The sequence below is a fragment of the Carassius gibelio genome, chromosome B9 (genome assembly GCF_023724105.1).
Source record: "Carassius gibelio isolate Cgi1373 ecotype wild population from Czech Republic chromosome B9, carGib1.2-hapl.c, whole genome shotgun sequence".
Classification (NCBI taxonomy): domain Eukaryota; kingdom Metazoa; phylum Chordata; class Actinopteri; order Cypriniformes; family Cyprinidae; genus Carassius; species Carassius gibelio.
This window is the reverse complement of record NC_068404.1, coordinates 27573291-27717469: the sequence shown is the minus strand read 5'-3', so window position 1 is coordinate 27717469 and position 144179 is coordinate 27573291. Positions and strand designations below refer to the sequence as shown.

The following is a 144179-nucleotide window of genomic DNA, read 5'->3' as shown; positions in this document are numbered from 1 at the left end:
CTTATTATTTCTCTTTTACTATAGCGATTTATTTTTTAGATACATGATCTGAGTCTTTCATAGAGTTGTAGAGTTAATAGAGTTATTAGAGAAATAGTTATTTTTTTACATTCTTTGATCGAAGTTTTCAGATCGGCACTTCGTAGCCTGTTCGCGACTCGGTTGATTCAGATCGGCACTTCGGAGCCTGTTCGCGACTCGGTTGATTCAGATCGGCACTTCGGAGTTTGTTCGCGACTCCGTTGATTCAGATCGGCACTTCGGACCCTGTTCGCGACTCGGTTGATTCAGATCGGCACTTCGGAGCCTGTTCGCGACTCGGTTGATTCAGATCGGCACTTCGGAGCCTGTTCGCGACTCGGTTGATTCAGATCGGCACTTCGGAGCTTGTTCGCAACTCGGTTGATTCAGATCGGCACTTCGGAGCCTGTTCGCGACTCGGTTGATTCAGATCGGCACTTCGAAGCATGTCTGAGATTTTTTAAATTTTAAATGTGTTGCTATTTAGGGTTTATTTTTCACCAGTGACAATCAAATTTTTATTAACGAGTATTAATTTTATATTTAAGTGCCTCTTCCTTAAAAAAAAATAATTTTGACTCTTTAAACATCCATAGGAAAAACAGTAAACGCAAAACTGATATGCATTCCTTTTATTTATATATTTGTTTGTACAGTTAGTCAAAAGTCATTGCCTAAATGCATCAAATATATATATATATATATATATATATATATATATATATATATATATATATATATATATATATATATATATATATATTATAAATCAATATTTAAATAAGACACATTCAAAACACCTGTAGAGTATTGCGATGTACAAACCATACAGTGCAAACTATAAAAACTTGTCAGTCAAAGTGAAACACTGGGATAAAAAGTGAAAGTGTTACGTGCAAATGTTTGCAGATTTATTAACAATTTTGAATATGTCCGAAAACTAAAAACAAAACAAAATTCCACCTCTGCTTCTGGCTGTCTTCAATTTGATTGTTATGCAGCAAAACGCCACATATATAAATAAATTGTAAATACTAAATTAAAGACACACATAGCAGAACAATAAAGTTTACTCTATTCTTCCTCCAGTTCAACAGCCACTTACTTTCATTTCAGGAGAAACTGGGGAATTCAAGTGCTGTAGGCTACGCTAAATCCGACTGACAGGACTCTGAACTGCAGTTCTCATCTCGTTATAGATCAAGATAATTTATAAAGGTTTTTAAACGAATAATCGGTATATCAGATAGTTGACATGGTAAACAAGTTTGTTTAATAAAAAATGAAAAAAATAAAATAAAACGAATACCGATACATCTGTTAGTGGCTGCTGTGTGTCAAGCGAAAATCATAAAAAAAAAAAACGCGACAATGATGACGCGTCGCCATGGAAACAAGGGGTGAGTTAAATTTGTATTAATATTTCTAATTTAGGCGTGAAAAGGGTTGATTTAAAAATATATATATTTTCAAAGTAAACAACAATAGCCCAAGTTTAGTAAACATTTTTTGAGACTATGAAAATAATTCTGCATCTATTTTTAGGTGTGCAAGCTGCCACTTTGGGTGGCACAGGCACACCGTGGCACACCTTTGGTTATGCCACTGCTCCCTATAATATATCACGTGCTCCGACACGCAGAAGCTGTGTCTGATTCATCATGAATGAACTGAGTCTTTTCAAAATAAACTTTAATCGGATCGCAAATCGCACCAAACGATTCGTTTACGAATTAGAATGATCCGATTGCAGCTGCTCTGGAGTCGACCACTCACTGATTGAAATGAACCGTTTAGTGCGAGTCTCCAGAAGTAAGAACCGGCAGATCTTGTGAGCGCGCGTGCGTCTGGTGTTGCTAAAACTCAGTTATTAATGTAGAAATTTAGGATTAATTATTGTAACTGAAAATCATATTTAGGTCAAAATTGTCAGTTGTTTGGGAACTAAATCCGCTATTAAGAGTGATCTGTTTAAGCCCACTGAAATGCTCCAGTGCAAACGATGCAGACACATCAATCAGCGTCTCTGTGTTTTAGGTTAAAAAATAAAATAAAATAACCTTAAACTAACACAGATTAAATAAAATAACTCATGTAGTCCAAATTCCCCGCTGCCGTAATATTAACAGTTTTATTAAAATGCCATGACGTCTGTTTTTAAATTGTTTATCAACAGTAACGTTATATTGTTTGGATTAACTAGTCGAGTAACATTAGACAACCATGAATTTTTATTCATAACCGTACTGAAAATAAGTAAATATCGTAGCTGATGCTAAATGTCTAGCTAACAAGCTTGCTGGTGTTAACTTGGGGTAATTTTTATAAATAATGTCCAAATATTTTTATTCAACCACCTATATATATATATATATATATATATATATATATATATATATATATATATATATATATATATATATATATATATATATACATCTGGGGAGAAAGGAAAGGATGTGATGTTCAGAACAGGCCTTATTATCATGTCATATATATAACGGTGATGTTCTGTAAAACCACAAACTTTAAAATACTTTTTTCTTACTGGTGAAAATCAGATGGTCATCTCTGTTTTCTCTCAGGTACATCACAGTGTAAGCTTCACAGTGAACATTACTCTCGTCAACGTAGTCCATATCAACAAGAAAAATATATCTTGACTCCATATAGTGGTTATTTTGGAAAAAATACCAGGTATTTTGAGCAGTAGGATTATTTAAAAAAAAAGTGCTAACACAAAATTAAATTATAAAATTGCAAACATCTATCTTTCAGTACTTTTTTACTTAAGTACATAAAAAATTGAGTACTTTTGTACTTTCACTTGAGTAAAATTGAAAAAGGAGTACTTTTACTTTTACTGGAGTAATATTTTATTATACGTATCTGTACTTTTACTCAAGTTTATTTATTTAATTTTAACTTTTTATTCATCAAAGAATCCTGAAAAAAGTATCACAGGTTCCAAAATAGTATTTAGCAGCAAAACTGTTGATAATTCTAATAATAAAAATTAAATTAAATTATACATCGAAGAATCTTGAAAAAAGTATCGAAGATTTCAAAATAATATTTGATAGCACAACTATTAATAGTTCTAATAATAAATCATCATATTTTCATGATTTCTAAAGATCATGTGACACTGAAGACTGGATGAATGATGCTGAAAATACAGCTGCACATCACAGAAATAGATTATATTTTAAAGGATATTAATATAGAAAACATTATTTTATATATTTTATTTTGATAATTTAGAATTATTACTGAAATACAACCTTTTTTTGTTCAAACAGTTCATTGAACAATAATAAATGAAGTACCTGAATCTGACATTGAAGTAAATGTATAATAATTAGCAAAGATGATTAATTTAGCGCTGTAAACGCGCGTGTGAGGGGCGGAGACGCGCCGCGGAGCGTCAGACGCGAGTGAGGACCAAACACAGCAGAACGGTAGGAAACTTCACTCCTCTTATTATTTCTCTTTTACTATAGCGATTTATTTTTTAGATACATGATCTGAGTCTTTCATAGAGTTGTAGAGTTAATAGAGTTATTAGAGAAATAGTTATTTTTTTACATTCTTTGATCGAAGTTTTCAGATCGGCACTTCGGAGCCTGTTCGCGACTCGGTTGATTCAGATCGGCACTTCGGAGCCTGTTCGCGACTCGGTTGATTCAGATCGGCACTTCGGAGCTTGTTCGCGACGCCGTTGATTCAGATCGGCACTTCGGACCCTGTTCGCGACTCGGTTGATTCAGATCGGCACTTCGGAGCCTGTTCGCGACTCGGTTGATTCAGATCGGCACTTCGGACCCTGTTCGCGACTCGGTTGATTCAGATCGGCACTTCGGAGCCTGTTCGCGACTCGGTTGATTCAGATCGGCACTTCGGAGCTTGTTCGCCACTCGGTTGATTCAGATCGGCACTTCGGAGCCTGTTAGCGACTCGGTTGATTCAGATCGGCACTTCGAAGCATGTCTGAGATTTTTTAAATTTTAAATGTGTTGCTATTTAGGGTTTATTTTTCACCAGTGACAATCAAATTTTTATTAACGAGTATTAATTTTATATTTAAGTGCCTCTTCCTTAAAAAAAATAATTTTGACTCTTTAAACATCCATAGGAAAAACAGTAAACGCAAAACTGATATGCATTCCTTTTATTTATATATTTGTTTGTACAGTTAGTCAAAAGTCATTGCCTAAATGCATCAAATATATATATATATTATAAATCAATATTTAAATAAGACACATTCAAAACACCTGTAGAGTATTGCGATGTACAAACCATACAGTGCAAACTATAAAAACTTGTCAGTCAAAGTGAAACACTGGGATAAAAAGTGAAAGTGTTACGTGCAAATGTTTGCAGATTTATTAACAATTTTGAATATGTCCGAAAACTAAAAACAAAACAAAATTCCACCTCTGCTTCTGGCTGTCTTCAATTTGATTGTTATGCAGCAAAACGCCACATATATAAATAAATTGTAAATACTAAATTAAAGACACACATAGCAGAACAATCAGGGTATCTTCCGTCCATTCCAAATCCGTTTTAAATTAAAAAACAGAAAACTAAAGACTCAAGAGGATTCAAATGAGAGAACATGAATTAAATAACGAGAAATGGAAAAATGGCTCGTTTATTCGTTATTCCATCTAGGTTAACAAACGGATAATGAGTTTTTTACTTGATTTCTCATTTTGTTGTTTGGGGTTTAAAAAATGGTTTATGGTTTCAATATTTCATTCGCACTTGTGGGCGGAGCTAAAACGCTCCTTTCATCTGATTGGTCGGATCGCTCCGCCTTCAACTCGGTCTCCTCGGTCTTTCAGAATAAGAGTCTTACAAGAGCAATGTCTGAAACCAGATGTAGACACATAATTAGCGTTGTTTGACTTGCAAGTCACCCCTTTAAATTATTTCTAGGTTGCAGTATTGTATGAATATTGTCCCACTGTAAATACAGTGCAAATAGTTCTGTCACCTGGGATAAAAGTGAAGTTGAAATAAAAATCAATAATAGACTGAACATTTCCATGATAATATGTCTGTAACATTTACCACTCTCATCTTTTAAGTCTAATGGCACAAGGTAGGTGTGTGTGTGACATTAATAATTAATTGTGGAAATTAATATAGTTAAATTTATTTTTGTTTTATTACAGACAAAATTGAATGATGTTTCTCTTTTAGTCTTCTTTGTTGGCCTTGAGAAAGCCGACATATATTTGAACATTATTATCATTTATTATGAGAGTAATTGACAACGACTTAAATTTTATTGTTTCACCAAATTCCGCTCAGATCTTCAGACTCGTTTGACTCGTTGCTGTAACTGGTCAGACTTTTTCCTTCTCAAAAAATCCTAGTGACTTTCATTATCTGAGCGATAAAGGTCTTACACTTAAGGTCCACTAGAGGGGGAGACAGGATTTCTGTTTATGTAAGTTTAAATGACAGATAAATACATTAATTTCACATGTACTACCATGAATATGCCATATCTGTGTAACACAGGTTCTTCAATGATAGATGGGGTGGTAGGGGGGTATACCTTAGCTCAATGATAGCTGTATAATATAAAACAACATTAACTACTGCAGCTGGTACCAAATAAAAATGATTAAGTTTTGGAAAAACTGCAAGTCAAATGTACTTGCACAAATGACTTGCTGTTACATAATACCCCATATGCGTTGTTGGGGACGTTTTCGTCCACTAGGGGGTAAAGTTGAATCTTATTTTGGCCACAACTTTCTCTGTGTTGCAGCTAATGGAATGATTGGTGACAAATCTTATTTTGACACTTATTTTGGGAAAATGCTTGAAATTTTTCAAAAACTCAACAGTATACTGTGGGTAAATTCACTACCCTTTTGTTATGTTCGGGATGAAAACACCCACTAAATTAAAATGCTGTAAAAATGTCTCAGATAATGTTTTTTTTTTTTTTGCATAAATCTATTAATCACCCTCAGTCCTAATCAAACTACCAAATGTTTAAAAAAAAAAATCCAAGATTTTAACTCTTTAATTACCAAGTTCATAAATTATGTCACTGATTTGGGAAGAAAAAACACACACAAAATGACATATTTTCAATATAAAAAGTAATTGTGGACTGGATATTTTTTTTTACATTTTATGACAGTCTTGGGCATGTCAAAGATTAGTAACTGTAGATTAGCTTTGATGTATTGTTAGTCTTGTGCAGCATTAGATTTTAATTTTTTTCTCCCTCATTTATTGTTGGTGGCTGTTTTTGTCCCATTGACTTCCATTATAACGACATTTTTTGATTGCAAAGCCATGACACCATATAATCATGCATTCTTGATTGTTGGTGGTTTTCCCTGTTGGGAAGAGGTAACATTTGTTATTTTTACAGTTGATCACTAGGTGGGACCATTAACCCTTTAGGCCTGTGCAAAAAAAGGCTTAGTTTCTGGCCTGTATATAGAGTTATATAGAGTTTAACAGCAAATTATAGTGTGTGTGTGTGTGTGTGTGTGTTTGTGTGTGTGTGTTTGAGAGAGAGAGAAAGAGAGTGTGGGAGAGACCTTTGTTTACTTACCTTGATGTATCTGAAAAAATCCAAATATGCACCTCATGCTCTCAGAACTACATGGACTAAACAATAAAAAAAAAGAAGTGTGTTTATGCACCTGCTGACTTTTGATGGTGAAAAGAACGGAGGGCCTATGTGTGAAATACTTGTCTTTTCTTGATGGTGAAGCCAGTTTAAAATCTTTAAATCTTATAAAAAAAACTACTTTGAACATAATTGATTATGGACCAAAATGCAATACCAACTTCAAATAAGCAGCAACTCGCTGGAGGGGTCAAGCTGCATAATCATTTCTAAAACTCTGGTTCAAGTCAAGCCCTTTCTCGTATTGCTTGCTGCTCTTCTCACCATCAAATGACCAGAAGGATGGCATGCAAGTGTTTAAATCCATGTACTGTTTTTGTTTAGTCTATACTTATCACCACCATTAAAAGGCAGCAGGTGCATAAATACACTTTTGTTTACTCCATGTAGTTCTGAGAGCTGAGGTGTACATTTAGATTTTCTCAAATACATCAAGGTAAGTGCGCAAAAGTCTCTCTCTCTCTCTCTCTCTCTCTCTCTCTCTCTCTCTCCTACACACATACACACAATATAATTTGCTGTTATACTCCACATAACTCTATATACAAGTCAGAAACTAAGCTTTTTTTTGCACAGGCCTATCTAAAGGGTTGATGGTCCCACCTAGTGATCAACTGTAAAAAATAACAAATTTTACCTCTTCCCAACAGGGAAAACCACAAACAATCAAGAATGCATGATTATGTTTCATGGCTTTGCAATCAAAAATTTAATTATAATGGAAGTCAGTGAAAAAAAAACATCCACCAACAATAAATTAGGGGAAAATTTTTTTATCTAATGCTAATAGCAGTTTAATTGAGTGAATGTTTTCATCCCGAACATAACAAAAGGTTAGTGAATTTGAACAATGCACAAGGGATACATAATAATTTTTATTTGGCACCAGCCGCAATTAATGTTGACAGCTAGCAGGAGTGTGGTGGGGTGCGAGGTCTGTTTTGACCAATGGATGGAGACCTCAAGGCAGTGGCCTTAATGCTTATCTGAAGATTTGTCTTTATAGATTACAGTTTACATTGTACTTACTGAAGTACACCTCTGCATGCAGACACCCAACTGTACAAATTCATTTATAGATTTAAAACCCAGTCCTGAACCGGGAGAACCATGTTCTGCAGAGTTCAGTTCCAACACACTTGCTTGGACATTGCTACTGATCCTGAAGACCTTGCTTAGCTTAGGTGTGTTTATTTGGGGTAGCTAAACTTTGCAGGACACTGGCCATCCAAGAGGAGGACTGAGCGTCCTGACATTAGCACTTTACATTCAGTGCATGTGATTTATCAACACTGAGTACATCTTAAAATGTACAGCTCATGAAAAATAAAAGTTCTAGATGGACAAACATTAAATGCATAAACCAGTGTGAATAAAAAATATATTAAAATACATTTGGAGGTAGGTTGAAAAAGCCAGAATGGGAAGTTTTAAAGTACAGCTTGAAGTGTGAATTTATTCTTATACACAGATATGGCATATTCATGGTAGTACACATGAAATTAATGTATTTATTTGCCATTTTACGTAAATTGAAATCCTGTCTCCCCCTCTAGTGGACATTAAGTGTAAGACCTTCATTGCTCAGATTATGAAAGTCACTAGGATTTTTTGAGAAGGAAATTTGGTGAAACATTAAAATTTTAGTTGTTGTCAATTACTCTCATAATAAATGATAATAATGTTCAAATATATGTTGGGTTTCTCAAGGCCAACAAAGAAGACTAAAAGAAAAACCATTCAATTTAGTATGTAATAAAACGAATATTACTAATTTATTTCATAAATTTAACTATAGTAATTTTCCCAATTAATTATTAATGTCACACACACCTACCTTTGACTTAAAAGATGAGAGTGGTAAATGTTACAGACATATTATCATGGAACTGTTCAGTCTATTATTGATTTTTATTTCCTCTTCCCTTTTATCCAAGGAGACAAAACTATTTGCACTGTATTTACAGTGGGACAATATTCATACAATACTATAACCTAGAAATAATTTAAAGGCGTGACTTGCAAGTCACAGCAGCACGAATTATGTGCGCAGCAACATCTGACTCAAATATTATGTTAATTAACAGTGAGCGGTGGTTTCAGACACTACTCATATAAGACTCTTATTCTGAAAAAATGTAAGCTCGAGTTGAAGGCGGAGCGATCCGACCAATCAGATGAAAGGAGCGTTTCAGCTCCGCCCACAGGTGCGAATGAAATATTGAAGCCATAAGCCGTTTTTTAAACCCAAAACGACAAAATGAGAAATCAAGTCAAAAACTCATTTTCCATTTGTTAACCTAGATGGAATAACGAATAAACGAGCCATTTTCCCATTTCTCGTTATTGAATTCATGTTCTCTCACTTGAATCCTCTTGAGTTTTTCGTTTTCTGTTTTTTAATTTGAAACGGATTTGAAATGGACGGAAGATACCCTGATTCAAAATAGTATTTAGCAGCAAAACTGTTGATAATTCTAATAATAAAAATTAAATTAAATTATACATCGAAGAATCTTGAAAAAAGTATCGAAGATTTCAAAATAATATTTGATAGCACAACTATTAATAGTTCTAATAATAAATCATCATATTTTCATGATTTCTAAAGATCATGTGACACTGAAGACTGGATGAATGATGCTGAAAATACAGCTGCACATCACAGAAATAGATTATATTTTAAAGGATATTAATATAGAAAACATTATTTTATATATTTTATTTTGATAATTTAGAATTATTACTGAAATACAACCTTTTTTTGTTCAAACAGTTCATTGAACAATAATAAATGAAGTACCTGAATCTGACATTGAAGTAAATGTATAATAATTAGCAAAGATGATTAATTTAGCGCTGTAAACGCGCGTGTGAGGGGCGGAGACGCGCCGCGGAGCGTCAGACGCGAGTGAGGACCAAACACAGCAGAATGGTAGGAAACTTCACTCCTCTTATTATTTCTCTTTTACTATAGCGATTTATGTTTTAGATACATGATCTGAGTCTTTCATAGAGTTGTAGAGTTAATAGAGTTATTAGAGAAATAGTTATTTTTTTACATTCTTTGATCGAAGTTTTCAGATCGGCACTTCGGAGCCTGTTCGCGACTCGGTTGATTCAGATCGGCACTTCGGAGCCTGTTCGCGACTCGGTTGATTCAGATCGGCACTTCGGAGCTTGTTCGCGACGCCGTTGATTCAGATCGGCACTTCGGACCCTGTTCGCGACTCGGTTGATTCAGATCGGCACTTCGGAGCCTGTTCGCGACTCGGTTGATTCAGATCGGCACTTCGGACCCTGTTCGCGACTCGGTTGATTCAGATCGGCACTTCGGAGCCTGTTCGCGACTCGGTTGATTCAGATCGGCACTTCGGAGCTTGTTCGCCACTCGGTTGATTCAGATCGGCACTTCGGAGCCTGTTCGCGACTCGGTTGATTCAGATCGGCACTTCGAAGCATGTCTGAGATTTTTTAAATTTTAAATGTGTTGCTATTTAGGGTTTATTTTTCACCAGTGACAATCAAATTTTTATTAACGAGTATTAATTTTATATTTAAGTGCCTCTTCCTTAAAAAAAAAATAATTTTGACTCTTTAAACATCCATAGGAAAAACAGTAAACGCAAAACTGATATGCATTCCTTTTATTTATATATTTGTTTGTACAGTTAGTCAAAAGTCATTGCCTAAATGTATCAAATATATATATATATATATATATATATATATATATATATATATATATATATATATATATATATATATATATTTATTATAAATCAATATTTAAATAAGACACATTCAAAACACCTGTAGAGTATTGCGGTGTACAAACCATACAGTGCAAACTATAAAAACTTGTCAGTCAAAGTGAAACACTGGGATAAAAAGTGAAAGTGTTACGTGCAAATGTTTGCAGATTTATTAACAATTTTGAATATGTCCGAAAACTAAAAACAAAACAAAATTCCACCTCTGCTTCTGGCTGTCTTCAATTTGATTGTTATGCAGCAAAACGCCACATATATAAATAAATTGTAAATACTAAATTAAAGACACACATAGCAGAACAATAAAGTTTACTCTATTCTTCCTCCAGTTCAACAGCCACTTACTTTCATTTCAGGAGAAACTGGGGAATTCAAGTGCTGTAGGCTACGCTAAATCCGACTGACAGGACTCTGAACTGCAGTTCTCATCTCGTTATAGATCAAAATAATTTATAAAGGTTTTTAAACGAATAATCGGTATATCAGATAGTTGACATGGTAAACAAGTTTGTTTAATAAAAAATGAAAAAAATAAAATAAAACGAATACCGATACATCTGTTAGTGGCTGCTGTGTGTCAAGCGACAATCATAAAAAAAAAACGCGACAATGATGACGCGTCGCCATGGAAACAAGGGGTGAGTTAAATTTGTATTAATATTTGTAATTTAGGCGTGAAAAGGGTTGATTTAAAAATATATATATTTTCAAAGTAAACAACAATAGCCCAAGTTTAGTAAACATTTTTTGAGACTATGAAAATAATTCTGCATCTATTTTTAGGTGTGCAAGCTGCCACTTTGGGTGGCACAGGCACACCGTGGCACACCTTTGGTTATGCCACTGCTCCCTATAATATATCACGTGCTCCGACACGCAGAAGCTGTGTCTGATTCATCATGAATGAACTGAGTCTTTTCAAAATAAACTTTAATCGGATCGCAAATCGCACCAAACGATTCGTTTACGAATTAGAATGATCCGATTGCAGCTGTTCTGGAGTCGACCACTCACTGATTGAAATGAACCGTTTAGTGCGAGTCTCCAGAAGTAAGAACCGGCAGATCTTGTGAGCGCGCGTGCGTCTGGTGTTGCTAAAACTCAGTTATTAATGTCGAAATTTAGGATTAATTATTGTAACTGAAAATCATATTTAGGTCAAAATTGTCAGTTGTTTGGGAACTAAATCCGCTATTAAGAGTGATCTGTTTAAGCCCACTGAAATGCTCCAGTGCAAACGATGCAGACACATCAATCAGCGTCTCTGTGTTTTAGGTTAAAAAATAAAATAAAATAACCTTAAACTAACACAGATTAAATAAAATAACTCATGTAGTCCAAATTCCCCGCTGCCGTAATATTAACAGTTTTATTAAAATGCCATGACGTCTGTTTTTAAATTGTTTATCAACAGTAACGTTATATTGTTTGGATTAACTAGTCGAGTAACATCAGACAGACATGAATTTTTATTCATAACCGTACTGAAAATAAGTAAATATCGTAGCTGATGCTAAATGTCTAGCTAACAAGCTTGCTGGTGTTAACTTGGGGTAATTTTTATAAATAATGTCCAAATATTTTTATTCAACCACCTATATATATATATATATATATATATATATATATATATATATATATATATATATATATATATATAGATACATCTGGGGAGAAAGGAAAGGATGTGATGTTCAGAACAGGCCTTATTATCATGTCATATATATAACGGTGATGTTCTGTAAAACCACAAACTTTAAAATACTTTTTTCTTACTGGTGAAAATCAGATGGTCATCTCTGTTTTCTCTCAGGTACATCACAGTGTAAGCTTCACAGTGAACATTACTCTCGTCAACGTAGTCCATATCAACAAGAAAAATATATCTTGACTCCATATAGTGGTTATTTTGGAAAAAATACCAGGTATTTTGAGCAGTAGGATTATTTAAAAAAAAAGTGCTAACACAAAATTAAATTATAAAATTGCAAACATCTATCTTTCAGTACTTTTTTACTTAAGTACATAAAAAATTGAGTACTTTTGTACTTTCACTTGAGTAAAATTGAAAAAGGAGTACTTTTACTTTTACTGGAGTAATATTTTATTATACGTATCTGTACTTTTACTCAAGTTTATTTATTTAATTTTAACTTTTTATTCATCAAAGAATCCTGAAAAAAGTATCACAGGTTCCAAAATAGTATTTAGCAGCAAAACTGTTGATAATTCTAATAATAAAAATTAAATTAAATTATACATCGAAGAATCTTGAAAAAAGTATCGAAGATTTCAAAATAATATTTGATAGCACAACTATTAATAGTTCTAATAATAAATCATCATATTTTCATGATTTCTAAAGATCATGTGACACTGAAGACTGGATGAATGATGCTGAAAATACAGCTGCACATCACAGAAATAGATTATATTTTAAAGGATATTAATATAGAAAACATTATTTTATATATTTTATTTTGATAATTTAGAATTATTACTGAAATACAACCTTTTTTTGTTCAAACAGTTCGTTGAACAATAATAAATGAAGTACCTGAATCTGACATTGAAGTAAATGTATAATAATTAGCAAAGATGATTAATTTAGCGCTGTAAACGCGCGTGTGAGGGGCGGAGACGCGCCGCGGAGCGTCAGACGTGAGTGAGGACCAAACACAGCAGAACGGTAGGAAACTTCACTCCTCTTATTATTTCTCTTTTACTATAGCGATTTATTTTTTAGATACATGATCTGAGTCTTTCATAGAGTTGTAGAGTTAATAGAGTTATTAGAGAAATAGTTATTTTTTTACATTCTTTGATCGAAGTTTTCAGATCGGCACTTCGGAGCCTGTTCGCGACTCGGTTGATTCAGATCGGCACTTCGGAGCCTGTTCGCGACTCGGTTGATTCAGATCGGCACTTCGGAGCTTGTTCGCGACGCCGTTGATTCAGATCGGCACTTCGGACCCTGTTCGCGACTCGGTTGATTCAGATCGGCACTTCGGAGCCTGTTCGCGACTCGGTTGATTCAGATCGGCACTTCGGAGTTTGTTCGCGACTCGGTTGATTCAGATCGGCACTTCGGAGCCTGTTCGCGACTCGGTTGATTCAGATCGGCACTTCGGACCCTGTTCGCGACTCGGTTGATTCAGATCGGCACTTCGGAGCCTGTTCGCGACTCGGTTGATTCAGATCGGCACTTCGAAGCATGTCTGAGATTTTTTAAATTTTAAATGTGTTGCTATTTAGGGTTTATTTTTCACCAGTGACAATCAAATTTTTATTAACGAGTATTAATTTTATATTTAAGTGCCTCTTCCTTAAAAAAAAATAATTTTGACTCTTTAAACATCCATAGGAAAAACAGTAAATGCAAAACTGATATGCATTCCTTTTATTTATATATTTGTTTGTACAGTTAGTCAAAAGTCATTGCCTAAATGTATCAAATATATATATATATATATATATATATATATATATATATATATATATATATATATATATATATATATATATATATATATATTTATTATAAATCAATATTTAAATAAGACACATTCAAAACACCTGTAGAGTATTGCGGTGTACAAACCATACAGTGCAAACTATAAAAACTTGTCAGTCAAAGTGAAACACTGGGATAAAAAGTGAAAGTGTTACGTGCAAATGTTTGCAGATTTATTAACAATTTTGAATATGTCCGAAAACTAAAAACAAAACAAAATTCCACCTCTGCTTCTGGCTGTCTTCAATTTGATTGTTATGCAGCAAAACGCCACATATATAAATAAATTGTAAATACTAAATTAAAGACACACATAGCAGAACAATAAAGTTTACTCTATTCTTCCTCCAGTTCAACAGCCACTTACTTTCATTTCAGGAGAAACTGGGGAATTCAAGTGCTGTAGGCTACGCTAAATCCGACTGACAGGACTCTGAACTGCAGTTCTCATCTCGTTATAGATCAAAATAATTTATAAAGGTTTTTAAACGAATAATCGGTATATCAGATAGTTGACATGGTAAACAAGTTTGTTTAATAAAAAATGAAAAAAATAAAATAAAACGAATACCGATACATCTGTTAGTGGCTGCTGTGTGTCAAGCGACAATCATAAAAAAAAAAACGCGACAATGATGACGCGTCGCCATGGAAACAAGGGGTGAGTTAAATTTGTATTAATATTTGTAATTTAGGCGTGAAAAGGGTTGATTTAAAAATATATATATTTTCAAAGTAAACAACAATAGCCCAAGTTCAGTAAACATTTTTTGAGACTATGAAAATAATTCTGCATCTATTTTTAGGTGTGCAAGCTGCCACTTTGGGTGGCACAGGCACACCGTGGCACACCTTTGGTTATGCCACTGCTCCCTATAATATATCACGTGCTCCGACACGCAGAAGCTGTGTCTGATTCATCATGAATGAACTGAGTCTTTTCAAAATAAACTTTAATCGGATCGCAAATCGCACCAAACGATTCGTTTACGAATTAGAATGATCCGATTGCAGCTGTTCTGGAGTCGACCACTCACTGATTGAAATGAACCGTTTAGTGCGAGTCTCCAGAAGTAAGAACCGGCAGATCTTGTGAGCGCGCGTGCGTCTGGTGTTGCTAAAACTCAGTTATTAATGTCGAAATTTAGGATTAATTATTGTAACTGAAAATCATATTTAGGTCAAAATTGTCAGTTGTTTGGGAACTAAATCCGCTATTAAGAGTGATCTGTTTAAGCCCACTGAAATGCTCCAGTGCAAACGATGCAGACACATCAATCAGCGTCTCTGTGTTTTAGGTTAAAAAATAAAATAAAATAACCTTAAACTAACACAGATTAAATAAAATAACTCATGAAGTCCAAATTCCCCGCTGCCGTAATATTAACAGTTTTATTAAAATGCCATGACGTCTGTTTTTAAATTGTTTATCAACAGTAACGTTATATTGTTTGGATTAACTAGTCGAGTAACATTAGACAACCATGAATTTTTATTCATAACCGTACTGAAAATAAGTAAATATCGTAGCTGATGCTAAATGTCTAGCTAACAAGCTTGCTGGTGTTAACTTGGGGTAATTTTTATAAATAATGTCCAAATATTTTTATTCAACCACCTATATATATATATATATATATATATATATATATATATATATATATATATATATATATATATATATATATATATAGATACATCTGGGGAGAAAGGAAAGGATGTGATGTTCAGAACAGGCCTTATTATCATGTCATATATATAACGGTGATGTTCTGTAAAACCACAAACTTTAAAATACTTTTTTCTTACTGGTGAAAATCAGATGGTCATCTCTGTTTTCTCTCAGGTACATCACAGTGTAAGCTTCATAGTGAACATTACTCTCGTCAACGTAGTCCATATCAACAAGAAAAATATATCTTGACTCCATATAGTGGTTATTTTGGAAAAAATACCAGGTATTTTGAGCAGTAGGATTATTTAAAAAAAAAGTGCTAACACAAAATTAAATTATAAAATTGCAAACATCTATCTTTCAGTACTTTTTTACTTAAGTACATAAAAAATTGAGTACTTTTGTACTTTCACTTGAGTAAAATTGAAAAAGGAGTACTTTTACTTTTACTGGAGTAATATTTTATTATACGTATCTGTACTTTTACTCAAGTTTATTTATTTAATTTTAACTTTTTATTCATCAAAGAATCCTGAAAAAAGTATCACAGGTTCCAAAATAGTATTTAGCAGCAAAACTGTTGATAATTCTAATAATAAAAATTAAATTAAATTATACATCGAAGAATCTTGAAAAAAGTATCGCAGATTTCAAAATAATATTTGATAGCACAACTATTAATAGTTCTAATAATAAATCATCATATTTTCATGATTTCTAAAGATCATGTGACACTGAAGACTGGAGGAATGATGCTGAAAATACAGCTGCACATCACAGAAATAGATTATATTTAAAGTATATTAATATAGAAAACATTATTTTATATATTTTATTTTGATAATTTAGAATTATTACTGAAATACAACCTTTTTTTGTTCAAACAGTTCATTGAACAATAATAAATGAAGTACCTGAATCTGACATTGAAGTAAATGTATAATAATTAGCAAAGATGATTAATTTAGCGCTGTAAACGCGCGTGTGAGGGGCGGAGACGCGCCGCGGAGCGTCAGACGCGAGTGAGGACCAAACACAGCAGAACGGTAGGAAACTTCACTCCTCTTATTATTTCTCTTTTACTATAGCGATTTATTTTTTAGATACATGATCTGAGTCTTTCATAGAGTTGTAGAGTTAATAGAGTTATTAGAGAAATAGTTATTTTTTTACATTCTTTGATCGAAGTTTTCAGATCGGCACTTCGGAGCCTGTTCGCGACTCGGTTGATTCAGATCGGCACTTCGGAGCCTGTTCGCGACTCGGTTGATTCAGATCGGCACTTCGGAACTTGTTCGCGACTCGGTTGATTCAGATCGGCACTTCGGAGCCTGTTCGCGACTCGGTTGATTCAGATCGGCACTTAGAAGCTTGTCTGAGATTTTTTAAATTTTAAATGTGTTGCTATTTAGGGTTTATTTTTCACCAGTGACAATCAAATTTGTATTAATGAGTATTAATTTTATATTTAAGTGCCTCTTCCTTAAAAAAAAATATTTTGACTCTTTAAACATCCATAGGAAAAACAGTAAACGCAAAACTGATATGCATTCTTTTTATTTATATATTTGTTTGTACAGTTAGTCAAAAGTCATTGCCTAAATGTATCAAATATATATATATATATATATATATATATATATATATATATATTATAAATCAATATTTAAATAAGACACATTCAAAACACCTGTAGAGTATTGCGGTGTACAAACCATACAGTGCAAACTATAAAAACTTGTCAGTCAAAGAGAAGCACTGGGATAAAAAGTGAAAGTGTTACGTGCAAATGTTTGCAGATTTATTAACAATTTTGAATATGTCCGAAAACTAAAAACAAAACAAAATTCCACCTCTGCTTCTGGCTGTCTTCAATTTGATTGTTATGCAGCAAAACGCCACATATATAAATAAATTGTAAATACTAAATTAAAGACACACATAGCAGAACAATAAAGTTTACTCTATTCTTCGTCCAGTTCAACAGCCACTTACTTTCATTTCAGGAGAAACTTGGGAATTCAAGTGCTGTAGGCTACGCTAAATCCGACTGACAGGACTCTGAACTGCAGTTCTCATCTCGTTATAGATCAAGATAATTTATAAAGGTTTTTAAACGAATAATCGGAATATCAGATAGTTGACATGGTAAACAAGTTTGTTTAATAAAAAAATGAAAAAAATAAAATAAAACGAATACCGATACATCTGTTAGTGGCTGCTGTGTGTCAAGGGACAATCATAAAAAAAAAAAAAAAAACGCGACAATGATGACGCGTCGCCATGGAAACAAGGGGTCAGTTAAATTTGTATTAATATTTGTAATTTAGGCGTGAAAAGGGTTGATTTAAAAATATATATATTTTCAAAGTAAACAACAATAGCCCAAGTTTAGTAAACATTTTTTGAGACTATGAAAAATAATTCTGCATCTATTTTTAGGTGTGCCAGCTGCCACTTTGGGTGGCACAGGCACACCATGGCACACCTTTGGTTATGCCACTGCTCCCTATAATATATCACGTGCTCCGACACGCAGAAGCTGTGTCTGATTCATCATGAACGAACTGAGTCTTTTCAAAATAAACTTTAATCGGATCGCGAATCGCACCAAACGATTCGTTTACGAATTAGAATGATCCGATTGCAGCTGTTCTGGAGTCGACCACTCACTGATTCAAATGAACCGTTTAGTGCGAGTCTCCAGAAGTAAGAACCGGCAGATCTTGTGAGCGCGCGTGCGTCTGGTGTTGCTAAAACTCAGTTATTAATGTCGAAATTTAGGATTAATTATTGTAACTGAAAATCATATTTAGGTCAAAATTGTCAGTTGTTTGGGAACTAAATCCGCTATTAAGAGTGATCTGTTTAAGCCCACTGAAATGCTCCAGTGCAAACGATGCAGACACATCAATCAGCGTCTCTGTGTTTTAGGTTAAAAAATAAAATAAAATAACCTTAAACTAACACAGATTAAATAAAATAACTCATGAAGTCCAAATTCCCCGCTGCCGTAATATTAACAGTTTTATTAAAATGCCATGACGTCTGTTTTTAAATTGTTTATCAACAGTAACGTTATATTGTTTGGATTAACTAGTCGAGTAACATTAGACAACCATGAATTTTTATTCATAACCGTACTGAAAATAAGTAAATATCGTAGCTGATGCTAAATGTCTAGCTAACAAGCTTGCTGGTGTTAACTTGGGGTAATTTTTATAAATAATGTCCAAATATTTTTATTCAACCACCTATATATATATATATATATATATATATATATATATATATATATATATATATATATATATATATAGATACATCTGGGGAGAAAGGAAAGGATGTGATGTTCAGAACAGGCCTTATTATCATGTCATATATATAACGGTGATGTTCTGTAAGACCACAAACTTTAAAATACTTTTTTCTTACTGGTGAAAATCAGATGGTCATCTCTGTTTTCTCTCAGGTACATCACAGTGTAAGCTTCACAGTGAACATTACTCTCGTCAACGTAGTCCATATCAACAAGAAAAATATATCTTGACTCCATATAGTGGTTATTTTGGAAAAAATACCAGGTATTTTGAGCAGTAGGATTATTTAAAAAAAAAGTGCTAACACAAAATTAAATTATAAAATTGCAAACATCTATCTTTCAGTACTTTTTTACTTAAGTACATAAAAAATTGAGTACTTTTGTACTTTCACTTGAGTAAAATTGAAAAAGGAGTACTTTTACTTTTACTGGAGTAATATTTTATTATACGTATCTGTACTTTTACTCAAGTTTATTTATTTAATTTTAACTTTTTATTCATCAAAGAATCCTGAAAAAAGTATCACAGGTTCCAAAATAGTATTTAGCAGCAAAACTGTTGATAATTCTAATAATAAAAATTAAATTAAATTATACATCGAAGAATCTTGAAAAAAGTATCGCAGATTTCAAAATAATATTTGATAGCACAACTATTAATAGTTCTAATAATAAATCATCATATTTTCATGATTTCTAAAGATCATGTGACACTGAAGACTGGAGGAATGATGCTGAAAATACAGCTGCACATCACAGAAATAGATTATATTTAAAGTATATTAATATAGAAAACATTATTTTATATATTTTATTTTGATAATTTAGAATTATTACTGAAATACAACCTTTTTTTGTTCAAACAGTTCATTGAACAATAATAAATGAAGTACCTGAATCTGACATTGAAGTAAATGTATAATAATTAGCAAAGATGATTAATTTAGCGCTGTAAACGCGCGTGTGAGGGGCGGAGACGCGCTGCGGAGCGTCAGACGCGAGTGAGGACCAAACACAGCAGAACGGTAGGAAACTTCACTCCTCTTATTATTTCTCTTTTACTATAGCGATTTATTTTTTAGATACATGATCTGAGTCTTTCATAGAGTTGTAGAGTTAATAGAGTTATTAGAGAAATAGTTATTTTTTTACATTCTTTGATCGAAGTTTTCAGATCGGCACTTCGGAGCCTGTTCGCGACTCGGTTGATTCAGATCGGCACTTCGGAGCCTGTTCGCGACTCGGTTGATTCAGATCGGCACTTCGGAGTTTGTTCGCGACTCCGTTGATTCAGATCGGCACTTCGGACCCTGTTCGCGACTCGGTTGATTCAGATCGGCACTTCGGAGCCTGTTCGCAACTCGGTTGATTCAGATCGGCACTTCGGAGCCTGTTCGCGACTCGGTTGATTCAGATCGGCACTTCGAAGCATGTCTGAGATTTTTTAAATTTTAAATGTGTTGCTATTTAGGGTTTATTTTTCACCAGTGACAATCAAATTTTTATTAACGAGTATTAATTTTATATTTAAGTGCCTCTTCCTTAAAAAAAAATAATTTTGACTCTTTAAACATCCATAGGAAAAACAGTAAACGCAAAACTGATATGCATTCCTTTTATTTATATATTTGTTTGTACAGTTAGTCAAAAGTCATTGCCTAAATGCATTGAATATATATATATATATATTATAAATCAATATTTAAATAAGACACATTCAAAACACCTGTAGAGTATTGCGATGTACAAACCATACAGTGCAAACTATAAAAACTTGTCAGTCAAAGTGAAACACTGGGATAAAAAGTGAAAGTGTTACGTGCAAATGTTTGCAGATTTATTAACAATTTTGAATATGTCCGAAAACTAAAAACAAAACAAAATTCCACCTCTGCTTCTGGCTGTCTTCAATTTGATTGTTATGCAGCAAAACGCCACATATATAAATAAATTGTAAATACTAAATTAAAGACACACATAGCAGAACAATAAAGTTTACTCTATTCTTCCTCCAGTTCAACAGCCACTTACTTTCATTTCAGGAGAAACTGGGGAATTCAAGTGCTGTAGGCTACGCTAAATCCGACTGACAGGACTCTGAACTGCAGTTCTCATCTCGTTATAGATCAAGATAATTTATAAAGGTTTTTAAACGAATAATCGGTATATCAGATAGTTGACATGGTAAACAAGTTTGTTTAATAAAAAATGAAAAAAAATAAAATAAAACGAATACCGATACATCCGTTAGTGGCTGCTGTGTGTCAAGCGACAATCATAAAAAAAAAACGCGACAATGATGACGCGTCGCCATGGAAACAAGTGGTGAGTTAAATTTGTATTAATATTTGTAATTTAGGCGTGAAAAGGGTTGATTTAAAAATATATATATTTTCAAAGTAAAGAACAATAGCCCAAGGTTAGTAAACATTTTTTGAGACTATGAAAATAATTCTGCATCTATTTTTAGGTGTGCAAGCTGCCACTTTGGGTGGCACAGGCACACCGTGGCACACCTTTGGTTATGCCACTGCTCCCTATAATATATCACGTGCTCCGACACGCAGAAGCTGTGTCTGATTCATCATGAATGAACTGAGTCTTTTCAAAATAAACTTTAATCGGATCGCAAATCGCACCAAACGATTCGTTTACGAATTAGAATGATCCGATTGCAGCTGTTCTGGAGTCGACCACTCACTGATTGAAATGAACCGTTTAGTGCGAGTCTCCAGAAGTAAGAACCGGCAGATCTTGTGAGCGCGCGTGCGTCTGGTGTTGCTAAAACTCAGTTATTAATGTCGAAATTTAGGATTAATTATTGTAACTGAAAATCATATTTAGGTCAAAATTGTCAGTTGTTTGGGAACTAAATCCGCTATTAAGAGTGATCTGTTTAAGCCCACTGAAATGCTCCAGTGCAAACGATGCAGACACATCAATCAGCGTCTCTGTGTTTTAGGTTAAAAAATAAAATAAAATAACCTTAAACTAACACAGATTAAATAAAATAACTCATGTAGTCCAAATTCCCCGCTGCCGTAATATTAACAGTTTTATTAAAATGCCATGACGTCTGTTTTTAAATTGTTTATCAACAGTAACGTTATATTGTTTGGATTAACTAGTCGAGTAACATTAGACAAGCATGAATTTTTATTCATAACCGTACTGAAAATAAGTAAATATCGTAGCTGATGCTAAATGTCTAGCTAACAAGCTTGCTGGTGTTAACTTGGGGTAATTTTTATAAATAATGTCCAAATATTTTTATTCAACCACCTATATATATATATATATATATATATATATATATATATATATATATATATATATATAGATACATCTGGGGAGAAAGGAAAGGATGTGATGTTCAGAACAGGCCTTATTATCATGTCATATATATATAACGGTGATGTTCTGTAAAACCACAAACTTTAAAATACTTTTTTCTTACTGGTGAAAATCAGATGGTCATCTCTGTTTTCTCTCAGGTACATCAGAGTGTAAGCTTCACAGTGAACATTACTCTCGTCAACGTAGTCCATATCAACAAGAAAAATATATCTTGACTCCATATAGTGGTTATTTTGGAAAAAATCCCAGGTATTTTGAGCAGTAGGATTATAAAAAAAAAAGTGCTAATACAAAATTAAATTATAAAATTGCAAACATCTATCTTTCAGTACTTTTTTACTTAAGTACATAAATAATTGAGTACTTTTGTACTTTCACTTGAGTAAAATTGAAAAAGGAGTACTTTTACTTTTACTGGAGTAATATTTTATTATACGTATCTGTACTTTTACTCAAGTTTATATATTTAATTTTAACTTTTTATTCATCAAAGAATCCTGAAAAAAGTATCACAGGTTCCAAAATAGTATTTAGCAGCAAAACTGTTGATAATTCTAATAATAAAAATTAAATTAAATTATACATCGAAGAATCTTGAAAAAAGTATCGCAGATTTCAAAATAATATTTGATAGCACAACTATTAATAGTTCTAATAATAAATCATCATATTTTCATGATTTCTAAAGATCATGTGACACTGAAGACTGGAGGAATGATGCTGAAAATACAGCTGCACATCACAGAAATAGATTATATTTTAAAGGATATTAATATAGAAAACATTATTTTATATATTTTATTTTGATAATTTAGAATTATTACTGAAATACAACCTTTTTTTGTTCAAACAGTTCATTGAACAATAATAAATGAAGTACCTGAATCTGACATTGAAGTAAATGTATAATAATTAGCAAAGATGATTAATTTAGCGCTGTAAACGAGCGTGTGAGGGGCGGAGACGCGCCGCGGAGCGTCAGACGCGAGTGAGGACCAAACACAGCAGAACGGTAGGAAACTTCACTCCTCTTATTATTTCTCTTTTACTATAGCGATTTATTTTTTAGATACATGATCTGAGTCTTTCATAGAGTTGTAGAGTTAATAGAGTTATTAGAGAAATAGTTATTTTTTTACATTCTTTGATCGAAGTTTTCAGATCGGCACTTCGTAGCCTGTTCGCGACTCGGTTGATTCAGATCGGCACTTCGGAGCCTGTTCGCGACTCGGTTGATTCAGATCGGCACTTCGGAGTTTGTTCGCGACTCCGTTGATTCAGATCGGCACTTCGGACCCTGTTCGCGACTCGGTTGATTCAGATCGGCACTTCGGAGCCTGTTCGCGACTCGGTTGATTCAGATCGGCACTTCGGAGCCTATTCGCGACTCGGTTGATTCAGATCGGCACTTCGGAGCTTGTTCGCAACTCGGTTGATTCAGATCGGCACTTCGGAGCCTGTTCGCGACTCGGTTGATTCAGATCGGCACTTCGAAGCATGTCTGAGATTTTTTAAATTTTAAATGTGTTGCTATTTAGGGTTTATTTTTCACCAGTGACAATCAAATTTTTATTAACGAGTATTAATTTTATATTTAAGTGCCTCTTCCTTAAAAAAAAATAATTTTGACTCTTTAAACATCCATAGGAAAAACAGTAAACGCAAAACTGATATGCATTCCTTTTATTTATATATTTGTTTGTACAGTTAGTCAAAAGTCATTGCCTAAATGCATCAAATATATATATATATTATAAATCAATATTTAAATAAGACACATTCAAAACACCTGTAGAGTATTGCGATGTACAAACCATACAGTGCAAACTATAAAAACTTGTCAGTCAAAGTGAAACACTGGGATAAAAAGTGAAAGTGTTACGTGCAAATGTTTGCAGATTTATTAACAATTTTGAATATGTCCGAGAACTAAAAACAAAACAAAATTCCACCTCTGCTTCTGACTGTCTTCAATTTGATTGTTATGCAGCAAAACGCCACATATATAAATAAATTGTAAATACTAAATTAAAGACACACATAGCAGAACAATAAAGTTTACTCTATTCTTCCTCCAGTTCAACAGCCACTTACTTTCATTTCAGGAGAAACTGGGGAATTCAAGTGCTGTAGGCTACGCTAAATCCGACTGACAGGACTCTGAACTGCAGTTCTCATCTCGTTATAGATCAAAATAATTTATAAAGGTTTTTAAACGAATAATCGGTATATCAGATAGTTGACATGGTAAACAAGTTTGTTTAATAAAAAATGAAAAAAATAAAATAAAACGAATACCGATACATCTGTTAGTGGCTGCTGTGTGTCAAGCTGACAATCATAAAAAAAAAAACGCGACAATGATGACGCGTCGCCATGGAAACAAGGGGTGAGTTAAATTTGTATTAATATTTGTAATTTAGGCGTGAAAAGGGTTGATTTAAAAATATATATTTTTTCAAAGTAAACAACAATAGCCCAAGTTTAGTAAACATTTTTTGAGACTATGAAAATAATTCTGCATCTATTTTTAGGTGTGCAAGCTGCCACTTTGGGTGGCACAGGCACACCGTGGCACACCTTTGGTTATGCCACTGCTCCCTATAATATATCACGTGCTCCGACACGCAGAAGCTGTGTCTGATTCATCATGAATGAACTGAGTCTTTTCAAAATAAACTTTAATCGGATCGCAAATCGCACCAAACGATTCGTTTACGAATTAGAATGATCCGATTGCAGCTGTTCTGGAGTCGACCACTCACTGATTGAAATGAACCGTTTAGTGCGAGTCTCCAGAAGTAAGAACCGGCAGATCTTGTGAGCGCGCGTGCGTCTGGTGTTGCTAAAACTCAGTTATTAATGTCGAAATTTAGGATTAATTATTGTAACTGAAAATCATATTTAGGTCAAAATTGTCAGTTGTTTGGGAACTAAATCCGCTATTAAGAGTGATCTGTTTAAGCCCACTGAAATGCTCCAGTGCAAACGATGCAGACACATCAATCAGCGTCTCTGTGTTTTAGGTTAAAAAATAAAATAAAATAACCTTAAACTAACACAGATTAAATAAAATAACTCATGTAGTCCAAATTCCCCGCTGCCGTAATATTAACAGTTTTATTAAAATGCCATGACGTCTGTTTTTAAATTGTTTATCAACAGTAACGTTATATTGTTTGGATTAACTAGTCGAGTAACATTAGACAACCATGAATTTTTATTCATAACCGTACTGAAAATAAGTAAATATCGTAGCTGATGCTAAATGTCTAGCTAACAAGCTTGCTGGTGTTAACTTGGGGTAATTTTTATAAATAATGTCCAAATATTTTTATTCAACCACCTATATATATATATATATATATATATATATATATATATATACATCTGGGGAGAAAGGAAAGGATGTGATGTTCAGAACAGGCCTTATTATCATGTCATATATATAACGGTGATGTTCTGTAAAACCACAAACTTTAAAATACTTTTTTCTTACTGGTGAAAATCAGATGGTCATCTCTGTTTTCTCTCAGGTACATCACAGTGTAAGCTTCACAGTGAACATTACTCTCGTCAACGTAGTCCATATCAACAAGAAAAATATATCTTGACTCCATATAGTGGTTATTTTGGAAAAAATACCAGGTATTTTGAGCAGTAGGATTATTTAAAAAAAAAGTGCTAACACAAAATTAAATTATAAAATTGCAAACATCTATCTTTCAGTACTTTTTTACTTAAGTACATAAAAAATTGAGTACTTTTGTACTTTCACTTGAGTAAAATTGAAAAAGGAGTACTTTTACTTTTACTGGAGTAATATTTTATTATACGTATCTGTGCTTTTACTCAAGTTTATTTATTTAATTTTAACTTTTTATTCATCAAAGAATCCTGAAAAAAGTATCACAGGTTCCAAAATAGTATTTAGCAGCAAAACTGTTGATAATTCTAATAATAAAAATTAAATTAAATTATACATCGAAGAATCTTGAAAAAAGTATCGAAGATTTCAAAATAATATTTGATAGCACAACTATTAATAGTTCTAATAATAAATCATCATATTTTCATGATTTCTAAAGATCATGTGACACTGAAGACTGGATGAATGATGCTGAAAATACAGCTGCACATCACAGAAATAGATTATATTTTAAAGGATATTAATATAGAAAACATTATTTTATATATTTTATTTTGATAATTTAGAATTATTACTGAAATACAACCTTTTTTTGTTCAAACAGTTCATTGAACAATAATAAATGAAGTACCTGAATCTGACATTGAAGTAAATGTATAATAATTAGCAAAGATGATTAATTTAGCGCTGTAAACGCGCGTGTGAGGGGCGGAGACGCGCCGCGGAGCGTCTGACGCGAGTGAGGACCAAACACAGCAGAACGGTAGGAAACTTCACTCCTCTTATTATTTCTCTTTTACTATAGCGATTTATTTTTTAGATACATGATCTGAGTCTTTCATAGAGTTGTAGAGTTAATAGAGTTATTAGAGAAATAGTTATTTTTTTACATTCTTTGATCGAAGTTTTCAGATCGGCACTTCGGAGCCTGTTCGCGACTCGGTTGATTCAGATCGGCACTTCGGAGCCTGTTCGCGACTCGGTTGATTCAGATCGGCACTTCGGAGCTTGTTCGCGACGCCGTTGATTCAGATCGGCACTTCGGACCCTGTTCGCGACTCGGTTGATTCAGATCGGCACTTCGGAGCCTGTTCGCGACTCGGTTGATTCAGATCGGCACTTCGGACCCTGTTCGCGACTCGGTTGATTCAGATCGGCACTTCGGAGCCTGTTCGCGACTCGGTTGATTCAGATCGGCACTTCGGAGCTTGTTCGCCACTCGGTTGATTCAGATCGGCACTTCGGAGCCTGTTCGCGACTCGGTTGATTCAGATCGGCACTTCGAAGCATGTCTGAGATTTTTTAAATTTTAAATGTGTTGCTATTTAGGGTTTATTTTTCACCAGTGACAATCAAATTTTTATTAACGAGTATTAATTTTATATTTAAGTGCCTCTTCCTTAAAAAAAAATAATTTTGACTCTTTAAACATCCATAGGAAAAACAGTAAACGCAAAACTGATATGCATTCCTTTTATTTATATATTTGTTTGTACAGTTAGTCAAAAGTCATTGCCTAAATGCATCAAATATATATATATATTATAAATCAATATTTAAATAAGACACATTCAAAACACCTGTAGAGTATTGCGATGTACAAACCATACAGTGCAAACTATAAAAACTTGTCAGTCAAAGTGAAACACTGGGATAAAAAGTGAAAGTGTTACGTGCAAATGTTTGCAGATTTATTAACAATTTTGAATATGTCCGAAAACTAAAAACAAAACAAAATTCCACCTCTGCTTCTGGCTGTCTTCAATTTGATTGTTATGCAGCAAAACGCCACATATATAAATAAATTGTAAATACTAAATTAAAGACACACATAGCAGAACAATCAGGGTATCTTCCGTCCATTCCAAATCCGTTTTAAATTAAAAAACAGAAAACTAAAGACTCAAGAGGATTCAAATGAGAGAACATGAATTAAATAACGAGAAATGGAAAAATGGCTCGTTTATTCGTTATTCCATCTAGGTTAACAAACGGATAATGAGTTTTTTACTTGATTTCTCATTTTGTTGTTTGGGGTTTAAAAAACGGTTTATGGTTTCAATATTTCATTCGCACTTGTGGGCGGAGCTAAAACGCTCCTTTCATCTGATTGGTCGGATCGCTCCGCCTTCAACTCGGTCTCCTCGGTCTTTCAGAATAAGAGTCTTACAAGAGCAATGTCTGAAACCAGATGTAGACACATAATTAGCGTTGTTTGACTTGCAAGTCACCCCTTTAAATTATTTCTAGGTTGCAGTATTGTATGAATATTGTCCCACTGTAAATACAGTGCAAATAGTTCTGTCACCTGGGATAAAAGTGAAGTTGAAATAAAAATCAATAATAGACTGAACATTTCCATGATAATATGTCTGTAACATTTACCACTCTCATCTTTTAAGTCTAATGGCACAAGGTAGGTGTGTGTGTGACATTAATAATTAATTGTGGAAATTAATATAGTTAAATTTATTTTTGTTTTATTACAGACAAAATTGAATGATGTTTCTCTTTTAGTCTTCTTTGTTGGCCTTGAGAAAGCCGACATATATTTGAACATTATTATCATTTATTATGAGAGTAATTGACAACGACTTAAATTTTATTGTTTCACCAAATTCCGCTCAGATCTTCAGACTCGTTTGACTCGTTGCTGTAACTGGTCAGACTTTTTCCTTCTCAAAAAATCCTAGTGACTTTCATTATCTGAGCGATAAAGGTCTTACACTTAAGGTCCACTAGAGGGGGAGACAGGATTTCTGTTTATGTAAGTTTAAATGACAGATAAATACATTAATTTCACATGTACTACCATGAATATGCCATATCTGTGTAACACAGGTTCTTCAATGATAGATGGGGTGGTAGGGGGGTATACCTTAGCTCAATGATAGCTGTATAATATAAAACAACATTAACTACTGCAGCTGGTACCAAATAAAAATGATTAAGTTTTGGAAAAACTGCAAGTCAAATGTACTTGCACAAATGACTTGCTGTTACATAATACCCCATATGCGTTGTTGGGGACGTTTTCGTCCACTAGGGGGTAAAGTTGAATCTTATTTTGGCCACAACTTTCTCTGTGTTGCAGCTAATGGAATGATTGGTGACAAATCTTATTTTGACACTTATTTTGGGAAAATGCTTGAAATTTTTCAAAAACTCAACAGTATACTGTGGGTAAATTCACTACCCTTTTGTTATGTTCGGGATGAAAACACCCACTAAATTAAAATGCTGTAAAAATGTCTCAGATAATGATTTTTTTTTTTTTTGCATAAATCTATTAATCACCCTCAGTCCTAATCAAACTACCAAATGTTTAAAAAAAAAAATCCAAGATTTTAACTCTTTAATTACCAAGTTCATAAATTATGTCACTGATTTGGGAAGAAAAAACACACACAAAATGACATATTTTCAATATAAAAAGTAATTGTGGACTGGATATTTTTTTTTACATTTTATGACAGTCTTGGGCATGTCAAAGATTAGTAACTGTAGATTAGCTTTGATGTATTGTTAGTCTTGTGCAGCATTAGATTTTAATTTTTTTCTCCCTCATTTATTGTTGGTGGCTGTTTTTGTCCCATTGACTTCCATTATAACGACATTTTTTGATTGCAAAGCCATGACACCATATAATCATGCATTCTTGATTGTTGGTGGTTTTCCCTGTTGGGAAGAGGTAACATTTGTTATTTTTACAGTTGATCACTAGGTGGGACCATTAACCCTTTAGGCCTGTGCAAAAAAAGGCTTAGTTTCTGGCCTGTATATAGAGTTATATAGAGTTTAACAGCAAATTATAGTGTGTGTGTGTGTGTGTGTGTTTGTGTGTGTGTGTTTGAGAGAGAGAGAAAGAGAGTGTGGGAGAGACCTTTGTTTACTTACCTTGATGTATCTGAAAAAATCCAAATATGCACCTCATGCTCTCAGAACTACATGGACTAAACAATAAAAAAAAAGAAGTGTGTTTATGCACCTGCTGACTTTTGATGGTGAAAAGAACGGAGGGCCTATGTGTGAAATACTTGTCTTTTCTTGATGGTGAAGCCAGTTTAAAATCTTTAAATCTTATAAAAAAAACTACTTTGAACATAATTGATTATGGACCAAAATGCAATACCAACTTCAAATAAGCAGCAACTCGCTGGAGGGGTCAAGCTGCATAATCATTTCTAAAACTCTGGTTCAAGTCAAGCCCTTTCTCGTATTGCTTGCTGCTCTTCTCACCATCAAATGACCAGAAGGATGGCATGCAAGTGTTTAAATCCATGTACTGTTTTTGTTTAGTCTATACTTATCACCACCATTAAAAGGCAGCAGGTGCATAAATACACTTTTGTTTACTCCATGTAGTTCTGAGAGCTGAGGTGTACATTTAGATTTTCTCAAATACATCAAGGTAAGTGCGCAAAAGTCTCTCTCTCTCTCTCTCTCTCTCTCTCTCTCTCTCTCTCTCCTACACACATACACACAATATAATTTGCTGTTATACTCCACATAACTCTATATACAAGTCAGAAACTAAGCTTTTTTTTGCACAGGCCTATCTAAAGGGTTGATGGTCCCACCTAGTGATCAACTGTAAAAAATAACAAATTTTACCTCTTCCCAACAGGGAAAACCACAAACAATCAAGAATGCATGATTATGTTTCATGGCTTTGCAATCAAAAATGTAATTATAATGGAAGTCAGTGAAAAAAAAACATCCACCAACAATAAATTAGGGGAAAAATTTTTTATCTAATGCTAATAGCAGTTTAATTGAGTGAATGTTTTCATCCCGAACATAACAAAAGGTTAGTGAATTTGAACAATGCACAAGGGATACATAATAATTTTTATTTGGCACCAGCCGCAATTAATGTTGACAGCTAGCAGGAGTGTGGTGGGGTGCGAGGTCTGTTTTGACCAATGGATGGAGACCTCAAGGCAGTGGCCTTAATGCTTATCTGAAGATTTGTCTTTATAGATTACAGTTTACATTGTACTTACTGAAGTACACCTCTGCATGCAGACACCCAACTGTACAAATTCATTTATAGATTTAAAACCCAGTCCTGAACCGGGAGAACCATGTTCTGCAGAGTTCAGTTCCAACACACTTGCTTGGACATTGCTACTGATCCTGAAGACCTTGCTTAGCTTAGGTGTGTTTATTTGGGGTAGCTAAACTTTGCAGGACACTGGCCATCCAAGAGGAGGACTGAGCGTCCTGACATTAGCACTTTACATTCAGTGCATGTGATTTATCAACACTGAGTACATCTTAAAATGTACAGCTCATGAAAAATAAAAGTTCTAGATGGACAAACATTAAATGCATAAACCAGTGTGAATAAAAAATATATTAAAATACATTTGGAGGTAGGTTGAAAAAGCCAGAATGGGAAGTTTTAAAGTACAGCTTGAAGTGTGAATTTATTCTTATACACAGATATGGCATATTCATGGTAGTACACATGAAATTAATGTATTTATTTGCCATTTTACGTAAATTGAAATCCTGTCTCCCCCTCTAGTGGACATTAAGTGTAAGACCTTCATTGCTCAGATTATGAAAGTCACTAGGATTTTTTGAGAAGGAAATTTGGTGAAACATTAAAATTTTAGTTGTTGTCAATTACTCTCATAATAAATGATAATAATGTTCAAATATATGTTGGGTTTCTCAAGGCCAACAAAGAAGACTAAAAGAAAAACCATTCAATTTAGTATGTAATAAAACGAATATTACTAATTTATTTCATAAATTTAACTATAGTAATTTTCCCAATTAATTATTAATGTCACACACACCTACCTTTGACTTAAAAGATGAGAGTGGTAAATGTTACAGACATATTATCATGGAACTGTTCAGTCTATTATTGATTTTTATTTCCTCTTCCCTTTTATCCAAGGAGACAAAACTATTTGCACTGTATTTACAGTGGGACAATATTCATACAATACTATAACCTAGAAATAATTTAAAGGCGTGACTTGCAAGTCACAGCAGCACGAATTATGTGCGCAGCAACATCTGACTCAAATATTATGTTAATTAACAGTGAGCGGTGGTTTCAGACACTACTCATATAAGACTCTTATTCTGAAAAAATGTAAGCTCGAGTTGAAGGCGGAGCGATCCGACCAATCAGATGAAAGGAGCGTTTCAGCTCCGCCCACAGGTGCGAATGAAATATTGAAGCCATAAGCCGTTTTTTAAACCCAAAACGACAAAATGAGAAATCAAGTCAAAAACTCATTTTCCATTTGTTAACCTAGATGGAATAACGAATAAACGAGCCATTTTCCCATTTCTCGTTATTGAATTCATGTTCTCTCACTTGAATCCTCTTGAGTTTTTCGTTTTCTGTTTTTTAATTTGAAACGGATTTGAAATGGACGGAAGATACCCTGATTCAAAATAGTATTTAGCAGCAAAACTGTTGATAATTCTAATAATAAAAATTAAATTAAATTATACATCGAAGAATCTTGAAAAAAGTATCGAAGATTTCAAAATAATATTTGATAGCACAACTATTAATAGTTCTAATAATAAATCATCATATTTTCATGATTTCTAAAGATCATGTGACACTGAAGACTGGATGAATGATGCTGAAAATACAGCTGCACATCACAGAAATAGATTATATTTTAAAGGATATTAATATAGAAAACATTATTTTATATATTTTATTTTGATAATTTAGAATTATTACTGAAATACAACCTTTTTTTGTTCAAACAGTTCATTGAACAATAATAAATGAAGTACCTGAATCTGACATTGAAGTAAATGTATAATAATTAGCAAAGATGATTAATTTAGCGCTGTAAACGCGCGTGTGAGGGGCGGAGACGCGCCGCGGAGCGTCAGACGCGAGTGAGGACCAAACACAGCAGAATGGTAGGAAACTTCACTCCTCTTATTATTTCTCTTTTACTATAGCGATTTATTTTTTAGATACATGATCTGAGTCGTTCATAGAGTTGTAGAGTTAATAGAGTTATTAGAGAAATAGTTATTTTTTTACATTCTTTGATCGAAGTTTTCAGATCGGCACTTCGGAGCCTGTTCGCGACTCGGTTGATTCAGATCGGCACTTCGGAGCCTGTTCGCGACTCGGTTGATTCAGATCGGCACTTCGGAGCTTGTTCGCGACGCCGTTGATTCAGATCGGCACTTCGGACCCTGTTCGCGACTCGGTTAATTCAGATCGGCACTTCGGAGCCTGTTCGCGACTCGGTTGATTCAGATCGGCACTTCGGACCCTGTTCGCGACTCGGTTGATTCAGATCGGCACTTCGGAGCCTGTTCGCGACTCGGTTGATTCAGATCGGCACTTCGGAGCTTGTTCGCCACTCGGTTGATTCAGATCGGCACTTCGGAGCCTGTTCGCGACTCGGTTGATTCAGATCGGCACTTCGAAGCATGTCTGAGATTTTTTAAATTTTAAATGTGTTGCTATTTAGGGTTTATTTTTCACCAGTGACAATCAAATTTTTATTAACGAGTATTAATTTTATATTTAAGTGCCTCTTCCTTAAAAAAAAATAATTTTGACTCTTTAAACATCCATAGGAAAAACAGTAAACGCAAAACTGATATGCATTCCTTTTATTTATATATTTGTTTGTACAGTTAGTCAAAAGTCATTGCCTAAATGTATCAAATATATATATATATATATATATATATATATATATATATATATATATATATATATATATATATATATATTTATTATAAATCAATATTTAAATAAGACACATTCAAAACACCTGTAGTGTATTGCGGTGTACAAACCATACAGTGCAAACTATAAAAACTTGTCAGTCAAAGTGAAACACTGGGATAAAAAGTGAAAGTGTTACGTGCAAATGTTTGCAGATTTATTAACAATTTTGAATATGTCCGAAAACTAAAAACAAAACAAAATTCCACCTCTGCTTCTGGCTGTCTTCAATTTGATTGTTATGCAGCAAAACGCCACATATATAAATAAATTGTAAATACTAAATTAAAGACACACATAGCAGAACAATAAAGTTTACTCTATTCTTCCTCCAGTTCAACAGCCACTTACTTTCATTTCAGGAGAAACTGGGGAATTCAAGTGCTGTAGGCTACGCTAAATCCGACTGACAGGACTCTGAACTGCAGTTCTCATCTCGTTATAGATCAAAATAATTTATAAAGGTTTTTAAACGAATAATCGGTATATCAGATAGTTGACATGGTAAACAAGTTTGTTTAATAAAAAATGAAAAAAATAAAATAAAACGAATACCGATACATCTGTTAGTGGCTGCTGTGTGTCAAGCGACAATCATAAAAAAAAAAACGCGACAATGATGACGCGTCGCCATGGAAACAAGGGGTGAGTTAAATTTGTATTAATATTTGTAATTTAGGCGTGAAAAGGGTTGATTTAAAAATATATATATTTTCAAAGTAAACAACAATAGCCCAAGTTTAGTAAACATTTTTTGAGACTATGAAAATAATTCTGCATCTATTTTTAGGTGTGCAAGCTGCCACTTTGGGTGGCACAGGCACACCGTGGCACACCTTTGGTTATGCCACTGCTCCCTATAATATATCACGTGCTCCGACACGCAGAAGCTGTGTCTGATTCATCATGAATGAACTGAGTCTTTTCAAAATAAACTTTAATCGGATCGCAAATCGCACCAAACGATTCGTTTACGAATTAGAATGATCCGATTGCAGCTGTTCTGGAGTCGACCACTCACTGATTGAAATGAACCGTTTAGTGCGAGTCTCCAGAAGTAAGAACCGGCAGATCTTGTGAGCGCGCGTGCGTCTGGTGTTGCTAAAACTCAGTTATTAATGTCGAAATTTAGGATTAATTATTGTAACTGAAAATCATATTTAGGTCAAAATTGTCAGTTGTTTGGGAACTAAATCCGCTATTAAGAGTGATCTGTTTAAGCCCACTGAAATGCTCCAGTGCAAACGATGCAGACACATCAATCAGCGTCTCTGTGTTTTAGGTTAAAAAATAAAATAAAATAACCTTAAACTAACACAGATTAAATAAAATAACTCATGTAGTCCAAATTCCCCGCTGCCGTAATATTAACAGTTTTATTAAAATGCCATGACGTCTGTTTTTAAATTGTTTATCAACAGTAACGTTATATTGTTTGGATTAACTAGTCGAGTAACATCAGACAGACATGAATTTTTATTCATAACCGTACTGAAAATAAGTAAATATCGTAGCTGATGCTAAATGTCTAGCTAACAAGCTTGCTGGTGTTAACTTGGGGTAATTTTTATAAATAATGTCCAAATATTTTTATTCAACCACCTATATATATATATATATATATATATATATATATATATATATATATATATATATATACACATCTGGGGAGAAAAGAAAGGATGTGATGTTCAGAACAGGCCTTATTATCATGTCTTATATATAAGGGTGATGTTCTGTAAAACCACAAACTTTAAAATATTTTTTTCTTACTGGTGAAAATCAGATGGTCATCTCTGTTTTCTCTCAGGTACATCACAGTGTAAGCTTCACAGTGAACATTACTCTCGTCAACGTAGTCCATATCAACAAGAAAAATATATCTTGACTCCATATAGTGGTTATTTTGGAAAAAATCCCAGGTATTTTGAGCAGTAGGATTATTTTAAAAAAAAGTGCTAATACAAAATTAAATTATAAAATTGCAAACATCTATCTTTCAGTACTTTTTTACTTAAGTACATAAAAAATTGAGTACTTTTGTACTTTCACTTGAGTAAAATTGAAAAAGGAGTACTTTTACTTTTACTGGAGTAATATTTTATTATACGTATCTGTACTTTTACTCAAGTTTATTTATTTAATTTTAACTTTTTATTCATCAAAGAATCCTGAAAAAAGTATCACAGGTTCCAAAATAGTATTTAGCAGCAAAACTGTTGATAATTCTAATAATAAAAATTTAATTAAATTATACATCGAAGAATCTTGAAAAAAAGTATCGCAGATTTCAAAATAATATTTGATAGCACAACTATTAATAGTTCTAATAATAAATCATCATATTTTCATGATTTCTAAAGATCATGTTACACTGAAGACTGGAGGAATGATGCTGAAAATACAGCTGCACATCACAGAAATAGATTATATTTTAAAGGATATTAATATAGAAAACATTATTTTATATATTTTATTTTGATAATTTAGAATTATTACTGAAATACAACCTTTTTTTGTTCAAACAGTTCATTGAACAATAATAAATGAAGTACCTGAATCTGACATTGAAGTAAATGTATAATAATTAGCAAAGATGATTAATTTAGCGCTGTAAACGCGCGTGTGAGGGGCGGAGACGCGCCGCGGAACGTCAGACGCGAGTGAGGACCAAACACAGCAGAACGGTAGGAAACTTCACTCCTCTTATTATTTCTCTTTTACTATAGCGATTTATTTTTTAGATACATGATCTGAGTCTTTCATAGAGTTGTAGAGTTAATAGAGTTATTAGAGAAATAGTTATTTTTTTACATTCTTTGATCGAAGTTTTCAGATCGGCACTTCGGAGCCTGTTCGCGACTCGGTTGATTCAGATCGGCACTTCGGAGCCTGTTCGCGACTCGGTTGATTCAGATCGGCACTTCGGAGTTTGTTCGCGACTCCGTTGATTCAGATCGGCACTTCGGACCCTGTTCGCGACTCGGTTGATTCAGATCGGCACTTCGGAGCCTGTTCGCAACTCGGTTGATTCAGATCGGCACTTCGGAGCCTGTTCGCGACTCGGTTGATTCAGATCGGCACTTCGAAGCATGTCTGAGATTTTTTAAATTTTAAATGTGTTGCTATTTAGGGTTTATTTTTCACCAGTGACAATCAAATTTTTATTAACGAGTATTAATTTTATATTTAAGTGCCTCTTCCTTAAAAAAAAATAATTTTGACTCTTTAAACATCCATAGGAAAAACAGTAAACGCAAAACTGATATGCATTCCTTTTATTTATATATTTGTTTGTACAGTTAGTCAAAAGTCATTGCCTAAATGCATCAAATATATATATATATTATAAATCAATATTTAAATAAGACACATTCAAAACACCTGTAGAGTATTGCGATGTACAAACCATACAGTGCAAACTATAAAAACTTGTCAGTCAAAGTGAAACACTGGGATAAAAAGTGAAAGTGTTACGTGCAAATGTTTGCAGATTTATTAACAATTTTGAATATGTCCGAAAACTAAAAACAAAACAAAATTCCACCTCTGCTTCTGGCTGTCTTCAATTTGATTGTTATGCAGCAAAACGCCACATATATAAATAAATTGTAAATACTAAATTAAAGACACACATAGCAGAACAATAAAGTTTACTCTATTCTTCCTCCAGTTCAACAGCCACTTACTTTCATTTCAGGAGAAACTGGGGAATTCAAGTGCTGTAGGCTACGCTAAATCCGACTGACAGGACTCTGAACTGCAGTTCTCATCTCGTTATAGATCAAAATAATTTATAAAGGTTTTTAAACGAATAATCGGTATATCAGATAGTTGACATGGTAAACAAGTTTGTTTAATAAAAAATGAAAAAAATAAAATAAAACGAATACCGATACATCTGTTAGTGGCTGCTGTGTGTCAAGCGACAATCATAAAAAAAAAAAACGCGACAATGATGACGCGTCGCCATGGAAACAAGGGGTGAGTTAAATTTGTATTAATATTTGTAATTTAGGCGTGAAAAGGGTTGATTTAAAAATATATATATTTTCAAAGTAAACAACAATAGCCCAAGTTTAGTAAACATTTTTTGAGACTATGAAAATAATTCTGCATCTATTTTTAGGTGTGCAAGCTGCCACTTTGGGTGGCACAGGCACACCGTGGCACACCTTTGGTTATGCCACTGCTCCCTATAATATATCACGTGCTCCGACACGCAGAAGCTGTGTCTGATTCATCATGAATGAACTGAGTCTTTTCAAAATAAACTTTAATCGGATCGCAAATCGCACCAAACGATTCGTTTACGAATTAGAATGATCCGATTGCAGCTGTTCTGGAGTCGACCACTCACTGATTGAAATGAACCGTTTAGTGCGAGTCTCCAGAAGTAAGAACCGGCAGATCTTGTGAGCGCGCGTTCGTCTGGTGTTGCTAAAACTCAGTTATTAATGTCGAAATTTAGGATTAATTATTGTAACTGAAAATCATATTTAGGTCAAAATTGTCAGTTGTTTGGGAACTAAATCCGCTATTAAGAGTGATCTGTTTAAGCCCACTGAAATGCTCCAGTGCAAACGATGCAGACACATCAATCAGCGTCTCTGTGTTTTAGGTTAAAAAATAAAATAAAATAACCTTAAACTAACACAGATTAAATAAAATAACTCATGTAGTCCAAATTCCCCGCTGCCGTAATATTAACAGTTTTATTAAAATGCCATGACGTCTGTTTTTAAATTGTTTATCAACAGTAACGTTATATTGTTTGGATTAACTAGTCGAGTAACAATAGACAACCATGAATTTTTATTCATAACCGTACTGAAAATAAGTAAATATCGTAGCTGATGCTAAATGTCTAGCTAACAAGCTTGCTGGTGTTAACTTGGGGTAATTTTTATAAATAATGTCCAAATATTTTTATTCAACCACCTATATATATATATATATATATATATATATATATATATATATATATATATATATATATATATATATATATAGATACATCTGGGGAGAAAGGAAAGGATGTGATGTTCAGAACAGGCCTTATTATCATGTCATATATATATAACGGTGATGTTCTGTAAAACCACAAACTTTAAAATACTTTTTTCTTACTGGTGAAAATCAGATGGTCATCTCTGTTTTCTCTCAGGTACATCACAGTGTAAGCTTCACAGTGAACATTACTCTCGTCAACGTAGTCCATATCAACAAGAAAAATATATCTTGACTCCATATAGTGGTTATTTTGGAAAAAATACCAGGTATTTTGAGCAGTAGGATTATTTAAAAAAAAAGTGCTAACACAAAATTAAATTATAAAATTGCAAACATCTATCTTTCAGTACTTTTTTACTTAAGTACATAAAAAATTGAGTACTTTTGTACTTTCACTTGAGTAAAATTGAAAAAGGAGTACTTTTACTTTTACTGGAGTAATATTTTATTATACGTATCTGTACTTTTACTCAAGTTTATTTATTTAATTTTAACTTTTTATTCATCAAAGAATCCTGAAAAAAGTATCACAGGTTCCAAAATAGTATTTAGCAGCAAAACTGTTGATAATTCTAATAATAAAAATTAAATTAAATTATACATCGAAGAATCTTGAAAAAAGTATCGAAGATTTCAAAATAATATTTGATAGCACAACTATTAATAGTTCTAATAATAAATCATCATATTTTCATGATTTCTAAAGATCATGTGACACTGAAGACTGGATGAATGATGCTGAAAATACAGCTGCACATCACAGAAATAGATTATATTTTAAAGGATATTAATATAGAAAACATTATTTTATATATTTTATTTTGATAATTTAGAATTATTACTGAAATACAACCTTTTTTTGTTCAAACAGTTCGTTGAACAATAATAAATGAAGTACCTGAATCTGACATTGAAGTAAATGTATAATAATTAGCAAAGATGATTAATTTAGCGCTGTAAACGCGCGTGTGAGGGGCGGAGACGCGCCGCGGAGCGTCAGACGTGAGTGAGGACCAAACACAGCAGAACGGTAGGAAACTTCACTCCTCTTATTATTTCTCTTTTACTATAGCGATTTATTTTTTAGATACATGATCTGAGTCTTTCATAGAGTTGTAGAGTTAATAGAGTTATTAGAGAAATAGTTATTTTTTTACATTCTTTGATCGAAGTTTTCAGATCGGCACTTCGGAGCCTGTTCGCGACTCGGTTGATTCAGATCGGCACTTCGGAGCCTGTTCGCGACTCGGTTGATTCAGATCGGCACTTCGGAGTTTGTTCGCGACTCGGTTGATTCAGATCGGCACTTCGGAGCCTGTTCGCGACTCGGTTGATTCAGATCGGCACTTCGGACCCTGTTCGCGACTCGGTTGATTCAGATCGGCACTTCGGAGCCTGTTCGCGACTCGGTTGATTCAGATCGGCACTTCGAAGCATGTCTGAGATTTTTTAAATTTTAAATGTGTTGCTATTTAGGGTTTATTTTTCACCAGTGACAATCAAATTTTTATTAACGAGTATTAATTTTATATTTAAGTGCCTCTTCCTTAAAAAAAAATAATTTTGACTCTTTAAACATCCATAGGAAAAACAGTAAACGCAAAACTGATATGCATTCCTTTTATTTATATATTTGTTTGTACAGTTAGTCAAAAGTCATTGCCTAAATGTATCAAATATATATATATATATATATATATATATATATATATATATATATATATATATATATATATATATATATTTATTATAAATCAATATTTAAATAAGACACATTCAAAACACCTGTAGAGTATTGCGGTGTACAAACCATACAGTGCAAACTATAAAAACTTGTCAGTCAAAGTGAAACACTGGGATAAAAAGTGAAAGTGTTACGTGCAAATGTTTGCAGATTTATTAACAATTTTGAATATGTCCGAAAACTAAAAACAAAACAAAATTCCACCTCTGCTTCTGGCTGTCTTCAATTTGATTGTTATGCAGCAAAACGCCACATATATAAATAAATTGTAAATACTAAATTAAAGACACACATAGCAGAACAATAAAGTTTACTCTATTCTTCCTCCAGTTCAACAGCCACTTACTTTCATTTCAGGAGAAACTGGGGAATTCAAGTGCTGTAGGCTACGCTAAATCCGACTGACAGGACTCTGAACTGCAGTTCTCATCTCGTTATAGATCAAAATAATTTATAAAGGTTTTTAAACGAATAATCGGTATATCAGATAGTTGACATGGTAAACAAGTTTGTTTAATAAAAAATGAAAAAAATAAAATAAAACGAATACCGATACATCTGTTAGTGGCTGCTGTGTGTCAAGCGACAATCATAAAAAAAAAAACGCGACAATGATGACGCGTCGCCATGGAAACAAGGGGTGAGTTAAATTTGTATTAATATTTGTAATTTAGGCGTGAAAAGGGTTGATTTAAAAATATATATATTTTCAAAGTAAACAACAATAGCCCAAGTTTAGTAAACATTTTTTGAGACTATGAAAATAATTCTGCATCTATTTTTAGGTGTGCAAGCTGCCTCTTTGGGTGGCACAGGCACACCGTGGCACACCTTTGGTTATGCCACTGCTCCCTATAATATATCACGTGCTCCGACACGCAGAAGCTGTGTCTGATTCATCATGAATGAACTGAGTCTTTTCAAAATAAACTTTAATCGGATCGCAAATCGCACCAAACGATTCGTTTACGAATTAGAATGATCCGATTGCAGCTGTTCTGGAGTCGACCACTCACTGATTGAAATGAACCGTATAGTGCGAGTCTCCAGAAGTAAGAACCGGCAGATCTTGTGAGCGCGCGTGCGTCTGGTGTTGCTAAAACTCAGTTATTAATGTCGAAATTTAGGATTAATTATTGTAACTGAAAATCATATTTAGGTCAAAATTGTCAGTTGTTTGGGAACTAAATCCGCTATTAAGAGTGATCTGTTTAAGCCCACTGAAATGCTCCAGTGCAAACGATGCAGACACATCAATCAGCGTCTCTGTGTTTTAGGTTAAAAAATAAAATAAAATAACCTTAAACTAACACAGATTAAATAAAATAACTCATGAAGTCCAAATTCCCCGCTGCCGTAATATTAACAGTTTTATTAAAATGCCATGACGTCTGTTTTTAAATTGTTTATCAACAGTAACGTTATATTGTTTGGATTAACTAGTCGAGTAACATTAGACAACCATGAATTTTTATTCATAACCGTACTGAAAATAAGTAAATATCGTAGCTGATGCTAAATGTCTAGCTAACAAGCTTGCTGGTGTTAACTTGGGGTAATTTTTATAAATAATGTCCAAATATTTTTATTCAACCACCTATATATATATATATATATATATATATATATATATATATATATATATACACATCTGGGGAGAAAAGAAAGGATGTGATGTTCAGAACAGGCCTTATTATCATGTCATATATATAACGGTGATGTTCTGTAAAACCACAAACTTTAAAATACTTTTTTCTTACTGGTGAAAATCAGATGGTCATCTCTGTTTTCTCTCAGGTACATCACAGTGTAAGCTTCACAGTGAACATTACTCTCGTCAACGTAGTCCATATCAACAAGAAAAATATATCTTGACTCCATATAGTGGTTATTTTGGAAAAAATACCAGGTATTTTGAGCAGTAGGATTATTTAAAAAAAAAGTGCTAACACAAAATTAAATTATAAAATTGCAAACATCTATCTTTCAGTACTTTTTTACTTAAGTACATAAAAAATTGAGTACTTTTGTACTTTCACTTGAGTAAAATTGAAAAAGGAGTACTTTTACTTTTACTGGAGTAATATTTTATTATACGTATCTGTACTTTTACTCAAGTTTATTTATTTAATTTTAACTTTTTATTCATCAAAGAATCCTGAAAAAAGTATCACAGGTTCCAAAATAGTATTTAGCAGCAAAACTGTTGATAATTCTAATAATAAAAATTAAATTAAATTATACATCGAAGAATCTTGAAAAAAGTATCGCAGATTTCAAAATAATATTTGATAGCACAACTATTAATAGTTCTAATAATAAATCATCATATTTTCATGATTTCTAAAGATCATGTGACACTGAAGACTGGAGGAATGATGCTGAAAATACAGCTGCACATCACAGAAATAGATTATATTTAAAGTATATTAATATAGAAAACATTATTTTATATATTTTATTTTGATAATTTAGAATTATTACTGAAATACAACCTTTTTTTGTTCAAACAGTTGATTGAACAATAATAAATGAAGTACCTGAATCTGACATTGAAGTAAATGTATAATAATTAGCAAAGATGATTAATTTAGCGCTGTAAACGCGCGTGTGAGGGGCGGAGACGCGCCGCGGAGCGTCAGACGCGAGTGAGGACCAAACCAGTGTTAATTTTGACACGAAATTTGAATTTAGTTTTAGTCTTAGTCTTTTGACTATAATTCTTTTTAGTTTTAGTCAAGTTTTAGTCATCTGATTTGTTTTAATTTTAGTCTTATTTTAGTCGACTAAAATTGCTTGGTATTTTAGTCGACTAAAATTGCTTGGTATTTTAGTCGACTAAAATAAGACTAAAATCAATAACAGATTTACTAGACAATTTTTTACAGCTGGTATAGGAAACAAACTTAACCAAAATATATAAAACACAAATTCAACTTTATTTCAACACAACTGTGTCTTTATTTCGATTCAAAAGCTTTTATGCAGCAACAAACACTGTCATGATAATGTAAACAATAACTAGCTGCCAATTGACCATCAATAAAAGAAAAATAACGTTAGGTCCAGGACCTTAAAGCTTACAGCTGAGCTGAACAATAAGTGCATACATTTAAAGTAAATATTTAATAAGTTGGCAGCTAGGTGGATAAAAAAAGTAACAAGATTTTATAAGGTATTCATTTGTCTAGCAATATTGTATGTTTTAAATACTACATTATTGCTAGATTTGTATGTATAATGATAGGATGTGAACATTCATGTTTCACATGACTAATATATAAATATTTGTGATATTGTCAACAAGTAGAACATTATAAAATATACTAAACATTAGTATTAATCAAATGTATTTATCATGATATTACGTATTAGTATTGTGCTCTCATCTAACTTGAAGAAGGGGCTATTTTACAGTACTTTTCAGTTCGTAATATTTAATGCTACAACATCTACGCACTGCACTATTCCAATTTTGCTTAGCTCAATAAACAAAAGAACATCGTTGTAAAATTACATTTCAGAAAATGTCCGGGTGGCTCGTCTGTAAATGTCTTTTCAAATTGGTTGTGTTCTTGCGACGAATGAGCGCTCTGCGTGCTTTACACTTTGTTTTGTTTTGTTCATCGTCAAACGTGAAGTGAGCTGTGGACATTTTGTCGCTCTTTTAGACAGTAGGGACTTTAAGCAAGAGCTGCGAATGGAACGGCAACAGCGACCGGAAGTTTGCCGTCACACCGCTGTAGCCAAGAACGTAAAAGTCACTAAGCAACGGTAAAACAGAACAGCGCAACGCAGCATTAATTCATTTATTGAGATCCAAAAAAATATATAATTTAAAAAAGCAGGAGAAAGATTGCTTTTGGCGTTAAATGACAATCTTTTGTCAGAAGAGGAGTTTTTAATATTGTATGATGTAAATAAGTCTAAAAACATAACATTTATTTACCTAACCTCTCACGTTGTAGCGACTCTGGCAAATCAGCTGTTATCCCGTAGTAGACCGTTAAATTAGAACGTCAGAAAGTAGCAGTTAAATTCGCGCAGGCGCAATACAACGCCAGAATGGCGTTGCAGTTCCACCAGAGGCTGTTGCTTAAAGTCCCTATCACCTCTTCGAATGCCGACTTCCCGGGAGCTCATAAAAACTGAAAACCTTCGCTTCACGTCTCAATAAGTCAGGCTCTGAATGGTTCTCTTCTCTCATGCAGTCTGTTCTTGTTTGCCGGTTCTTTTGCTTATTCCTCGCATCTCTCCCGTCTGCTGATTTGATTTTCGTCACAGTCTATTTTCGTCTCGTCCTTTATTCGTTGACGATAATGTCAATCAATTTAGTCATAGTTTTAGTCTCCATCAGTGCCTTCTATTTTAGTTTTCGTTTCGTTTTCGTCGGCAAAAATATATTCGTGACGAAAATAATGACGAAAATATTTAGTCAACGAAATTAACACTGGACCAAACACAGCAGAACGGTAGAAAACTTCACTCCTCTTATTATTTCTCTTTTACTATAGCGATTTATTTTTTAGATACATGATCTGAGTCTTTCATAGAGTTGTAGAGTTAATAGAGTTATTAGAGAAATAGTTATTTTTTTACATTCTTTGATCGAAGTTTTCAGATCGGCACTTCGGAGCCTGTTCGCGACTCGGTTGATTCAGATCGGCACTTCGGAGCCTGTTCGCGACTCGGTTGATTCAGATCGGCACTTCGGAACTTGTTCGCGACTCGGTTGATTCAGATCGGCACTTCGGAGCCTGTTCGCGACTCGGTTGATTCAGATCGGCACTTAGAAGCTTGTCTGAGATTTTTTAAATTTTAAATGTGTTGCTATTTAGGGTTTATTTTTCACCAGTGACAATCAAATTTGTATTAATGAGTATTAATTTTATATTTAAGTGCCTCTTCCTTAAAAAAAAATATTTTGACTCTTTAAACATCCATAGGAAAAACAGTAAACGCAAAACTGATATGCATTCCTTTTATTTATATATTTGTTTGTACAGTTAGTCAAAAGTCATTGCCTAAATGTATCAAATATATATATATATATATATATATATATATATATATATATATATATATATATATATATATATATATATATATATATATATATTATAAATCAATATTTAAATAAGACACATTCAAAACACCTGTAGAGTATTGCGGTGTACAAACCATACAGTGCAAACTATAAAAACTTGTCAGTCAAAGTGAAACACTGGGATAAAAAGTGAAAGTGTTACGTGCAAATGTTTGCAGATTTATTAACAATTTTGAATATGTCCGAAAACTAAAAACAAAACAAAATTCCACCTCTGCTTCTGGCTGTCTTCAATTTGATTGTTATGCAGCAAAACGCCACATATATAAATAAATTGTAAATACTAAATTAAAGACACACATAGCAGAACAATAAAGTTTACTCTATTCTTCGTCCAGTTCAACAGCCACTTACTTTCATTTCAGGAGAAACTTGGGAATTCAAGTGCTGTAGGCTACGCTAAATCCGACTGACAGGACTCTGAACTGCAGTTCTCATCTCGTTATAGATCAAGATAATTTATAAAGGTTTTTAAACGAATAATCGGAATATCAGATAGTTGACATGGTAAACAAGTTTGTTTAATAAAAAAATGAAAAAAATAAAATAAAACGAATACCGATACATCTGTTAGTGGCTGCTGTGTGTCAAGGGACAATCATAAAAAAAAAAAAAAAAAACGCGACAATGATGACGCGTCGCCATGGAAACAAGGGGTCAGTTAAATTTGTATTAATATTTGTAATTTAGGCGTGAAAAGGGTTGATTTAAAAATATATATATTTTCAAAGTAAACAACAATAGCCCAAGTTTAGTAAACATTTTTTGAGACTATGAAAAATAATTCTGCATCTATTTTTAGGTGTGCCAGCTGCCACTTTGGGTGGCACAGGCACACCATGGCACACCTTTGGTTATGCCACTGCTCCCTATAATATATCACGTGCTCCGACACGCAGAAGCTGTGTCTGATTCATCATGAACGAACTGAGTCTTTTCAAAATAAACTTTAATCGGATCGCGAATCGCACCAAACGATTCGTTTACGAATTAGAATGATCCGATTGCAGCTGTTCTGGAGTCGACCACTCACTGATTCAAATGAACCGTTTAGTGCGAGTCTCCAGAAGTAAGAACCGGCAGATCTTGTGAGCGCGCGTGCGTCTGGTGTTGCTAAAAGTCAGTTATTAATGTCGAAATTTAGGATTAATTATTGTAACTGAAAATCATATTTAGGTCAAAATTGTCAGTTGTTTGGGAACTAAATCCGCTATTAAGAGTGATCTGTTTAAGCCCACTGAAATGCTCCAGTGCAAACGATGCAGACACATCAATCAGCGTCTCTGTGTTTTAGGTTAAAAAATAAAATAAAATAACCTTAAACTAACACAGATTAAATAAAATAACTCATGTAGTCCAAATTCCCCGCTGCCGTAATATTAACAGTTTTATTAAAATGCCATGACGTCTGTTTTTAAATTGTTTATCAACAGTAACGTTATATTGTTTGGATTAACTAGTCGAGTAACATTAGACAGACATGAATTTTTATTCATAACCGTACTGAAAATAAGTAAATATCGTAGCTGATGCTAAATGTCTAGCTAACAAGCTTGCTGGTGTTAACTTGGGGTAATTTTTATAAATAATGTCCAAATATTTTTATTCAACCACCTATATATATATATATATATAGATACATCTGGGGAGAAAAGAAAGGATGTGATGTTCAGAACAGGCCTTATTATCATGTCATATATATAACGGTGATGTTCTGTAAAACCACAAACTTTAAAATACTTTTCTTACTGGTGAAAATCAGATGGTCATCTCTGTTTTCTCTCAGGTACATCACAGTGTAAGCTTCACAGTGAACATTACTCTCGTCAACGTAGTCCATATCAACAAGAAAAATATATCTTGACTCCATATAGTGGTTATTTTGGAAAAAATCCCAGGTATTTTGAGCAGTAGGATTATTTAAAAAAAAGTGCTAATACAAAATTAAATTATAAAATTGCAAACATCTATCTTTCAGTACTTTTTTACTTAAGTACATAAAAGATTGAGTACTTTTGTACTTTCACTTGAGTAAAATTGAAAAAGGAGTACTTTTACTTTTACTGGAGTAATATTTTATTATACGTATCTGTACTTTTACTCAAGTTTATTTATTTAATTTTAACTTTTTATTCATCAAAGAATCCTGAAAAAAGTATCACAGGTTCCAAAATAGTATTTAGCAGCAAAACTGTTGATAATTCTAATAATAAAAATTAAATTAAATTATACATCGAAGAATCTTGAAAAAAGTATCGCAGATTTCAAAATAATATTTGATAGCACAACTATTAATAGTTCTAATAATAAATCATCATATTTTCATGATTTCTAAAGATCATGTGACACTTAAGACTGGAGGAATGATGCTGAAAATACAGCTGCACATCACAGAAATAGATTATATTTTAAAGGATATTAATATAGAAAACATTATTTTATATATTTTATTTTGATAATTTAGAATTATTACTGAAATACAACCTTTTTTTGTTCAAACAGTTCATTGAACAATAATAAATGAAGTACCTGAATCTGACATTGAAGTAAATGTATAATAATTAGCAAAGATGATTAATTTAGCGCTGTAAACGGGCGTGTGAGGGGCGGAGACGCGCCGCAGAGCGTCAGACGCGAGTGAGGACCAAACACAGCAGAACGGTAGGAAACTTCACTCCTCTTATTATTTCTCTTTTACTATAGCGATTTATTTTTTAGATACATGATCTGAGTCTTTCATAGAGTTGTAGAGTTAATAGAGTTATTAGAGAAATAGTTATTTTTTTACATTCTTTGATCGAAGTTTTCAGATCGGCACTTCGGAGCCTGTTCGCGACTCGGTTGATTCAGATCGGCACTTCGGAGCCTGTTCGCGACTCGGTTGATTCAGATCGGCACTTCGGAGCTTGTTCGCGACTCCGTTGATTCAGATCGGCACTTCGGACCCTGTTCGCGACTCGGTTGATTCAGATCGGCACTTCGGAGCCTGTTCGCGACTCGGTTGATTCAGATCGGCACTTCGGAGCCTGTTCGCGACTCGGTTGATTCAGATCGGCACTTCGGAGCTTGTTCGCGACTCGGTTGATTCAGATCGGCACTTCGGAGCCTGTTCGCGACTCGGTTGATTCAGATCGGCACTTCGAAGCATGTCTGAGATTTTTTAAATTTTAAATGTGTTGCTATTTAGGGTTTATTTTTCACCAGTGACAATCGAGTATTAATTTTATATTTAAGTGCCTCTTCCTTAAAAAAAAATAATTTTGACTCTTTAAACATCCATAGGAAAAACAGTAAACGCAAAACTGATATGCATTCCTTTTATTTATATATTTGTTTGTACAGTTAGTCAAAAGTCATTGCCTAAATGTATCAAATATATATATATATATATATATATATATATATATATATATATATATATATATATATATATATATATATATATATATATACATATATATTATAAATCAATATTTAAATAAGACACATTCAAAACACCTGTAGAGTATTGCGGTGTACAAACCATACAGTGCAAACTATAAAAACTTGTCAGTCAAAGTGAAACACTGGGATAAAAAGTGAAAGTGTTACGTGCAAATGTTTGCAGATTTATTAACAATTTTGAATATGTCCGAAAACTAAAAACAAAACAAAATTCCACCTCTGCTTCTGGCTGTCTTCAATTTGATTGTTATGCAGCAAAACGCCACATATATAAATAAATTGTAAATACTAAATTAAAGACACACATAGCAGAACAATAAAGTTTACTCTATTCTTCGTCCAGTTCAACAGCCACTTACTTTCATTTCAGGAGAAACTGGGGAATTCAAGTGCTGTAGGCTACGCTAAATCCGACTGACAGGACTCTGAACTGCAGTTCTCATCTCGTTATAGATCAAGATAATTTATAAAGGTTTTTAAACGAATAATCGGAATATCAGATAGTTCACATGGTAAACAAGTTTGTTTAATAAAAAATGAAAAAAATAAAATAAAACGAATACCGATACATCTGTTAGTGGCTGCTGTGTGTCAAGGGACAATCATAAAAAAAAAAAAAAAACGTGACAATGATGACGCGTCGCCATGGAAACAAGGGGTCAGTTAAATTTGTATTAATATTTGTAATTTAGGCGTGAAAAGGGTTGATTTAAAAATATATATATATTCAAAGTAAACAACAATAGCCCAAGTTTAGTAAACATTTTTTGAGACTATGAAAAATAATTCTGCATCTATTTTTAGGTGTGCCAGCTGCCACTTTGGGTGGCACAGGCACACCGTGGCACACCTTTGGTTATGCCACTGCTCCCTATAATATATCACGTGCTCCGACACGCAGAAGCTGTGTCTGATTCATCATGAACGAACTGAGTCTTTTCAAAATAAACTTTAATCGGATCGCGAATCGCACCAAACGATTCGTTTACGAATTAGAATGATCCGATTGCAGCTGTTCTGGCGTCGACCACTCACTGATTCAAATGAACCGTTTAGTGCGAGTCTCCAGAAGTAAGAACCGGCAGATCTTGTGAGCGCGCGTGCGTCTGGTGTTGCTAAAAGTCAGTTATTAATGTCGAAATTTAGGATTAATTATTGTAACTGAAAATCATATTTAGGTCAAAATTGTCAGTTGTTTGGGAACTAAATCCGCTATTAAGAGTGATCTGTTTAAGCCCACTGAAATGCTCCAGTGCAAACGATGAAGACACATCAATCAGCGTCTCTGTGTTTTAGGTTAAAAAATAAAATAAAATAACCTTAAACTAACACAGATTAAATAAAATAACTCATGTAGTCCAAATTCCCCGCTGCCGTAATATTAACAGTTTTATTAAAATGCCATGACGTCTGTTTTTAAATTGTTTATCAACAGTAACGTTATATTGTTTGGATTAACTAGTCGAGTAACATTAGACAGACATGAATTTTTATTCATAACCGTACTGAAAATAAGTAAATATCGTAGCTGATGCTAAATGTCTAGCTAACAAGCTTGCTGGTGTTAACTTGGGATAATTTTTATAAATAATGTCCAAATATTTTTATTCAACCACCTATATATATATATATATATATATATATATATATATATATATATATATATATATATATATATATATATATATATATATATATATATATATAGATACATCTGGGGAGAAAAGAAAGGATGTGATGTTCAGAACAGGCCTTATTATCATGTCATATATATAACGGTGATGTTCTGTAAAACCACAAACTTTAAAATACTTTTTTCTTACTGGTGAAAATCAGATGGTCATCTCTGTTTTCTCTCAGGTACATCACAGTGTAAGCTTCACAGTGAACATTACTCTCGTCAACGTAGTCCATATCAACAAGAAAAATATATCTTGACTCCATATAGTGGTTATTTTGGAAAAAATCCCAGGTATTTTGAGCAGTAGGATTATTTTAAAAAAAAAGTGCTAATACAAAATTAAATTATAAAATTGCAAACATCTATCTTTCAGTACTTTTTTACTTAAGTACATAAAAAATTGAGTACTTTTGTACTTTCACTTGAGTAAAATTGAAAAAGGAGTACTTTTACTTTTACTGGAGTAATATTTTATTATACGTATCTGTACTTTTACTCAAGTTTATTTATTTAATTTTAACTTTTTATTCATCAAAGAATCCTGAAAAAAGTATCACAGGTTCCAAAATAGTATTTAGCAGCAAAACTGTTGATAATTCTAATAATAAAAATTAAATTAAATTATACATCGAAGAATCTTGAAAAAAGTATCGCAGATTTCAAAATAATATTTGATAGCACAACTATTAATAGTTCTAATAATAAATCATCATATTTTCATGATTTCTAAAGATCATGTGACACTGAAGACTGGAGGAATGATGCTGAAAATACAGCTGCACATCACAGAAATAGATTATATTTTAAAGGATATTAATATAGAAAACATTATTTTATATATTTTATTTTGATAATTTAGAATTATTACTGAAATACAACCTTTTTTTGTTCAAACAGTTCATTGAACAATAATAAATGAAGTACCTGAATCTGACATTGAAGTAAATGTATAATAATTAGCAAAGATGATTAATTTAGCGCTGTAAACCCGCGTGTGAGGGGCGGAGACGCGCCGCGGAGCGTCAGACGCGAGTGAGGACCAAACACAGCAGAACGGTAGGAAACTTCACTCCTCTTATTATTTCTCTTTTACTATAGCGATTTATTTTTTAGATACATGATCTGAGTCTTTCATAGAGTTGTAGAGTTAATAGAGTTATTAGAGAAATAGTTATTTTTTTACATTCTTTGATCGAAGTTTTCAGATCGGCACTTCGGAGCCTGTTCGCGACTCGGTTGATTCAGATCGGCACTTCGGAGCCTGTTCGCGACTCGGTTGATTCAGATCGGCACTTCGGAGCTTGTTCGCGACTCCGTTGATTCAGATCGGCACTTCGGACCCTGTTCGCGACTCGGTTGATTCAGATCGGCACTTCGGAGCCTGTTCGCGACTCGGTTGATTCAGATCGGCACTTCGGAGCTTGTTCGCGACTCGGTTGATTCAGATCGGCACTTCGGAGCCTGTTCGCGACTCGGTTGATTCAGATCGGCACTTCGAAGCATGTCTGAGATTTTTTAAATTTTAAATGTGTTGCTATTTAGGGTTTATTTTTCACCAGTGACAATCAAATTTTTATTAACGAGTATTAATTTTATATTTAAGTGCCTCTTCCTTAAAAAAAAATAATTTTGACTCTTTAAACATCCATAGGAAAAACAGTAAACGCAAAACTGATATGCATTCCTTTTATTTATATATTTGTTTGTACAGTTAGTCAAAAGTCATTGCCTAAATGTATCAAATATATATATATATATATATATATATATATATATATATTTATTATAAATCAATATTTAAATAAGACACATTCAAAACACCTGTAGAGTATTGCGGTGTACAAACCATACAGTGCAAACTATAAAAACTTGTCAGTCAAAGTGAAACACTGGGATAAAAAGTGAAAGTGTTACGTGCAAATGTTTGCAGATTTATTAACAATTTTGAATATGTCCGAAAACTAAAAACAAAACAAAATTCCACCTCTGCTTCTGGCTGTCTTCAATTTGATTGTTATGCAGCAAAACGCCACATATATAAATAAATTGTAAATACTAAATTAAAGACACACATAGCAGAACAATAAAGTTTACTCTATTCTTCGTCCAGTTCAACAGCCACTTACTTTCATTTCAGGAGAAACTGGGGAATTCAAGTGCTGTAGGCTACGCTAAATCCGACTGACAGGACTCTGAACTGCAGTTCTCATCTCGTTATAGATCAAGTTAATTTATAAAGGTTTTTAAACGAATAATCGGAATATCAGATAGTTCACATGGTAAACAAGTTTGTTTAATAAAAAATGAAAAAAATAAAATAAAACGAATACCGATACATCTGTTAGTGGCTGCTGTGTGTCAAGGGACAATCATAAAAAAAAAAAAAAAAAAACGTGACAATGATGACGCGTCGCCATGGAAACAAGGGGTCAGTTAAATTTGTATTAATATTTGTAATTTAGGCATGAAAAGGGTTGATTTAAAAATATATATATATTCAAAGTAAACAACAATAGCCCAAGTTTAGTAAACATTTTTTGAGACTATGAAAAATAATTCTGCATCTATTTTTAGGTGTGCCAGCTGCCACTTTGGGTGGCACAGGCACACCGTGGCACACCTTTGGTTATGCCACTGCTCCCTATAATATATCACGTGCTCCGACACGCAGAAGCTGTGTCTGATTCATCATGAACGAACTGAGTCTTTTCAAAATAAACTTTAATCGGATCGCGAATCGCACCAAACGATTCGTTTACGAATTAGAATGATCCGATTGCAGCTGTTCTGGCGTCGACCACTCACTGATTCAAATGAACCGTTTAGTGCGAGTCTCCAGAAGTAAGAACCGGCAGATCTTGTGAGCGCGCGTGCGTCTGGTGTTGCTAAAAGTCAGTTATTAATGTCGAAATTTAGGATTAATTATTGTAACTGAAAATCATATTTAGGTCAAAATTGTCAGTTGTTTGGGAACTAAATCCGCTATTAAGAGTGATCTGTTTAAGCCCACTGAAATGCTCCAGTGCAAACGATGCAGACACATCAATCAGCGTCTCTGTGTTTTAGGTTAAAAAATAAAATAAAATAACCTTAAACTAACACAGATTAAATAAAATAACTCATGTAGTCCAAATTCCCCGCTGCCGTAATATTAACAGTTTTATTAAAATGCCATGACGTCTGTTTTTAAATTGTTTATCAACAGTAACGTTATATTGTTTGGATTAACTAGTCGAGTAACATTAGACAGACATGAATTTTGATTCATAACCGTACTGAAAATAAGTAAATATCGTAGCTGATGCTAAATGTCTAGCTAACAAGCTTGCTGGTGTTAACTTGGGGTAATTTTTATAAATAATGTCCAAATATTTTTATTCAACCACCTATATATATATATATATATATATATATATATATATATATATATAGATACATCTGGGGAGAATAGAAAGGATGTGATGTTCAGAACAGGCCTTATTATCATGTCATATATATAACGGTGATGTTCTGTAAAACCACAAACTTTAAAATACTTTTTTCTTACTGGTGAAAATCAGATGGTCATCTCTGTTTTCTCTCAGGTACATCACAGTGTACTTTTTTACTTAAGTACATAAAAAATTGAGTACTTTTGTACTTTCACTTGAGTAAAATTGAAAAAGGAGTACTTTTACTTTTACTGGAGTAATATTTTATTATACGTATCTGTACTTTTACTCAAGTTTATTTATTTAATTGTAACTTTTTATTCATCAAAAAATCCTGAAAAAAAGTATCACAGGTTCCAAAATAGTATTTAGCAGCAAAACTGTTGATAATTCTAATAATAAAAATTAAATTAAATTATACATCGAAGAATCTTGAAAAAAGTATCGCAGATTTCAAAATAATATTTGATAGCACAACTATTAATAGTTCTAATAATAAATCATCATATTTTCATGATTTCTAAAGATCATGTGACACTGAAGACTGGAGGAATGATGCTGAAAATACAGCTGCACATCACAGAAATAGATTATATTTTAAAGGATATTAATATAGAAAACATTATTTTATATATTTTATTTTGATAATTTAGAATTATTACTGAAATACAACCTTTTTTTGTTCAAACAGTTCATTGAACAATAATAAATGAAGTACCTGAATCTGACATTGAAGTAAATGTATAATAATTAGCAAAGATGATTAATTTAGCGCTGTAAACGAGCGTGTGAGGGGCGGAGATGCGCCGCGGAGCGTCAGACGCGAATGAGGACCAAACACAGCAGAACGGTAGGAAACTTCACTCCTCTTATTATTTCTCTTTTACTATAGCGATTTATTTTTTAGATACATGATCTCAGTCTTTCATAGAGTTGTAGAGTTAATAGAGTTATTAGAGAAATAGTTATTTTTTTACATTCTTTGATCGAAGTTTTCAGATCGGCACTTCGGAGCCTGTTTGCGACTCGGTTGATTCAGATCGGCACTTCGGAGCCTGTTCGCGACTCGGTTGATTCAGATCGGCCCTTCGGAGCTTGTTCGCGACTCCGTTGATTCAGATCGGCACTTCGGACCCTGTTCGCGACTTGGTTGATTCAGATCGGCACTTTGGAGCCTGTTCGCGACTCGGTTGATTCAGATCGGCACTTCGGAGCCTGTTCGCGACTCGGTTGATTCAGATCGGCACTTCGGAGCTTGTTCGCGACTCGGTTGATTCAGATCGGCACTTCGGAGCCTGTTCGCGACTCGGTTGATTCAGATCGGCACTTCGAAGCATGTCTGAGATTTTTTAAATTTTAAATGTGTTGCTATTTAGGGTTTATTTTTCACCAGTGACAATCAAATTTTTATTAACGAGAATTAATGTTATATTTAAGTGCCTCTTCCTTAAAAAAAATAATTTTGACTCTTTAAACATCCATAGGAAAAACAGTAAACGCAAAACTGATATGCATTCCTTTTATTTATATATTTGTTTGTACAGTTAGTCAAAAGTCATTGCCTAAATGCATCAAATATATATATATATATATATATATATATATATATATATATATATATATATATATATATATATATATATATATATATATAGATACATCTGGGGAGAAAAGACAGGATGTGGTGTTCAGAACAGGCCTTATTATCATGTCATATATATAACGTTGATGTTCTGTAAAACCACAAACTTTAAAATACCTTTTTCTTACTGGTGAAAATCAGATGGTCATCTCTGTTTTCTCTCCGGTACATCACAGTGTAAGCTTCACAGTGAACATTACTCTCGTCAACGTAGTCCATATCAACAAGAAAAATATATCTTGACTCCATATAGTGGTTATTTTGGAAAAAATCCCAGGTATTTTGAGCAGTAGGATTATTAAAAAAAAAAGTGCTAATACAAAATTAAATTATAAAATTGCAAACATCTATCTTTCAGTACTTTTTTACTTAAGTACATAAAAAATTGAGTACTTTTGTACTTTCACTTGAGTAAAATTGAAAAAGGAGTACTTTTACTTTTACTGGAGTAATATTTTATTATACGTATCTGTACTTTTACTCAAGTTTATTTATTTAATTTTAACTTTTTATTCATCAAAGAATCCTGAAAAAAGTATCACAGGTTCCAAAATAGTATTTAGCAGCAAAACTGTTGATAATTCTAATAATAAAAATTAAATTAAATTATACATCGAAGAATCTTGAAAAAAGTATCGCAGATTTCAAAATAATATGATGATTTATTATTAGAACTATTAATAGTTGTGCTATCAAATATTATTTTGAAATCTGCGATACTTGATTTCTAAAGATCATGTGACACTGAAGACTGGAGGAATGATGCTGAAAATACAGCTGCACATCACAGAAATACATTATATTTTAAAGGATATTAATATAGAAAACATTATTTTATATATTTTATTTTGATAATTTAGAATTATTACTGAAATACAACCTTTTTTTGTTCAAACAGTTCACTGAACAATAATAAATGAAGTACCTGAATCTGACATTGAAGTAAATGTATAATAATTAGCAAAGATGATTAATTTAGCGCTGTAAACGAGCGTGTGAGGGGCGGAGACGCGCCGCGGAGCGTCAGACGCGAGTGAGGACCAAACACAGCAGAACGGTAGGAAACTTCACTCCTCTTATTATTTCTCTTTTACTATAGCGATTTATTTTTTAGATACATGATCTGAGTCTTTCATAGAGTTGTAGAGTTAATAGAGTTATTAGAGAAATAGTTATTTTTTTTACATTCTTTGATCGAAGTTTTCAGATCGGCACTTCGGAGCCTGTTCGCGACTCGGTTGATTCAGATTGGCACTTCGGAGCCTGTTCGCGACTCGGTTGATTCAGATCGGCACTTCGGACCCTGTTCGCGACTCGGTTGATTCAGATCGGCACTTCGGAGCCTGTTCGCGACTCGGTTGATTCAGATCGGCACTTCGGAGCCTGTTCGCGACTCGGTTGATTCAGATCGGCACTTCGGACCCTGTTCGCGACTCTGTTGATTCAGATCGGCACTTCGGAGCCTGTTCGCGACTCGGTTGATTCAGATCGTCAATTCGGAGCCTGTTCGCAACTCGGTTGATTCAGATCGGGACTTCGGAGCCTGTTCGCGACTCGGTTGATTCAGATCGGCAATTCGGAGCCTGTTCGCGACTCTGTTGATTCAGATCGGCACTTCGGAGCCTGTTCGCGACTCGGTTGATTCAAATCGGGACTTCGGAGCCTGTTCGCGACTCTTTTGATTCAGATCGGCACTTCTCATATGTAGCTACATAGTACTGAAAAGTACAATTCGGAGCCTGTTCGCGACTCTGTTGATTCAGATCGGCACTTCGGAGCCTGTTCGCGACTCGGTTAATTCAGATCGGGACTTCGGAGCATGTTCGCAACTCGTTTGATTCAGTTCGGCACTTCGGAGCCTGTTCGCGACTCGGTTGATTTAGATCGGCACTTCGGAGCCTGTTCGCGACTCGGTTGATTCAGATCGGCACTTCGGAGCCGGTTCGCGACTCAGTTGATTCAGATCGGCACTTCGGAGCCTGTTCGCGACTCGGTTGATTCAGATCGGCACTTCGGAGCCTGTTCGCGACTCGGTTGATTCAGATCGGCACTTCGGAGCATGTCTGAGATTTTTTTAAATTCAGATCTGGACATCGAAGCAGGAAGTGTTTGTCAAACAGTTAATTGGTGATAAATGAATACTTGGACTTGAGGCTTTTTTTTAACCTGTCGATTCAGCATGTACATGGACCCACACACAAAGGTGGACACACTCTAGACTTAATCATTAGTAGGGCTCTAAACTTTCATCCATTGTTATTAAGGACGTAGTGTCACAGATCGCAAGAGGGGAAGACTCAAGTGCAGGCAGATGGAAAGATTTTATTTGTACGTCACCAAAATAATCAAAAACACAAATGAAACTGGAGGGGCATTTAAAGTTATGAGACATAGTTGTAAATACAACTTAACCACTGATTTCTAGACGTTTCCTCTTTCGCCTTCACAATGAAACACACAGCTTCTCAACATGGCGACAGCAACAATACTACAGCGAGAATAAACGTTACCATCGTAGTTTACGATCAGTGAGCGTGAGAAAAAGTGAGTGTGAAATAAAAGCTGAAAATAATATATCGTATAAAATTTTAAATACTAAATTATCATTTCATATTGACAGGAAGGTGTTTATAAAATTGCTGTGATTTTGTGTTGCTATTTAGGGTTTATTTTTCACTAGTGACAATCAAATTTTTATTAACGAGTATTAATTTTATATTTAAGTGCCTCTTCCTTAAAAAAAAATAATTTTGACTCTTTAAACATCCATAGGAAAAACAGTAAACGCAAAACTGATATGCATTCCTTTTATTTATATATTTGTTTGTACAGTTAGTCAAAAGTCATTGCCTAAATGCATCAAATATATATATATTATAAATCAATCTTTAAATAAGACACATTCAAAACACCTGTAGAGTATTGCGGTGTACAAACCATACAGTGCAAACTATAAAAACATGTCAGTCAAAGTGAAACACTGGGATAAAAAGTGAAAGTGTTACGTGCAAATGTTTGCAGATTTATTAACAATTTTGAATATGTCCGAAAACTAAAAACAAAACAAAATTCCACCTCTGCTTCTGGCTGTCTTCAATATGATTGTTATGCAGCAAAACGCCACATATATAAATAAAATGTAAATACTAAATTAAAGATAATGGCGCGTACATGCACTCATATGCACTCACACATTCATGCAGAGGTTGGTGATATTTATTATAAGGGCATGTAGTCTTTATGTTAAAATAAAGTGCAGATATCATCATTTCATGCAGAAACGAACGATATTCCAATGAGATTTAATGCATTCATCTGCAGATTAGAGTTTTTTTTTGTTGTTGTTGGTGTGATGATTGTTAATACACGTTTCTGTGCAATTTACTAGATTGCTTGCTTGTAATCCAAAATACAGTGACATAATTTATTTTACAGAAATAAAATAGCTCAAATTAAAGCTGCAACTTTTAAATCAAGTGGCAAAATCTAGAACTTCACGAAAGTGTTTATTGCACATACAAAAATAAATAAATAAAAATAAAATAAAACTCCAGTATGTTACTGGGTATAAATATATATTTTTAGGTATAAGCTAATATTACAGAAATAGAAAACAGATGCAAAAATTTCCCCTCAGATCATGTTAAATATTACAGTCTTTTCAAAACAAATCAGCAAATCAACCCTTTAGACGAGAAACAAGAGTGTAAAGATCCAGTGTCTTATCATTATTGCTAGCAGGATGTGCAACAGAATCTTCTCTAGGCTAAATATTTGGAAAACAAAGTGATTTTGTTGTAAGAAGATTTTGAATGAAGCGAGAATTTAATAAAAATCTTAGTATGCATATATATTCATACTGTAGCTACATATGAGACTAAGGTGTGCTTTGCAAACAGTGGCGTACAGTGACATCATAAATGGACGTGTGTTGAGTTTGTGCACCCCTACGATATTTCCTGTGCATCTTTTTGAGTTATAGTTTTGAGTGTCTATGATTCATTATTCCTCACATTTGGTGCAATAAAATGTATGTTTGTATTCCATCTTATTATTATTACACGTTTGGCTGTCTTGTTCGCCAGTGCTTGCAAAGAAGCTGCTCAATGTCATTTTTTATGTCGTGCAGAGCTTGGTTCAAGCTAAAATGACCATGTGCAAATAAACCTAGTCAAATAGAGAGGAGTGCATTCAGTGATTAGCTCTGAAACATGCCGACATACAGTAAATCTGCTTCCCAATATGTTGCTGCAGTAAACATGCAATGCGTAAAACCTTCAGCCATGCATCTCTTTTCATTTCATAGAGGGGTATCATGTGTGTACTGTACATGGCAGCTAAGTAAGATTCCAAAAAATTCAAGTGAATAAAAAAAACAATATTTTGCTACAGTGAGGTCCAAAACCGAGAGAATATACTTTTTTTATTATTTATATATGAAATTTTATGATGTAAAATGAATTTACATCAAAATTGATAAATGTTGTGATAAAAATTCACCTTTATGTGTAAGCTGCAATTTAACTTTTCAAATTCAAATATATTTTGTAACAATGTTTCATAGTTAAAAATGTACTAAATTAGGCAATAATGCAAATAAATATTCAATCTTAATAAAAAATTAAATGAATACATTTAATCAAATAAAAAAATACATTCTAAATAAATTTAATATTTTTTAGTAGTGGGGTTCAAAACTCAAAGCACATTGAAAATAACATTTATACTTGTTTATTATTTTTTATAAATAATTTTGGTTTGCTACAGTTTTTTTTTTAAGTTTGCAACTTAATTTTTTTACATTTTTGTCGAAATAATGTTTTATTTGCAAAATATATTCAAAATATTTTGTATAACATACTGTTTAATTTTTGTGAAAAACACTTTATTAGAAAATAATGCAAAAAATAAATAAATAAAAATTCATTAGTGGACCACACCGTACAGTATATTATTCTACAGGGTTCTGCAAGTGTAAGTGTAAAATGCTATTATTATAATTTAGAATGATAATGATAAATCACGGAAGAGATTCTGCCAGTATTATATATTAACCACCATCAATGTCCTGAGTCTCACACTGGTGTAAATCTGTGCAGAACACATGATTGTGAAAAAAAGTGTCCTAGAAATGTCTCTGACTTCCTGATAACGGAAGTGTGGTCCAGGAATCCGTTCCAGATCTTCCAGGAAAAGGAAGCTAATGTACTGTACAGGCGAGAGCCAGCAGTGAATCTCAAGTTTTGGCCAGTGCCTGTTTTCATTACATCCTTTATGCCTCCATGTAGGTGTGGAAGAGCTGTTGTGGTCAGTGCAGTGCTGGATCAGACGGCGGTCTGTGCAGCTCCAGAGCGGCTGTGGTGTCTGGGAGCAGGGATCTGGACTGCTGGCGCGTCAGAGGAAGAGTCTGGCTGTTTGTGAAGCGGTACGTGGTGCTGGATGCCTGTGGGGACCGTGTCCTGGGGCTCTGCTTTGGGTTGGAGTCTGTAAAGGCCAAACCTGATAGAGAGTCTTTGGGGTTCGTCATGGCCAAAAAGTCAGCGTTCTGTAAAAGAGGGGTTTAGTGCATTGTTTATTGGTGATGATGAACATTTAGCATGTGTATTTCAGTGTTGTGCATGATTCGGAAATGCATTATTAAAATGAAATGTGTAGTCCTTAAAGCAGCCAATTACATCCGGATTTAATCAGCATGGTACATTTTTTAGGAGTAACCTTCAGAGAAAAAAATCTGGAAACTTTATTTTTTATTTTTTTAGTATCAGTGAGATACTATTATATTTTTTTTTCATGAATAATTTTTCTTTTTACATTTTTGTTTTTTTATTTTAATATTTGTTAAAGTTTTAGTCATTTTATTTTGAGTTTTTGCCATTTTTATTATTATTGTTTTTAATATGTCTATATAGTTTTATTTTTTAATTTCAGAACTAGCTGAATTAAAATTATTAGGTTTTTAAAAACATTGTTCAGTAAAAAAAAAAAAAAAAAATCTGTGTTAACACTGACATATGTACTGTATAGATATATTTTTTTTTAATAATTAAAAATATCTATTTATTTTTTATACATTTACAAATTTTGTATAAATCTATAATACACCTACTCTATATTTAGACTGACCATGACTGATCACAAAAAGGCTGATATGAAATGTATGAAAAATAATCAGTGTCTGCAGCAGATGGCGCCCTGCAGCTGGTCATGTGATCTCATTCCAGTGTCACCATATAACACATACTATTATGCCAGGAAACACTTCTCAATGCTCTTAGAGAATCAGGGCATAAAATATGCACTTATTCATGCAATATTAGAATTATTTAATGCATATCTCAGATGCAGTGAAAAAGATTTGTTAACGGTAAAATAAATTATTCATAAGCGAAGAAACTCTATGTAGACCTCAGGTATGTACTGTAACTTAGGATGCATCTTCAAAACGTATGATGCTTATTAGGAGTTAAGCATCATAAACATATATAATGTATGTATACATGCACACACATACACATGACATCTGGTTTAGTTAACGGTTCAGTTTTTGTTCCTGTTGTTGCATGTGGCACCTGTGCTGTGCAGTGCTGTGGGATGCTGGGAACAGAAGCCACGGGCTGCACTCTGATGGCTGGTCTCTTGTCCTCGGGACCGGCTCTAAGGCTGCTGTAGGCCGGGGGTCCCAAACACGTCTGTCTCTGCAGCAGCTGCAGGATATTCTGGATGTCTGACGTCATCTGACACTCTAACCTGGTGAGACAGGAACCAGAGCGCTGTGAAACTCACCATACATTCATAGATCTCTGTGACAGGATGAAACATGTGTTGTTCAAGTTTCTGTAACTACAGTAATATTCAAAGGTTTGGAGTCTGTAATGTGTTTGTTCAATATAATAACATTATTCAGCAAGGAAGCATAAGAGTTTGATCTTAAGTGACAGTAAAGACATTTTGTTACAACGTTTTCTACTTTAAATAAATGCTGTTATAACAACACCATTGAGCAGCGAATCAGCATATAAGAATGATTTCTGAAGATCATGTGACACTGAAGACTGGCGTAATGATGCTGAAAATACAGCTGTGCATCACAAGAATAAATTACATTTTCACACAGAAAGCAGTTATTTTATTCTGTAAAAAAATTTCACAATAGTACTGATTTTACTGTATATAAAAAAAATAACAGACCCTAAATTACCAAAATAAGACAAAGTAATCATAAAAATATTTTATGTGACGTGCATCAAATGGTTCCTATAATTGGTTTTAATTGTATAATTGCAGTAAAAAGTCTTTAATTCTGTTAACCCTTCATATAGTGGTTCTGTTGTTCATTTTTGGATAAACAATGTGTGCAAACTTAGAAAACATCAAATAAATAATAAGCTACATATTAAAATAAATAATAAATATTTAAGTAAGTTAAATAAAAAAAAATAAAGTATTTTATATTTTATTTTAATTTTATATTATTTGTAATAGTCAAAAATACACTGTATGGGTCAAAAACAAATATATTTTAAGCCAAAAAATAAAATTAAAAATAAAATTAAATAGGATAATAAGTAAAAATCCTGTCCCATGAAGATATTTTGTAAATTTCCTACCGTAAATATATAAAAACATATTTTTTGAATAGTAATATACATTGCTAAGAACTTCATTTGAACAACTTTAAAGGTGATTTTTCAATATTTAGATTTCTCTGCTCCCTCAGACTTCAGATTTTTAAATAGTTGTATCTCAGCCAAGTATTGTCCTGTCCTTACAAACCATACATCAATGGAAATCTTATTTATTCAGCTTATGACTGAATTATGACAATTACCTTTATGCCTGGTTTTGTGGTTCAGGGTCACTTTTATATAGCTCTTTTCACAAAGTACTACTTTCAAATGCTTTACAGAAGATAACTGCAGTAAGTCTTTAATTCTGTAAGCTCTTCATGTAACAGTTCAATGTAATGAAATGGTGCACGGTTGATGTGTGTTGACTGTTGTTGTCCAGCAGGGGGAGATCTTGCAGTGATCTGTCAGCATTGCATGCATCTGATTACTTGTTTCCAATTCATCACTTTACCTGCTAAACTGTCATGATGAAGTTATTGATGACCTAGTTTGTAGGGCAGAGTAGAGAGAGAGAGATGATTGCTTCAAGCATAGAAACCATGAGCTGGCCTTTCACGAGCATTTCAGAAGGGCACTTTCATTATTAACACTCCTTAAAAATTGACACCTGAAGCTTGAGGAGGCATGTTCATTTTCCTTCCAGATAATGGATGTGTGCGGAGGGAGTATGATTTGAGTTCAGCGGTGTGATATGAGGGTTGATCAGAAGTGTGTAAGACACACCTAATCATTATAACAGAGAGTCAGGAAACAAAGGAATAAGACCATCCCTCCTTCCCTCCTTTCTTGGAGTCTGCAGGCTGGCGATGTTCCCGCCGTCTCTTACGCACACGCAGCCCAACGACACTGAAGCAAAATGATTTCTTGAGCTGAATTGAATGGTTAGCGTTTGCAACACAGAGCATCTAATAATTTTCCGTATGGAACTGAAGCTGTAATAAATCTTGTGTGCAGAAATACACAAGTGTGGATTCAATTTATGAGACGCAGAACGCAGCTGTTTCAAGTTCATAGCGGAATCATGCTGAAATGTGTGTGAGTGTGTGTGTGTGTGTGTGTGTGTGTGTGTGTGTGTGTGTGTGTGTGTGTGTGTGTATATATATATATATATATATATATATATATATATATATATATATATATATATATATATATATATATATATATATATGCTCTTGTTTTTGTGACATATCAGGACACAACTCTGTATAATGTATGAAACAGGTATTACAAGGAGAGGGTGACTTATGAGGACAAAACCCATATCCCCATTTTTCTAAACGCTTATAAATCATACAGAATGAGTTTTTTTGAGAAAGTAAAAATGCACAAAGTTTCCTGTGAGGGTTAGGGTTAGGTGTAGGGTTATTGTAGGGCCATAGAATATACAGTTTGTACAGTATAATAACCATTACGCCTATGGGATGAACACACTTTTCACAAAAACAAACGTGTGTGTGTGTGTGTGTGTGTGTGTGTGTGTTACCATTGAGGTGTATCACATTGTGACATTATTTTCATGATTATTAAGCATAATTTTTACACCAAATTATTTTTACTGGTATGTCCAGATGCTTTACTTTAGAGATTTTTGCATTTCAGAGTTTTTCTTTTTTTTTTTTTACAATAAAAACAAAGTCAATAACTCTACTTCTTACTGTCATTCAAATTGTCCAGGAAAATGTGTCTAATGAGTATAATGTCACAATACAACGAATAGTAATGGTCCAAAAACAGGCTTCATTGTCTTCAATTAAAACCTAATGTTAGATGTTTTGGTTGAATGTGAGCTGTACTTGTGCTTGTGAGGTTTCATCTGATTCTGTGCTGTAAGACGTGTGATGTGGCGCTTAGCTGATGCAGGGTTTTTGCTGCCTGGTGTGTCTTTCTCTGTAAGCCAGTGTTACAGCTAAAAATACCACCTGCTGTGATTCTGCTGCTCCACTGTGTGTGTGTGTGTGTGTGTGTGTGTGTGCGCGCTTTAACTGCCGTTATCTAAACTTGTTTTGTCAGCTGAGGCTAATTTTCATGTGCATGTGAATGATAACCACAAGCAATGTTTTTATAGTAATGTTTACTGCAGGCGTGCATGTGCTTAGTGTAATTTGTTGTAGTGTACGGAAGACTCGCACAGCTCTCACAGATGCACACAGTACTTCACCATTTCAAATGTTTCTTAAAGGTCCCCTGAAGTGCCCTGAAACACGCAGCATTATATTATGTGGTGACATAATGTCAACTGAAACAGGAAGACAGGGCGGGACATATTGAGCAGCCCCGCCCCCTTTTTAAAATAGTGTTTTGTTTATATCTGCTCAGGCCAGAGTGGTTGAGCTCGGTAAAGCCGCATTTGACAGCCACAGTCTTATTGATTCAATATGAAACTCTTAGTAAAACAAAAAAGTGATCATAATCATGCTTAGACTGTGTAGTTTTAAAAGTGTTTAATATATATGCCGACGATACATTAAAATATAATGGTAAGACACACCTGATTTGGAGCACACTGGCTTATAGATAACTTCAAGACTAACATATTGATACTGACACCCAAAAAACGTACATGTTATACATAAATGTTACATATGACTCAAGGGAAGCTAACATGATAAAAAAAAAATAAACCGAAATAATATATTTAATGCTATACAGCAATGCAGCATTAGTTTGTGTATTTTATTTTTAATAACTGTCCTATATATTTTTATTTAATAAAATTAGTAAATAGTAAAAAATTACTTTAACAATGGGATAGATTATTACTAATTTAAAAAGATTTAATTACATTTCTTTTTATTTAATTCATGTATTTTTTTAATTATTAAATACATTTTTTATAATAATTATTTTTATTATTTAATTATTAAAACATACAAAAACAGTGTTGTGTCATAATGATGAACATTAACTTATATATAACTTATATTAACTTTCATTCATCTGATGCATTCATGGTATGTAATGCCCACTTTTCCACGCATTCACTTCCCATTTAAATAAAATTAATTCAGGGCATGCAATCACAAGTTTGTGTTTCTGATCATTTTAAATGCAATGCATTGTTTCCTAATGAAGCGTGATCTGGGTTTTACCTGCTCAGGTGTTCCTGCAGTTGGTCTAGTCTCTGCTCCACTTCTCCGTACGTGACGTCACAGTCCAGATCATCATCTTGAGCGGCGCCGTGCTCCTGCGCAGCCGTGTCCATGTCTGCTTTCACACTGTCAGCTACCCATCCATCAGTCTGCATCTCTGAAACAGATAAGATACACACACATTACTGTTGTGTCATTTCATTCAGTTTTTACTTTATAGACAGAATCCTTTTTGTTTTGTATCCTATTTGATGCATCTGGCTTTTACGCATCATATGAGACCCTGGAGCACAAAAGCAGTCTGAAGTCTCTGGGGTATATTTGTAGCAATTGCCAACAAAACATTGTATGGGTCAAAATTATTGATTTGTCTTTTATGCCAAAAATCATAAGGATATTAAATAAAGATCATGTTCCATGAAGATATTTAGTAAATTTCCTGCCGCAAATATATAAAAACTTAATTTTTAATCAGTAATGTGCATTGCTAAGAACTTCATTTGAACAACTTTAATAATGATTTCCTCAGTATTTCGATTTTTTTGCATCCTCAGATTCCAGATTTTCAAATAGTTGTATCTCTGCCAAATATTGACCTATCTTAACAAACCATGCATTAATGTAAAGCTTATTTATTCAGCTTTCATTTACCTATACATATGAATTAATATAATTGACAGTTAAGACTGCTTTTGTGGTCCAGAGTCACAAAAGTGAGAATATGGAGCTAATACGTGAGGAGGAAAAAACATTTTATTCAGAGGCATGCAATTCTTTTAACTTGTAAATCAGCAAGAAATGATCTTGATAATAGTTTAGCCGAATACTTACATAAAATGAAATACACTAAATATCCGCCATCGGTCTATATCTCCAGTAATATGTCTTAGTATGAGTATATTTAAATGTATTTAAATTATATTTAAATTTAATATTCAAAACATATATTGCAAAGCAATACAAAGAGTGTTTATCTTGAAATACTACTTTCAATAATATATTGGTAGTAATTGCATACTTCAAATTCAAAAATCAAGGAAGATTATAAAAACTGCATGTTTTTCAGCCTGAAAAGCTTTCTATCATATGACTATGAAAAGATCAGAAAAATAGTGTACAATGTTATATCACCTTTTAAACAATTTAGTTGTGCTTTTCGTCCTTTTTGGTGTTTAACAGTCTCAATTATGGCGTGGGTTCAGAAAGGCATGAAGGGAAATGATTACAACATTTAAATTGTTGGGGGTACAATTGCTTTAACATTACAATGGCATGATAATCATATTGAGTCGAGTGTGTTTGTGCACGTGGAGGGCATTTTCCAGTAGTTTGCGTGGCTGAAGCGCAGGAGGGAACACTGTGTGCTCGTTCAGGAGAGTTAGGGAAGATCTGGCCGCTGGATTTTCCTAAAGCTTGTAAAACGGGCCGCGCTGTGCCTTAAGCTCCTGAAAGACCCTGTTTACCGTGGCATGTACCTCTCTCTCTCTCACTCTTTCTCTCTCTTGCTCATCATGCTGCTTTTGCCTGGATTTAGGAACAGACCGATGCGATCAATTCTTTTTATATTTGCGTCCGAGCTCTGTTTCCTTTTATACCCTGTCGAGCAGTGTTTTAAGGACTAACATGTCTGAAAAGTTTTAAGGACGAATGTGCGATGGTTTGTTTGTTTTGAAGTCATCCATCAAACTGAAAGCCTGCTGCTTCTGAAAGCTGAAAGCACCGAATGTACAGAGTATTTTAAAACGTGTGAAGGTCGATATGCTTTTATTTTTTATGACATCAAAAAGCGACAGAGGAGTGTAAATAATTTATCATTTCCAGGTAGAATAAATTAAAAAGTTTAAAAATCGACATTAGAAAATATACAGTTACATTTTAAAAGTTGATATAAATGATCAACTAAATGATATAAAATACAAAATTATTAATTAAAATTAATGGCTATAAATATTGCCATCAAGATAAAAAATTTATACATTTATATGTACATATGTAAATACATTCATATAAAAATATAATATAAAAACTGCAGAACATGGCACATTGGTAATATATGATTTCTATAAATATGTTAAATATGATGTCATCAGAGTATATATATATGTAATACTAATCAATTTAAAGTCAAAGATTGAAAATAACAGTTGAATCAAATTGAACAATTAAATTGTTAGTTAAAAAAAGATGAATAATTTATTTCTATAATGAAATATAATGTGCTCACCAAACGTCTGTAGGGTTTTGGACGATCAGCATAAATCATTATTATTTTGTGATGATTCTACATCAAAAAGGGACAACTAATAGAACATGTTATTTAAACAAATTTATATATATAAAATAAATAAATGGTACACTGCAACAACAGCTACAAGTAAAACATTCCCTGTACGCAAAGAAATAAGGATTTACGCTGAGGTTTTTCCTGTCATGATCTGCTCTATAATATTTGAATGGCTAGATGATGACAGATTCACACATCGATCTCATTAGTGACTATTAGCGACTTGAGCTGTGTTTGTGAATAAAAGATGTTTGTGACTGAATGCCCAAGTCAGACTCGATGAGATCCACTGAAACCTTTATTAAGCATAATGGGCTTTTTGGGAAACAGACAGGAGAGCGATGTCTCGCAAACAAACCACGTAATGAGCACAATCTTCCCCTAGACTTGACCTTACTTGGTTTTTAACTGACTTTGACATTTGTCTACAATTCCCAAATGTGCATCAGGCCAAATGAGTTTTTGAATGAATTAGGACATAATGTATGGTGTATTTGTCCCTTCAGATTTGAAGCGACAGTGAACGAACTCTGAATGCTCACCATCATATGTGGTCTTCTCCGTGTCTTCAGCAGGAGGACTGCAGGTGTAGCTCTGTACTGATGGATACTCTGTTATACCTGCTCCCAGAAGCCTTTGCTGTTCCTCTCTGGAGGTGTGACGGTCCTCTGAGCTTCTCTTAGAGCTGAGACGAGACTCTCGCCGCTCCTTCCTGCACTCGCTGTCTGTTTCCTTCAGGCTTCCTCCTACGGGACGATCGGTCAGAGGTACAAAATGTACTCAAAAACAAATTCTGGGACAGACTCCATGGAAAACAACAACAAGAACACTGTACGAAAACATGTTTTTAATCCGAAAGAGTTTCAGAGCACACTGAAAATAATATACTTTGGACCTATATATATATATATATATATATATATATATATATATATATATATATATATATATATATATATATAATTTTCTGTATACATGCATATATTTAAGGAAAATATGTTATATTTGTATATTAACTATATTTATATATAATATAAATTGTATATATAAATACAGTGTGTGTGTGTGTGTGTATATATATATATATATATATATATATATATATATATATATATATATATATATATATATATATATATATATATATATATATATGTGTGTAAATGCATGTAAATATTTTCAAAATATATACCGTAAGAATGTGTATTTATATTAAAGATACATAATAAATATACACAGTATACACACTAAAACTTTTATTTTGGATGCGATTACTCATGATTTATTGTTTGACAGCACTTGTTCAAACCAGAAATTAATTTAATTTAAAATAAACCACAAAATATTTATTTTCCAAACACACTGAAAAACATTCATACCAAGTAAAGTGATTAATTTTTTTGTTTATTTGTTTTTATTATGCTAAAATGTTACTTAATGTAGGTCTTTTTTTTTTCTTTTATTATTAATTTTAATTTAACAATAAATAAATGCTAAATTAGCTATAATATGTAGGTAGAATTTTCACTTAAAATAAAGTAAAAAACATAAATGTATTCGTTTTTTTTTAGTTCAATACAAAATGTTCAAATATTATTTTCCAAAGACAAAATCATTCATAACAAGTAATTTATTATAAAGACCCAGCTGTAGTTATATATATAATTGTTTATTATATAATTATAATTACACAATTATTGTTTTATAACTTTTGGATCTTTACAACTTAATTTGACCATAAAAACCAAATTAGTTTAAACTAAATTATAATATTAAAGTAGAATTTCTACCCTAAAACTAAAAGCATTTTGTTTAGTCAACATGTAATTTATTTTACCAACTATAAATAAAGACAACTTTGGAAGACCTTAATGATTATTTTGCTGCCTTGTTAAAATATGCCTAATATTTTCTGTTATGTATAAAATAAATAAATAGTAATAGTAAAACTCACAACTTTTTTTCTAGCAAAAATTGTCCATTAAAAATACTATTTAATGGCATAATAATTGTTTAGCATTACAGAAATGTGAATTTTACCTGTCGTTGTTTAGTATAGTATACACGATTAAGACATTCAGAGCTCAGAGAGAGTATTTATGATCAGTGAGGGGCAAAAACTAAATGGTGTTTCCAGTCACTTTCTCAGTACATTAACCAGCATTAAGCGGTTTCCTCATAACAGACATTTATGAGGTCATAGAGACACTTCACATATATTTTGTCTTTGTCCTTGGAGTTCAGAGTAAACTGATTTTATGACCATATATTTGGTTCTCCCTGGTTGTTGTAGTAGTGCATTTAAGCCATGCTAAGTGTTTTTCCACGCAAAGCTTTTTAAAACGTCCACACAGTGTTTTAAGAGCTCACCAGAGATATAGATGATCATCATGATTACAGCTATAAAAAAATAACAGTTTATCCTGCAAGAATGCATCTTCAAACAATTCATACAACTCTGTGTGTGCTGTTTATATATATATATATATATATATATATATATATATATATATATATATATACATAATACATTTTATTTATAATTCACTTTTCTCACACCCAAAGCGCTACAGCAATGTAAAAAACAAATTAAAATGCTAAATTCTCTGGATAATCTGGAGTGGGGCTGATAAAGATGAAGAGAATCAGCAGAGCGAAGAGGACGAGAAGACATGTAAGAGGTAACTAAATCACAAACATAAGAAGGAGCCAATTCATGCACAGCTTTATAAGTTAAAACAAGTGTTTTAAACTCAAGACGTGATTGAACTGGAAGCCAGTGCTAGTTACAGACGACACCACTGTTAGTTGTTAGGCTGTTAGTGAGAACACGTGCTGCTGAGTTCTGAATATATTGAAGTCCTTTGATAGATTTTGCTGATAGACCAATGTAAAGAGAAGTGCCCTAATCAGTTCTTGAAGTGATAAAAGCATGGATGAGACTTTCAGTATCAGGTGCAGAAAGGAATGATCCAATCCTAGCAATATTTCTGAGATGATATGATGAAATGCTGATTTAGTAACACTCCTAATGGGAGCCTCGAATGTCAAATTATCATCAAATATGACACCAAGGTTACGAGCTTGTGTAGACGGCAGTACAGAACTGTTATCCAGTGTCAGATTAAAAATGCTATTTTTTTATGGATGGCTGCTGGTGTTCCAATAAGAAGAACCACAAGGGACAACCCATTCCTAAAATGCACATCGGTGCACGGACCATTTTCCTTTGTTAAAATAGCAAAAGTGGAATTGGACACCCTCTGAGTGCACCTGCACCGTGCGCTTTACACTTTGCATTTAAAACGTTAAAATAGGGCCCTCAGAGCTATTTAATTTTTTCCTGCAAACATTCAGAAAGGATTGCAGAACAAACTGTAACATCAGACTTTGAACTGATGTATATTTGGATATCGTCAGCATAAAAAATGATAACCAAGACCATGTTTTCTAATGATTTGAGAAAGCATATAAATGCTAAATAGTATGGGCCCCAAAACAGAACCCTGAGGGACACCATATTGGACCTGACTAATGTCTGATTTGTTATTTCCCAGAACAACAAGCTGGGATCTATTTGTAAGGTAGGATCTGAACCAGTCAAACACAGTGCCAGAGATAATGAGTCAACTCTTTAGTCTATTAAGTTATATAGAGTGACATACTGTGTCAAATGCTGCACTCAGGACTAATAAAACCAAAATGATAGAGGCACCTGAGTCAGATGAGACCAGGAGGTCGTTCATAACAAAGCGCTCTCAGTACTGTGCTTAAAAATCTTGTTTGGATTTGCAGCATCATCACTTATCATACATGAATAGTATTCAGCTCTCCCTCTCTCTATACACACACACACACACACACACATATATATATAGGCTATCAGCACACACAGAGTTGTATGATTCGTTTAAAGAAAAAAAATATATAGGTTATGAAGGCTTTTTATTCATTAAGGACACACAAAAATTATTAAAAAGTGACAATAGTGACATTTATAATGTTACAAAAGATTTATATTTCAAATAAATGCTGTTCTATTAAAGAATCGATTCATCAAAAAATCCTGAAAATAAAATGTATTCAAATGTATCAACATTAATAATAAAATAATTCTTGAGCAGCAAAATTAGAATTTGAAGGATCTTGTGACACTGAAGTAATGATGCTGAATTCAGGTTTACATTACAGGAATAAATTTCATTTTATAATATATCGCAATTTTTATTTTATTTTTTATTGTAGAAGTACTTCACAATATTACTGTTTTTACTGCATTTTTATCAAGTAAATACAGCAAAAGATTTTTTAGATATAATAATTTTTATACATTACGGTGCATTTTTGTAATGTGTGTTGTCTTTACTAATCTGAACTGAAACTGTAAATTGTAACAATTTTTACCCTTAAATTCCTGCAATGGTGTGATATAATTAATAAACAGATCATATTCACCTTTGGATGGTTTGCGTTTAAAGGAGATCTTCCTTCGGCTCTTGGTCTCCTCTCCGTCTGAATCACTGGCTGGTGAATAAGTGGCCTAAACAAACAATAATAATAATGATGATTTAATTTAGTCTATTTAGTGTGGTTAATTTCTAGCTGTTAATGGGAAGAACCTTTGAACTGTCATCCCGCAGGTTAAAGGTCAGCTCCAGATTGGTGAGGAAATAGTCAGCGAACTCTGGATACATGTCCAAAACCTCCAGGAGCTCCTCTCTCTGGATGGTGTGCAGGTCACAGTAGCTGAGCGCTCGCACATCTGCGTTGGACTTCCCGGGCTTCGCATACAGGTGGATCATCTCGCCGAATATGTCATTTGTACCTGGAGAAACAAAAGACACATTCAGGTTTGGCATATCATAAGTCTGCATGGTATTTTTGGACAAATGTTGGATTATCTGGACAAGTGCTGTGACAGAGATCTGTCTGTGTGCATGTGGTAGCATTCATCTGCGCTGGATTTCAGATGTTGATTGTGTCTGTATAAGCGTGTCTGTGCAAGCGGTGTCAGTTTAGGTCAGAATCTGTGCATGCGGATTATCTCCGAAGAGATTATGAATCAGATGATGTCAGGTATAGTATATGCTCTTTTTAAATAACAAATGATTGTTCCCTTGCTTTTGTTTAAAGGCCTCATCGTCGGGGTTTCTGTTGGGCTTAAGGTCCGAAAACGTCTTAAGTTGCATGTTCACAAATCAAGGCCATAAAAAGGTTAGAGCCAAAAATCTTGAATTTATAAAATAATGGCATTAAATGTTGCATGCAGTTCAAAAAATGAATATAATTTTTTGTATCTTCGTCTCGTATTCGAGTATAAATATCTACATTTCCTTAAAGCAAGATACATTTATTTGAGATGCAAAATCAAGATTTTAAGTAATGTTTTCTGAGAAATTGAAAACCAAAACCATACATAAACAATTTTAGTACTAGAAATAAACAACAAACTGAAATGAAACAGAAAAACTACTATATTCAACGAGTTAAACATGGGTAAAAAGTACACACAAACACACACACACACACACACACACATACAGTCTTGTTCAAAATAATAGCAGTACAATGTGACTAACCAGAATAATCAAGGTTTTTAGTATATTTTCTATTGCTACGTGGCAAACAAGTTACCAGTAGGTTCAGTAGATTGTCAGAAAACAAACAAGACCCAGCATTCATGATATGCACGCTCTTAAGGCTGTGCAATTGGGCAATTAGTTGAAAGGGGTGTGTTCAAAAAAATAGCAGTGTCTACCTTTGACTGTACAAACTCAAAACTATTTTGTACAAACATTTTTTTTTCTGGGATTTAGCAATCCTGTGAATCACTAAACTAATATTTAGTTGTATGACCACAGTTTTTTAAAACTGCTTGACATCTGTGTGGCATGGAGTCAACCAACTTGTGGCACCTCTCAGCTGTTATTCCACTCCATGATTCTTTAACAACATTCCACAATTCATTCACATTTCTTGGTTTTGCTTCAGAAACAGCATTTTTGATATCACCCCACAAGTTCTCAATTGGATTAAGGTCTGGAGATTGGGCTGGCCACTCCATAACATTAATTTTGTTGGTTTGGAACCAAGACTTTGCCCGTTTACTAGTGTGTTTTGGGTCACTGTCTTGTTGAAACAACCATTTCAAGGGCATGTCCTCTTCAGCATAGGGCAACATGACCTCTTCAAGTATTTTAACATATGCAAACTGATCCATGATCCCTGGTATGCGATAAATAGGCCCAACACCATAGTAGGAGAAACATGCCCATATCATGATGCTTGCACCTCCATGCTTCACTGTCTTCACTGTGTACTGTGGCTTGAATTCAGAGTTTGGGGGTCGTCTCACAAACTGCCTGTGGCCCTTGGACCCAAAAAGAACAATTTTACTCTCATCAGTCCACAAAATGTTCCTCCATTTCTCTTTAGGCCAGTTGATGTGTTCTTTGGCAAATTGTAACCTCTTCTGCACATGCCTTTTTTTTAACAGAGGGACTTTGCGGGGGATTCTTGAAAATAGATTAGCTTCACACAGATGTCTTCTAACTGTCACAGTACTTACAGGTAACTCCAGACTGTCTTTGATCATCCTGGAGGTGATCATTGGCTGAGCCTTTGCCATTCTGGTTATTCTTCTATCCATTTTGATGGTTGTCTTCCGTTTTCTTCCACGTCTCTCTGGTTTTGCTCTCCATTTTAAGGCATTGGAGATCATTTTAGCTGAACAGCCTATCATTTTTTGCACCTCTTTATAGGTTTTCCCCTCTCTAATCAACTTTTTAATCAAAGTAAGCTGTTCTTCTGAACAATGTCTTGAACGACCCATTTTCCTCAGCTTTCAAATGCATGTTCAACAAGTGTTGGCTTCATCCTTAAATAGGGGCCACCTGATTCACACCTGTTTCTTCACAAAATTGATGACCTCAGTGATTGAATGCCACACTGCTATTTTTTTGAACACACCCCTTTCAACTAATTCAACGAATTGCCCAATTGCACAGCCTTAAGAGCGTGCATATCATGAATGCTGGGTCTCATTTGTTTTCTGAGAATCTACTGAACCTACTGGTAACTTGTTTGCCACGTAGCAATAAAAAAATATACGAAAAACCTTGATTATTCTGGTTAGTCACATTGTACTGCTATTATTTTGAACAAGACTGTATATGTATATATACAAAACTACTAAAACGGACAATAACATAAAACTTTACAATTTGATTAAAACTAAAATAAAATAACTAATTTAAAATATTAATAAAAACTGCAACAGTTTTTGAGTGAAACTTTTTATCCCTTAACTGATCTTAAAGTCTTACATTTTCTTTCATAAAGCTTGGAGAAACCCTGAGAATACGGGATTTGACATGTTTTTGTGATTTAAGATGGTTTAAGTCGATCATGAAAGCCTGTATAGTTTCCTTAAATGTTATTTTTAGGAAACTGAAAAGAATAAAGAATAAAGCCTGACTGTAAAATTTTCAAAGTTGTCACTGTTATATTTGCCATCTGAATTCGATTCTTCTTTCCTCTGTTTGCATCCCGCATAGTGGTTAGTCTCGTCTTCTTTGCATATATTTAATAATTTATGCCTTTACTGTATTGATTATTGTGTGCATCTGAAAACAGGACATGTGTTGAGTGACATGACAGATGTGATGCAGCATATCATTGCTGCAGAACCAAAGAAATTTAGTAAACAATGAAGAACCTAACCGCACACAACTGTCTGTGGTATGTAATATATATATATATATGATAAGGCTGCATATATTTAATAAACTTCTGCTTATTGTCAGAGTTGTGCTTGTAAACTGTCAGGCTACTTCATATTTTGGTGAAAACTTTCATTCATGATCCTTTGATGAAAAGATACTTTTGTAACATAAATGTTTTCACTGTCACTCTTAATTAATTTAATGCATCATTGCTGAATAAAAGTATGAATTTCTTAGCTTAAAAAATCTTACTGACGCCAAAATTTTGAATAAAAAGTATATAAATATATATATATATAATATTAATTATAATACTACAAATAATACACACACATGGAATATTCTTGCTCGAGAATTTTGATTAAAGTGTCACTTTTCTCCTTATAAATGACTATTTTAATCAATATGTCTCATAACTTTGAATGCTCCTCTGGTTTCAGTTGTGTTTTTGTTTATTTTGGTGACGTATAAATAAAGTCTTCCCATCTGCCTGCACTTGAGTCTTCGCCTCTTGCGATCTGTGACATTACGTCCTTAATAACAATGGATGAAAAGTTTAGAGCCCTACTGATGATTAAGTCTAGAGTGTGTCCACCTTTGTGTGTGGGTCCATACTGAATCTACAGGTAAAAAAAAGCCTCAAGTCCAAATATTCATTTATCACCAATTAACTGTTTGACAAACACTTCCTGCTTGTCCAGATCTGAATTAAAAAAAAAAAACCTCAAACATGCTCCGAAGTGCCGATCTGAATCAACCGAGTCGCGAACATGCTCCGAAGTGCCGATCTGAATCAACCGAGTCGCGAACATGCTCCGAAGTCCCGATCTGAATCAACCGAGTCGTGAACAGGCTCCGAAGTGCCGATCTGAATCAACCGAGTCGCGAACAGGCTCCGAAGTGCCGATCTGAATCAAACGAGTCGCGAACATGCTCCGAAGTGCCGATCTGAATCAACCGAGTCGCGAACATGCTCCGAAGTGCCGATCTGAATCAACCGAGTCGCGAACATGCTCCGAAGTGCCGATCTGAATCAACCGAGTCGCGAACAGGCTCCGAAGTCCCGATCTGAATCAAACGAGTCGCGAACAGGCTCCGAAGTGCCGATCTGAATCAACCGAGTCGCGAACAGGCTCCGAAGTGCCGATCTGAATCAAACGAGTCGCGAACATGCTCCGAAGTGCCGATCTGAATCAACCGAGTCGCGAACAGGCTCCGAAGTGCCGATCTGAATCAACCAAGTCGCGAACAAGCTCCGAAGTGCCGATCTGATTCAACAGAGTCGCGAACAGGCTCCGAATTGCCGATCTGGAAACCTCGATCAAAGAATGTAAAAAATAACTCTATTTCTCTAATAACTCTAATAACTCTACAACTCTATGAAACAATCAGATCACGTATCTAAAAATAAATCGCTATAGTAAAAGAGAAATAATAAGAGGAGTGAAGTTTCCTACCGTTCTGCTGTGTTTGGTCCTCACTCGCGTCTGACGCTCCGTGGCGCGTCTCCGCCCCTCACACGCGCGTTTACAGCGCTAAATTAATCATCTTTGCTAATTATTATACATTTACTTCATTGTCAGCTTCAGGTACTTCATTTATTATTGTTCAATGAACTGTTTGAAACAAAAAAAGGTTGTATTTCAGTAATAATTCTAAATTATCAAAATAAAATATATAAAATAATGGTTTCTATTTTAATATCCTTTAAAATATAATCTATTTCTGTGATGTGCAGCTGTATTTTCAGCATCATTCCTCCAGTCTTCAGTGTCACATGATCTTTAGAAATCATGAAAATATGATGATTTATTATTAGAACTATTAATAGTTGTGCTATCAAATATTATTTTGGAATCTGCTATACTTTTTTCAGGATTCTTCGATGTATAATTTAATTACATTTTTATTATTAGAATTATCAACAGTTTTGCTGCTAAATATTATTTTGGAATCTGTGATACTTTTTTCAGGATTCTTTGATGAATAAAAGGTTAAGATTAAATAAATAAACTTGATTAAAAGTACAGATACGTAAAATAAAATATTACTCCAGTAAGAGTAAAAGTACTCCTTTTTCAATTTTACTCAAGTGAAAGTACAAAAGTACTCGTTTTTTTATGTACTTAAGTAAAAAAAAAGTAAAAAAGTACTGAAAGATAGATGTTTGCAATTTTATATAGGCTAATTTAATTTTATATTAGCACATTTTTTTAATATAATCCTACTGCTCAAAATACCTGGGATTTTTTTCCAAAATAACCACTATATGGAGTCAAGATATATTTTTCTTGTTGATATGGACTACGTTGACGAGAATAATGTTCACTGTGAAGCTTACACTGTGATGTACCTGAGAGAAAACAGAGATGATCTGATTTTCACCAGTAAGAAAAAAGTATTTTAAAGTTTGTGGTTTTATAGAACATCACAGTTATATATGACATGATAATAAGGCCTGAAGTTAGGAAGAACATTTTAAGGAAAATATAATTATATTTTCATAATGATTTTTTTCCTTCTCCAAACCTTGTCTGTGGTGTAAAAACACATCTCTTCCCCTCTATGATAATTACTGTAGTTACCATGTTCTGAACACCACATCCTTTCTTTTCTCCCCAGATGTAATATATATATATATATAGGTGGTTGAATAAAAATATTTGGACATTATTTATAAAAATTACCTCAAGTTAGCACCAGCAAGCTTGTTAGCTAGACATTTAGCATCAGCTACAATATTTACTTATTTTCAGTATGGTTATGAATAAACATTCATGTCTGTCTAACCTTACTCGTCTAGTTAATCCAAACAATATAACGTTACTGTTGATAAACAATTTAAAAACAGACGTCATGGTAGCATATTATTAAAACTGTTAATATTACGGCAGCGGGGAATTTGGACATGCATGAGTTATTTTAATTAATCTGTGTTAGTTTAAGGTTATTTTATTTTATTAGCAAAAGCAGGAGTATTTTTTCCCTAGTCATCATCTATTATAAAATGGCAAAAACGTCACCACAGTTCTCCACCAAAGTTCACTCAAGTTATAGTTTATCTAAAAAATCATCGGGCTCTGAGTTGGACCTCTAAATGTCAGGCCCTCGGAGCGATTGTGCTTGAAATAAGCTGCAGGTGACATTCAACTCAATCGGCTAAAACGCCTGACACAGCTGTTCACGAGGGATCACCTCACCATGAAGAAGCAGACACAAAGCACTCTGGGGAGAGGAGAGATGAGAAGCACTTTCTTTTTTTAATGGATCCCGAGAACATCATTAAACACGCGTTCAGGGTTCAACGTCAGTTCGACAGCATTTCAGCATAAATAGTCACTTTGTGAGGTTTGAGAACTTGTTCCCCGTGGCCTTCTGCGCCGTTCTTTGTTTTGACCCTATTATGTCACCGGATCAACCGGCAAATATTCATCAGGTGAAAAAAACAGTGCTTTTAAACGGTGCTGGAGCTCAGAAACACCTGTCAGACACACACAGCTCTCTCTGACACGAACTGCACGTGTTAAGCTTGTAAGGCTTTCACACAAATGACTGCAAGATTGTGTTCGGAACAAAATACTACCCTACTATTACTATAACAAAATACTATTTCTCCCTCTAAAACACTCGGCAAACATCCATCACAGGAAACAAAGAGCACAGTGAGAGTAATAGGCTAATGAAAGATATTATACAAGGTTTTAAAAATAGTCCACCTCTGATTAAAATAGTCATTTATAAGTGAAAAAGTGATTCCTTAATTAAATATGTAAGGCAGGGATATTCAATTCATGTTATAAGAGATCTACTCTCTGAATCTGAATACACACACACATACACACACACACACACACACACACACGCACACACACACACACACACATAGTTAGCAAGGATTCATTAAATTAATAAAAAGTTTCAGTAAAGACAATTATAATGTTACAAAAATGTTCTGCTTTAAATAAATGCTGTTCTTTTGATCTTTGTGCTTATCAAAGAATCCTGAATCTTTTTTTTTTGTAGCATGAATAACAACAAACATAAGGGACTTAAGGGTTTTTTATTTTTATTTTTATTTTAATATCACTTTTATACTGTTAAGTGTCTAAAATGTTGAGGCTTTTTTATTTGTATATTTTCCGTTTTCATTTTAATGTTAAAATGTTTTTTGTGTGTCTATTTTTTTGTATAATTTTTATATATGGCTAGTTATAGTTTTATTCTATTCAAATCTATCTATCTATCTATCTATCGATCTATCGATCTATCTATCTATCGTTCTACTGTATCTATCTATCCATCCATCCTTCCGTCCGTCCGTCTGTCTATCTATCTATCAATGTTATATATTACATTTATTTTAATGTTGTAATTTAATTTGATTTGTTCATTTTGCTTGGTTCAAAGCCACTTTGCTTTTTTATCAAGTAAGCAATATTTATTTCTCTTTCTCTTTCAACTATAAATATTTGGTGTCCAATTATTTATCTCAAGCCTTCTCTTGCATTACTTTTAATGTCTTTTTCCTTCAGTGTTTCGTTTAGAAGGAGCGCATGCTCTCGTACCCAGAATGGCCACCACTATGTCATCCTTGAGGATCTCGATGGATCCTCGAGACAGGAAGTAGAGCGCGGTGAGGACGTCCCCGCAGTGCACCAGCGTATCTCCAGGAGGAGCATGGGTGGTTTTGAAGCGCATGGCGAGAGCGCGCAGACATCCTTGAGTCGCACCTCTGAAAGCCTTGCATCCCTGAAGGAGACTTTGGTTCAGATGGAGACAAATATCTGCCTGTAAACACTCAGGAAAGCCTTTTAAGACCTGCAGAGAGATGCGAGAATGAAGGTGAAAAACACTGTACATCAGTGCAGACACTATCTACATCAACACACTGTTATTCTGTAATGTTATAGGCTCTGTTCGGAAACAGAGAGAGATGCCTTACTGTTTATAGCATTGAAACTGATTTCAGTATACTGTTGTCTGGTGCTAACGATTAAGTACTCTTATTATAAATATTAAGTACAGTTTTTGACGTGCACTACTGTGCTTAAGTTTGGGTCAGTAAGATTCTTTTAATGTTTCAGAAAGATGCCTCTTTCTGCTCACCAAGGGTGCATTTATTTGATCAAAAATACAGTAAAAATTGTTTATGGTTCAGTAGGCATGTGTACTGAGCAGAACTTAATTGGAAACTTCTTGTTTGGAAATTGGAAATGTTTTATGTTTTGTTAGTTTTGATAAGAAACAAAGTCTAGTCTTTAAAAATAGTGTCTATTTTTTCAGGATTTTCTGCTCAAGAAACTTTTCTGATTATTGTCAATGTTGAAGACAGTTGTGCTGCTACTGTGATACATTTTATTTTTCAGCAATAGAAAGTTCAAAAGTACAGCTTTTATTTGAAGCAGATTTTTTTTTTAACCCAATTTTTTATTAGTTTATGAAGACTTTTTTTTGGATGGACTTTTTCACTCAGCATTTTGCAATGCTTTATGGCCTTGGAAACATCACGCTGCCTTCAAATTTGGCCAGAAGAAGAGGCGTCTGTCTTTTTGAACAGCCTTTGTGTCTGAAGTGCTTTTATGATGCTTTAAAAGTGACAATTCACTCAGTTCTGGAACAGAGCCTTGTGTTGAGAGTGTTTTTCCACTGCTAATGAAATTATTTTGCATTATGATGTTTCTGCCAATGTGTTCATCCAGTTAAAGTGGCAGGAGAGAGACTTTAAACTACACAGACTAATGTTCCAAGTGCCAATTACTGTGCTCATATAAGCGGTGCAATCATCAATTAAAAGAGTTGAAATAATGAGGGCTCAATAATGGCAAACAGAGACGATTCAGTTTCTTACTAACAGCAGACTTGCTAATCTCCAATTCTCTCCTAACTCAGATTGGCTACTGTGCTTGAATTATACAACAATTTGATCATTTTCATGCACTTTTTATTTGAAAAAGTGTTTTCTGTGTTTTCTGAACATTGATTAGACAGTATCATGAGAATAAGTAGTAGGACATAAATCAATTTTGAAGCACTTATTATTTGATTTGATTTGATTTCTTGTGCTTTGTTTTACATTTTTATTTGATTTCTTAAAGACGATATCACGAGAATAAATGCTAAGATACACATAAAATATAATCAAAAAATACATTAAAAAATCAAATAAAATAAGTTATATTGCCCAACTCTATTTATATATTTTTTTACATTTATTTATTGAAATTATAATGATTTTGATGCACTTTTTATTTGGTTATTTATTATTATTTTGGTTTCTTAAAGACATCATTACAAAAATTAATTTTATAAATACCTGTATGTATAAATTTATAAAAATATATATTTGGAAATTTTGATTACTTTGATGCACATTTTATTTGGTCATTATTTTGAATTTATTTTTTTATTTTGTATTTATTTTTTTTGGTTTCACAGTATAATTGGAATAAATTATATATTCATCAAATATCACCAAAAGGCATCTTTTTTTTTTTTTTTTTTTTTTTTTGGAAATTGTGATACATTTTTACTTTTATTTTCCCTTTCATCATAAATAAATAAAGATTTGCATGAAATATCATCAAAAGTAAAAAAAAAAAAAAACATAATAATAACAATAAAAAAAGATCAAATAAGTTATATTTCTCAGCCCGAAACATTTTTTGGAAACAAGCATTTTCTGTTAAGAGACCTTGAAGAAGAGTGTTAAAGATGCACTTTGTAACTGAGGTGAGCAGAGTGAGGCTGATGTGTATGAAAGAGTCTCTAAAGACATGAATGAAGATGAGTCCTGACTGTATATAAATACCTCCTGCTCTTCCCGGGGCGACGAGGTCGTTCCATTTCATATGTGACAGACATGGAGAGAGAAAGAAAGGTGTTGCTTTCAGTACAAACACTTACATATTTACACTGATGTGATGCCATGTGCAAACAGCATTTCACAGATCACTGCGAGGAATAGTTCAGCCAAAAATGTGGATAAAAACTTTGAATTTGGGTCATTTTCCTGATGCAATATTATCATATTGCTTCAGGAGATATGAAATACAGTGCATTCTTTGTATACAGTGTTATATTGGCATCATAAAGATACTATTATATTAGTTAATATTTTGCAATTTTTTTTATTTCAGCAATTTTGTTTTGTTTATATAAATAGTTCATTATTATTTAATTTGAGATTTTATTGGGTTTAGTTATTTTAGTGCACTAAATAAAAATGAGAAATATTGCATTTGCAACAAGATTAAAGTTTTTTTTTAAAAATACATTTTATTTCGGATAAAATAACAGCATGTGGGTTTACATCCATATTAAAGAAAGTAAATAATTAATGAAAATTACTGAATTTCTCCAATAAACGTGACTTAGCACTGGGATTCCCAAACTTTTATTTCAGCCGAGCCCTTGAATCTGACATGGTGCTAAAAAAAATAAAGAAAAAATAAAAACTTTTTTTAGGGTAATATTTCAATAGTTTAACAACACATTCACGTGTTGCTGGTCAGTGGTCTAATGTACAGTAAGTAAACAAATACAATATTTAATCTTTATCATAAATGTAAGATTATTTTGATTTTGATTACATGTATTTGTAACATATATTCAATGTTACATTTTTAGAATTTAGTTTGCTTTTCAAAACCCTTTTTTGTTCTTGTTTTATGATGTCTTAAATGACCTTATGCCTTAAAACATCACTGACTGATCCCATCTTAGTGAATGATCAATTCACATCAGATAAAGATCTGAAAATAAGATGGTTGAATAACTAGACGCACCATGTTCATGTCGATGCCGTTGGTGTAGGTCCACGAGTGCTGGAAATACTCCTCCAGTCTCTGTCTGAGCGGGTTTGGGATCTGGTGGAATCGGATGAACTCTTTCACACGGAGCATCTGCATGTGGTACCGTGCCGTTCCCGAATACAGCCTCTGGATGATGGCAGAAACATTCCCAAAAATGCTGGCGTACATCAAAGCTGGAGAGGACAGGACAGAGGTACACAGATGAAAGCTATTGCCAGGCAGTGCTTTAAGTGGCCCAAAAGAGGTGCCGGTACCCTATTATAGCAAAAAAATATATATATTTTCTTTTTTTTTTTTTTTGATGATTCCCCTCATCCCCTGAGGTAAGAACAACTATATTGAAGGGCTTTTATATACAGCAGTCAACAGGCAACCTTAATAATTAATCCTTTTATTAGTTTGTGGATTTCCTTGAGCTAGAAAGAACAACTGAACATAAATAAAATGTGCAAAAGGATTTTGAAAAAAATACCCTTAGAAAGAGCTACTGCATTACTGCATTCAAACTCCCGAACGGACTCAAATGATTCGCGAACCAGCCCCGAACTCCCAAACTGACTCAAATGACCACATTGCTAAAACTGTCCAATCCTGCAGATTTGCTTTATTCAACATCAAGAAGATCAAGTCCTTTCTTTCGGAACATGCTGCACAACTCCTTGTTCAAGCTCTTGTTCTGTCCAGGCTGGACTATTGCAATGCTCTCTTGGCAGGTCTTCCAGCCAATTCTATCAAACCTTTACAATTAATTCAGAACGCGGCAGCAAGATTAATTTTTCATGAGCCAAAAAGAATACATGTCACACCTCTGTTTATCAATTTGCACTGGCTTCCAATAGCTGCTTTCATAAAATTCAAGGCATTGATGTTTGCCTACAAAACTACCACTGGCTCTGCACCCATTTACCTAAATTCGTTACTTCAGACTTATGTGCCTCTAGAAGCTTGCGTTCTGCAAGTGAACATCGCTTGATTGTGCCATCCCAAAGAAACACAAAGTCACTTTTACGGATTTTTAAATTAAATGTTCCCTTCTGGAGGAATGACCTCCCCAACTCAATCCGAGCAGCTGAGTCCTTAGCCATCTTCAAGAATCGGCTTAAAACACATCTCTTCCATCTTTATTTGACCCTTTAACTTTAACTTTAACTTACTATTCTAATTCTATTCTTTAAAAAATCTAACTACCTTTGTAATCTTTTTGTATTCTATTTTCTTTTCATTTATTATGCAATTGTGTATGTGTGTGTGTATGTGTAAAGACCTCTAACTAGCTTGCTCTATTCTTTTATTTTTTATTCTATCTGTTTTCTTTTTATTTATGATATTAGTTAAAATCCCATGCTACGTGTACTGTGTTAACCTAACTGAGACTTGTTATAGCACTTATATATCATTGCTCTTTTTGTTGTTTTTTATTGCTTCCACTGTCTTCATCTGTAAGTCGCTTTGGATAAAAGCGTCTGCTAAATGAATAAATGTAAATGTAAATGAATCACTCTCCGAACTTCCGAACTGATTCAAATAATTTGCGATCCCCAAACTGACGCAAATGATTCGGCAATCGACTTTGAACTCCCGAACTTACTCAAATGATTCGCGAACCCGCTTTGAACTCCCGAACTGATACAAATGATTCGCGATCCACAAACTTACTCAAATGATTCGCGAACCCGATTTGAACTCCCGAACTGATTCAAATGATTCGCGATCCACAAACTGACTCAAATGATTCGCGAACCCGCTTTGAACTCCCGAACTGATTCAAATGATTTGCGAACCCTATACGAACTCTCGAATTGATTCAAATGATCCGCGAAGCCGCTCCGAACTCCCGAATTGATTCAAATGATTTGCGATCCCCAAACTGACTCAATGATTCGCGAACCCGCTCCGAACTCCCAAACTGACTCAAATGATTCGTGAACCCGCTCCGAACTCTCGAATTGATTCAAATGATCCGCAAAGCAGCTCCGAAAATACTTAATTTTATATATTTTTTTCTATTATTCACAATAAACTATCTTATTAAATATTTTAGTGTCTTATGCTTTTTCAGTTATATTGATCCATAAACGGTAGAAATGTAAATAAAAATTAATAGTGTATAAAATAATAAATTAGTCTATTTTTAATAAGTCCAAACGGTTATTTATTTACTTATTCAAAACTGACTGTCTAATTAAATAGTTTTGTGCTTTATGCTTTAATAGTTTGTGAATAAAATGCTTTTTTTTTAAATAAAATGTATTAATTAGATTAAAAATGGATGTTAATTTAATTTAATTTATCTATTTACTTAACTGCATGCTAGCCTGTCAGCCAATAGGATTTAGTTATATCACAACACTGAGACATGATTGGCTACTTGCAATTGCTAGTCAAAGGCAGATGATATTAATATTTTATCAATATTGATTAATATTTCGTTAATATTTTCATTGGTAGTTTTACAGTTAATATATATTTTTGTCAGCATTTAAAAGTACACCAGCTGGACTAAAGATCAACAGACATGGATTAAAGATGATGTAATGCAGTCTTTGAATGGAAAAGACAATAAACATATTGATACACAGCATTGTTTCCAAGTATTAGAATCCATCTGGTAGATTGAAACAGAGATTAAGTATATCAGGATGAATAGTTTTACAGATGCCTGGGTCATTTCAGATTCACTGCAGTCATCTCAGGACATGCACTTCAACTGGATTTTACTCATAAATTGAAACTTTACACAATTTAACTTGTGAAGTTATGCTTCAGTATACTACCATTCAAAAGTTTGGAGATTGTTATGTTTTCTAAAAGAAGTCAACAAAGATGTATTTTATTTGTATTAAAAATAGAGTAAAAACAGACATATATAAAATATTATTACAATTTAAAATAACTGTTTTCTATTGTAATATGTATTTAACATGTATGATGCTCACCTGAATTTTCAGCATCATTACTCCAGTCTTCAGTGATCTTTTAGAAATCATTCTAATATGCTGATATGATGCTCAAGAAAGATTTTTGATTATAATTATCAATGTTGAAAAAAATTCAATTTTTCAGGATTCTCTGATGGAAAACAAGTTCAAAAGAACAGCATTTATTTAAAATAGTAATCTTTTTGTAACTTAATAAAAAAATGTGTTCACTCTCTCTTTTGATCAATTTAATGCTTTCTTTTTGGATGGTAGTGTATGTATTGCATTTATTACACAACATCATGCTTTTATTTTGTATATATTGCCATTTTCACCCAAACATTACACTTCTGTCATTATTTACTCACTATAATGTTGTTGTTTTTTTGAATGGAAATGTTCTCTTTTTATGTTTCTTATGAAAAATAACAATATATTGGTTTGGGACATCATGAGAATGAGTAAATAATGATGACAGAACTGTCAGTTTTGGAACGATTGATTCCTTTAAGCTATTTGTGTACATACACTACATGTTTTTCAGACTTACATCCGATGAGCATGACGCAGATGGAGAAGATCTTCTCCGAGTTGGTGTTCGGCGACACGTTTCCAAAGCCCACGCTGGTCAGCGAGCTGAACGTGAAGTACAGTGCGGTCACGTATTTATCCTTTATGGATGGCCCAGAGCAGTGCTCACTAGAGTTGCATCTCTTCCCAAGGGACACCTCGAGATTGTCGAGCCAGCCGATCTTATGCTCCAGGTACGGTTTCTCTACGTTTCCAATGGCGTACCAGATGCAGGCCAGCCAATGGGCAATCAGAGCAAATATGCACATGAGCAGCATCAGAACCGCTGCGCCATATTCAGAGTAACGGTCCAGCTTCCTGGCAACACGAACCAGTCGGAGGAGCCGCGCCGTCTTCAACAGGCCAATCAGAGTGGTCGTCTTGGGAAAGAGAGAAGGTGTGTATTAGTTGCATTGAGAGCAGATTGGATTTTACCAAGAATGACTGGCTAATACTCATTCAACTCATTCAGGCTGAGTTTGGTTCTCTGTTGCTCATTCACAGACTTCAAATCCTAGTGAACTGCACTTAAAGACCCAAAACAAAGGCTGTCCCAAAATTTAGGTGCAACTCAATCAAATCTGCATAAAACGACCCAAACCTCTAATAAGCGGGGGGATGATTAGTACACACACACACACACACACACACACACACACACAAAAAAAAAGCATATCACAACTTACATTTGTTTTCATCTCACAATTCTGACTTCTTTAACTTGCAATTGCATGTTGTAAGTTATCCGTCAAATTTGATTTGATTTGAGTTTATATCTTGCAGTTCGGACTTTATTTGTCAAAATTGCGACTTTGTCTCGCAATTGAGAGTTTATATCTCACAATTATGACTTTCTGACTCGCAATTGCGAGTTCATATTATGCAATTCTGAGGAAGAAAAATTGTGAGATAAAATGTAAAAGTGCAATAGAAAGATGATGTTTGGACAACTATCTTACATTTAAATTGACTAAGAGAGAAAAAAATTAATCCAGAATGACAAACAAAATAGAAATATCAATGATCAATAAACCTGTTTAATACAATGACAAAATAAGAAAACAGTTTCAACTAATTAAAAAAACAACAACAACTGGCTAGTTTAAATATATACAAAGCAATTACTGATTACTGACAGTGGAAATGTAAATAAAAATGCAAAGTACATTACACAAAATAAATAAATAGGTCAGTTTTGAATCAGATTTCAAAGGATAAATGCAGTTTTTTTTTTTTTTGACATCTGTTTACTGCAAACAAAAATAAATATACTTTGTATAATTTATATAACACAGAGAATTGCTACCTACAAAGAGTGTTCCAAATCAGTCACTCCGTTTCAGGTTCCATTCAAACTGCTACCTATGTAGTCAGCTCTCTAGGTCCTGGAACACAGCCATGGTCTTTTATACCTTTAAATATCCATAGTTAAGTGTATCAGAAGAGCCGGGACACATTGTGTCCTAATATACCCAAAGCTCAGATCTGTCATGTCTGTGCGTGACTGCCACATTAATTAATATTTTGATAGTTGTACTCAATTTTAGCCCATTACACACGGCTGTGCCTGCTAACACCAGAGATCCATCTCATCAAAATTTCGCACCGCGAGGATAAAATAAACACCAGAAATGTGAGACACGGCTAATGAGTTTTAGCATACTGTATCTCGCCCAGCTCTCACACTACCAAACTGAAGAGAAAAGAGATAAATCCTCATTTGCAGGTGAAATCAGTTCACTATATGAAGACAAGGTCCCTGCGAGCTGACAGCGGGCACTATCTCATTCGAAACGACTCTTCAACATCTTACTTCGTCCCCTGGTGGGAGACCATTTGTTTGGCTGGCAATTATTCAGTGGCCTCACAAAGAGAGGTTGGGACCCGCGCTGGGTATTTTTAGAATATGTCTTAATAGATGTGTCTGACAGCAATGCTTAGCATGCATACTAGCGCTGACAGCGTGTTAGCGAGCTAGCATGTGGAGCAAAGCACGTGGCTTTTTTGAGAAGTGCAGACACAGGCCCTGCTGCATCTGTCATGAACAGCCCATTAAAAACTGATTAGCAGCGAATCACGCTTTTGAGTTATAGCTGGACATTGTGAGGATGGACACTCAATTATACTGATGGTTCATTAAGCTTGACCTCACATGAATGGCCTATACTTTAAATTACAGCTTTTGAGTAGATGAGTAAAGTGTGAACACAAAATTTTATTGGTAATAAATAAATATTGGTTGACAAAGCCTTGTCTGCAAGTTTAAGATGAGTTTAAAAGCTTGAGAAGCCTGTATTTATAATACATTATAAAGCTGTTCTTAAGGCATTATAATAAATGCATAATGCATTATAAAAAACCTTATAATATGTTGTATCATCATAGTTTTAGTTGCTATGTTGCTAGTATTTTTCTAACATTAGCATATTGCTAACCTGAGTTACCATTTTTTATTATGTTTCTAGCTTGTTTCTATAATGAATTAGAATTTTGGTAGCATGTTTCTAACAGATTGCTAGCATGCATGTTTTTAGCATTTTTAGCATCTTGCTAACATGTTATATCACGCCATCATAATTTTTAATCAAAAACACACTCTGCTGACGGTGTATACTGTCTGACAGTAAAAGTGTGAGGCTATATAAGTGATGATTATTGCAGATGTCATAAAAGCCTGTGGAATATGATTCAAGTGCTTGATTCAAGCTGTGGTCATCGCCAGTGTGGTCAAGCCATTCATCTGAGTGCTGTAAATGAGATGCATCATGTAGCCACCTGCCATCTGTCTAACACACACACACACACACACACACATACACACATATCACATTCTGACCACTGACCACAGATCAAATCCATCTGTCTGACCGCAGAGGGCTGCATTTGTGTAATGCAGAATGTCAGATTCTTAATAAAGACAAAGCCTTTTAGTGCTCTCTCTCTCTCTCTCTATATATATATATATATTTATATATTTTTCTCAGTCTTTTTATTTAACCTGATATACAGTATATGCATCATACATAAGTTTGGGTCAGTGAGATGCTGTTTTTTTAAAGATATATTGCTTTTATTCAGCAATGATGCATTAAATTTATCAAAAGTGACACTGAAGATATTTATATAACTACAAATTATTTCTATTTCAAATAAACACTGTTCTTTTGCATTTTCTAATCAAAGAATAATGAAAAAATTCCACATAAATATATCAGCTCAACTGTTTTCAACATTCATAATAATCAGAAATGTTTGTTGAGCAGTAAATCAGTATATTAGAATGATTTCTGAAGATCATGTGACACTGAAGACTGAAGTAAAGTTATTTTAAGGTGTAATAATATATAACAAACACGGCCCTGGTGAGCATAAGAGCATATTTTTTCTTTCAAAAAATAAAGAAAAACATCTTGCTGACCCCAAATTTTGTGTCTGAAGTGGACAGGGTAACATCAAATAATTAACAGTATCAGTATTAGAACTTCAACCAAACATTCACTGAAATTCAATTTAATTCAAATTATTGAAAGTAAGAAATAAAAGAAGAAGCTGATAAGTTTGATCCAGTTGAGCGATTCATTTGCATCATAAATTTTAAAAGTTAACAGAGACCTTAGGGTGGAATTGATTTATTACAACATTTAAGGAAAAACAAATAAGTATATATGGATGTTTATGATTGAGTTTTGTTATTCTAGTAAATATATTAAGATTGATACAGGTACAATTTTATTTTATTTTGCATAGGCAGCATATATATATATATATATATATATATATATATATATATATATATATATATATATATAATTATTATCTTATCTTTGTTAAACATTTGGAGTCTTGACAACACTGAATGTTTGGTTGTAAAAAAATAGAATTAAAATTATGATTCCTCCGATTGCGAAGAAATCACACTTTTCAGACATGTCAGAGCACACATAAATATCAAGATAATTTAGCTGTATCTCACAGCTCTAGTTGCGACCAGAGACAGATGTGCGAGCGCCTGCAGTAAAACCGAGCGCAGATGCAGCGAGCGTGAGGTTTGTTAACCGGGTGAAGGCTGGAGCTCCACAGCCCTTTTCAGACAAGCGTGTGAATGTGAAACCTCTGGGAAAATATGATCTGAACAAAAGCAATATACTTAGCAAAACCAAGCAGCAAAACCCTTCTATAGTCTAAAAATATACACTGCATGCCATCAAATAATGACCTGCTGACATTTCCAGTAGCTCTTAATCTATAATGCCATTCTTTAATATTTTAAAAGCCGCTGTGTGTGTGTTTCTTGTCCTTAGGTTGTAAATGGCTCAGATGGAGTAGCTGTCACTGGAACGGACCACAGAGCGGGGAAACCATATGCTCCAATGTGCCAAGAGCTCATGATAGGCCATTGACGGACGTGCCCACATAAACAAGCGAGGAATAGAGCCAACCGGCGTGCCAGCGATTCAGCCTGTAAGCTGTTCAAACATCAGTTTTCTCTTTCCTCTCTCTCTCATCATAATCATTGACTCCCATTTGCTTAGCCACTAATCCAAATAAATGGATTCAGAAATGAAGGCCATTCAAAAAAAAAAAGAGAGGGAAAAACAGCATACAGTGTATTCTGATACTCTAATCCCTGATTCACTGAAAAAGTTGTGCTTTCTGACCTCTGGAAACACTAGGCCTGATCTGATCTGTATAACGGACAATGTACAGTACAAACAATAAATGAATAAACAGATCATCTAAAAGGTCCTGTGAGATTGTTTTATGCAGGCCCCTGTGTGTTAAAGGAATAGTTTACGCAAAAATGAAAAATTGCTTAGAATGTATGCATCCCCGGGTCATAAGATGTAGATGAGTTTGTTTCTTAATCAGATTAGATTTGGAGAACTCCATCAGTGTCTCAGCAGTGGATGCTGTGCAGTGAATGGGTGCCGTCAGTATGAGAGTCCAAACAGCTGATAAAAACATCAGAATAATCCAGAGGTAATCCACACCACTCCAGTCCAGGATGGACTTTTTCACTGGAAGAAGTGGATTATGGACGCATAAGTTTAACATTAAAACATCTTGAATATTTTTTTTTTTTTTTTTTTTTTTTTTACAAACATGCAGCTTTTGGCTTCTCAAGACATTAACTGATGGACTGGAGTGCTGTGGATTACTTGTGGATTATTGTGATGTTTTTATCAGCTGTTTGGACTCTCATTTTGACGGCACCCATTCACTGCAGAGCATCCATTGGTCCAAACTCATCTATAACTTGTATGGCCTGAGGCTGGGAAGATTTTCAGAAAATTTAGATTTTAGGTGAACTGTTGTTTTACCTGTTTACTCCTAAATCTGACACACAAATATTTTTTCTTTCTTCTTTTTTTTATGTTTTCTGGTTGTTTTCTTAAAGCACGTAGCCTAAAGTAATTTTTTTAGTTCCAAATGTTTTTGTATCTCAACTGATGGTTATTGCGTCACCAATGTCATGGATTTGATTTCTAATGAACATGCATAACAACAAAATCCAAGACATATTTAATGCATTGCGAGTTGTTTAGCATAAAATCATCTGTCAAACGCAAGCACTGCCCTTCCAGAGTTTGTAAAAGAGTTGGAAAGATTCATACTTTTGTTCATCAAGGATAAATTAAATGAATCCAAAGTAATAGTAGACATTTCTAAAAGTTTTCTATTTCATATAAATGTTTTTCTTTTGAACTTCCTAAAAATACTGACATGAATGTCTCAAGGTTTCTACAAAAATATGAAGCAGCGCAACTGTTTTCAACATTGATAATAAAAGGAAATATTTTTTGAGCAGAAAAATCAGCAAATTAGAATGATTTCTAAAGGATCATGTGATACTGAAGACTGGGGTAATGATGCTGAAAATTCAACTTTGAATCACAGGAATAAATTATATTTTACTATATATTCAAATCGAAAACAGCTATTTTAAAATGCAATAATATTCCACAATATTACCGTTTTTACTGTATTTTTAATTAAATAAATGAAGCCTTGATGAGCTAAATAGACCTTTTTCATAACCACTAAAAATTCTTACCAACTCCAAACTTCTGAGTATAGGCCTAATGCACAAATGCAAGCATAACTGCAACTTCACTGACAACAGCATAGAGGCCGGTTTGCTAATTTCCACTGCAATCTTGTGCCAACATGAAGGAGAACACCACCTGGCGAGTGGTAATTTGAGTTTGAGCTCTCTAGATTAGACCAGCAGCCAAGTGCAGAAGGAAGCAGATTAAGTTCTGGCGTGACTTACATCATCTGATCCTGATCCAAATATGAGCAGGTCGAAGGGAATGGCCGCCACCATGTCTATAAGGAACCAGCCTTTAAAGTAATGGATGGCGATCTTCCCCGGATGGCTCACCACCTCCTCGTTCAAGTTGACGTAAGTGGTGCGAAAGTTTATGAGGATGTCGATGATGAACATGATGTCCACCATTAAGTCCACGAGGTTGAGAGGGCTGCAGGAATAGCCACATTCCCGTCTTTTATGCTCCTCGCTGTCGTTGAGCAGGAAGGCAGCAGAGTAAGGAGTGAGGATGGCGGTGTAAATCACCAGCAGCAGGATGAGCCAGTCCCACACCGCTTTGAACGGGCTGTAGTGCAGGATGGTGAACTTATCCATGCGTGGCGCCTGGAGCATGTATTCTGGAAGCACATCGGCGCCCAGCGACAACACCTGGAACGAGAGAGGAAAGCAAAGACGTGAATATTGCACGGTGCACGATCACAGGTCTGTCCTGATAGAGACTGTCTGGAAAAACCAGTGGAGAATCACTTCTGCAAATAATTCAGCAACTAATGCAGATGGAATGAAGTTTATTAAGAACAATAACTCCTTTTTATTAGTAAAAAATTGCTAAATATTTATTTGTATTATTATGAACGCCATTGTATCTGGATTCGATTATAAACAGATGCATTATGTGCACAATAATAATTATTATTTGCATAATAATAATAATAATAATAATAATAATAATAATAATAATAATAATAATAATAATAGCAGCAGAAAGAAGTTGAATATTGTAACATTTTAAACAGATTGTATATAATTTTGCAATTATTGAGTAGTGTAATAGGTATACATTGATAGGTATACATGGATAAAAGGATCTGCTAAATGCATAAATTTAATTTAATTTTAATTTAGTGTATAATTTTCGGCATTCATTCATTCATGCAGTTATAATAATAATAGATAGAAGCACTATTATTTTCTATTATTTAACTATTATTTTCTTTTAATAAAAATGCTGAGTAATGTATAATTTTTTCAATTTAACAGATAAATGTTAAATTATACATTATTAAATTTTAATAAATCAAGTTGTCGAGAAATGAATAAATTAATTCATTCAAACTTCTCCCATGTAAAAATACTACCATGTCAGTAGTACACTTTAAGTTTAATTGTTTAAAAAAAATAAAACGGCAAATAAATAAATAAATAATCATAATACTGATTTGTGCATTTTCAAACTGAGATCCGAACATAGCTGGATTATTAAAAATCTCTCCCAATAATAGTTTACATCGCACTAGTTGACAGCCGTCAGTCAGATATCCACAGACCCATCTTCATAATGCTGTATTTGTGACAGTTTCACCACACCACACATATTTCCCTGCAGTTGTCATTTCTTTCTTTCCAGCTGATGCAATATTTCACAGAAAGCACCGGCACAACTGAGTTCTTCACATTTCATAAGCGCAGCGTGTCAGGGAGCCTCAGAGCATGACATAAATATTAATTTCTTTCTGTATAGTTGCACAGCACCAGCCGTCTCTGCTGTCACAAGGGCTCACATTACATATAGCTTTTTGGATTATAAAGTCTAGTTGTCATGCATCTTAGGTTGTTTCTGAAGTTATCAGAGAGCTCTGCTCAAGGACAAAACGCTGCACAACACTTCACTAAATCTCCTTTTCACTGAAATATGAAATATGCTATTCATGTCCTTTACCTTAAAGCTATTCATGAAGTGGAGGCTCACAGCAATGGAATTTACTTTTATATCACTATTTTAGAAATAATGAAAGTAAAAATAACATGGGTAAAAATTATAGATTTTCAGCAAATTATCAGATATATGACCATTCATTTTGTTGTTCTATATTATTTTATAGCATTTTACACTACCTACATTCTTCTTTTTTATTAAATGTTGTATTGGTAAAATTGTGTTAAAATTTTAAATCAATAATATACAATATAATCATATTGTATTATAAAATTCGGATTGCATTATTAAATGTGATTTTATTGTGTTGTATATGCTATCTTGTGTAGTTTTGTTCATGCTTTTGAAGATATTATTATATTGCGAGCTGCAATTGATTACATACTGTAGCCCTGCATCTTGAAAAATAAATCTGCAGATTTTATTACCTACCGTAGTTTAATGTAGTTTTTTCAACGTATTTTTTTAAATGTTTATATTATAAATATATTTATATATGATATAAATTTTATGACTATAAATATATACATGTAAAAATATTTTCTGTTTTTTATAATATTATCTATATACTGTTTGTGTGTGCTTTTATATAAACATAATAAATATGCACAGCACAAACTCATATGTAAACTAAAACTTTTATTATGGATGCGATTAATCGTCAAAATAACGAAACTAATGAAATGTCAAAAATTTGACAAAAATAAGTTAAATACATAACTTAAAATCTGCGAAGGAGTGGAAAAACATGTTTAAATATTCCATTTAATGTCAAAGAAACAAAATCAGCCGTTTTCTGTCATGTGGATGCAAGTAAAACACCACAGAAGTAGAAGAAAACATCTGGTTCATGTTTGCCTTTTCTTCTGTCACTTCTGTCAATAATTCTAACCTTGAAATCAAGATTAGGCAAAAGATAATGTCTTCAGAATCATTCATACATGTACAAATCTGATAAAGAATAGGTGTAACTTGTAACCTGACTCAGATTCAGACAGGAATCATGCTATTGTGTCGGTTTTTCTACTGATTAAGGGACAATACAAGACTTAAGTCAACTTACAAATGGTTTTCAAAAGTATAAATGCTACAAATGCATTATATTTTGTGACAGAATGACTCGAGACACTATTTTTGGAATCAGCAAAATGATGAAAATCTGTGTTATTTGCAATGTGCTTTGTTTTCTGCTGTCTGTGTCTCTCAGAGTTGAATAGAAAGATCTCCACGATAAGCAATAACACACGGCTTTCCTTTGCACTACAAAGGTCTCAACCACGGTTTCATTTCACTATTTTGCAAAGCCAGTGAACAGCAGAAGTAAAAGCATTAGGATAATAATAGTCTGTAATCCAGCAGTGTGTGTGTGTGTAACTGAGCTCTGAATGAACACATACACACACACACACACACACCTTACTGCAGGATTTAACCACCTTTGACAGTCAGCAAATGAGGCGTATTTTCCTGATAAATACTTCATAAGAAATTATGACGGGCGCTCTCTTTCTCTCTCTATCTTTTTCTCTCGCAGGCTTCTTAATAACGTGAGACTGGCTCAGTGAACGAGTCGATGACTCTGAAGTGAGGACGCGTGTTGTTTTCGATGGGCTGTCATCCACTTCCTTCACGGCTGGTCAGGAGACGGACACGTTACCATGAGGTTTGACCCAGTACTCTGTGTTACTTTGACTTTCACTGAAGGATATTTACTAAAGTCACTAACCTTGAAGCTCTGTCCTAAATGAATTGGCAGCTGATAAGTGACTTATTTAGAAGGTGGCTGCATACTTATCATTTGACATTAACATATTATTAAGCTGTAAGCCTAAAATGCACATACAAATAAATAGATTATTTTATTTATTTTTTTTTTTTTTTAAGAAGTCTCTTTTGCTTATCTAGACCAAAGGAAAAAATACAGAAAAAACTGTGATATTGTGAAATATTATTACCATTTAAAATACCAATTCTCCATTTGAATATATATTAAAATATAATTTATTCAAATGATGAAAAGCCATAATTTTTTTTGCATCATTACTCATCACATTATCCGCTCTAATTTGCTGATTGGCACGTTATAAATGTATTTACTGTCACTTTTCATCAGTATTAAGCTTCCTTGCTTAATAAAACTATTAATTTCTTACAAATAATAAGAAGAAATCTCACCGACCCAAATTTTTTTAATGGAAGTGTGTTTATTATTAACATTTCTATTGCTTTGTCCACCATGTACCATGCATTTTTGAGATTTCCGTGAAAAACACATGCAACGCATGCCTGGAAGTAGTCATATGTTTAGAAGCATGCATATAAATGCTGTGTAGTTAGGCAGCTGGAACAGATCTAATGTGCAAACACACATCCAGCTTCATGGATTAAAGAAGAAGTTCAGTTTACACTCGAGGCTCTCACACAGAGACTGTTGCAGTGCTACTGAATTGTGTTTTGCCAATATTTGGCGATCTATTTCCCAGAGGTGGTAGAAAATCCATCTTCATGCTCGGATGCTCTTTTGATGCATTTCGGTGTCTCAAAAAGGTGCTAAATATGGTTGTAAGTAGTTTGCGGACTCTGAATAATTACTGCTGCTTGCCCTGTTTTCTTGCTCTCGTCTTAATATCCCTGAGGTTAAGTGGTCTCCTCATTAGCATTTATTTGCATACACATGACTGTTAGCATCGTTTAATGTTGTGCGGGAGAATTTGTTACAGCTTGTTTGTGCTCGTTCACAAGACTATTGGATTTCCAATTGAATCATGAAGCACTAGACACATGCAATATCTCAAACGGATTATGCTCGCGACACATCGATTAACTCAGACTCCACGCAGGAGAAATAGAGCAAAAGCACATCCTCACCTCAAGGTCTTATTGAGAAACTTGGAGGAAAAACAACCAGTTTTACTTTGCTAAATCAACATGAAGCATTCATAACCGAGGGAGTCTGTAATATCCATCTGTTAGCATTCACATTCATTTATTTCATGCTTTTAAAAGCCCTTTGTAAATATTGGGGACTAGTACATATATTATATAAAAAAAACTGCTATTCAAAAGTCACTGTTTTTTTTAAAGGGGGGTTTCATGCATACTGAGTTTTTTACATTGTTAAAGAGTTGGATTCCCATGCTAAACATGGACAAAGTTTCAAAAATTAAGTTGTACGTTTGAAGGAGTATTTCTGTTCCAAAAATACTCCTTACGGTTTGTCACAAGTTTCGGAAAGTTTTTTTCGAGTCTGGCTCAGTGTGACGTTAGATGGAGCGGAATTTCCTTACTGGCGCTCGTGATTCTTTAGCTCCGCCCACACATCACGCCTCCAGACGCTCGTGTTTTTCCGGGAAAAATCAGTACAGACTATTTTTTTCTTATGAATATAATAAAACTAAGACTTTTTGGAGTTATGAAGGATGCAGTACTACTCTATATGTACTCAAGATTAACAGGATATTGAGTGAAAACGAGCATTTCACCCCCCCTTTAATAATTTTATTCAGCAAAGGCACATTAAATTGATCAAAAGTGAGAGTAAAGATATGTATAATGATACAAAAGAGTTTATTGTTATCAAGAATGTATAAAAATGTATTTTAAAAACATTAAGCATAATGTATTATTTTATATTATTTTTTTATTTTTTATTTTTATTTTTTATTTTTATTTGAGTTAAAGCATTAGTATTTCTTTTTAAATATGTCTATTATTTTTATTTTATTAGCTTATATATATATATATATATATATATATATATATATATATATATATATATTTTTTTTTTTTTTTTTTTTTATTTTTTTTTTTTTATTTTTTTTTTTACATCAATAAACTTAACTTAAATAAACTTAAATAAAATTAGCTGAATTAAGATAAAAAAATTTTTATGGTTTTTGTTAATTATATCTATATGCATAGAGAGAGACAGACAGAAATTGTTATTTTTATTAAGCATGGATCCATTTAATTGTTCAAAAATGACTGTAAAAGAAAGATTTCCATTTCAAATAAATGCTATTCTTTTGAACTTTCTATTCTTTAAAGAATCCTAAAAAATTTACCAGTTTCCAAAAAAATATGAAGCAACAAAACTGTTTTCAATATTGATAATAATAAGAAATGTTTCCTGGTCATCAAATCATCAAATTAGAATGATTTCTGAAGATCATGTGACACCGAAGACTGGAGGAATGATGCTGAAAATACAGCTTTGATCACAGGAATAAATTACATTTTACAGTACATAAATTATATTCAAATATTCGAAAATAGCTATTTTAATTTGCAGTTATAAATTGCAATGTATTATTCAAAATAGAAAACAGTAATGTACATTTCAAAATCACATTATTACTGTTTTTATTTTATTAGATTTTTTTTTTTTTTTAACTTAAGATTTTTGTCTTAATGTGCACTAAGGAATTGTTCACAATAAGGCCAGTAACATGCATAAATTAAGTAAATAGGGTCAGTTTTGCGTTGATGCCGACACATTGACACCATCCCACTTCAGTCTTACCTGTGTGACCTTCTCTGTGACGTTGTGTGTTCTGTCCTTGACCTTCGGTGCGATGATGGTTTTCTCCGAGGACGGAGGGGAAGGCGCTTTCTTATCGTTGGATTCGGAGAAGTTGAGTGTGATGAGCGGGATCTTGTTGATGGTGCTGTATTTGTTCAGATTAGAGTCTGAGGTGGATCCCAGCAGACTGGACTTCAGATGGTTGAACGGACCTGAAGGGACAGAGTAAAGAAGAGAGTGAATATCAGAGATTATCTCGCATAAGGCTGAGTGATATAGCTAATAGATCATTTCTGGAGATATTAAACTGGTGATATGCAGCATTTTGGATATTAAACCCTCAGTTCACTTATTTATTCACCATGTCATTCCAAACCTGTGTGAACTTGGTAAGTAAACACTGACAAAACTTTCACTTTTGAATAAAAAAACATGTCATTAGAATAGTTTCACAGTCCACTGTCACAGAGTATATATGTGAATATTAAGACGGAGGCATTAAATTGTGTAAAAAAATAAATCAAAAATACATAAATAAATAAATTGTATATATATATATATATATATATATATATATATATATATATATATATATATATATATTCTGTTTTTAATCACTGTGCATTTATTAATCAGTTATTCATAAATGTATTTAATATTTAAAAAAATATTCACAATGTGCATACATTTCTCTACACATTATTATATATTCAAATGTTTTAAGAAAAATATGCAGGTAAATAATGCTTTTAATCTCAATATTTGAAAAAAATTATTAATCATATTTTAATGTTAATTATTATTATTCAAGAATATATTTAAAAATGTAATATTAAATACAAATTTACATTAAAATACAATGCATAAAAAAGTAAATCAAATTTATATTTTTTATTTTTTTATAAAATAACGATTTAAGGCATTTCAGAGCAAATACATAACTATCATATGAAAAATAAATATGTAATATATTAGTAAGATCACACAGGCTTGATCTTGCCTTGAATGGTTGAACACATATTGCTTGAAAAATTAAATAAATATTTATAAATCGTAATATTAAATACAAATATTTTAAATGTATTTTAAAACAAATTAAGGCATTTCAGGAAAAAAAAAACTTACATATAAGAAAAATATAGTGGGTATATAATATCCGTACTTGCATATTTGAAAACAGTACATATTGTTTGCTCAGCTTAATGAACCATTTAAGTGAAACTCATCAGTGTTGAATTAAAATACCATCATCTAAACTGTAGATGTGAGATTTTACTGAAAGAATCAGGATTTTTAGTGTATTTCAAGCTTGCCATAAACATCATCATCCATGCCTGAAGCAAACATATGCAGTTCTGCGAGCATCCATTAGCAATCCATTAAAATCATGTGCAGTGTAAAAGAAAAGAGATAAATGGCAGGCGTACAGCGTTTATTCAAACTCTGATTAGAGAAATGTCCTCCAGAACTGAACGAGTCTGTGCTGGTTAACAGCTGATGGAAGTGCTTCAGCATGCAGCATTGATCTGCTGTCCCGATGCATCAATCCCAGTCAATGGGACGTGAAGAGGAACGGCCAGAACTAGCAACTAGAGCCAGACTAGAGCTTTATTGAAATAGCAGCAAATGCTCTGTATGATCTAATCAAGACATCAATAACAGCTGAGAGGAGAAATCAGGCTGAAGATGGAGAATCACGAATCCCGGAGACTCTGATGATGCTCTGATTGAATGCACTTTTGAGCAAAGATAACAGGATCGATCTAGATTCTTTAGATTCTGTCAAACTTTATTTAATGCTGAAAACTGGACCTAATGCTTGTGGTATTCATAGAAAATGAATGTAATAAACACAATCTTTTAATGAGCTTATAGAGGCTGCTTCTATTTAAAGACAATTTCGGTACAAAAAGTGTTTTCATTTACAGACTGGCTTATCTCTCAATTTCAGAAAGAAAAGACTTATTTTATGGTTATGATGAAATGAATGTCAAAGAAATTATAATAAGCAGAACTAAAAACTTAAAAATAAGTTTGAAATAAAATAAATGTTACCTGACATGATTTTTCTCATTTTCGTTTAGCTTAAGACAGTTCTAAAATGGTCATAAATTAATAAAAAAAACTATATAATATATAATAACTATATAATATAAAAATAAAAATTAATGCAAAAAATTAAACTAAAATCTAAATAAAATGACAACTGGAAAATTAAAATAAATTAAATATAAAATAAAAATCTAATTTAATAAAAAATAATTTAGAATGTTATTAAACCCTAGGGAGGAGTATATATATATATATATATATATATATATATATATATATATATATATTTTTTTTTTTAAGAAAACGTTTAATTTAATTCTTGTATGAAATTAAAACATATGCTTCTTCTTCTAAAGCTGAAGAGTGCCAGCAGTGGATCATTTCAAGTTTTGCTCCTTTATAATGACTCTAATTGAACATATCAACAAAACGGGGCAAGCAGAAGGTCATTAATTATGATGCCAATATAATTGCCCTTTCTTGCTGTTAGATGTGATTATCATTCATCAATAAAAGCAATGAAATCACTACACTGGAAAATTATAGATTCCTGTCTACATTAATCGTGCATTTTAATGCAGAAACTAATGTGCATTATGACGGTTGAGTTAATCAGTTGCACAGCTTAAATACACTTTGTAATTCAAACAAGGTTTATATCAGGGTAAAGAAAATGACTTCAGAGGTCAAATTCATCTCAAATTACAGAACTAATCATATTCATTCAATTTAAAATTTGAATAATAACAAGGAATGACTTAGGAAAACCTCATATTGTATCATATCTTTTACCAAAGCAAGTTATTTTCAATCAATCTTTTGATCTGTAAAAGTACTGTATTTAAATTATATTACAAATAAAGCCTTTCAAAAAGCCTTGAAGTATTTTCAAGTAAAAATTAAATTAAATTAAATTAAATTAAATTAAATTAAATTAAATTAAATTAAATTAAATTAAATTAAATTCAGTAATTGAGAAATACTTGAAGGATGTGTTTAATTTATTTGATTTTATGTTACTTATTAGGATTGTTATGACTAATATAATGATAACAATAAACTGCTTTTATTTTAAACAACAACATTATACATTATATTACAAATAATATTTTTATATATTTTTAAGATGCTTTTATATAATGTATGACACTGTTCTTTTAAACAAGAAAATGAAAAACAAAAACTTATATTATTTTTATATTTAAAATGTAAAAAATATTTAACCAAAATTACATTATTATCATTTGTATTATTTGTATTTGTATTTTTAAAGGAATAACTTGTATTTTAATATATATGAAAGTACTGTAATATGGTTTAATGTAAGTTTTAGTCCTCACCGTCACTTGTGTGTCTGTCTGTAAAGCGGTGTTTGGAGTTGGTGCTCAGTCCTTCGATGTCGTGAACGGAGGAGGCTCGTCTCCTGCTGCACACACTGTCTCTGGAGATGGACTGGGCCAGGCAGGTGCTGGACTGAGCTTGAGACGGACTGGGCCGGTCCCACAGCTGCTTGGGTGACGAGTGGTCGAGGGGTACGGAGGTGCTGACCGGGGACGAGTGAGGGCTGGAGCTGATGAGCGCCCGCGTGTCGTTAGCATCCGCTGGACTCGAACCGTCCTTGACGGGCGATCGGACGTCCATCACGGCCTCAGAGTCGTCACTGGCCCTGGGTGAGTCCACCATCACTGAGTCTGGGTCGTCCTGAGGGAGAGACTGCTTGGTGCTGCCCAACAGAGTCAAGGCTGGCAGACGGAAACAGAAGAATCGTCCTTTCCCTGGAGGAATTAAAAAAATAAAGGGTAACACTTTAGAATAGGTAACACCTATTAGTTGCTTATTTGCATATTACTAGATTATTAGCCATGTATTAGTGCTTATTAAGAACATATGAATACCTTATTCTACTTGACCTTATTCTACATCCCTAATCTTACCAAATACCTAAACCTAACAACTACTAACTTGCTAACTATTAATAGTAACTAACTATTATTATTATTTATTTCTATTATAGAAATAGAAACTCTCACAGAAACATATAGATTTATTTATTAGATTTAGTTTTATTGTTCTTTTAATTATTTATTAGGGCTGTACATATATAAGAAATTATATATTATGTTTTATTTAATTTTACTTCATTTTATTTATTATTTTATTAGGGCTGTTATTGTAACTAATGTGCAGTTATAAACAAATTAAATAAAACATTTCAAGCCTTCAAACATTTATCAGTTTCCACGTTTTTTTTTTTTTTTTTTTAACTTTTATTTAATATTTTTTATTTTATTTTGCTTTATTGTATTTTTATTTTATTTATAAGAAATTGATAAAAAATTTCACATTTAATTAAAACAGCCTTCAAGTATTTCTCAAAATTCCCAATTTTATTATATATATATATATACAGTGAGATTATCAAGGTTGACTCTCCCCGGATGAAGAATGACTGTTTTATCATATTTGAGAAGCGGCTATACTGAATACACTGAAATGAGTTGGTAGCACCGCTGGCAGGGTTATTATAAGATCAGGCGTATTCAGCAGACGTGCAACTTGAGCGGTCAACATTCATTCCCACAATGCATCTCCCCCAGGAGAACAACAGTCTGACATATGGCTCATTTGTTCAGCCGTGCCTTTAATAATCCCACCGGCCTTCGGTCTGAATTCATCCCTCCGTACGGACACAGATCATCACTGCTTTAATTAGCAGCTCCTCAATGTGTGTTTTTTTTGTTTAAAACAGGATGTGATCAAACAAATCCAGCGTTTCCCCGTGGAATTCACTGTTCCCTCTCTAGTGCATCAGCGCTTTGAAGACTAAATTGGAGTACAGGTTTTCTAATAAATAAGGTCTACTTCAAAATCAAAGTCTATGGGACAGTCTCAAATTTCCAAGAATATCTTATATTATGTTCCAAAGACGAACTGAGCTTGTATGGGTTTGGAATGAGAATGGGGGTAAGTGATTAATGACAAAATTTAAATTTTAGGGTGGAGTAACCCTTTATAGCCACAACTAGAAATCATGTTCATATGACGTTTATAATAGGTTATAATGTTTATGTCTCGTCGCTCCAGCCGGACAGGGCATCACAATATTTTAAGGGGCGTAACATTTCCGTCACACGCTTGAGGTCCTTGGCCAATCACAACGCACTGGATTGAACGCACTGGCCAATCACAGCACACCTTGCTGTTGCCTCATAAAAATCTATGTGTTTCAAAAGGCGGGGCATAGAGGGGAAACAATTATGTACAGTATGTGATAAATAATGTGTTTTTTTAACCCTATACTGCATAAACACATTTCATTACACCAAATAATTTTCTTTTTAGCAACATCATATGACCCCTTTAATAAAAACAAGCAGGAATGTGTTGTAAATGGCATATTTGAACATCTCAAACTCTTTTTATTTGCAATGTATTGTTTATTAAAAACAGACATCCCATAGGGTGACATCATATCCAGTTGGCCATTTTTAATTTCTAGACTGAGCAAGATTGTTTCAATACAGATGTGTCCAACAACTCATTTTTTAATATTGACAATAATTAATACAAATGTTCAGACTACATCAATAAAAAATGTTTTATGAATATTTAAATCAAAGTTGTTTAGGTGTCTAAATGATCACTAATTCATTTTATTATAAGTAAAATGTACTATATTTTACTATATTATCTCACTTGACAGTGAATTTTTATTAATATTTTAAATTAGATTTGATATACATAATTTGTTTTCATTTCATTTTCATTGTACTTTGTCATTTTTATTTAATTTCTCATTTTTATTAGTTTTAGTACTTCGGCTTAAATTTATTTCAATTAGTTTAAAAATTAGATTTCAGTTAGTTGCCAAAGCAACATTTTTAAGTTTTACATCTAATATTTATATGGTAATTTACAGTTTTTATTTAAATTAACAAAAATATTTTAATCGTTTTATTTCCGTTTACAATAGCAACACTGTAACACACGGTTGATTATTGAGACCTTACAGTACACAGGTGTGCAGAGAAGAGTGCAGCAGAATGACCTGAACGACTCGTGTGTTTAAAGAGGAGCAGGTGTTTAACCCGCTGGTCTCAGTGTTGTGTGCAGGACTGTACACACTCCTCAGGAGGACTGCTGGATGCTCGGTCACAATGGAGCCAGTGTTTGGGAATTTGAGGATTCCTCAGTCAGCGGCTATTCAGGTCCTGTCACTGCTGCCCCAAACACACACGATGCCCCCTACAGCGCTGCCGCATCACACAGGTGTGTGTGGGCATGTTTTTGTGACATATCAGGACACAACTCTGTATAATGACATGGGTATGACACAGGTATTACAAGGAGAGGGTGACTTATGAGGACATAACCCATGTCCCCATTTTTCGAAACGCTTATAAATCATACAGAATGAATTTTTTTTTTTTTTGAGAAAGTAAAAATGCACAAAGTTTCCTGTGAGGGTTAGGGTTAAGTGTAGAGCCATAGAATATACAGTTTGTACAGTATTAAAACCATTACCCCTATGGGATGAACACACTTTTCACAAAAACAAACAGGTGTGTTTCACAGCTATACAACAGCTGTTTAGAGGTTAAATAATCCTTAATTACATTTACTGTATCTGTCATTAGTATCTGAATTATAAGGCAAACACTGATATTTCACACTTTTCTTCATGTTTTTTTTAATAATTTTAGTACTTCAGTTGGTTATCAGTGCAACATTTTCTTTTTATTTATGCATTTAGCAGATGCGTTTATCCAAAGCGACTTACAGTGCATTCAGGCTATACATTTTTACATATCATGTGTTCCCGGGGAATCGAACCCCCAACCTTGCGCTTGCTAGCAGTGCTCTACCAGTTGAGCTACAGGAACACATTTATTACAGTTACTAAATACAATACAATTCAGTAACACTGTAACCTATAGTAATAATAATGATAATGATAATAATAATACTATATATTTTTTTATGGACATTATCTGTTCAGAGGTTAAAAAGCAAGAATAAGCAGAATCATGCAATATAACATCTGTCTTTGATTATTACCTAGATGCTTATTATTGGTTGTGCTTACTTAACATTGTTTCTACTTAGCATATTTCATACCAAAGATACAATAATAAGACACAATAATATTTTTTGTCATTTTATTATTGTTTTGTATTATTTCTTAATAGCTTTAATAAATTTGTATTTGTTTTATTTGAGTTAGTTCTCATTTCAACTTCTTTCCATTTAGCATTTTACACTTCATTTTATTTCTGATTTTAATAGTTAACAATATCAAAATTAAACATTTTGTATATTGTATTTTTATGCCTACCGTTATCTGTTTGTATGTAAAAATACAAGATGAAACAGAATCTAGTTTGGTATAATATATTGGGAGATAATATAATATTCGCTTTAATTATACAGTATTAGCTGTACCTGCTATTTTTATCTGAATGCTTAAAACTGTTTCTTACTTCTACGTATCATTTAATTGCAAAATCAAGAGATATGTTTATTACAGAATGCATGTGTGTCATTAAATAAGACTCAACATGGATAACGAGGAGATATGAGTTGTTTATTGCTTATTAGAAGTAGATAAGCATTGTTTTGGTGTAATATATCTGCTACTGTAGTTTTCATGAATTTTTTGAACAAGCTTTTATATTTTCAGTTTTCATTTTAATTAGAATTTAATTTTTTATTTTGAATGTTTTTTTATATTACTGTTTATTTCAGTTTTAGTTTTTACTTACATTAATTTCAGTGCATGATCATTTCAGTTAGTTGTTAAGGCAACATTTAACATTTTTGTGTAGTTTAGTATATGTTTAATTTGTATTACCGCTGTATTGCTATTAAGACTAATAGGTTCTAATATGTTTTCTTTTTAGTTATCATTAGTAATAATAATCCTGTTTACTGCATTACAGTAATTGATTCACAAGAAAAACACCAGCCATCTGAAACACAGACAGAAATGCTGCCTGGATAATTTTACCCCGTTTGGCTGTCAGAAAAATATGAGAATATAAGTTAAATAATTTTAAGGACTAGTGACAACTGTAATCATTGATTCACCCTAAGGCTTAAAAATCAAGTCCACTGTTTTTATGAACATTTGTGATTTGTTTATTAAATGGAAAACTAAAAAACAAGCATAATGTACATATTTGTTTGACAAATACAATTTTTGATTAAAAATATATCAAATTAAATATTTGTTATAATAATTTTTTTAATATATTAATTGTATTGAGTTGTTTTATATTTAGTAAATGTATTACATACTTTAAAAATAAAAATATTGCCCTAAACTCTCCTTTGATTATTTTATCATTTTATTAGGATCTTGAAGTCACACAAACTTATTTTTTTATGTCTTATTTTGTGTGTGTGTACTGTGTACATATTTATTATTATTATTATTATTGTTGTTGTTGTTTTGAGATGATTCAATATCTTTTATATTGTAAATAAATGATATTATTATACCATAACTGGTTTAGGCTGATTTCATGCATATTTCATATCTAGTTTTCATTTTCTCCTACTAAGACTTAATCCAGATGCATGAATTGATTTGAACAGAAAGCGAAATGGCCAATACAGGCGTAAACACTGGCCGCTGATTCCATTATAGTGCAGATATATAGAACATTACAAAATGTCCCTATCATAAGAAATGATTCATGACAGCAAGTTTGTTGGGTGTGTGTGCGTGTGTGTGTGTGTGTGTGCACTCACAGGTCATATGCTGTTTGGTTAGGATGATTCTAACCAATGTAAATTACACTGCGTTTGCTATTTTCTGATCATAGCAGAGGAATGCTAGCTAGCGCTCTGCAGCAGTCTAAGCGTGTGACATTCATATTCAGACTGACAGAGCTTCTATTTCAGAATGCACTAGAACCTGGGGATTCCATCCCATGATTCCAGCACTTCCATTTGTTGCTATGATACTGGGAAGTTTATGCATAATTAGTTTCTTGTTTTGCCCCAAAAGTCAATTCGTTCTAAATTTGAATGTGTCAAAGGGATTCTGCACATACTTGTGGTAGATAATTTAAAATATTTTTGGCATGTATGGTCTGATGGTATATTGCATGTTAAAATCTACAATTAAAAGAACAGTTCAACCAAAAATAACTTTTTTTTTTATATTTACTCACTCTCAGGCCATCCAAGATGTAGATGCATTTGTTTCTTCATCAGATTTGGAGAAAGGCCGCATTGCATCAGTGTCTCATCAATTGATGCTCTGCAGTGAATGGGTGCCGTCAGACAAGAGTGATAAAAACATCACAATAATCCACAAGTACTCCACATCACTCCAGTCTTTCAGTTAACATCACGCTGTTTAACTCCAATATCTAATGTCTATGGTTATTCATAATAATGCTTTCTCCAGGCAAAATATCGTCTCGTCTGAATCAGGAGAGCGATCTTCATAGATCAAGCAAGGTTTACAAGCCAAAATAGCTTTAAACAAATAAGTTGGTGGATTTTGATGTGAGAGGACAACAGTGGATTATGGAATTGAAAGTAAGTAACAGTTTGCAGTCGAAATGCTTTAATTCAGGAGACATTAACAGATGGACTGGAGCGGTGTGGATTATTGTGATGTTTTTATCAGCTGTTTGGACTCTCATTCTGATGGCACCCATTCACTGCAGAGCATCCATTGGTTAGCAAGTGATGCAATGCTACATCTCTCCAGATTTGTTCTGAGGAAGAAACAAACTCATCTACACCTCGGATGGTCTGAGGGTGAACTATTCATTTAATGTTAGTGCTGTCCTATTGATGCTTATTAAAGTGCTTTTAATAATTTTTAATAATTTATAGTATCAAAGTTGATATGACTAAAAACTATAATAAAAAACTAAACGTTTGCATCAGACTTGACTTAAATTTGTGTCTGTTCTTTATACAAAGTTATTATGCATCACTTGGAATATAGTGCATTGTCATGATTTTTTTTTTTTTTACTGCTTTTTTTGTATGAAATCCTCCACTTTTCATTGTCTTCGCACCGAGCAGCTCAGTCATTCTGTCTAACATCTCATTTTGCATTTTACAGGAGGAAGAAAACAGAGGGTCAGAACCACATGAAGGTAAATAAATGATGAAAATGATCATTTGTGAGTGAACAGTTCTTTTACAGTAATTTTGTCAGCCACTTAACAGGATGTAATGGAGGAACCATCTTCCCTCCGATAATTCATGCCTTTTACTGCACTCAGGTTTCAATGCACGTACTGACATGTGTCTTGATATGCCACTTTGAGTGGTTTGGGCTGATTTGCAATGCCTCTTGGTTGCATTTGCTTAGTGGATACCAGTCTGATTACTGAAGATGCATCTACTTAGAGCAAACAGATTCAAAGATCAATGCAGGCAACTCACCATAAAACTAAATGACCGTACTCTCTATTTTGAACAACAAATTCTTCTCATTTTTCTAATATATATACTGTATGTGTGTGTGTGTGTGTGTGTGTGTGTGTGTATAAGTCCTCAAAATGAATTGCCAGTTTTTATATACTTGCTGTTTTTGTAATATCCATGTTGGGATGCCTTAATTAATTTGTAACATATTTTTTATTTATGAACAAAGTGTATTATTTTATCAGATTTAGTTTTATATTTCAATAAAAACAATACACAAAAAGTGTCAAATTGAATATATATATATATATATATATATATATATATATATATATATATATATATATATATATATATATATATATATATATATATATACTTTTTTTTTAATGCTACTGTAAATATGAAACTTTGATGTCTGGATTCAGTATAAAAAAATAAACAAAAAAAAAACTTTTTTTTTATTTATTTAGGATAGTATTTTATAATAACCTGTAATTACTTTACTTTCACCTGTTAAAAACAATATATTATTTAATTACGAAAAATTTACAAATGTATTAACACTCTTAAAAGTAATATTTATCAAAATTAAAATATGAATATACATTTTCCATGATACACATCATACTGAATTTAATTTTCATTTCCATGCCACACCTTTGTTGCAATTTTCTTTAATTATAAAAAATGTACAAATTTAATAATACCTTCAATTTCTATTTCAGTGCCAATCCCGAGTTAAAAACGATATATTTTTTTATTCTAGAAATTAATAATAATAATAATAATAATAATAATAATAGCACTGTTATATTGTGAAAAAGTATATTATATATTGTATATTGTATTGTGTAGCACTGTAATATGCAGCAAATCTTCAGAAAAAAGAAAAAGAAATTATATTTAGAGAAACTAGTGCCGTAGTTCATGATCAGAAACATTCTATATGAGAAAGTGTATTTAAGTCCTAACTCACTCACATGCACACTTTCTAGTGCAGTCAGGTTTGTGGTGCTGTACTAGGTTTGGGTCACATTATAACACCTACAGTCAGGGTTCAGCGTTGAGTCCTTGTTGACACAGACTCTCCATGACACCCAGAGGCAGCCAAACACACACACACACACACACACACACTCTCTCCAAACACTCGGCAACATTCTCCACTATAAATAACCTTCACCTAGAGCGGCGGCGCGTTTGTTAAGTGAGGATGCGGAGACGCTGAGCCCGAGCAGCTGCAGAGCTGTAAAGGAGCACACGAGCCTCACGGACATCACAGATGCGTCCAGCCCTGTCAGAGCAAACCGACCCGCAGATACAGGACGTTATAGAGACGATGGAGATGATAAATGCCTCAATATCATCCGCTTCTGTTCTCATCCTCGCAGAGGCTCTTTCTCTTTGTGATCCGGTTATTATCAGCCACAGTTTACTTTTCGTCCGATGAATGTTACACACAAAAACGCAAAGTTTATTCTTACCACAAAGTTTTAGTTATTGGCCAATTTTAGAGGTTTTATTGATCGATATTTAATTGTGCATACTTATATTGTTTGGTGATTTGTGTTTTATTTCATTATTGTTTATTGCACACTGGTTATTAAAGGAGCACAAAATGTATATATATATTTAGTAGTATATAGTATATTATAGTAAATCCATTCAATTTTCATGCTGCACATTATAATGTGATGCCTAAATTTATTTGTAACATTTAAAAAACCTGGCTTTAGTTTTTACTAATTTATTTAAAACAAAATCGTGTTGTATTTTATAATCACCTAAAATATTTTTTTATTTCAATTTCAACCACCCTAGAAAATTGCAAAAATAATATATGAATAACACTGTTATATGTAATAATTAATAAACTGAATATAATTTTTTCATGCTGCACATTAAGATGAAGTTATGCCTAAATTCATATGTATCAATATTAGTGTTTAATATTTCTAACTTGTTTAGGAAATAAATTGTGTAGTGCTTTATAATCAGACAGTTATCATTTATTCTCATATTCATTCAACACTCTTTTTATGAGTCTACTAGTAAACTAAATATTGTTATTGTCATCACATTTCATTTGAGGCTTTTAATTGACATCAGACTAGATATCTGTGAACATGATGATGCAGTCTGCTTTTTTTCTGTTTGTGAAATGTTCTGGACAGTAAATAAGATCAGACAGTTTGCTCAACACTTCTGTTTGTGAAGAAATTGTGACGTGCTATATTTTTGTGTGTATGTTTCAGATGATCATGGGAAAACACAACTAACTGTGAATGGTCCCTGTGTGTGTCAATCAGGTCACCAGAGGTTCCAAAAAGGAAACCATACTGGATGGTTGCGAAGGCCAGTAAAACACAACGATTTGCATCAAGAAAAGTACTATACAAATAAACCTGAATTGAACTGAATTGAATTACACACAGTCTGCACCTGCTGGTGAGTGTGTTCAAGCCTTGATATGGAGCCAGTTCTGAAAGCGTCCCTCATGTGAGGCGAGAGCAGAAGATGCCAGCGTCCCACCTGAATCTGAGCAGTCTCAGTGAGAAGCTCCTGTCTAATTAGCACGCTCTGCTGAGGAACGCCTCGCTGCTCTGCCCAGTTAAAGCACTTCCTGTTGAACACGGCTCATTAGAATGACTGGTTAAACACAGCAGAGGTACGGTTTATGAAGGAGTTACATTTATTCATTTAGCTGACGCTTTTATCCAAAGCGACTTACAATTGTTATATATGTCAGAGGTCACACGCCTCTGGAGCAACTAGGGGTTAAGTGTCTTGCTCAGGGACACATTGGTGTCTAACAGTGGATTTGAACCCGGGTCTCCCACACCAAAGCCATGTGTCTTATCCACTGCGCCAACACCACCCCAGGAGTCTCCAGGAAACAGCTCTGCTGTACCTTACAAAGGAATTGGTCAGCTCCCGACAGCATCAGGTGCTTTATTTATGGGGAGTAGAAGTATTTATTTCAATAAATGTAATAGATTAGATATCATAATATTTAGGCTATAATATTGTAAATCAGGTTGGTTTGTGTTGGTGACATAATATGTAAATTATATGCGTGAGGCCCGCGAGACTTGCACTTGGACCATAGTGCGGCCCGCTGGAAAAAAAAGGTTGAGAACCACTGCTTTATACTATAGATCATGACATTTAGATTCCATATATATATATATATATATATATATATATATATATATATATATATATATATATATATATTTATATTTATTTATTTATTTATTTGTGATGCTTAAATTCATTTGTATCAAATTAAATCAGCTTACATGACAGTAGTTTTTTAAATGTATTTAGACAAAATAGTGTCTTTTTTATGGTCAGCTATAACTTATTATGTTTATTACAGCTTATTATATATATATATATATATATATATATATATATATATATATATATATATATATATATATATATATATATATATATATATATATATATATATATATATATATATATTAGTGATGGGCAACGATTCGATTTTTTATCACGATTTATTGCATTATTGGCGCAATTAATCGCATTTTTATGCTCAAAACTAATAATGCATTCAAAAGTAGTGTAATGTGCGTTAAGGCACTAATAATGCAATTATAATGAGTTAACGCAATAATAACCCATTAACTTACCAGCCCTAAAATATATACCATATTTTCGGACTATAAGTCGCACCTGAGTATAAGTCGCATCAGTCCAAAAATACGTCATGACAAGGAAAAAAACATATATAAGTCACACTGGACTATAAGTCGCATTTATTTAGAACCAAGAACCAAGAGAAAACATTACCGTCTCCAGCAGCGAGAGGGCGCTCTATTTCTTCAGTGTAGACTACAGGAGCACTGAGCAGCATAGAGCGCCCTCTGGCGGCTGGAGACGGTAATGCTTTCTATTGGTTAATTTCTCTTGGTTAATTTCTCTTGGTTCATGTCAAATTAATTTTGATAAATAAGTCGCACTTGACTATAAGTTGCAGAACCAGCCAAACTATGGAAAAAAAGTGTGACTTATAGTCTGGAAAATACGGTATATATTTAATTGTAACATCTACAACGCATAATGAGATCAGTAGTTCATTCACTCAAAATAGATGTTTTGCATCTTTTTTTTTTTTTTTACTTTAATGTTTTTTTTTATTTCTACTTTTCCCCCCTTCAAATCAAAGTTTAAGTGCTGGTTGGTTTGGATCATGGTTTAAACTCTTAAAGGATTTTTAGACATGTCTACTGAGGAAACAGTGAATGAACCAATGAATCAGTGAATAAATACATAAACTGTATAAAAATAATAATAATGAATCCAGTTTGCACTCACTGATTTCAGATTTGGCAGGCGGTGTGAGGTTGAGTCTCTCCATAGAGTCGCTGCTCTCCTCGTCTAGAACATAATCGAAGTTCAAGATGAACATCATCACAACTCCTTCCTCGTTCTTCACTGGGATGATGTGAGTGTTGCACTGGAAGTCTGAGCCTACAGGAGAAACATGAAGACGGGTTTAGATTCCTACAAACTAACTCGGTTTCATCATTACAGTAAAGATCATGTTCCATGAAGATATTTTTTTAATTGCATACTGTTAAAAACCTTTTTTTTTTTTATTAGAATCTTCATTCGGACAACTTTAAAGGTGATTTTCTCAATATTTACATTTTTTGCACCCTCAGATGATACACTTTCAAATAGTTGATTCTCATCCAAATATTGTCCTATCATAACAAAACATACATAAATGGAAAGCTTATGACTGGTTTTGTGGTCCAGGGTCACATATACAGTATGTTTTCTGAAGACATATGATTTTTCTTTTATTTATACACTAAAATATATATCAAATTAAAATATAAACTAAAAGTAAAGTATAATAATATTTCAATGGTACTAAAAACACTGGTTATGGTATAATGGTTCTGTGAGTGTTATTTTTTTTTTCAATATTTCATGCAATAACTATCATAAAGTAAATATGTGCAATAAATTTACAACATTTATTAATCCTGGTTCATTCATTTCTACATATACATTACTACTGCATTTTTAACATTACAAATGTTATGCTTGAATATAAATTAACAATGAACAATAAAATAATATTAATACTCTAAACATACTCTTAATGTTTATTGTTAGTTATTAATAGTTATATTAAATAGTTAATGCATTGACTAATGTTAACAAACTGAATCATATTTTAAAAATAAATAATAATAATAATAACATAATTGTTGTCTTTGGGTAATAATAACAATCTGGAATGCTTCTGTTTTGTTGTCAGTGCATGAACACATCTTTTTCTATAGATCACAAGAATTTTGGAAGTAAAAATTCAAGCTGGAGGGTGTGACCATGGATAAATGCGCTGAATCAGACCCAGAGGTCAGAGGTCAGAGGTCACAGCCTGTGCTTCTCTCTGCAGGCTTAGCCCTGTTTAGCTGCCCTTATTCTGCAGCGGCGGGACTCAGCAGCCTGTGACAGTGAATCTGTCCACACGGACGCCATGTCTTTTCTCTTTTTTAGTCCAATCTGCTGCTCACTGAGTTCCCTCCCAAAGCTCCTTTAGTGATGAAAGGATACACAAATGCTCATATCTGCTGCACTGAAATATTTGGGTGTTTGTATCGGACAGATCGTAACAGGCCTGGATGCTGATGGAGACGCTGAATGGTTGAACTTGACATGATGTCGCAAAAAACTAGATCAAAAAAAAAAAAAGACAACATTACTAAAACTTTATAAAAAAAAAAGTGAAAACAGAAATTCAAAAAAAAAAAAAAAAAATCTAAATAATAACAAAAATTTATTTAGTATATAAATGATACTGAAATAATAAAGTTGCGAAATGCAAAATGGAACAATGAATTTCCATGCTTTATTTTTTCCATTTATTTGTGATTACTTGATGAAGATTATTAAAATGTATTTTTGACCTTGTATTTAGAAATAGCGATAAACATTTAAAACCGTGCATAAGTAGAAAAAATTGCATTTTTAAAACTTTGCATTTTATGTTAATATTTACTTTTAAGAATGTTAATTTGTACAATATTTGTTAAATATTTTTATGAATGTATTTATATTAATATTATATTACTTTAATTGTATTCATTGTAAAATTCCCTCGTATTTTCAAGTTTTTGTTTTTTTTATGGGAACCTTGACAACAAATGGCTTTTAAAGATTCAAATCAAAGTTCAAGATAAAATAATTTTATCATCAGCATATAAACTACTGTTTATAGTCATTTTTAAAAATGTTTTTAAAGAAGCCTCTTTTGCTCACCAAGGCAAAATTTATTTTAGTTTTCTGTTTAAATATATACTTTTTAAATGTAACTTATGCAAAGCTATCCTGTGATGCAAGGCTGAATTTATGAATCACTCCCGTCTTCAGTGTCACATGATCCTTTCAGAAATCATTCTGATATGCAGATTTGCTGCTAAACAAACATGTCTTATTATCAGTGTTGAAAAGAGTTGTGCTGCTTCATATGGTAATGCACATTGTTTCAGGACTTTCTATGAATAGAAAGCTCAAAACAACACCATTTATTTGACATGGAAATATTTTTCAACAGTGCAAAGGTCTTTTCTGTCTGTTTTAAATGGTAAAGTGTATTCTTGTCAGTCAGAACCAGAAGGACTCAAACACATCAGCGCTGAAGCTCATAGACGAAACAAGCAGGGGATCGTCTTAAACATGCTGGACTAAACATTTCCCTCATCCTGAGCAGTACATCAGCGTCTCCAGCTCCTGCAGGTATCATTAACACAACACAGACAAGAAAAATGGATCAAATGTGAAGTGGAATATTCTGCGGAAACACTGATGAAATGTAATTTAATCTACATGTTCAGTATAATCAAAATCCTCTGAACATGAAGAACATCACGGCCTGTCAATGAGAAGATGCGATCACAAAATGATTTCAGCCATTTACTAAAATGTCCTTATGCAAAAACCTCAAACTAACAATAGCCTGAATGTACAATTAAATGTGCAGCTTTTGGCTGTTCAGTCAGATTTACTGAATAGAAACTGCAGTTTATGCAATGTTTAGGATATTTTACCTCAGACAGACAAACTTGATAGCAAAATGAACCATGCCTTTTCCTTAATTTTGCATTTATTTGTGAAAACTTAATACATTTTGTTTAGAGATTGCACGCTCACATCGTGATTTCTAGATCATAAATAAATAAAAATCTAGATCTTTGTAGTGACTATGGTTATTACAATAAAAGTAATATTTATCCAATTAAAATGTTAAATAAATGCTTTGTTATTTCATTTGGTGACACAAGTGCTGCAGAATTGTAATAACATTTTTAACTTTCATACTTCTACCTGATCTGACTCCAGAAATTTGAGTTTGTTGGCGTACTTGAATGATTTCAGGTTGATTAACCTATCATATTAAATAATATAATTGACTTGAATAAAACCAGATAATTTAGATGTTAGTACATCACATGGTCCCACTTTATATTAGGTGGCCTTAACTACTATGTACTTACATACAAAAATAAGTACAATGTACTTATTGTGTTCATATTGTATTGGAAAACACTTTTGCTGCTATTGAGGTGGGATAGGGGTAAGGTTAGGGAGAGGGTTGGAGGTATGGGTAAGTTTAAGGGTGGGTTAAGGTGCAAAGTATGGGTCAACAGTGTAATTATAAATGTAATTACAGAAATTAAATACAGATGTAATTACATGTAGTTTTTTTTTTATTTAAGTACAATGTAAAAACATGTACACAATAAGTACATTGTACTAAATTATTAATTAAAATGTAAGTACTTAGTAGTTAAGGCCACTTTATATAAAGTGGGTCCTATTTTAACATTTGTATTAATTGCATATAATTTTTTTTTATTAAATTAGCAATTTAAATATTTTATGATTTCATGAGTGAAATTGCAACCTTAATATCTATTAGTATTTAAATTAAAATTAAATAAAATTCATGCATTTAGCAGATGCTTTATCCAAAGCGACTTACGTTGCATTCAGGCTAAAAATTTTCTCCTAACATGTGTTCCCTGGGATTTGAACCCCCAACCTTGCGCTTGCAAACGCGATGCTCTACCACCTGAGCTACAGCGAACACCATTATATATACTATAATATAAATGAAGACTTTCTTTTTTTAATTTATTTTTCTTAGCGCAACACTCACTTCCTCTGTAAATGTGCCAGATTGCATTCTTTACCAGGACTGTAATTCGTCACACTGACTTCCCCCTCAGCATCTGAGCTCTTATGAAGATCTCATGCAGAATGTGTGAACCAAACCTCTTCAGCGAGGACACCTAAAGAGCCGTTTGCACACGGATCAAGAGATTCTCACTGTGTAACATGCAAATGCAGTGTCTATTGAGGCTCTCAGACACATGTTCAAGCATCTCTCGCTCCTCTGTCTGGAGGAAACCATCGCTAGTCTTCATTAGCAGCATGCTGCCTGTCTGACTAAATATAACTAGCAGCAGCAAGCTTTGGCAGACCTGTTCAGAGCTGTCATTAATATCTCTCTCTCTTTCTCTCTCTCTCTCTCTCTCACTCTCTCTCATTCTCTCTCTCTCTCTCTCTCTCTCTCTCTCTCTCTCTCTCTCTCTTTATATATATATATATATATATATATATATATATACATAATGTGTTAGTGTGTAACTTGACAATTAGACAGTTGACTGTGTAACCTGATTTAAATAAATACATTACTATACTAGGTTCAAACACCATATTCATTTGCAAAATACCTATTTTAATTTTTATTTAAAAAAACATTTATTTTAATATGCAATTAACACAAGCATTAAATATATAAAAAATATATAAATATTTATAATGCATTTTTCAATTTTTTTATTTTTAGAACTAATTGTTTTCTCTTTTTAAACCGCCAAAAAAGCTGAATGTTATTAAACATTTGCACTGTAAAAAAAAATAGTTTTGTCAAATCATCTAAAATATGTACTTCATGGGCAAATATCTAAACTGAATCTGGTTTTATTGAAGTCAGTGAGGTAGTATGCAATTTGTTTAATTAAATGAAAACATGAGGTCAGTTTTAAAAGCTGCACTAAAAAGTTATACTATAGTAAAATCAGCTAATCCATGAAATTAACACCTCTGTTCTAGAGACTGATGACTCATCCAGACAGATCCTTTCTGATTTAAACGCTCATTTACAAAAGAGGTCCTGACACATTAATTATTTATAGTGTTAAAATCATGACATATGTGTTTCACAACATTTCCAGTTACTGATGACACTGCGGTGCTTCTTTCTCTAATGAATTATGGAACAGACGCAGATCAAGTGTCTGTTTGACAGTTTTCGGCACCACTGCGGGTCAGTCGGGTCTTGTTCTGCTGCTCTACAACTAGTACTTTTACAACTTTAACACACTAACTAAACAAACGGGCTCATTCCGGTTCTCCGGAAACTTCTGAAGTATTTTCATACACCGTAATTTCAGAAATATTCTGTGTGATAGTGATTGTAGTATCTATAATACATTTTCATTTCACTTAAAGTTTGAGTGTTTTTCTTAGTCATTTTTATTTTATTTTTTTCAGTTTTAGATATTGGTAATACTGATGTTTAGAGGTCCAGACTGTGTTTCATATTCATCATCAACAATTAAAGATAGTTATACTCTAAACATACACGAGACGTAGTTGAGTAATGTTTAGTGTCATTAAGTGTAATTGGTCTCTGGTATCTCACGTCCTGAAGGAGACAGCACAGACGCTGTTTCACCGATAAAAGACACCGCAGACGTCGTGACAGAGATGCGATACACAAAGATCTAGTGTCTTGATGCAGGTAAAGTTGAGGGAAAGAGGTCAACAGTCACACATAAAATGAACCAATATAATAACTCGTACATGTCATCTATCTAACAGTTTTTATGCAAAAAAGTGGAGAACCAACAAATGTGTATATATACAGTATATACTATTTTAGTTTTAGTTAATATTTTGAATTAGATTTGTATTTAAATTTTCAGTTTTTGTTTTAATTTTAGTTTACATTGTTGTGTATTTTTTATCATTTTTATTATTTTTAGCTGTCATCTGTAAGCACTGGATAAAAGCTGCAAGTAAATGAAAAAATGGAAATGCATTAGACTGAATAATCTTCTTTTTACTGTCATAAAACATCCCATTTGTGGTCAAATTATAAAAAAGAAAACTGTGAACAGCTGTGATGCTCAGCAAACATTGTAGGGAATTCAGCAGTATGAACATCAACACATCATCACTATGATAAACAATACAGCCATTCATCAACCTCCTATAATAAAAACGGCATTTAACAAAGCTTCTTTGTTTGAAACGTGTAACACCTTTCAAATGTTTTAAATCGCCTTTGAAAAGCCATTAACATTCAAAGCCAATTTAATTTACTGTTTGTTGTCAGGTTTCTTGTTCTTCACAGACATCAATATTAAACATACAGTACAGGAACCTCATGAGAATATAATTGCCTCACAAAAAAAATATGTCTTGGAAAGACTTAAAAGGCTCTTAAGACATCCAATAAGATGTAAGATCAGGAGTTGCATGGACAAAATTTCTGATATTTAGTTTCTGTGTTTTTCTTTGTCTTTTTCGGACGGGAGGAGCACTTGGTTTCTATTAAAATTCATTGTATGGAGGAGAAGCAACTCAAAATGTCAATTCAAATTTGCGTCTGATATACAGTAGGTTTCAGAAGCGAAAATGGCAAAATGGCTCGATAGCACCACCTGTACAATTTCATTGAAGTGCCTCTTGAGCTACGTTTCACACACATGCATGAAACTCGGTACACGCATGTAACACACCAATACCTACAAAACAGTCTCTGGGTTCAAACTTCGAAACCTAACAGCAAGTCTGTTATTTTTTATTTCTTGTGCAATTTTTGTGCAGTTTTTGCCATTTTCAGGCACCGTTCTTAAACAAACTCCTACAGTTTTAATCGGAGTATAATCATAAGGCCCGTTTCATTTTTCATAATTAATATAAAGTCATTACAATATAATACCATTTTGACCTATTATTTACTATGTGGTTTCTGATTCTGATCTATTTATTTACCATTTAAATTTTTTTTTTTTCTTCTTTTGGTGAATTGTATTAAAAACAGTAAGGGCTGACCCACAAACATCATAATGATAATTAATTATAATGACAATGTACAGTATGAAACACTCGACCATTACAAACCAAAACATATAAAAATATATTGTCCCCATTTTTTAATTCATAGATGATAACAAATGAGATATCAATTATATTTTGACCACTGAACTCTGAAATCTGGTCAGAAACCTTTCTCTTAGGTTGCCATTATTTTTGCAGTTTCGTGACTAAAGTGATTGAAATTATACACTTTACCTTCAAAGTTACAGTCATCAGTTTGTGATGTTTGATAACTTTCAAGGAACAATTTTCTTCTCTCTCACTTTCTTCTATATCTCCATCTGTCACCAAAAAATCCTTAATTTCGCTCTCTGCTGCTCATTACAGAGGCGCGTTGTGCTAATGCAGTAGATATTTGTTTGACTCGTTGTCAAAACAGTAATGCACAGAATATTAAAGCAACAACACTTTAGGTATCCAGACTCCTCTCAGGTTGCAGATAGGAAAGATACCCGTGTTAAATACTTAAGAGCCCCCCGGAGATTACGACCATTAACCCTTGAGCGGGACGGTGCTGGTGTTATTGTCTATAGCTCTGACGTATCCAGTAACCTGCTTCATGTTACAGAGAAGTCAGGCGAACTAATAACCTTTAAACTGTAAAGTACGCATACTTTTTTAAGCATTTCTGAATAACGATTTCTCACCTGCCACATTCTGCATTCGAAAACAGTCACATTGTTAATAGTGTGATTTTTGCCATTTATATTGTCAGAATGCATGGCTACTTTTCAATGGTTGTTAATGGAGAAAGATGCATCTTGACTCGCTATTTTTTTAATTATTATTTATATTTCACAATATGCTTTGTCGTATTCTTTTTATGGTCTTTACATTTATGTTTTTCTACCAAACATCATAAATTATCCATTATTGTGAACCATTCTATTTCTCTCTCTCTGAGTGCATTGAACATGAACTGAACTGTCAATATTCAGCTCTTTTTAGTTCATTGTTGATTTAATTCAGTTCAATTCAATTTGAGATGTAAGCAGCATTACATAAAACAAAAGTGTCATTATTCAGCACAGTGCAGTTCAATGTTGATTCAGTTCAGTGACCGTGTCAATGGTGCAAAGTTCAATTATAACTACAAGCAGCTCAACAGAAGACAAGGATGTGATAATACAGTTCAATGTTGATTCAATTCAGTTTAATAACAATATCAATGCTGTGAAGTTCAATTATGGACCCACTTCAATTTCAGCTATAAGAAACTCTACAGAAGATACGAGTGTCATTATCCAGCTCAATCCAGTTCAATGTTGATTCAGTTCAGTGACAGTGTCAATGTTGCAAAGTTTGTCAATTATGAAACCACTTCAATTTCAAGTATACAGCTCTACAGATGACAAAACTGTCATTATTTCACTCAGTTTAGTTCAGTGTTTACTCAATTCTCAACTCAAGTTATGTTTCCTTTCACCTATTTGCATGCAAAATTTGGGATATCGCATAAAAAATAACAGATGGAAATACAAAGTGAAGTGAGTGAAGTGATATTCAGCCAAGTATGGTGACCCATACTCAGAATTTGTGCTCTGCATTTAACCCATCCGAAATGCACACACACAGAGCAGTGAACACACACACACACACACACACTGTGAGCACACACCCGGAGCAGTGGGCAGCCATTTATGCTGCGGCGCCCGGGGAGCAGTTGGGGGTTCGATGCCTTGCTCAAGGGCACCTAAGTCGTGGTATTGAAGGTGGAGACAGAGCGGTTCATGCACTCCCCCCACCCACAATTCCTGCCGGCCCGAGACTAGAACTCACAACCCTTCAATTGGGAGTCCAACCCTCTAACCATTAGGCCACGACTTCCCCATCGTCTGGATGTGCAGTTCTAAAAATATGCATAAAACGTCCTTGATGTGCATCAAAACAAGTAATGTGACTCTGCCTCAACTGATCATGTGATTGGATAACTACTGAATATGAATCATCTTTTAAACCCCAACATAAGACCAAAGGCGACAGTGGCAAGGAACCGAAACTCCTGACAACCCATCTAAGACACCTTATCGACTCAGTGTTTTTCCAGCTCACTACGCTCTTCCTTTCCTCCTGGGCTTCAGCACTGAGCACATCAGTCATGATAGAGCTGTCATCTGTCACACAGCTACACTCACTCACAGACCAAACCGTGCACAACGACCAGTTACTCCTAGAGGTGAGCTTTTACTAACCAGTCACACACGTACAGTCATTTATACAGACCAGACGATGAAGGTCAGTTTTAGACTTTGACCACACAGAACAAGATGAGTAGCACTCACATTTTCTTTAGGAAATGTAAAACTGATGATTAGTAGTTGGTGGATATATGCTTTTTAACGGTCAGCTGCCATTCGCAGAGAGCAGGATGGCGGATATAATGCAACTTTATAAGGACAAATGAAACATAGAAGGGTCACTTTACATCAGTCACTCTGTGGCCATCTTGGCATCATCCTTGAGCAGCTATTTATAACTCAACAGGCGTACAAATACAGCTCCTGTTTATCCCAAATACTGTTTAGGTTTGTTTCAATTAATCAGATATCCAATAGTCATATCATACATTCTGCTTCTTCTCTCCAAGCACACTAATAATGTATGGGCCGTGTTTTATTCTGTACACTGTATCTGGATGTAATATTAGAGTATTTATTTATATTTAAAATTAGCTTAGATTTTTAAGTTTTAGTAATTTTGTGCATTTTTATTATTTTTAAGTATTTTCTGTTTATTTTTTATTTCAGTTATAACATAGCCTAGTACCTATTAATCATAATACTTTTTATAATAAACGTATAGTAGATATATTAAAATATAGTGCTTATTTCATATGGTTTTTTATTTTAATTATTTCGTCTTTTTTAATTATTTATCTGAACATTTCTAATTTTTGTTTATGGTTTCGTAAGTTTTAGGTGTTTCTTTATATATTTATAATATTTATATTACAGCTTGTTTCAATTACTGAAAACTGTATTTTGGTTAATAATTACAACACATACACAAGATTGACGAAAACACTCACTGTACACAGTTTTTACTAAAATGGACAAAAAATACGGAAAACAAATATATCTATTATCTATTATTATTAACACAAATGGTAGGATTATTAACTGATGTCAGTATAATCTCAAATTAGCCAAGTATTGTCTGATATATTAATCTACCATTAATTAAACTGGCAATCTGCACCAGACTTCCTCTAAACTTCCAACACAGCTTCACCAATATCAGCATAAGACAATTAGTTAACTCTTCTAGGAGTAGCATGTGCTCATCTATCAGTTCCTTACATTATAAGACGGTCAGTGCTCTTTGAGCTGCATGTTATTGAGAAACTAATGCAACAAATGCAACAAATAAAATGCAGCTAATGACAGTATATTATTGACTCTGCATCTGGTGCACTTGCCTGCACATAAAACTCTTGCTCTAAACACAGTTCTCCTTTCAAGATGATGGAAATTTCATTAGATTCCCATTTCCACCATCAATAATTAAAACAATGTGGCTCATCGAAGTCATCAAAATACAAGTATGCATTTCACGGATGTCCTTGTGAATGAAGACTTAAACCCAGGGTACAGAATTTACTTTGTCTCACACCTGACAATGGCGAAAAAGAGAAAAAAATAACAATTTTTCATCATTTTTCTCAGTTAATATATTTCTAAAGGTGCTGTTCACACGAAATATTCACCAAATGTCGGTAACAATCCAAGTAATCCTTGCATACAAAGAAAACAATACAAATAAGTTTAGAAATTAGGTTCTGTGTGACAAAATGGAATGAACTATGGAAAAAGTATTGGACACGCTTACTGAAATGCATTTAATACTTCGTACAAAAGCCTTTGTTGGTAATAAGAGCTTCAAGACCCCTTCTGTAAGGAGAAACTAGCTGCATGCATTGCTCAGGTCTGATTTTTGGTCCATTCTTTCACACAAACAGTCTTCAAATCTTGAAGCTTCTGTGAGCCTCTTCTATGAACTCTAATCTTGAGTTATTTCAATAGATTTTCTATTGGATTCAGTTCAGGTGATTGGCTGGCCATTCTAGCAACTTTACTTTCTTCTCTGAAACCAATTTAGAGTTTCCTTGGCTGTGTGTTTGGGATCATTGCCTCGCAGAATATTCACCCTCATTTCATCTTCATCATCCTGGTAAGATGGGGGCGAACAATGTTGGAATCATAATCAATATTTTCATAGTATTTTTTTGGAACTAAATGGAAGTAATTCATACTAAATCACCTGCATTTTAGATGCTTTACAAATGAAGAGAAATTTAAATATACGATTTTGTTACCATTTGTATGTAACATTTATGAGATCAAGCTGCAGTGTATAAAGCTGCTAACGTTTTGTCGATATTGATTTATGATGTATATGCATCATATGAGAACTGGCTCTTTGAGAAAACTAAATTTGTATTTCTGTCCAACATAATAGAGATTAGTTAACAGCATCTAACAGGACTTTTGTGCATTTTTCTTGGCAGATGTGACTGGCAAGTCCTGACATGATGATCTTTAATAGAAAGCTGCGCTTCATCATGATGGGTGTCATAAAAACCTGTCAAATCCTCATCGTTTGCGTCACAGTGAGCATTATTTTATCGGTCTATTCAGAGTGAATGCATGACAAGGTGACAACACAATTTACTAGAAGAGCGATATAAAAAAAATTGGAGGATGCAAAACAAAACATTTCAGTATTCTTCACATTTCTTCCCCCTCATAATTTCATCTCAGGCTCGAGCAATTGAGTTCCTCCATCCCCAGGGAGAACAGATTTAGTTTCATTCACTGGGCGAGTTAAGGCTTTTGAAGGCTAAAAATAGATCTGTTATGGTCATACCTTCAGGAAAGACTGTGTTAAGTCATTACCGAGCAGAGGGATAGGTTTCACTATATAACTCCTTATAAACTAAAGGCTTTTCATTCGCTAGACAAGCCATCAGAGTGTAATGACCGCAGGTGAAAGGTTGCAGCATTGTCATTCACTCGTGTAACGGCTCAATGATACAGCGGTGACCGTCCACTAAGGTTGAGAAAAACAAACAAGACAGGCATGCAAATTGTGAATGAACATGTGAGAGGGAATCAGATTACAGCGTATGCTTGGGTAATCTCATGCAGTTGACTGTTTTAATCCAGTGTCGCTGAACATTACTCGGGAGAAAACACATGACCAGCTTAGAGGAAAAAAAACTTCATTTTATATAAAAAAAAAAAAAAAACAGTGAGTGCCTGCAGGACATTCAGGCATTTTAGTGAATTCCTATTGAGGCAATATTTTGTGATTTACAATGTTGTTGTTGTTTTTTTGTCCATAAAACTGTTACTCTGTATTGCATTATTCTGCATTATTTAGAAAATGACAGAGGGTGCCATATTTATTTCATGTGCAATGGTGGCCCACCAAACAAATGCTTTTGGAAGCTCATTTCTGACACAAGATGTAAAAAAGCATCTCATGACTCAGAACAGAGTATATAAGGGGAAAAATGAGGTCTGAACAAAAAGTGCAACATGAAAATTCAAAGTAAAAAAAGAAAAGAAAAAATTTAACTGCTAAGACACTCATAATTTTGAGAGAAGAATTTAGAAAAATTAAAAAAAGTCAAGATTCTAAAAAAAAGTATGAATAGTGAGATGTAAACTCAAAATTCTGAGGAAACAAGTGAGAATTGCATCATGTGAACTCAAAATTAAAGAAGTCAGAAATGTGAGATATAAACTCAGAATTCAGAGAAAAAGTATATATATACTGTATATATATATATATATATATATATATATATATTAATTAATTAGATTAATCCTATAGAAAGTGTGTGTAATGTGGCCCCAGTTATCATAATCAGAGTTCTCCTTCAGGGCTCAGCAATAGAGATTTGGCTAGTAGCTGTATTACTTTTTTACCTTCCCCTGCTAACATTTTCATTTTCCCAACTACAAAAGAATGACCCATATTATTTTTTAAGCAAATACTTTTTTATATTTGTTAGATATATTGGTATTTTTCATGAAATTTTACTTAACGTTCATTAAAAAGAATGTTTTACTATTGCTCAGTGGTATAGTATTGCATTAGCATTGAAAAAAAGGTTGTGGGTTCGAGTCCCAGGGAACATACATACTGGCGAAAATATTTTTTAAGCTTGAATGCACTGTAAGTCGCTTTGGATAAATGCGTCTGCTTAATGCATTAATGTAATCTAATCTATATGATTTCTCATGTATTTCAAAGAAGGCTGCATTTATTTGATGAAAAATAAAAACTTTTAAAATGTAAAATTAAATGTTTTCTATTTTAATCTATTAAAAAGTAATTGATTTCTGTGATTAAAGCTGGATTTTTAGCATCATTCCTCCAGTCTTCAGTGTCACATGATCATTTAGAAATTATTCAAACATGCTGATTTGCTGCTCAAGAAACATTTCCTATCATCGTCAATGCTGAAAACAGTCGTGCTGCTTAATGTTTTTGTGAAAACTGTGAGACATTTGATTTTTCAGGATTCTCTGATGAACAGAAAGTTCAAAAGAACGTTAATTTGAAATATGAATTTTTGTAAAATTCTAAAAGGCATGAGAAAACCATAGAAAGTTCCTCTTTCCCCCGTGTATGTGTCTAATGCGCTGTGACAGCGGTGGTGTTGCGGGGCTGTTTTGCTGTAGTTAATGCACAACTGGTCTGGGAATCCACCAATCAGAGACGAGCAATGGAGGAGGGGAAGGAGAGTTACTAACCCATTGTTTGCGGTCTGCTGGCCATGTGGCTTTGCTCTGGTCTTACTGGGGCTGCTGCAAGCCAGACGACATGGCCTACTTTCATTTCTAATCAGCTCTGCTTGAAGTTGTCCTCCAGACTGATGAGCATCATGCCCACTCCAAGAGCAGACATGATTGGCTATTACATTCGAGCAGGATTTCGCTCAACCACCAGTGATGATATTGTCCACTGTCATGTTCTGAAATGGTCGAGAGGCATTTGTCTTATTCTGCTCCTCATCTGTCTTACAGCAGCATGATCCATTGGGTTACATCATGAGAAATCGGCCTCAGGACAAAAAGAGAGCTCTGAATGTCTGTGTTGAAAATTGAAAAACATCCGATATTCTCAGACCAGATTACATTCGCTTAAGACAACCGGGGGTGTGTTTACCTGAATACTCATCCAAATGGAAAATTTGAAATTGGATTTCTGTCCAGTCATCTTTCCCTAACTTTCTTGTCTCATTTTTATTCGTTGACGTTAATGTTAAAAGATTGACGTCATTGTTTTAGTCATTCAGAAAGTTTTTTTCGTCTCGTTTTCATTTGTGAAACAATGCTGTTGACGAAATTAACTCTGAATCAAACCCGGGTCGCTGCAAGCACAGTTGCATTTTTTTTGTTTGTTTTAGTTCTCTATAATAACCATATTCTTTTGTTCACTATAATTATTTATAGCAGTATTTTCTAGTTAAATGTACTCCAATAATCTTTTAATTTAGTTTAATTTACATGTTTGTTTGTTTCTACAGTGTACTAATTAGTTACTAAACCAGGGAATGATTTAGTAAAATGTGGCTTTAAATGAGGGAACAAGGGAATTCATTAATAATAGAAGTCATGGAAAAGAATTCCTCATTTGTGGCCACAAAATCTTGTTTTTAGTGCGCCTTCATAACTATAAAATGTTGTTGTAAAAAAGAAAAAGAAAAAATAAATAAAAAATAAAAATACAAATAACAGCATGTGGTTTGGAACTACATGAGGTTGTGTAAATAACTAAACTATTGCTTTCGATATTTCTTCTGTTATCTAGTTTAACGCTCACTGGAATTTGTTCCAGATCATCTGATGTGATGTTTCGAGGTCTTGGAAGGCATTTTGAAACTTAAAAAGACACCTTCACACAAAACCACTGTCTGGTAAGTCTTCAGTTCATCCAAATAATGCAATTGCAAACCAAAGCGATGTTTATGAGTTCCCCAAAACCAGTCAGTGCTCTGAAAGCTGTTGTTCTAAATAAGGATTTCACAATGGAATCCACATGATCTCCTCATTCACTTCTATTGCATTTGTATGTGCGAGCCAGATTCAATCTCGCCACATTACAGTGGAGAACAGAAGGAGCGGTAGGCGATGCTGGCAGCAGCAGAGGACCAGATGGTTTAGGTTGCATCTGGATGGCTTTCAAAAAGGCTTCCCTTAGCTGAGGAGATATGTTTCATTAGACGAGGTCCTGATGTATTGGACAGACATATGCCCATTATAATGCACTGCCCATCTGCAGGTGCTGGTCAGACCTGCTAATGGAACGTGAATGATGAATCTTAAACACAAGTGTTCAGAGAAAAATCCCATGTGAGATATCTCAAATGTTTCTCTAGAAAGGAGAGTGTTTGCCAAGACGGAGGAAGTGTGAACTCAAACATTTTTAATACAGTAATCTGAGCTGCTATTCACATTCATTTCTCTATACCTTCACTGTTTTCCCAAATTTGTGTCTGTTTTTACTTCATAGGGAATTCTAAGGATGTTTTCGAGAAGAGTCTGAAATCGACTGATGCCAAAATGAAATATAGCTGAGCTATGAAGGATTTTTTGCTGGATGCACATCTTTTGTAAGGCTTTTTTAGTTTGTTTCAAAGGAATAATTGACCCAAAAAATTGATTTTGCCAACCTTTAGAAATTGAATTTTACTGACAAGCACAATTCTCATTACAACAATGCAAGAAGAAAAGTTATTGTCATTAGTCTAATGTGAAATATATATATACATTTCTTCCTTTTGAATTTGATTCTTGCAGATGAGACAATTATGAGTGAATATTAGCTTAAATTTCAGTCCTCTTCCTCACATACATTTATCAGATAACTTCAGAAGATTTGTACAATTTATATGAATTTATTTAATGAGATTTTATTATATTTTTATTTTTTTTGTGCTTTTCAATAGTCAGTAAATGATGAAAAAATATATATTATTTTAATGCTTTGAAAATGAGCACTATTTTGGCATCATTGATATGTTATTATAGTTTTAGTTTTTAGGTTTTAGTAAGTGTATAGTGTGGTTTTGTTAGTTTTGTTCTAAAATACGTCAGTGTATTTATTATTAATTTGTATTTCTGTTTTAGTTATTTTAGTACACAAGTTGAACCAAAAAAAAAAACTTTTTAGTTTAGTGTTTATTTTAGTTTTTGTTTACTATTATAACCCTGTGGAAAACATCTACATTTCATAATCAACACTACCTATGAGTTACTTAGGATAAAGTTTTTTATCTATAACAGAGAAATAAATGCAAATGCTATTTTAGAGAACTGCAGATGACACCTGACCGTGTTATATGATGATATGATATGTTTTGAATGCTCTTTATTTTAATTGGCTGACCGCTCTCACTCTCTCTGCCAGACATGCATAGCCTGACTAGCCAAACACATGCCGCTATTTCATAACAGATGCAAGAGTAACCAAAGAGGTGGTGGCCCTTTAATAATGCATGCTGCCCTTTCAAGAGCAACCATCCTGCACCTGCTGTTACACTGTACCTCCAGTGCCCTCCATCCCTTCCAGTCTTCAGAAAGACCAGAATAAAGCCCTTCACGGAGGAGATGGAGCGGCTGAAACCCAGCACCTCCGCTCGCCACATGGCTCCAGTCCTGCGGCGTTTCTGCGACCGTCTCATTATCTCTTTAGCTCCGGCACGCTTGATCGGTGTCAACTTTTGTCCTTAAAAGGACAGGACACTCGTGAGCAGCTACTTTGACAGATCCAACAAACACATGCTTTGACATGTTCACTGAGGAGCAAAGAAGCAATGACTGACAGTGAAATGAAACCTCTCCGACATATGCACAGCACAAGTGTTTGTTTGCAGAGTTTTATTGCTCTGTCATCTCATATTTTGTATGGGCATCAGTTTCGACCCAACTTGATTAATAATTAATAAAGTTTCATTAATTAGAGTTTGATGAAAAATGTTTGAGCACTTATTGAGTTTTCTTTAACTTTTGGGACTGACACCACTGTTATTTTAACAATTTTACATGCTATTAGAACTTTTAGTAATATTTAGAAATTTGCTTTTATCTATGTTTTTTTTCTCAATGTATTTTTTATTTATTTAGTATATCAAATACAACTAGCTGAAATAAATTACTAATACTTATTTAAACTTACTTAAAACACAGCACCTATATATAAGGTCCTTCAGTATTATCAGCAGTTTTCACGTTGCTCAATAGCTAATTACCCTCCTCCATCCCCAGCTCCACCTCTTGTCCAGTCAGAACTCGGCCTTCGGATTCCCCTTTGAAGTAGAATAATTTTTTTTATGTTGTGTTAAAATTTTGAACATATCCGCAATACATTAATGTTGGATCTGTTCTGTTTACCCTAAAAGGGTTATCGTTGCTCTCCCTGCTCTTATCCATGATAGGCTGTATGGATGCGCAGCGAGTCTTGCCCAGAACAGAACCATACCGCCAATCCAAACTGTATGATAATTGTCACTAATCTTTGACGATAGTGGTTTAAATTTTAATTTCAGTTTTAGTTGCCCTGTGTCTCGCCTGGTTGCCTTCTGACGACAACTTTAACCAAAGTTGCCTCGCAACATTTCTCAAAAGGTTGCCCAGAGTATCATCAGCCTTAGTTTTAGTTAAAAAATAGTAAAGCTGGGAAAACTTAGATATTATTGAGAAACTTCAAGGACTACTAGAGCATTTATATAAAAGGAAAATTTGAAAAGTAGGAAAATAAAAACATCTCCATTTGCTATCAGTTTAATCTTATTAAGGTCTAGAGGAACTTGAAGTTATTAAAGAGATCTAATTTGTGATTTTTGTTATTGCGATGTCTATAATATATAGTATTCACCAAGCATCAAATACGATGTTTTTGGCAATTATATAAAACAATTACTTTATTATAAACTGCAACTATACCTGATTTCAGCTGATGAATGCTAGTCAACGATGCACATGATTCAAATCAAACACATACAAACCATCTACTAAAGAAAGCATCTGCTGAAAATGTACCATCTTGGAAATCTAGGTTAATTTCCTCTAGAACTGCACCTGTAAAATTCCTTACATTATTACTAGGAACTAAATGATGATGTGTTTTCACATTTTTATGACAGGTGCAATTTCACAGAGAGACACATACGCCATGACCTGTGCTTTCTGTCACAAATATGCAAGCAGTGACATTGTCACAGGGACTAAAATATATTTTCCATAAAAATAATACAAAATGTCAGAGACATGGCTCAGTGGTTAGTAAATGTGCTCTGACATGTTGCGCAATAGTGCTTGTGTGCTGGTGACCCGAGTTTGAATCCGGCTCTCATCGTTTCTCATTCATTTCCTGTCATCTCTCCACGATTCAATTAAAATTACAAAAGAAAAATACATTTTCATGACCGATAAGACATATGTATGGCTGGTAAATTATCTAAATTCATCCACCATTAAAAATGGATGGGTTGATCCTAAATTGTTTTAGCATGAAAATAATGTATCTCAAGTTTCAAAGTGAAAAACAAATAGCATATAGGAGTATATGAGCATATGAATTATTGCTCCTTCCATTAATTAATTTGAACACAAGCAGAAATAGTATCCGACAGAGAAAAAAAGTATCTTCTGGACTTATCACTCAAATTTATTATAATGCCAGTAGTGTTTAGTGGTGTTTGATATAAATTGATATAAATTTAAACACAAAAATAGCTTGATAGTGAAAACTGTTCGATGATGTTCTATACAGAGTAATCAGCAACCAATTCTCCACAAACTTGCAAAAACATCTTAACCACAGATACTCAATCTCTCCTTCTTCTCTCCACTCTGAGGCAGACGTTTCTAAACTTTTCCTTTCCAATCATCCTACTACCTGCCGCTTGATCCTATCCCATCTTTTTCACGTATACCCCAGCTCACTCACATTATCAACACCTCTCTTAACTCTGGTACATTTCCCACAGCATTCAAGTAGGCTCGGGTAACCCTACTGCTTAAGAAACCCTTTCTAAATCCAGCACTTCTAGAAGACTACAGACCGGTATCCCTTCTTCTGTTCATTGCAAAGATACTTGAGCGAGTTGTGTTCAACCAACTTTCTTGCACAGAACAACCTCCTGGACAGCAACCAATCTGGCTTCAAAAGTTGCCACTCAAATGAGATTGCACTGCTCTCGGTTACTAAAGCCCTAACACTGGAAAGCGCAGCTTCCAAATCTTCAGTACCATGATGTGGTGGATCTGTCTGCTGCTTTTGACACTGTCCACCCTCATAAGGGTAATTGTCTCAGGAACCACACTTCAGTGGTTCAAGTCTTATCTCTCTGGTAGGTCCTTCAGGGTGTCTTGGAGGGAACTTCTTGAACTTCTTGCTACTGGGGTTCCTCAAGGCTCAGTGGTTGGACCACTTCTCTTGTCCATCTACTGTACATGTCATCTTTAGGATCTGTCATTCAGAATCATGGCTTTTCCTATCATTGCTATGCTGATGACACTGAGCTCTATTTCTCATTCCAACCAGATGATACGACAGTAGCTGTTCGCATTGCAGCGTAAACAGACATTTCTGGCTGGATGAAGGTTCATCACTTTCAACTCAACCTTGCTAAGACAGAACAGAGCAGATTGCACAACTCCTTGTCCAAGTTCTTGTTCTCTCCAGATTGGACTATTTTAATGCTCTCTTGGCGGGCCTTCCTGCATGTTCTGTCAAGCCTCTGCAACTGATCCAGAATGCAGCAGCGACAGTGGTCTACAACGAGCCGAAGAAAGCTCATGTCAGACCTCTGTTCGTCTGTTTGTCTGTTTTTTTTTTTTTTTGCCATCAACTTACCAGTTAATACTAGCCCTTACCTATTCTATTCTATTCTATTATATTATATTCTATTCTATTCTATTTGTTTTGTTCTAATTTATTTATTAAAAAAAAAAAAACTTGCTATGTGCAAGACTACTGACTACTATGTGCAAGTTGCTCTCTCGTTGGTCTTTGTAAATTGCTTTGGATAGAAGCGTCCGCTAAATGACTAAATGTAAATGTAATAATCAAGAAATCACATCTCAGCTAGTTACCAAGGCAAAATTTCTAATTTTTGTTTAGTATGTTAAATTGATAAAAAAAAAATTTAAAATTAAAAAATTAAAAAGTTCCTTTCTCTTTGGAGTGTTACAGGCTCTTGGTGAATAAAGAAGATCTGTAAAGTTGCAAAGACTAAAGTCTCAAATTTAAAGAGATATTATTTATAAAAATTAAGACTCGTCCACACCCCCCTAAAATGGCTCGTTCAAACTCGCTCCCACATATCTATGTCATATGTGTAACTATGTATAACAACCGCCCAGATGTTCATGCAAAGAAAGAAGGCGTACCATTTATTCTTGTTGTAGTATTGTTGTTACCGCTGCTTCTATTTTGTATAGACACTGTGCATTTCACTGTGAAAGCAAAAGTACTTTGTGTGGCAAACCCAATGGATGCCCTTTCGTAGAATCACTCAAGGCTGGTGATGCTGTTTCGGTTTTATGAAAAGTGAAAAGTGAAGTAAAAAAATTGTGACATTTGCCGAGTATGGTAGCGCATACTCAGAATTGTTGCTCTACATTTAACCCATCCAAGTGCACACCAACCAGGTAACTAGTCCAGCTCTCTAAGCATTAGGCCACAGCTGCCCCCTATGTTTATGTCGCTCTGACCGGACAAAGCATCACAATATGTTTAGGGGCGTAACATTTCTGTCACACACTTGAGGTATTTGGCCAATCACAACACACTGGATAGCTGGCCAATCAGAGCACACCTCGCTTTTCAGACCGATGAGCTTTGTAAAAATCGACACGCTTCAGAAGGCGGGGCATAGAGGAGAAACAATAATGTACAGTATGTGAAAAAGAATGTGTTTTTTTGTTTACCTTAAACCACATAAACACATTTCATTACACCAAATAATGTTTTTTTTTAGCAGCACCAAATGACCTCTTTAAAAAATACAATATAGACACACACACACACACACACATACACTATATATATATATATATATATATATATATATATATATATATATATATACATACACAAGCTAGAATGAGGAACCTAAGAATAAGATAAAGAATAAGGTAGGCTATAGCAAATTATTTTGCAGACCCTCTGGCTCTTTAATAACTGCTGGTCTACACGGAAGAAAGCCTGTCTAGGCTCTGCCCCGGTATGAGTTGTGTCAAGCCATTTATTTATGAGAAAATGATTAAATGTAGTTGCAATAAACGCATTAAGAATCTGTACACCCGCAGCAGTGAGGGACTATTCTTTTTGCCTTGCGGAAGTAATAATATATAGTAATAATAATATTTTATTATTTAAAAAATGTAATCTATTGTAGTGTTTTATTATTTTGTTTTATTGTCCTTCCATGTGTACAAATAGCATCTCATTATCTCATAAATAATCAATAATCAACTAAGTGTAATTCCACAATGGATTTTTTTCATTATTATTGTTGAAAATTTCAATATTTTTCTAATGTGGTTCTGATTTAACCCCCTCAAATACACACACAGACACACACACACACACACACACACACACACACATATATATATATATATATATATATATATATATATATATACAATTGTATTGATTTATAATGTTTCATTCCCCTAGTTAAACAATCTAAAAATAATAATATTTCTGATATTTTAATTGTATTCATTCATTCATTCATTCTGTTGAAGCTGTTTTATGTCAGATTTTCTTTCCTCCTATGTGTTTAGTGGAAAGCCTTAAATATATCACAGGAAAACTATTTCTTTACTATTTGTGGAAAGTGACTTTCAAAATATCTTTATTTCCCCCTTATTAAACAAACAAAAAAAATCGTTCTACATATGTATATGCTATTAGAGATAGGCTATTTTGTGTCAGCATATCTAATGGAAAATAAACATTGCATAATTGGAACATAATTTGTTAATGGTTCAAACACCAGATTCTGTTCAGGAACGACACTACAAGCAAGTGTATGGAAATAAATAGATGGCTCATCAGCTTTGTATGAGCGCTGTAATCCATCATGAGCTGCGTGTGAGGTGTCAGATGCACCGCTGTAATAACTCCATTAAGACTGCACACGAGCTGACATCTCCATATGCTCTACAACACGCATGTGACATCAGAGCCCATTACCCACAAACCTCTTCATCCACAACGTGCCTGGAAGTACTAAACAAACGCTCTCTACCAAGGGTCATGGCAGCGATGTGGCCTGATCCGCACACACACACACACACACACACTGATTTGCTTTCACAGCGACTTACTGTAATAATTGAAAATCAATTTGCTGTTTCTTTGTTTGTAAAACTGTTAAAACAGTTTGAAGCTCCAGGTGTCTTTTTATAGCTTCTTACAAGAAACTGCTTTTCAGATTATCGTCAGGACTATAGCAGATCAAGGGTGGATGTTATGATTTTTTTTACGCAGAACATTGCCTTTTTATTATATTAGTTTAGCTTTTGTGAGTCTTTTGTTTTGAGCTCAAGTGTTACATAATGTGAAGCTCCTTTAGCTTCACATTACGTAATAGTATAAAAAGAGAAGAGAAAAAAACTCAGATGAGATGGGATCCTTTTATTTGTGAAGTATTAACTCGATTATTCAAGAAATAGTCAACACTGTGTGTTATTTATGTAGAAAGCGTATTTTAATTTCATTTTCATCATATAAGCTAGTGCTGAAAAGTTCGGGGTCGGTAAGATTTGGAAATGTTTTCGAATGAAGCCTCTTCTGCTCACCAAGGCTGCATTTATTTGATTAAAAATACAGAAAAACATAATTATTGTGAAATATTTTTACAGTTTTAAATAACTTTTTTTCTCTTTTAATAGTTTTTCAGCTGTATTTTATTTCTGTGATGTGCAGCATCGTAACATCAGTGTCACATGATCTTCAGAAATCATCCTAATATGACGATTTACTGCTCAAGAAACATTTCTGATTATTATCAATGTTGAAAACAGTTGTGCTGCTTTATATTTTTAGGGAAACTGTAATTAGATTCAGCATTTGTTTGCAATAGAATCTCTCTTAACATTATGAATGTCTTTAATGTCACTTTTGATCACTTGAATGCATCACATGTTGTTTAATACGTCTTTTGACTCATTAAACATCAACAAAAGTCTTATCAGATCCTGATTAGCTCACTTCAGAGGTGCTTCTTCTCCTAAACATCTTATCTATCTCAAATTTAATTACACCTGCTTTATAATTAATATCTTTGGCTGAATAGGCTGCACGAGGTTCCTGGCAGAAGCCTTGGGTCTCAGATGATGTATTGTTAGTCCGTGTGTACTGTACAGGGTGTTGAATTTTACTCTCAGCTTGATAGCACTCTTTAACCGAACCTCTAATGATTTCTTAATGAGGCTCAGTCTGCATTTCAGTCCTACTTTTATGCTGGCTAAAATGCTGCTTATTAATATCTATGCACAGGGAATGGCTGTTGAAATCGCCCGGCACCAGGAGCTATTAAACTGCAGTATTCAGCTGAAACTTCAAAGGCAAGTGATTAAACAATAGCTTTAATCATATATATATATATAAATATTCCCCAGGTGAAATTCATTTTTGAAGGTTTTTAACTCTTGAGGTCCTTCCAGTGTGTACATAGTATGCAATAATGTCTATGCAGCATGTCAGTGTTATTATACCCATGCAATTTTACAGAGATATGCTGTTATGTGTTTAATAGATATATCACAAAGACAGTTTATCGTGCATATTTACAGTCAGTATCACTATGGTGCATTACTGGTATGTCAACTTATTAATTTTCCTTGCATTCTTGCATTTGAAAGGGTCTTGAATTAAAAAATAGGCTGTTTTTGAGCAACAGATCCAGTGTGTAGTGGGTGGTTGCCATGGAATTTTTGTGAATTTGATTTGGTTGCTAGGGTGTTCTGGATGGTTGCTGAGTAGCCAAAAAAAGCTTATCACTCTATGATTTTCTGAATTGTTTTTCTGCTTCTTTTATTGTCCTCCCAATTGAATAAATTGTAATAATCAAGTTAAAAAATTCAATCCAGTTAGTGGACAGAATCATAAGAAATGTTCCACTGTTGAATTAGAAAAAAATGAATGTATTTGCAGCTATTTTTATTAACATTTTTGATAATTGATCTATATTCAGAATGTTTTTTGTTGTTGTTGTTGCCATTTTTGATTGTGAAATAGCCTGTAACAATTTATTTACTTACTCCAATAAATAAATAAATAGATTAAAAAAAACAATAATAATTTTGCATTTATATATATATATATTTGTATATATAAAACTTTTTTGGTATATTTCCCATTGTTGAAAAGATTGTCACTATTTTTATTTTACCGAAGCTATTTTATGCCAGAATTTCTAATGGAAAGAAAATATTTCATAATATTCCTAATAGACAATTATTGATTGTAATTTTTGATAATCTTTCATAATTGTTTTCTATTTTTTTGTAGTGGGGGCACAAAATGTTTTATTCCCTCTAATTAAACAAAAACAAAAAAAGCTATTTTATGTCAGAATATTAACAGAAAAAAACCAAGGAAAAATTTGACAAATGCTTATAATTTTAAAAAATATATAATTTTTCATTATATATATATATATATATACATATTTAAGTTATTGAAGCTATTTTAGATCAGATCATGTCATGGAAATAAATATCAGTGGAGCATAATTTGTAACCCAGAGGTACAGGGAGACCTCATGGCTCATGTAACGCACACACTGTGTTTCTAGCTCATCAGTAAAGCATCTTCCTGTGTAGCTGTTCAAACACTGCTAGCAGAGCCGATCTGAGCTCCAGCAGCAGACGCTGGCGTGTGTTTTTCTTTAATCCCATGTGTTTGAAGGGATTGGACAGGCTGAGGGCTGAATTTGACTGAGTAGCTCTAGGCGGGTGTAAGGATGCCCACATTAGTGCGCCTGCTTCACTGCACACTTCAGCTGAAATCAGATTTCCTCCCCACCAAATGAGACACTTATGATATTGTAGCTGAGATAAAACAAAAGAGAGAGGGTGTGTGAAAAAGAGACACACTACTCGCATTTCTTGTTCTGTTCCAAACCTAGTAAGCTGCCGTTATAAGTGTCATCATAGATGCACCATTATTCACCAAGTATTCATCAGTACCATAAAGTATTAAAACTTGACTATTTTACCTAATAGCTGGTGTATTGTGTATGCTTGTTAGTGTATTTTGCGTCAGTTTAGTTTAGATTAATTTAGTTGATCACCTATTCTTTTGGAACCATGAAACATCCAATTGTCTTTTTTTTTTTTAATTCATTCATTCACTCATGTAAACTGTAAAAAATAAAACACAATAAAAAAATAAATATCAATAATACTTTTCAAGTATTTCCTAATGTTTTCATGTATATAGTCATTATATTTATTATTATATTATAATTATTATTACTGTTTATTTTAATAGTTATTAGTAATTATTATTAACAATAACAATTATTATTATTAACAACAGTACAGTTACAGTACTAACATTCATGGTTGTTGTTTTTTTCTTTGCTTTTAAAACACAGATAATAAATGTAAAACTAAAAAAAAAAAAAAAAAAAAAAAAACAATCAATATATATCAATATATCAATATATTATATCCTGCTGGAAAAATGCAGGGAAACTTCTTTTTTGAAATGCTTATTTTTTTACATGTATAAACCATACAAAAGGTTTCTCATTACAAACTTGCATGCAAAAGCATGTTATAAGCAACTCAAACTCACAGAACTTGCAGAGATAGAGTTTGCATCAAGCTGTTTGTAATGCAAACACACTCCATGAGTGAAAGGCTCCTAAGAAGGCAGCTGGCTTCTGTTTCTAAGCAAGGAGGCTTGGTTTTGGAACACAGCCATTCTCTCTGTTGATCTTCCTCTCTTCCTTTACACCGTTCAAAACCACTGACCCAAATGGAAAGGATGGGGCTGGACTCACCGTCCTTGCGATGGTACGTAATCTCCACTTTCCGTTCCTCTGACCCCAGGAGAGCCTGGGCCACCTGCGCAATCGCATGTCTCTTGGTTTGCTCGCCATGCAGGAAGTCGCATGTACAAGGTTTCTGCATGATATCCGGCCGGGAGAATCCCGTCATCTCACAGAATGCGTCGTTACAGTAAATAATAGCACAGTTCTGGACCCGGGCATTGGCTATGATGAACTTCTTATCTATAAACAACCAAACACCACACATAATTAGTATAGTATGGGCTTGGATCATCATTTGATGAGAAATTAGTTCAAATTTGATATTGTTCAGATCTAACTAGACATTAGAGGAAACACACTCAAGCAAAAGACGAGATCCATCTGATCTTTCATTGCCATCAAAAATATCTCATTTATAGCTTTTATTGACATATAAGCATGAAGTTCTGACTTTCTTATGTTTACATTGAGATTAAAAAATCAGATATTAGTTTATAGTAGTGATTCCCAACGGAGGAAATGTATATTCCACTATAATTACAAATACATTGAATTAGTTTTGATATTTTTATTTATAAATGAATTCATCTTTAGCTCTCTCTCTGATCAAGTCTCTCAATAGTTGCCCCTAGAACTCGAAAGTCAAGACAAATAAGCTCAAGTGAGTCTGTTTTTCATCTACAGCATGAGTAATTATAATAATAGTCTAGCTTATAACATTTATGACAATGGTATCAGGTATATTATTAACATTGTTAACATTGTCAATGAACCTTGTACAGATTATATAATAAGGGCTTAAAAACCTCACATGCCATAAAAATCCTTTAAATATGCTCCAGTAGTCTAGATTTCACTGCGTGCATGTGTACGTATATGCGTGTGTGTGTGCGATCTTCAGATGAGAGCATCGTTTATCTGACCATTCATACATGCAGAGCATGCTTTCATTCATGCATTTCAACAGTATATAGCTGCTGTGTACATAAACGCGGTCATCTGACAGATGTATCTGAAGTGTGAACACTACAGAGAGACAATGCTGAAAGTCTCCTGACTGTCATCTGCCAGTCTCTCTGAAAGCCTTTGTGTCAGCTCCTGTCGTTACTCTAATGCCCTAAAGCTTTATAAAAGCTGTATGACATATAATGTTTTATATATTAAGTCATTTCATAGTTTGTTTGATTGATAATAGTCTTTAAAACCTTATATGAAGAGGCAGTGGAGTATATGCACACAAATGCACTGAATGCGCTCCAACAAACAACTGTTTACTGTCCTTAAATGTAACTGTGTCTGTGTGAATATTGTGCATATGTGATCCAGGAGCACAAAAGCAGTCTGAAGTCTCTGGGGTATATTTGTAGCAATAGCCAACAATACATTGTACGGGTCAAAACAATCGATTTTTCTTCTATGCCAAATATTATTAGGATATTAAATAAAGATTGTGTTCCATAAAGATATTTTCCCAATTTACTACTGTAAATATATCAAAACTTAATTTTTGATTTGTAATATGTATTGCTAAGAAGTTCATTTGGACAACTTCAAAGGAGATTTACTCAATATTTCGATTTTGTTGCACCCTTTTCAAATAGTTGTATCTCAGCATTGCCTTATCCTAACAAACCAAACATCCATCGAAAGCTTTATTTATTTTCAGATAATGTATAAATCTGGATAAAAAGAAAAGAATAAAGAGCTTTGAGACTGGTTTTGTGGTCCAGGGTCGCATATTAGCTGTTTTTGTATATGCATTAATACTAGCACTTCATTTATGATCTAAATCACATGAAGACAAAGAATCGTACAGCCTATGCTTGTTTTGCAATACTTACTCTGCCCCTCGAATTTCCGTATTATTATTCCAAGAAAGGTATTCTGAGGTGCGACATGTCCTCTCCTTACATGCATGATTATAATAATCTTCAGCTGTTCGTCCGAAAGAAAACCTCCTCAAAGTTATAGCTGCATCCGAAAGGCGGCTCTTTGTCCGATCTCTCCACTTTCAGGGCGCTTTTGTCCGTGTGAACTCAGATTCGGTGCTTGTAGTCACACGCGTGTCGGAGTCTTGGCTGAACTCCTCGAAACCGACACCGACGGGACTCGGTGATGAGGAAGAGTCGGGTGAGCTCCGGGTGCACGAGCATCGCTGTCCGCAGACGGGTGAAGTCCTGTGTGGTGCTGAAGGAAGGCGAATGGAAGACGGTGTTGTGATCCGCCTCTAGGGGCTGTGACTGACACTAAACTCACCCCAGCGCGCAGTCAGCCTCAGCGGCGCTCGTTCCGTCGATGGCACGTGAAGGGGGATGAGTTATCGCGCTCGTGACTTTGAAGTGTAAAAATAGCAGCAGAGGTTTGGATTTACGAAACTAATGAATGTAAAGTGCGAAGTAGGCTGCACAATAGGTGTGTCCCAAATTGCGTACGCATACCCTATACTATGACGTTTTGTAGTAGCCTATTCTATATATTTTTGGTAGTAAATAGTGCGAGTAGCGTTTTTACACTTACAATTCCGAAACGAAAAAGTGCACTTTAAGTGTGTAATGTTTATGCACTGTCGCAGATTTAATTACGAAGTGGAAGTGGCTATTAGACTCCCATTATTAAGGACAAAATGACCTTATAAAATTCATGCATTGCATGGTTGAGTGAATACTGTAGTACATAAGTACATAGTGTATGAGTGCATAGTGTTCGCCAATCGGGAGCTTTAAACAAGAGCAGTGTCAGCTTTTTGTGTTTTTATAGCCTTGGGAATTCACAACAAATTTCTGGGTGTATTGTCTTTTAATCTAACTGTATGATTGTTACCTCTTTAAGGATGAAATTACTTACCTTTTTTTATTTTACCAGTGTACTGCCATTGTTTCTCCTATAACAAGTAGATTACAAGTACTATTGAAGATAATAGACATTTTGTGTGCTAGTGGCACCAAATGAGAATTTGGAACTTGAACAAGATGAACCAATCGTACCTCAGAAATAACCTATAGAAGCCCCTTTTCAAAGTTTGCCACACTGAAAGGTGTTTTGAAAAATCATGTTGCAATACAATGATCTGTCCATGGTCCTGAACGGCCCTCTGGAATATTCCCACTCTTTTCTACCAGACTTTTACTTTGTGAACCC

The 144179-nt window shown here is 33.6% G+C and overlaps 1 protein-coding gene and 1 long non-coding RNA gene across 2 annotated transcripts; one reads left to right on the top strand and one right to left on the bottom strand.

The window, feature by feature from the left end:
• Positions 1-61075: 61075 nt before the first annotated feature.
• LOC127965156 (uncharacterized) lies at positions 61076-87928 on the top strand. Its single transcript, XR_008155261.1, has 7 exons — positions 61076-61212; positions 62370-62537; positions 66516-69558; positions 73432-74005; positions 81048-81357; positions 84328-84519; positions 87789-87928. It is a non-coding gene; the product is annotated as an uncharacterized LOC127965156 (long non-coding RNA).
• LOC127965155 (potassium voltage-gated channel subfamily H member 7) lies at positions 61096-143389 on the bottom strand. The gene is made up of 15 exons (XM_052565760.1): positions 142883-143389; positions 141051-141281; positions 115124-115279; positions 103717-104151; positions 100325-100536; positions 94089-94514; positions 87795-88194; positions 84300-84499; positions 81081-81333; positions 73411-73616; positions 73247-73331; positions 69334-69537; positions 66508-66664; positions 62357-62534; positions 61096-61332 (listed from the first exon to the last, which is right to left on the bottom strand). The coding sequence occupies exons 1-15, from the start codon at positions 142956-142958 to the stop codon at positions 61096-61098; spliced, it is 3456 nt and encodes a 1151-aa protein (XP_052421720.1). The 5' UTR covers positions 142959-143389.
• Between the last annotated feature and the right edge of the window lie 790 nt (positions 143390-144179).

Excerpts from the sequence above, each read along its gene's own strand:
- LOC127965155 (XM_052565760.1), bottom strand. The coding sequence starts at position 142,958 with ATGCATGTAAGGAGAGGACATGTCGCACCTCAGAATACCTTTCTTGGA. Across the intron at positions 141,282-142,882 it reads ACGGAAATTCGAGGGGCAGA|ATAAGAAGTTCATCATAGCC; the intron begins GTAAGTATTGCA and ends GGTTGTTTATAG. Across the intron at positions 61,333-62,356 it reads CACAGCACTGCACAGCACAG|AACGCTGACTTTTTGGCCAT; the intron begins GTGCCACATGCA and ends CCTCTTTTACAG.